At 44.2% G+C, this 144,179-nt stretch overlaps 1 protein-coding gene across 1 annotated transcript; it reads left to right on the forward strand.

Moving 5' to 3' along the window:
* Window positions 1–714: 714 nt before the first annotated feature.
* RCHY1 (ring finger and CHY zinc finger domain containing 1) lies at window positions 715–70,920 on the forward strand. Its single transcript, XM_044303086.1, has 9 exons — window positions 715–838; window positions 2,774–2,893; window positions 22,397–22,512; window positions 41,738–41,816; window positions 47,875–47,919; window positions 59,779–59,837; window positions 61,964–61,990; window positions 69,510–69,630; window positions 70,423–70,920. Exons 1-9 carry the CDS (start codon window positions 767–769, stop codon window positions 70,549–70,551), a joined length of 768 nt encoding a protein of 255 aa, XP_044159021.1. The 5' UTR covers window positions 715–766; the 3' UTR covers window positions 70,552–70,920.
* The last annotated feature ends 73,259 nt before the right edge of the window (window positions 70,921–144,179 follow it).

A 144,179-nucleotide genomic window follows, 5' to 3' on the forward strand; every position in this document is an offset into this window, starting at 1 on the left:
GAGACGCCATATTGGATGGTGTGTAGAAGAGCCGCCATATTGGATGGTGTGTGGAAGAGACGCCATATTGGATGGTGTGTGGAAGAGACGCCATATTGGATGGTGTGTGGAAGAGCAGCCATATTGGATGGTGTGTGGAAGAGCAGCCATATTTGATGGTGTGTTGAGGTAAGAGCTAGGGTTGAGCGAACTTTGTGTTTCAAGTTTGGCATACAAGGTTCAGGTTATCTAAGAATTCCATTATGGATTACGCTACATTGGACCATAAGTTATGGTTTATGATAGCAGAGTCTATAGCGGAATTCTTAAGCCTCACACAGACGTCCGTGGAACACGGTCTGTGAGATACTGGACTGGCATTGCAGGAGCGCATGGCGTCATAGAAACCTGCAACCTACTCCTGCAATGCCAGTCCAGTATCTTACGGACCGTGTTCCACAGACGTCTGCATGAGGCTTTTAGATATCCCGAACCTTGCAAATAAGCTGAACTTGAAACACAAAGTTCGCTCAACCCTACAAAGAGCCGTTATTCTAGCAGGTCACTGACACACGTCCAGAAGGCAGTGTGAGTGTGTGGAATAATCAGCAGCTCGGTGCATGTACTTCATGTCCTGCAGATGGCGCTGCAGTATCACTTTCCCGTCAACTCCTGCTGCAGCACATAGGGCTGGACTGTGCTGCTGCTAGTGGCAGCCCCATGACAGGAGCCTTGTGTAGTGCTACTGCCGTCTCCTCCCCGGTGTTTCCGCTTCCTGCGGTCACACATGGCTGCAGACTTCGGGGACATGGAGGTGCCAGTCGGCTGTGAGCACTACAGCAGAGGCTGCGAGCTGAGGGTGAGGGCGCACGGGGCAGGGGATAAGCGGGAGAAGGTCCTCTCAGTCAGCCCTGCCTGCCATTACTGCTGCCTCCTGGGAGCTGGTGGGGTGAAAAAGGTCCTGACATTGTAACGTGAGCCCCCTGTTTCTCCAGTAGGACCTGAGCATTAGAATACGGGTGACCCCCAGTACTAATGTGTTCTGGGGACAGCTGACTCCTCAATGAACGTGTCTGCAAAGATCTGCTAAACGGCAGTGTCCTGGCACCAGGAAGAGCAGGATGAGCATCCAGTGCTGTACAGGAGCTGGCATTGAACATGTCTGATGGTTATTCCTATCGGTGTTACATGTGGAGTGACAGCAAAGTAATCACACATTGTATGTCATTTATAATACATGTCTATGCAGTGAGGTCTGACTTGGGAAATCCACCTCTGTACACTATGGCAGCCTGACGCTGGGTTTAATGACCCCCACGGCATCATTATATTCCTGGTTGGAGTCATTAGATCCAGGTTTGTTGCATCCGTTTTTGTTTTTTTTGCAGATCCATTGTAACAATGCCTATCCTGCAAAACAGACAATAATAGGAAACATTCTATCTTTTTTTGCAGGACTGTGGAATGGACATACGGATGCGGACAGCACATCGCATTTTTTGCGGGCTCACTGAAATGAATGGATCCACGTCCGATCCGCACCAAAAATACAGTAGTGCGAATGAGTCCTAAGGGTCCATTCACACGTCTGCCAAATGGATGCGCATCCGTTCCGCAATTTTGCAGAATAGGTGCTGTCCCATTTATTTTCAGTGGGGCCGGAATGTGCTGTCCACATCCGCACTTCCGTTCCGCAAAAAAATAGAACATGTCTTATTCTTGTCCCGCAATTGTGGACAAGAAAAGGCATTTTCGATGAGAGTGCTGGCGATGTGCGGTCCGCAAAATGCGGAACGCGCATTGCCGGTGACTGTGTTTTGCAAAACACATCCGGACGGGTGAATGGACCCTAAGAAGGGGATTTTTAGGTTAGGACTGCACGGCGAGATCACTGTGTAGCAGTGCAGCCATTGAAGGGGGTGGCAGTACAACTTGCAGGTTGCCACGACAGAATTTCACAAAATAAAGCCCTGTTGGGTTCAAATCCTTCCATAGTCTGGCTGTGGAATACGCATGGATCCCAGATGCTGTATTGTCCAGATTGTCATCAGTATTGCTTCAGTAATTCATCCAGATTCCAGTGCATATTCCTGTGCCCCCTAAGATGCCCAGGCACCTCATACCGGGTATACTTACCCCACTCCCCGGCCCCTGTGCCGCTCCTGATGCCCGCACGGCTGCCGCTGCATCTCCCCGTTGTGCAGATAAAAACATACAGGGCGGGGGGGGGAGCAGGGTAAGTATAACCTGTATGAAGTGCCCAGGCATACATGTTGCCGTAAGTTTCCCCAAATGTATTAAGCTGCACACATTGTTTGACAAATTTAGCACACCTTTAAATATGCCTAGAGATCGCACTCCCGTTTTTATGCCGCCCGCTTACTGGGCTGAAATGATAGCGTTTTTTATTCTCACCATGCTCGCTTGTGCGCACTTCTTGTTACATATGAATGCACACACAAGTGATATTTCTTCTTCCAGAATTAGGCTACGTCTACACGACAACATTTGTCGCACCAATGTCGCCCAACAATTTTTATGATAGTCTATGGTGTCGCACTGCGACAGTCGCAGAAAAATCCATCTCGAATGGATTTCTTGCGACTGTCGCAGCATGTCGCATTGCGACACCATAGACTATCATTATAAAAATTGTCGTGGTGTAGACCTAGCCTTAGGGTGAGAGTCCAGCTGTCTCCTATGTGTAGATGTGAGCAGAAGGCATTGGGGCTCGTCCATACGGTACAATCCTGTGTCACTGATGAAGTGAATTCCTGATCCTTCTGTCCTTCAGGCTCCGTGCTGTGGAAAGTTCTACACTTGTCGCCTCTGCCATGACAATCAGGAGACACATAAGATGGATCGCTTCAAGGTGACACAAGTCCAGTGTCTGAAGTGCAAGCGCGTTCAGAAGGTACGGTACTCTTCTGCCCCTTCAGCCTCGTACAGCCAGATTTACTAGACAGGCTGGTGTGTCACTCATATTAGGAAGTGACTGTTCGGCTCTAGCCAAATATTCACACGAGGGTTAACGGCTTCCCTTAAAAATGGGCTTGTTTCTGAATGGCTTCCAGCAAATCCTAATTGATCCAGTTGACTTAGGTTGCACACTAGCGCTGGACATCTCCAGCAGGGAGCAAAGTGCCGGAGATGTCTGGATCTGTCTGAAGGCCCGCCAGCTCCATTAACGATAATGGGGATCGGCAGAGATCCAGCAAATATGCAGAGAATCGGCCAGACTAAAACCAGCGTGCGCAGTTGTCGTATGCAACGCGGACGACAACTGTATTTTTTGTGGACCACAATATACGGTCGTGTGAGTGCACACCGACCCTCATAACAGAGTCCTACATCGCTCCTGTATGTTTCATGCCATGACTATCCTTGCAGACTATATTATTCTGGCGACCTGATAAACTGGAAATTAAAGAGGTTGTGCAGGCAGTATATATTGAAGACCTGCCCTCAGGATAGGTCATCCGTATCTGATCGGCAGGGGTCCGACACCGCCTATCAGCTGTTTGAAGAGGAGACGGTGCTGCAGAGAAGCGTGTGTCAGCAATTGCAGTCTCCAATCCATGGGCAACATCCGTGCAGCGGACATGTTATATTTTTTTAGCGGAACGGAGCCACGATGCGGACCCCATTGAAGTGAATCGGTCCACATCCGAGCCGCCAAAACGGCGGCTCGGATGCGGACCAAAACAACAACCATGTGCATGACAGAACTTGTTTGAGCGTCGGGCGTTTTACAGCGCGATCGTACGCGCTGTAAAACGCCCAGGTGAGAACCATTCCCATAGGGAATCATTGGTTTCTCCGTGTTGAGCGTTTTACAGCGCATAGGAACGCGCTGTAAAACGCTCAGGTCTGAACCCAGGGTTAGGCCTTACTACGATGAAATAAAGGATACATGAATTGAAGATTTAGCGCCCGCTGGGATTTCTTTGCTACAGTGCCAGCTAAGGACTAAGTCATCTGTAAATATTTACACTGCATGGATAAGTGTTGGTTCTACTTATGTAAATGTCAGAACATATCAATCATCACCTCTAAGGGGGCAGGTAACCTATGTGGGTACTGATGAGACTAACTTACAGTAGGGATATCTACAGTCGGGGCAAAAAGTTTTGAGTGACACAAATATTAGTTTTCACAAAGTTTGCTGCTAAACTGCTTTTAGATCTTTGTTTCAGTTGTTTCTGTGATGTAGTGAAATATAATTACACGCACTTCATACGTTTCAAAGGCTTTTATCGACAATTACATGACATTTATGCAAAGAGTCGGTATTTGCAGTGTTGGCCCTTCTTTTTCAGGACCTCTGCAATTCGACTGGGCATGCTCTCAATCAACTTCTGGGCCAATTCCTGACTGATAGCAACCCATTCTTTCATAATCACTTCTTGGAGTTTCTCAGAATTAGTGGGTTTTTGTTTGTCCACCCGCCTCTTGAGGATTGACCACAAGTTCTCAATGGGATTAAGATCTGGGGAGTTTCCAGGCCATGGACCCAAAATGTCAACATTTTGGTCCCCGAGCCACTTAGTTATCACTTTTGCCTTATGGCACGGTGCTCCATCGTGCTGGAAAATGCATTGTTCTTCACCAAACTGTTGTTGGATTGTTGGAAGAAGTTGCTGTTGGAGAGTGTTTTGGTACCATTCTTTATTCATGGCTGTGTTTTTGGGCAAAATTGTGAGTGAGCCCACTCCCTTGGATGAGAAGCAACCCCACACATGAATAGTCTCAGGATGCTTTACTGTTGGCATGACACAGGACTGATGGTAGCGCTCACCTTTTCATCTCCGGACAAGCTTTTTTCCTGATGCCCCAAACAATCGGAAAGAGGCTTCATCGGAGAATATGACTTTGCCCCAGTCCTCAGCAGTCCATTCACCATATTTTCTGCAGAAGATCATTCTGTCCCTCATGGTTTTTTTTGGAGAGAAGTGGCTTCTTTGCTGTCCTTCTTGATACCAGGCCATCTTCCAAAAGTCTTCGCCTCACTGTGCGCGCAGATGCGCTCACAACTGCCTGCTGCCATTCCTGAGCAAGCTCTGCACTGGTGGCACTCCGATCCCGCAGCTGAATCCTCTTTAGGAGACGATCCTGGCGCTTGCTGGACTTTCTTGGACGCCCTGAAGCCTTCTTCAGGGCTCCAGATGGCGACCAAAATGGTCGCCAATGCGACTTACAATTTACAAATGCGACTATACCCGCTGCCGCAGCTCTGCCGTTGAACAGCGGCGGGGCACAGGAGATGATAGTTCTCTGCCCCGCCGCCGATGTTCTCAGCAGCGCAGTGGAGAAGTCTCTCCCTCCCCCTGTGCTGCCGCCGCCTCCGCCGATAAGGAGAGAGACGGGAGGGGAAGGGGCTGTGACCACTGCGCCACCAATGAAGATAACTGACCTGTTAATACAAATACAGGAGGCGGGCGCCGGAATCAAATAGCCGGCACCCGACCTCTGACAGGGAGCTGCGATCAGCGGCAGTTGAGTTAACCCTTCAGGTGCGGTACCTGAGGGGTTAACTGCAGCGGATCGCAGCTCCCTGTCAGAGGCTGAGTGCCAGCTATTTGATTCCGGCGCCCGCCTCCTGTATTTGCATTAACAGGTCAGTTATCTTCATTGGCGGCGCAGTGCGCCCCCCCCCCGGTAAAAGAAACATTGGTGGCACAGTGCGCCCCCCCCAGTATAAGAAACATTGGTGGCACAGTGGGAAGTGCCAATGAGGGTTAAAAAAATAATAATTAACTCACCTCCTCCAATTGATCGCGTAGCTGCCGGTCTCCTGTTCTTTCTTTAGGACCTGTGGTGACGTCACTATGCTCATCACATGGTCCATTACCATGGTGATGGATCATGTGATGAGCACAGTGATGTCACCACAGGTCCTGAAGAAAGAACAGGAGACGATCAATTGGAGGAGGTGAGTTAATTATTTTTTAACCCTCATTGTCACTGCCCACTGCGCCACCAATGTTTATTATATTGAGGGGGTCGCACTGCGCCACCAATGTTTATTATATTGAGGGGGGGCACACTGCGCCACCAATGTTTATTATACTGGGGTGTTGGGGGGGCGCACTGCGCCACCAATGTTTATTATATTAAGGGGGGGCGCACTGCGCCACCAATGTTTATTATACTGGGGTGTTGGGGGGGCGCACTGCGCCACCAATGTTTATTATATTGAGGGGGGGCACACTGCGCCACCAATGTTTATTATACTGGGGTGTTGGGGGGGCGCACTGCGCCACCAATGTTTATTATATTAAGGGGGGGCGCACTGCGCCACCAATGTTTATTATACTGGGGTGTTGGGGGGGCGCACTGCGCCACCAATGTTTATTATATTAAGGGGGGGCGCACTGCGCCACCAATGTTTATTATACTGGGGTGTTGGGGGGCGCACTGCGCCACCAATGTTTATTATATCGGGGGGGGGCGCACTGCGCCACCAATGTTTATTATACTGGAGTGTATATAATGTTTATTATATTGACCTTCTACTTAGCATTCTGTATTAAGAATGCTATTATTTTCCCCTATAACCATGTTATAAGGGAAAATAATACAGTGAATAGACTTTCATCCTAGCAACCATGCGTGGAAATCGCTCTGCATCCGCACTTGCTTGTGGATGCTTGCGATTTTCATGCAGCCCTATTAACTTCTATGGGGCCTGCGTTGTGTGAAAAACGCACAAAATAGAGCATGCTGCGATTTTCACGCAACGCACAAGTGAAGAGTCCGGATTTAGTGCGGGTGCATTCCGGTATTTTGAATGGCCGGATCTGGCACTATAACATTCCTATGGGGAAAAATCCTGGATCCGGCATTCAGGCAAATCTTGCTGCGGTTTTATCTTTTGCCTGATCAGTCAAAATGACTGAACTGAAGACATCCTGATGCATCCTAAACGGATTGCTCTCCATTCAGAATGCATGGGGATAATCCTGATCAGTTATTTTCTGGTATTGAGCCCCTAGGACGGAACTCTATGCCGGAAAAGAAAAACGCTAGTGTGAAAGTACCCTAAAATATTAAGTTTAAATCCCCCCTTTCCCAATTTCACATATAAAATATATAAACAATAAATAAATAAACATATTATATAGCGCTGCTTCCGAAAAGTCCAAACTATTAAATTATTTAAAAATATCTCCTATGCGGTGAGCATTTGCCATTTTTTTTGTCACCTTGTCACCCCAAAAAATAGGATAGGACTGTTCTATTATGGGCCTGTTTCATAAAATGCGAAATGCACGCAGCTTTTTTTGGTGTTTTATTTTTTTTCACGGTATTGAGTATCGCAATACTTTTTTATCGTGGCGAAAGCGATCTGATCGGCGTAGCGTTGTCACGATACCAAAATTTTGATTCGGTTTCGATTTGGCGACTAAAAATTTTATTTGGCTCCTAAATTTTTCAGTTCAGGAGCCAAAGGCTACTAGGTATTTTTTTGTAGTCTAGAGCACTGTTCTTAACAAGAATTGAACCTCTTTCCTTGAAGTTCTTGATGATCCTATAAATTGTTGATTGAGGTGCAATCTTAGTAGCCACAATGCCCTTGCCTGTGAAGCCATTTTTATGTTACGCAATGATGGCTGCACGCGTTTCTTTGCAGGTCACCATGGTTAACAATGGAAGAACAATGATTTCAAGCATCACCCTCCTTTTAACCCAATCAGCCTGACATAATGATCTACAGCCTTCTGCTTGTCAACATTCTCACCTGAGTTAACAAGATGATTACTGAAATGATCTCAGCAGGTCCTTTATTAATGACAGCAATGAAATGCAGTGGAAAGTTTTTTGGGGGATTAAGTTAATTTTCATGGCAAAGAAGGACTTTGCAATTCATCTGATCACTCTTCATAACATTCTGGAGTATATGCAAATTGCTATTATAAAAACTTAAAGGGAACCTGTCACCAGTTTTATGGTGTCCTAACTAAGGGCAACATAAATAAGTGACTGATTCTTTTAGCAAAATGCTGGGTCACTTTCTTTAATTGACCCAGTCAATCTGCCAACATCTTGTATTATAAAGCTCCAGCTGATAATGAGGAGTCATGAATATTTATGAGCTCCTGACTCTCCCCGCCCACCTGCTGCTGAATGACAGTTTGTTTCCATAGGAATCAGCAGCAGGTGGGCAGGGGAGTGGCTATAGCTCTGAATTAAATATACGCCGGACTCGAATCAGCTCATTAGCACGCGGCATGCGGCATCTTTGTGTGTACAGTATATTATGAAGTAACCATCTGTCACACCAGTAAGTGAAAGTTAATGATTGTATATAATTAGTTAGATTATAATCAAATATCCACATGACAGGTTCCCTTTAAGCAGCAACTTTTCCAATTTCCTATATTTATGTAATTCTCAAAACTTTTGGCCACGACTGTACACAGGCTACATATACATGAAGCAGCCCTCCTCTCCCTGCATGCGGAGAAGCACACCTGACGTTTGCGGTCCACAAAACGGACATGGCCGTGTGAATGCACCCTAAATAGCCAGTGTTCTTGGAATGAAGCCTTAAAAAACTTGTCCTCGGCTAATGGCTATGGACAACCTATCAAAATGAAGTATGAAAACCGCATCCGCAAGGATGAGTCAGCACAATGTTCACATTGCGCAGAAGCACTGGGTGTACACATTTCACTTGCTTTTTGACCCTGGAGGATTTGTTAGTTGAACTGGTAGTAGTAGTAGTAGTTTACTACCCGCTAGTATTGCTTTGACTGGGCTGCTTTGCGGACAAGAATAGGCATTTATATTGAAGGCTGTCCATACTGTTCCGCAAATTGCGGAACGCGCATGAACGCCATCTGCGCTTTGCGGACCGCAAAACACATCACGGTCATGTGCATGCGGCCTAACAATGTAACAATGGACGCGTTCCGGCCCGTCCAGCCTTCGTCCGCACAGGTTAATACAATAGCTCAACATCTTAACCACCTCCGGACCGCCTAACGCACATGTGCGTTCCGGAGGTGGCAGCGCTGCGCACAGTCACGCATATACGCGAGATGACGCGAATATGCGCGCGCGCATGCGCAGTTCGCGCCGGCATTTCGCACAGCAGTATTTCGTCAGCAACCTGCCAGCCAATGATCGTGGCTGGCAGGTTGCTGATTTTTAAAAAATCCAATCAAAGTACCAGATAGCAGATCATATTAGTAAATATGATCTGTTATATGGCTGCCTGCTCCTCTGCTGGTTCTTTTCGTCGGTTGGATCCAGCAGAGGAGCAGGCTTCACAGTGAGTACACCAAACACTACACTATAGCCCCTGATCACCCCCCTGAACCCCAATTAACCCTTTGATCACCCCTTTGATCACCCCTGTCAATCACAAGTGAAAAGAAAAAAGTGATCAGTGCAAACTGTCACTTTTTTCTTTCACTGTTATTGACCGTTAGGCCTCTTTCACACGGGCGTTGCGGAAAAATGTGCGGGTGCGTTGCGGAAACACCCGCGATTTTTCCGCGCGAGTGCAAAACATTGTAATGCGTTTTGCACTCGCGTGAGAAAAAACGCGCATGTTTGGTACCCAAACCCGAACTTCTTCACAGAAGTTCGGGCTTGGGATTGATGTTCTGAAGATTGTATTATTTTCCCTTATAACATGGTTATAAGGGAAAATAATAGCATTCTGAATACAGAATGCTTAGTATAATAGCGCTGGAAGGGTTAAAAAAATAAAAAAGTTAACTCACCTTATCCCCATGATCGTGTAGATCCCGGTCTGTTCTTTAGCTGTCTGCTGAATGACCTTTGGTGATGTCAGATCACATGCTCCAATCACATGGTCCATCACCATGGTGATGGAGCATGTGATCTGACGTCATCAAAGGTCCTTTAGCCACAGCTAAAGAACAGACCGACCGGGAACTAGGCGATCATGGGGATAAGGTGAGTTAACTTTTTTTTATTTTTTTTAACCCTCCCAGCACTATTATACTCTGCATTCTGTAGTCAGAATGCTATTATTTTCCCTTATAACCATGTTATAAGGGAAAATAATACAGTGAATAGACTGTCACCTAGAACCCATGCGTGGAAATCGCACCGCATCCGCACTTGCTTGCGGATTCTTGCGATTTTCACGCAACCCCATTCATTTCTATGGGGCCTGCGTTACGTGAAAAACGCTGAATATAGAACATGCTGCGATTTTCACGCAACGCATAAGTGATGCGTGAAAATCACCGCTCATGTGAACAGCCCCATAGAAATGAATGGGTCAGGATTCAGTGCGGGTGCAATGCGTTCAACTCACGCATCGCACCCGCGCGGAAATCTCGCCCGTGTGAAAGGGGCCTTAGGTTTTAGGTATAGTTTAGGTCCCTTGGTTAGGTAGTTAGCGATCAGTTAGCGCCCAGCACACCGCACCGCAGTCCGTTATTCGCTGATTAGCGTATCGCTAATCAGCATTTGTACTTTTATAGTATCTGGAAGTGATCAAAACTGATCACGGTCAGATCTATAATTGTATTAGTGTCACTTTAGTTCGCCCTCCACCCAAAACGCAGTGTTTGCCCGATCAGGCCTGATCGGTCGCCCACACGTGCGTTCGCCCACACCCGCCCCACCGCAGTGACAAAAAAAAATTTTTTTTTGATCACTGCACATTCACTTTACACGCACTGCGGCGATAAAAAAATCAGTTTTGATATTTTTTATCAACCGCAGCGGCCTCCGGTACTTCGCTAGCCTCCCCTTTGTAAGACAGGCTTGTTTTTTTTTTCTTGGGTAGTCTCAGGGAATACCCCTAAATTTAGTTGCCCACATGTCTAACAGGGGGTATTCCTCTGAAGAGGCCTACAGGCTTCTGACCCAGTCGGATGAGGAGTGGGAACCCTCATCTGATGAATCCAGCGGGTCAGAATACGAACCTGTAGAAAGCAGTGGCTCTCTGACCCAAAGTTCGGACGAGGAGGCTGAGGTCCCTGATACCACCAGGCGTACCCGGCCCCGTGTCGCTAGACCGCAGGTTGCGCAGGATCCGCTTCAAGAGCAGCAGAGTGGGGCTGGTGCTGTCGGATTACGTGGTGAGGCATACACCAGCAGCCCAGCCCTCCCTGGACCTAGTACCAGCACTGCCGTACAACCTGGTGAAGTAGCGAGCACCAGAAGGGCAGTTGAAGCTGGTACGGTGGCACGTGCAGTAGTGACCCCGTCGCAGCCACCGCAAAGACGTGCCCGTAGAGCCCCTAGAATCCCAGAGGTGCTGGCAAACCCTGATTGGCAGTCCCCAACTTCAGCCGCACCTGTAGTTTTCCCTTTCACTGCCCAGTCTGGAGTTCGGGTTGAGACGGCTCAGATCGGTTCGGCCCTGGGATTTTTTGAGCTGTTCTTGACTGCGGAGCTTTTAGACATAGTTGTGGCCGAAACAAACAGGTATGCCACACAATTTATCACCGCTAACCCGGGAAGCTTTTATGCCCAGCCTTTCCGGTGGAAACCAGTCCAAGTTTCCGAACTTAAAACTTTTCTGGGCCTCCTCCTCAACATGGGCCTGACAAAAAAGCATGAATTGCGGTCATATTGGTCCATGAACCCGATTCATCACATGCCCATGTTCTCTGCTGTAATGTCCAGGGCACGTTTTGAGGCCATCCTGCGGTTCCTGCACTTTAGTGACAACACCGCCTCCCGTCCCAGGGGCCACCCTGCTTTTGACCGGCTCCACAAAATTCGGCCCCTCATAGACCATTTCAACCAGAAATTTGCAGATATTTATACCCCAGAGCAAAACATCTGCATAGACGAGTCCCTGATACATTTTACCGGGCGCCTTGGCTTCAAACAATACATCCCAAGCAAGCGCGCCCGGTATGGGGTCAAATTGTATAAGCTCTGTGAAAGGGCCACAGGCTATACCCACAAATTTTGGGTCTATGATGGAAAAGATCAGACCCTGGAGCCGGTCGGTTGCCCTGACTACCTGGGGAGCAGTGGGAAGACAGTTTGGGACTTGGTGTCACCCTTATTCGGCAAGGGGTACCATCTTTATGTGCACAATTTTTACACAAGTGTGGCCCTCTTTAGGCATTTGTTTCTAGAACGGATTGGCGCCTGTGGTACCGCGCGAACTAGTCGCGCGGGCTTCCCCCAACGGCTCGTTACCACCCATCTTGCAAGGGGGCAGAGGGCCTCACTGTGTAACGAAGAACTGCTCGCGGTGAAATGGAGAGACAAGCGTGACGTTTACATGCTCTCCTCCATTCACGCAGACACGACAATACAAATTGAGCGAGCAACCCGTGTCATTGAAAAGCCCCTCTCAGTCCACGACTATAACCTCCACATGGGAGGGGTCGACTTCAATGACCAGATGTTGTCTCCGTATTTAGTTTCCCGACGCACCAGACGCTGGTATAAGAAGGTGTCTGTATATTTAATTCAATTGGCTCTGTACAATAGTTTTGTTCTCTACAGTAAGGCTGGGAGAACTGGATCCTTCCTCAAATTTCAGGAAGAGATCATCGAGAACCTCCTGTACCCAGGAGGTTCCGTGGCCCCAACCACCAGTGTAGTTAGCCGTCTACACGAGCGACATTTCCCCAATGTCGTTCCTGGTACCTCAACCCAACAGTCACCCCGAAAAAGATGTTGTGTCTGTAGCAGGAGTGGAATAAGGCGTGACACCCGCTATTTCTGTCCTGACTGTCCGGACCACCCTGCCCTATGCTTTGGAGAGTGTTTCCGGAAGTACCACTCACAGGTACACTATTAGCATAGGGATCATCTCACCAGGACAGGCACACAGGGCTATTAGGGCCCATTCACTCACTGCTGCTGCAAACGTCTCCTTTCACATGGGACAAAGTGCATAACGCACTTCGCCACATCTTTGGGCGATTTGCGCTTTGCACATTGACCCATGGGGAAGGAGAGGTTTGTTCTATAAAGGTAAAAAAAAAAAAACACACCAGTAAGCAAACACGTTAATGTTCAGTTAAAAAAGTTAAAGTTACATGTTCTGTTGCAAAGTTAATAAAATTATTGCGTTGCGGCCTTGTTTTTTCTTTTTTTTTTTTTTTTTTTTCTTTTTTTTACCTTCCAGATGGACCAACCGATCTACTAGCTGCAGCACCGATGTGCATTCAGTCGGTGTATGCGGCGCTGCAAGACGGGATTTTCTCCTCTGCAGTGACAGATACGTTTGCCGAGGCATACGAGCTGAGGAGGAGGCGGCGTTCCTATGCTTTGGCAAGCACTTTGTATATATATATAAAAAAAAAAAAAAAAAAAAAAAAAAAATCCCGGCAATGATTTATTCATCCACATCGATTGATGTGAATGGAGAAATCTGGTTTGCCAGGGCATACGAGCTAAGTGGGTATGGATGTAGGGCGGAGCTCCTATGTCCTGGCAGACGCCTTTCCCCTCCATTTTTTTTTTTGGCAGAGATTTTTTCATCCACATTGATCGATGCGAATGAAGAAATCTGTGCCGTTCATCTTTTTCTTTCAGCCCAGAGGCTGAACGGAAAAAAAAATCTCATTACCTGTATGCTCAATATAAGGAGAATAGCAGAAACTCCTAATGCTGGCCATACATGTAATGATTGCAGAGACCCTCAAATGCCAGGGCAGTACAAACACCCCACAACTGACCCCATTTTGGAAAGAAGACACCCCAAGGTATTTGCTGAGGGGCATATTGAGTCCATGAAAGATTTAAATTTTTGTCCTAAGTTAGCGGAAAGTGAGACTTTGTGAGAAAAAAAAAAAATAATCAATTTCCGCTAACTTATGCAAAAAAAAAATAAAAAATTCTATGAACTTGCCAGGCCCCTCATTGGATACCTTGGGGTGTCTTCTTTCCAAAGTGGGGTCACATGTGGGGTATTTATACTGCCCTGGCTTTTTAGGGGCCCTAAAGCGTGAGAAGAAGTCTGGGATCCAAATGTCTAAAAATGCCCTCCTAAAAGGAATTTGGGCCCCTTTGCGCATCTAGGCTGCAAAAAAGTGTCACACATCTGGTATCGCCGTACTCAGGAGAAGTTGGGGAATGTGTTTCGGGGTGTCATTTTACATATACCCATGCTGGGTGAGATAAATATCTTGGTCAAATGCCAACTTTGTATAAAAAAATGGGAAAAGTTGTCTTTTGCCAAGATATTTCTCTCACCCAGCATGGGTATATGTAAAATGACACCCCAAAACACATTCCCCAACTTCTCCTGAGTACGGCGATACCAGATGTGTCACACTTTTTTGCTGCCAAGGTGGGCAAAGGGGCACATATTCCAAAGTGCACCTTTTGGATTTCACCGGTCATTTTTTACACATTTTGATTGCAAAGTTCTTCTCACACATTAGGGCCCCTAAATTGCCAGGGCAGTATAACTACCCCACAAGTGACCCCATTTTGGAAAGAAGACACCCCTAGGTATTCCGTGAGGGGCATGGCGAGTTCCTAGAATTTTTTATTTTTTGTCGCAAGTTAGTGGAATATGAGACTTTGTAAGAAAAAAAATAAAAATAAAAATCATCATCATTTTCCGCTAACTTGTGACAAAAAATAAAAAGTTCTATGAACTCACTATGCCCATCAGCGAATACCTTAGGGTGTCTACTTTCCGAAATGGGGTCATTTGTGGGGTTTTTCTACTGTCTGAGCATTGTAGAACCTCAGGAAACATGACAGGTGCTCAGAAAGTCAGAGCTGTATCAAAAAGCGGAAATTCACATTTTTGTACCATAGTTTGTAAATGCTATAACTTTTACCCAAACCATTTTTTTTTTGCCCAAACATTTTTTTTTTATCAAAGACATGTAGAACAATAAATTTGTCGAAAAATTTATATATGGATGTCGTTTTTTTTTGCAAAATTTTACAGCTGAAAGTGAAAAATGTCATTTTTTTGCAAAAAAATCGTTACATTTTGATTAATAACAAAAAAAGTAAAAATGCCAGCAGCAATGAAATACCACCAAATGAAAGCTCTATTAGTGAGAAGAAAAGGAGGTCAAATTCATTTGTATGATAAGTTGCATGACCGAGCGATAAACGGTGAAAGTAGTGTAGTGCCGAAGTGTAAAAAGTGCTCTGGTCATGAAGGGGGTTTCACCTAGCGGGGCTGAAGTGGTTAAATAGCAGTAAAAATAATCACCTGTGGTGACGTCAGACGCCCACAAAAAAGTGGGCGGTAACCAAATCGATGTCATCCAATGATCTCACACAGTATAACCTTACTATAAATAAATGATTAAAACAATACCGCTCAGCTTGCAGCGTCTGCAAAAAGATTTAATGGCAACATAATTTACATATGCGTAATCTCATATTCCCTGTTCAGTCCTCTGGGCTGTAATGTGCCCAGCGTATGGATCCAATAGGCTTCTCTCCGTAACAATTGTGCCTTAATGTCACCCCCTCTCCTGTGTCGCTTCACTTGTTCCAGCACCTGGAATCTCAGTGTGCATTCGGCTTTACCCAACAATGGCCAATGTTTGCGTATAACGCCATCAAATTTTCCATTATAAGGCCTCATGCACACGGCCGTGTTCCGCTGCCGAGAGCGGTCCGTGGTAACACAGCCTGGATTCCCGTTGAGAGCAGGAGCGCACGGCGTCACTATAAAAGTGTATTAATGTAGTGTAGAGGCGCACAGCGTCATAGCAACCAATGATGCTGTGCGCTCCTGCTCTCAACAGGAATCCAGGCCGTGTTACCACAGACCGCTCTCGGCCACGGAACACGGCCGTGTGCATGAGGCCTAAGGATGATATTTATGGATAAATGCGATACGTGAATCTCCCATGTTCTTCTCTGTTCGTACTGAAGTGGTAGCCTCTGATAATATCTGAGGTGGGTAACCCCCTCATCCTAAATCTTTGCAACACCTCATCTATCCTCTGTTCCTGCAGTTGGGGGTGAGAGACAATTCTTTTCACCCTTTGCACCTGCGATTTAGGAATAACTTTCTTTAAAAGAGATGGATGTGCAGTCGTGTAATGCAGCACACTGTTCTTATGTGTCTCCTTCCTATACAGATCTGTATGCAGATTACCCTCCTCATCCTTGGTAATCAATGTGTCCAAAAAGCTCACCTCAATCTGATCATATGTGAATGTAAATTTTAACTCAGTAAATACTCCATTCAGCCTATCCAAGAAGGCCGCTAGGGGCTCGAGAGGCCCCACCCACACGCAAAACACGCTATCAATGTATCTTTTCCACACCAGGACATAATTCTCTTAACTTGGATCTTTGTATACGTGGTTATCTTCGACTAATGACATGAAAGCATTTGCATAGGGGGGGGGGTCACATTCAAGGCCATTGCGGTCCCCCACCGCTGAAGTTAATAAATATCACCGAACATAAAGTAATTTTCGAACAGCACCAAACGCAACAATTCCATAAAAAATTCTCTCTGCATGTTACTATAAGTACTTGACTGCCACGAGCGTGATGCCGCCTCCATTCAGGTGTAGAGGCTGACCACTTCTATAGTGACAAGCCAACTTTCCCTAGGAACCGTTCGTATCTCTCTAATAATGCTCAGAAAATGTGATGTATCTAAAAGGAAAGATGCTTTTTTTTACCAGTGGTGTCAAAACCTTTTCCAAAACAATGGCTAAAGGAGATAAAATAGAATTGACCGATGCCACTATCGGGCGTCCTGGGAGGTCCACTAATGCTTTATGCACCTTTGGGAGTATATAGAACTTTTGTTTATAGTAAGATTATACTGTGTGAGATCATCGGATGACATCGATTTGGTTACCGCCCACTTTTTTGTGGGCGTCTGACGTCACCACAGGTGATTGTTTTTACTGCTATTTAAGATGTTGAGCTATTGTATTAACCTGAGCTGATGAAGGCTGGACGGGCAAAACGCGTCCATTGTTACATTGTTACTAAGATGAAATAAAGGATACATTAATTAAAGATTTAACGCCCCCTGGGATTTCTTTGCTACATTGTGGATTTCTTCCTTCCCGTGTGGGCGTCCCACGAGGTTGAAAGTGCTGACCGCTCCTGACTACATAGCTGGCACTGGTCTGGCTCTGGCCTCTATATGAGAAATCCAGAAGACTGTGACTGAAGTGCCTGGTCCTATAGAAGTCCTCATAGCCTTCTGATTCTAAGAGGACCTCATACATTTACTCTGGGGATCACATACTCTATAGGACTAAACACTGTGCAGTATACATTGTGAAGGGTACCTACACAAATTGCAGAATACGCAAGTTTTTTCTGTACCGATTCCGAAGAACCAAAGCGTAATACAGCACAATGTATGAGAATAGACAGTTCTCATGTCCATTTTGCGGATTTGCCGTGCGGATTTCCAAGTCTGTCAATTATGTTTGCGGTCTTAGCTGCAGATTTAATTGTTTTCAAAAACTTGTCACGAAATGCAAAATTGTTTTGGTTTTACGAACTGAGGCGTTGATAGCTTTAATCAATGACTAGGGATAAGTGAACGTGATGTTTTCAAGTTCGGGTTCGGTGGCAATGCCGTTATCACGAAACATGACAGAATGCACCATGGAAGCCTTTAAGGGGCATTCCATCATAATAGAAGTCTATGGGCAGCAGAGCGGATCCGGACGGTTTCCGTTATGCAGGGATTCTGTCCAGCCAAGTGGTCTGTTTCCAGTGCTCCCATTAAAGTCAATGGAAGCTACACAAACTATAGAAGAACAACATATGCTATTATGACGTATGTTCTGAATGAGTAATGCAGGCCTGTTTATGATGTACAGTTACATCATAGTATCTTAAGTAGTTAACAACCCTGAAATTTTTCATATTTAACCACCTCAGCTCCCCTAGCTTAAACCCCCTTAATGACCAGACCAGTTAGCGGAAAATGAATATTTTTATTTTTTTATTTTTTACAAAGTCTCATATTCTACTAACTTGTGACAAAAAATAAAATTTTACATTAACTAACTATACTCCTCACGGAATACCTTGGGGTGTTTTCTTTCCAAAATGGGGTCACATGTGGGGTAGTTATACTGCCCTGGCATTTTAGGGACCCTAAAGCGTGAGAAGTAGTTTGGAATCCAAATTCGTAAAAATGCCCTGTGAAATCCTGAAAGTACTCATTGGAAATTGGGCCCCTTTGCGCATCTTGGCTGCAAAAAAGTGTCCCACATGTGGTATCGCCGTATTTAGAAGAAGTAGGGCAATGTGTTTTGGGGTGTCTTTTTACATACACCCATGCTGGGTGAGAGAAATATCTCTCTAAAAGACAACTTTTCCCATTTTATTATACAAAGTTGTCATTTGACAGAGATATTTCTCACACAAAGTTTGGGTATATGTAAAAATACACCCCAAAACACATTGCCCTACTTCTTCTGAGTACGGCGATGCCACATGTGACATTTTTTGCAGCCAAGATGCGCAAAGGGGCCCAAATTCCAATGAGTACCTTTTAGGAGGGCATTTTTAGGCATTTGGATTCCCGACTTCTCACGCTTTAGGGCCTCTAAAATGCCAGGGCAGTATAAATACCCCACAAGTGACCCCATTTTGGAAAGAAGACACCCCAAGGTATTCCGTGAGGGGTATGGCGAGTTCCTAGAATATTATTTTTTTTTTGGCACAAGTTAGCGGAAAATGATTTTGTAAGAGAAAGAAAATGAATAAAATAATCATTTTCCCCTAACTTGTGCCCAAAAAAAAAATTCTAGGAACTCACCATGCCCCTCATGGAATACCTTGGGGTAGGGGTGGGCGATATGGCCTAAAATCTATATTGCGATATAATTTTAAGCATGTGCGATATGCGATATATATTGCGATATATTGTTTTCTATATTGGGGGGGGGGGGGGTTTAAATTTTATTTATTTTTTACTTTTTATTTATTAACTATTGGCCTCCTTAAGGGCCAGAACCCTTGTCATATTCACCCTAATAGAGCTCTATTAGGGTGAATAGGACTTTACACTCTCCCTGCTGCCCTGTGCATAGTGCACACAACAGCAGGGAGCTGACCATGGCGGCAGCCTCTGATCTGCCCCCCCGCAGCCTCTGATCTGCCCCCCCCAGCCTCTGATCTGCCCCCCCCCAGCCTCTGATCTGCCCCCCCCAGCCTCTGATCTGCCCCCCCCAGCCTCTGATCTGCCCCCCCAGCCTCTGATCTGCCCCCCCCAGCCTCTGATCTGCCCCCCCAGCCTCTGATCTGCCCCCCCCAGCCTCTGATCTGCCCCCCCAGCCTCTGATCTGCCCCCCCCAGCCTCTGATCTGCCCCCCCCAGCCTCTGATCTGCCCCCCCCAGCCTCTGATCTGCCCCCCCAGCCTCTGATCTGCCCCCCTTCCCCAGCCTCTGATCTTCTCCCCAGCCTCTGATCTGCCCCCCTTCCCCAGCCTCTGATCTTCTCCCCAGCCTCTGATCTGCCCCCCTTCCCCAGCCTCTGATCTTCTCCCCAGCCTCTGATCTGCCTCCCTTCCCCAACCTCTGATCTGCCCCCTCTGGTAACGCAAACCCCCCCTCCCTCCCTCGACAGTATTAATCATTGGTGGCAGTGGCCACAGGGTCCCTCCCCCCCATTGGTGGCAGTTTGCAGTTCCGATCGGAGCCCCAGCAGTGTAATGCTGGGGCTCCGATCGGTTACCATGGCAGCCAGGAGTCACGCTGCTGAAGTCCTGGCTGCCATGGTATGTTAGTGAGCAGAGAGCAGCGCATTATACTCACGTGCGCTGTGGCCGCCGGTCGCTCCTTCTTCTCATAGGTCTGTGCGGCGCATTGCTAATGCTGTAAGCATTAGCTATCCGCCGCACAGACAGAAAAAGGAGCGACCGCCGGCCACAGCGCACGTGAGTATAATGCGCTGCTCTCTGCTCACTAACATACCATGGCAGCCAGGACTTCAGCAGCGTGACTCCTGGCTGCCATGGTAACCGATCGGAGCCCCAGCATTACACTGCTGGGGCTCCGATCGGAACTGCAAACTGCCACCAATGATGGGGGGGAGGAGGGGGACCCTGAGGGATATGGCCGGCACATTCATTGGTAGTGCAGTGGCCACAGTCCCTCCCCTCCTCCTCCTCGGTCCTCATTGGTGTTCAGCGGCAGCCGCGCACAGTGGGGAGGGAGGGACTCCCTCCTCCTTCCTCCTCCCTCCGCTGTGCCGGCCGGCTCAGAACATGGTGCGCGCGATCATATCGCGGTCCGGCGATATAGGCGATATGGCGAAAATCCATATCGTGGCCCAAATTCATATCGCATATCGCCTATATCGCCCACCCCTACCTTGGGGTGTCTTATTTCCAAAATGGGGTCACTTGTGGGGTATTTATACTGCCCTAGCATTTTAGGGGCCCTAAAGCGTGAGAAGAAGTCTGGAATATAAATGTCAAAAAATGTTTACGCATTTGGATCCCGTGAGAGGTATGGTGAGTTCATGTGAGATTTTATTTTTTGGCACAAGTTAGTGGAATATGAGACTTTGTAAGAAAAAAAAATATATATATCAATTTCCGCTAACTTGTGCCCCAAAAAACGCAGCGCCGCAGCGATTTTACGGTGTTTTTGCAGTGATCAGAAAAAAAAAATTCTGTCACTGCAGTGGGGCGGACTAAACGCAAGTGTGCGCACAAGATCAGGCTAATCGGGCGAACGCTGCGTTTTTTGTAGAGCCTATAGAACATGTCCTATTCTTGTCCGCAATTGCGGACAAGAAAAGGCATTTTCTATATAGTTCTGGCATTGTGCGGATCCTTAAAAAAAACCACATACGAACGTCTGAATGGAGGCTTAGGGCTGTTTCACACGAGCGAGTCCATTGCTGCAATCACGCTCCGTGTGTGAGTGTGATCCTCGACTCTGGACTTGCAGGAGCGCACGGCATTATCATGATGTGCCTCTGCTTGACCTTATTTCTACAGAATCATAGTGACAGCTTTATGTCACTATGATTCTGTGAAAAAGGCCATGCAGAGACACATAGCATTTTAAATCATGATAATGCCGTGCGCTCCTGCAAGTCCAGAGCGGAGGATCACACTCGCACACGGAGCGTGATTCCAGCAATGGACTCGCTCGTGTGAAACAGCCCTAAGCCTCCATTCAGACGTCCGTATGTGTTTTGCGGATCCGCAAAACACATACGGATGTCTGAATGGAGCCTTACAGGGGGGTGATCAATGACGGGGTGATCAGGGAGTCTATATGGGGTGATCAGGGGTTAGTAAGTGACGGGGGGTGTAGTGTAGTGGTGTTTGGTGCTACTTACAGAGCTGCCTGTGTCCTCTGGTGGTCGATCCAAGCAAAAGGGACCCCAGAGGACCAGGTAGCAGGTATATCAGACTCTGTTAACAAAACAGCATCTGATATACCTTTTAAGGGTTAAAAAATCGCATCTACAGCCTGCCAGCGAACGATCGCCGCTGGAAGGCTGTAGATGCACTCGTTTACCTGCCGTTTCCTGTGAACGCGCGCTCCTGTGTGTGCGCGTTCACAGGAAATCTCGCGTCTTGCGAGATGACACGCCGGCGCGTCGAAAAGCAACAAACAGGCCGCCTCCGGACCGCAATCCTGCGTTAGGCGGTCCGGAGGCGGTTAAAGGGGTGGTGCCACTGATATAAATGTATACCACCCAACAGATGTCACTGTTATATCGCTCTACCCAAATACCACCATTTATCAAAGCTACCATTTGATGTTCAGTTGCTGTAGGTTACATTGGAGCGTCATTGGTAAGAACAAGAGGCGTAGTTAGTGTCACATGTCCTGCTAATGTCAGGCCATATATCACCGCCCTAAGGCATGATGGGACACCAGTCACATGACAAACTAGGAAGCAGGAATCAAGCATGGGGGATAAGCGAAAACAGCATATGAGGTCAATCTGAAAAAGAAAATCCAAGGAGGAGCAGTAGCTAGAGAGAATCCAAGGAGGAGCAGGAGCTAGAGAGAATCCAAGCAGGAGCTAGAGACAATCCAAGGAGGAGCAGGAGCTAGAGACAATCCAAGGAGGAGCAGTAGCTAGAGAGAATCCAAGGAGGAGCAGTAGCTAGAGACAATCCAAGGAGGAGCAGTAGCTAGAGACAATCCAAGGAGGAGCAGGAGCTAGAGACAATCCAAGGAGGAGCAGGAGCTAGAGACAATCCAAGGATGAGCAGGAGCTAGAGACAATCCAAGGAGGAGCAGGAGCTAGAGACAATACACTTCAGAGCAGGGGTGCACAACCTTTTCTGGTTGGGGGCCACATTGTCAAACTGAAGGAATCCCAAGGGGTATTACCAGCTGAAATACTGTATTTATGAAGTATTGTACCTACGGTATATACTATAACTGTCTAGTTACACTTCTAGTACTCCCATCTAATGGCAGAATACATGAAGTAAAAGAGGTTTGTTAAAGAAGATATGACCTTTTGGCTTCACCAATTGATTTCTTTCTCCATGCTTCTTTTCAGGCTCAGCAGACGTGTGAACACTGTGACAGTATTTTTGGGGACTATTACTGCGATGTATGTCATCTCTATGATAAGGATAAGAAGCAGTATCACTGTGATGGCTGTGGGATTTGCAGGTATGACCCTAAAGAAGTACATGGCGCCGAAAATGAAACCCCAAGACCAGAGAGAACTCTCATGAGGTTTTCTTGTCTAGGTAGAGCTCTATTTTAGGGCTCATGCACACAACCATATTTTCTTTCCACGTCCGTTCCGTTTTTTGGGGGGTTTTTTGCAGACCATATGCGTAACCATTCTTTTCAATGGGTCTCCAAAGAAAACGGAAATTACGCATTCTGTTTCCATATGTCCGTTAAGCAAAAAAAATGGAACATCTCCTATTATTGTCCACATTACGGACAAGGATAGTACTGTTCTGTAAGTGGCCAGCTGTTTTGTTCCGTCATTCGTATTTTTTTGTGGATCCGTGTTTTGTCACACAGTTATGTGCATGAGCCCTTAGACATGGTTTCTGTGCTGACATTGCCACACGTTAAAGGGTAACCCATTTTGAGATGAATGAAAATAGGAATTGGCTGTTATCACTGGGGAAGCTGCATCTGCTCACGTTTTGGGTGCTGTAGGAGCTTAGTAGTATTGCAGGCAGGCTTTTCCAGGGATTGGCTATTTGCATCTAGCCTGTCAATGGAGCTTGGTGGAGACAAACTGAAGGGAGCCGGCCAGTGGCCACTTCTCACAGTGCCTGGCATTTCAGAGTAAAGTGTAGTTTGATGTAATGTTTGAGCACCATGAAAAGAAGCAGTTGGGCGAGTGTGCATCAGACTAGATAGCAGGGCAGTCATGTTTGTCATGTGACATGGCTCCTTTGTCCTGTAACTGGGGCATCAGCAGTTACAGGTGGAAGATGACAGCCGCAGTCAATGCCCTGGCCTCGATCCTAACTAGGCCATGTTAAAATATCAAAATAAGCAATGGGCAGAAATATAGATTCTCTTTTAGAAATTATGTTTCACTGTGCGGTTATGAAAAATAATTAGTTTGACCTTGAAATTTCAATATTTTTTTTTGTCATTTTTCACATACTGAAGACTAGGAAAAAAGACAACTCTACAGTATATAGTATTCTCAAAAAAAATCTATGGGCATTTAGCCAACTCAAGCGGAAAATTGCGAAAAAGTGAATTAAAGGGTAGAGATGGCCTTGCGGTTCGCCCGGCGGTCGTTTCACGGCGAACTTTGCTCATTCGCGGTTCGCCGAACATATGGCGATATTCGCGCCCGCCATATTCTTTTACATTGTGAAGAACTTTGACCCATGACACATCCATCAGGTGGTACAGGACAGTCAATTTAGACGTTTCAGCACATGGACATACCCCCTACCTTATGAATAGACCTGATCTGGTTGCCATTTTACATTCAGTCTTTTGCCAGTGTAGGGAGAGGTTGCTGTGTGGAGCAGGGACAGACTGTTAGGGACACCAAATGCCACAAAAGTCTTTCTAAGGACCGGTATAGGTGTTCTATCGATAGGTGTGATACACAGAGGGGTGCGATATACTTATAATATACTTTTATAATGAGTCATAAACACATAGATCTATATAGTGATCACCTGGAAGTCAGGGGGCTAGGGGCTTAGGGCCATTTTTATATAGGGTAAGGTTCCGGACGCGGTCTCTCTTATCAGGGCGGGTGGTCTGTGGTTAGGCTATCAGGGCCAGAATAGCACCCCCCTGTAGGGCAATATCAGGGACAGTTCTTTGCCCACCCTGTCCTTCAATACCACATCATTATCTAGCCCAGGGATAGATGGTTTTTGCTTTCCCTCCGGGATTCATGGATGTGCACTGGAACCCCCCAGATTGTGGTAGGACATATGGTTTCTGATTTGGTGCCGCCGAGCACTTGTTATTGCCGACCACATCTATGCTTTTTGCTTAACTTTAATAATTTGATTTATTTTCATTTTGAGGGATATCTTTTAATAGTAACATTATTAAAGGTTACGTTTTATCTTTATGTATATTCTAATGGATTGCCTTCCTTGTACAATGTTATAATATACTTTCTATGTTAGAAAGTATATTATAGTGCATTTGTATTGTGCATTAGTTGTGTGCGGTTCTGCTGTGATACCGCAGCTATACAGAGGGTAAAACGCTATTGGAACAAATACCGTATTTTTCTCTTTATAAGACGCACCTGTTGATAAGATGCACCTAGGTTTTTGAGGAGGAAAATAAGAAAAAAATATTTTGAACCAAAAGGTGTGCTTTGGGTAGGTTTTGAATTAATGGTGATCTGTGGATGACGCACTGTTATAGGGGATCTGTGGATGACGCACTGTCATGGGGGATCTGTGGATGACGCACTGTTATGGGGGGATCTGTGGATGAGCTACCTCCTCATGCGCCGCCTGCCTGCTTATTTCACTTTATGAATGAACAGGCAGGCGGGGCAGGTGGCACATGACCGAGTGAGCTGCGGCAGGCGGCGCATTACCGAGGGAGCTGCGGCAAGCTGGGCAGGCGGCGCATTACCGAGGGAGCTGCGGCAGGCTGGGCAGGCGGCGCATGACCGAGGGAGCTGCCGGTCTGCGCCGTCTTAATGCTATACTTACGGTACTACAGTAAGTAACGAACAGTGCGGTATACATTTAGATATAGATCGGATTGAATGTATTTAACAGTTGCGGGGCCTGGTGTATTAGAGTAGAGTCACTGCACCGGCCCCGCCATGAGTGTCCCCGCCTCCTCCCTCCACGCAGCTGGCCAGCGAAGCATCCGCTTTATAAGACGCACAGCCATTTTCCCCCCACTTTTGGGGGGAAAAAGTGCGTCTTATAAATAAAAAATACTGGTGTGATATACCAGTTGCCCCCGCCAAAACGGATTGAAGGTGTTATATACCAATAATATACTTTCTATATAGTGCATTTATAGATACATATTTTTGATGGAATTTTGTATGTCACTGTCCATGTTGTGGGACTGTTTGTACACTTCTACTAAGTATTTGGTGGCTGCAAATATGAGCTGAAGGTTTTTTAGGTTCGCCTGCCATTAAAGTGAATTGGGGCCCACCGTGAACTTGCGGTTCGCGAACATTTGATCACGTTCGCGAATCGTCCCGGCCGATGTTCATCCATCACTATCAAAGGGTACATTCGCACACACAGCTAATTTGCTGCAGAAATTTCTGCAACTGCCTCATTTATCTGAATGGGTTTTGCAGAAATTTAGGACCAGCCCCATTCAGATGAATATAACTGCTTTTTCACCGTCACTTGTGGATTGATGGTCATCACAGGTAGGGTCGTCACTTTAACAATGCTCCGGATGCTTTAAAATAAAAGGAATAATTACATCTCACCTCTTTCTCCAGCACTGTTCTCGACGCCGCTGGTCCAGTCATTCTCCCACTGTTTGTCCACATGCTGCGGCAGGGTGATGTACAGGTATATGGCACATTGGCACATGATCAATGCAGCAAGGCACTGTTTTCAGCGTTATATGGCACAAGACCGCTGAGGACAGTGAATGTCTGCAGCGGTCATGTGTTGTATACAAAGCAAAAAGTCTGACACGGTCAGAGCCCAAGTTCAAAAATAAACCTATACGTTGAGTGCATCCATGTAACTTATGTCAATGTCTACATGATCATGAGAGTCCAAAAATGTCGGCAATCCAGATGAAGGCAATTATTTGAATCATGGTGTCAAGAAATAGCAGAGGAGGTGATTATATGTGAGGCAGCTCATCTTCCACACGTGACAATTTCAGAGAGCATTAAATGTTTGGTTAGGGCAGGGGTAGGCAACCTCTGTCTCCCAGCTGTTGTGAAACTACAATTCCCAGCATGCTCCATTAATTTCTATGAGAGTTCTTAGAAGAGCAGAGCAAGTATGCATACTGGGAGTTGTAGTTTCACAACAGCTGGGAGCCGGAGGTTGCCTACCCCTGGGTTAGGGGGTGATAACATGAAGAAATGTTCCTGTATTGGATGCCTGTGGTCACTGGAGGCAGTACAGGAGGAGAGACAGTAACAGACCCTGTTCCTTCTTCCTGCCATCACTTACAAAGAACCAGGAAATAAAACTTTAAATTCTGCTCCCCGCCCCAACGTCAATTAAGTGCTTACTGCTCCCAGAATATTGTACTAAGATATTTTGTATCATTTGAAAGCTAAGATAATACCAAGCTATAATCTAAGGATGAGCAAAATGGTTCTACCGATTCAGTCTGAACTTCTCAAAAAGTTAGGATTAAGGGTCCATTTACACGACCGTATGAATGGGTCCACATCCTTTCTGCGATTTTGCGGAACGGGTGCAGACCTATTCATTTCAATGGATCTGCAAAAGATGCGGACGGCACACAGTGTGCTGTCCACATCCGTGGTTCTGTCTACGGGCCCACAAAAATATAGGGCATGTCCTATTCTTGTGTATTTTCAATATAGCGCCGCCCATGTGCAGTCCGTGCAGTGGCCAGTATCCGTGTTTTGCGGATCCTCAATTTGCAGACCACAAAACACTTACGGTTGTGTGAATATAGCCTAAGTCGAAACTACATTTTTTGTGATTCCTTTTGGGCGAACCAGAGAGAGAGAGAGATTCACCCTAAGGCCTTGCAACTAGAAATGTTGTTCTCTTCTGCTTTTCTCTAATTATGGGTTTTTGTCCTGAAAGAACTAGCTGCAGATATGAGGCTGGCTTAGCTATTTTTCTATCCTCGCTTCAGAAGCCTGTTTTAACCCCTTAAGGACCGGGCTCATTTTCACCTTAAGGACCAGGCCATTTTTTGCAAATCTGACCAGTGTCACTTTAAGTGCTGATAACTTTAAAACACTTTGACTTATCCAGGCCATTCTGAGATTGTTTTTTCGTCACATATTGTACTTCATGACACTGGTAAAATGAAGTAAAAAAAAATCATTTTTTTTGCATAATAAAATACCTAATTTACCAAAAATTTTGAAAAATTAGCAAATTTCAAAGTTTCCGTTTCTCTACTTCTGTAATACATAGTAATACCCCCAAAAATTGTGATGACTTAACATTCCCCATATGTCTACTTCATGTTTGAATTATTTTGGGAATGATATTTTATTTTTTGGGGATGTTACAAGGCTTAGAAGTTTAGAAGCAAATCTTGAAATTTTTCAGAAATTTACAAAAACCCAATTTTTAGGGACCACTACAGCTCTGAAGTCACTTTGCGAGGCTTACATAATAGAAACCGCCCAAAGATGACCCCATTCTATAAACTACACCCCTCAAGGTATTCAAAACTGATTTTACAAACTCTGTTAACCCTTTAGGTGTTGCACAAGAGTTATTGGCAAATGGGGATGAAATTTGAGAATTTAATTTTTTTGCCTAATTTTCCATTTTAACCCATTTTTTCCACTAACAAAGCAAGGGTTAACAGCCAAACAAGACTGTATCTTTATTGCCCTGACTCTGCTGTTTACAGAAACACCCAATATGTGTCTGTAAACTACTGTACGGCCAGACAGCGGGGCGTAGAGTGAAAGGGGCGCCGTATGGTTTTTGGAAGCCAGATTTTGCTGGACAGTTTTTTTTGACACCATGTCCCATTTGAAGCCCCCTGATGCACCCCTAGAGTAGAAACTCCATAAAAGTGACCCCATCTAAGAAACTACACCCCTCAAGGTATTCAAAACTGATTTTACAAACTTCGTTAACCCTTTAGGTGTTGCACAAGAGTTATTGGCAGATGGGAATGAAATTTGAGAATTTCATTTTTTTGCCTAATTTTCCATTTTAACCAATTTTTTCCACTAACAAAGCAAGGGTTAGCAGCCAAACAAGACTGTATCTTTATTGCCCTGACTCTGCTGTTTACAGAAACACCCAATATGTGTCTGTAAACTACTGTACGGCCAGACAGCGGGGCGTAGAGTGAAAGGTGCGCCGTATGGTTTTTGGAAGCCAGATTTTGCTGGACAGTTTTTTTGACACCATGTCCCATTTGAAGCCCCCTGATGCACCCCTAGAGTAGAAACTCCATAAAAGTGACCCCATCTAAGAAACTACACCCCTCAAGGTATTCAAAACTGATTTTACAAACTTCGTTAACCCTTTAGGTGTTGCACAAGATTTAATGGAAAATAGAGATACAATTTCAAAATTTCACTTTTTTGGCAGATTTTCCATTTTTATATTTTTTTTCCAGTTACAAAGCAAGGGTTAACAGCCAAACAAAACTCATTATTTATGGCCTTGATTCGGTAGTTTACAGAAACACCCCATATGTGGTCGTAAACTGCTGTACGGGCACACGGCAGGGCGCAGAAGGAAAGGAATGCCATACGGTTTTTGGAAGGCAGATTTTGCTGGACTGTTTTTTTGACACCATGTCCCATTTGAAGCCCCCCTGATGCACCCCTAGAGTAGAAACTCCAAAAAAGTGACCCCATTTTAGAAAGTACGGAATAGGGTGGCAGTATTGTTGGTACTAGTTTAGGGTACATATGATTTTTTATTGCTCTATATTACACTTTTTGTGCGGCAAGGTAACAAGAAATAGCTTTTTTGGCACGTGTTTTTTTTTTGTTATTTACAACATTCATCTGACAGGTTAGATCATGTGGTAATTTTATAGAGCAGGTTGTCACGGACGCGGCGATACCGACTATGTATACAATTTTTTTTTATTTATGTAAGTTTTATACAATAACTTTTTTTTAAAACCCAAAAATTGTTTAGTGTCTCCATAGTCTAAGAGCCATAGTTTTTTCAGTTTTTGGGCGATTATCTTGAGTAGGGTCTAATTTTTGGCGGGATGAGATGACGGTTTGATTGGCACTATTTTGGGGTGCATATGACTTTTTGATCGCCTGCTATTACACTTTTTGTGACGTAAGATGTCAAAAAATTGAAATTTTTTTACACCTTTTTTTTTTTTTTTTTTACGGTGGTCATCTGAGGGGTTAGGTCATGTGATATTTTTATAGACCCGGTCGATACGGACGTGGCGATACCTAATATGTATACTTTATTTTTATTTATGTAAGTTTTACACAATGATTTTATTTTTGAAACAAAAAAAAATCATGTTTTAGTGTTTCCATAGTCTAAGAGCCATAGTTTTTTCAGTTTTTGGGCGATTATCTTGAGTAGGGTCTTATTTTTTGCGGGATAAGATGACGGTTTGATTGGTACTATTTTGGCGTACATTTGACTTTTTTGATCACTTTTATTACCTTTTTTGGGAAGTAAGGTGGGCAAAATTTCAATTTTCTCATAGTTTTTATTTTTTTATTTTTATGGCGTTCACCGTGCGGGGAAAGTAACATGACCGTTTTATAGATCAGGTCGTTACGGACGCGGCGATACCTAATATGTGTAGTGTATTTTATTTTTTTAATTTTTATTCAGTGATAAATGTTTTTTTTTTTTAATCTTAACTTTTTTCACTTTTTTTTTTTTTTTTTGACCCAGACCCACTTGGTTCTTGAAGATCCAGTGGGTCTGATGTCTGTATAATACAGTACAGAACCTATATAGGGTTCTGCACTGTATTTTACTTACACTGAACAGATCTATGCTTTCAGCACAGATCTGTTCAGCACCATGGACAGCAGGACGCCTGAGCAGGCGTCCTGTTGCCATGGGAACCTTCCCCGTCTGCCACAACTTCGCAGACGGGGAAGGGTGAGGACGGGGCTTCGGGGGGCTGTCTGGGGGCTCTCTCCCTCTCCCATCGGGGGGCTGCAAAGGCACAGCAACCCCCCGATCGGAGAGGGAGGGAGCTCCTTCTTACTGTTAACTCTTTCCATACAGCGGTCCGTACGATGTCAGCCGTTTATACCAGGGTGCCAGCAATGTGCTGGCACCCTGGTATACCCACTGTACACCAACGATTACGCAATAGGAGGCGGGCGGGGGATCGCGATCCCGCCTGCCGCACCGCCCGCCTCCCGCAACGCCCCCACCGCCTGCGACACCCCCCCTGCACCACCCGCCGCCATCAAATCGTGCAGGGGTGCAGGGGGAAGGTGAAATCTTGATTTTAGGCACTCTGAAGTTTCTGATCCCCGCGGTCAGGGACCGCGGGGATCAGAAACTGCAAAAAGCGCAGCAAACCGCAGGTCTGAATTGACCTGCGATTTGCTGCGATCGCCGACACGGGGGGGGGGTCAAATGACCCCCCCCCCTGCGTTGTTACGGGATGCCGGCTGAATGATTTCAGCCGAAATCCCGTTCCGATTAACCCCCGCGGCGCAGGAATTCTGATTTTAAGTCAGGACGTACCGGTACGTCCTCGGTCCTTAAGGACTCGGGAAATAGGGCGTACCGGTACGTCCTCGGTCCTTAAGGGGTTAAAGGCAGAAAAGCATCTCTGCCAGTCCACTGTATGAAAGTAATGCAGCACTCACATTGCTGCTGTGTTCTCCTTACTGTTTACCTACTTGCTGTGCAGCAGTAAGTAAGTATAATTATAACTCTCTGCTTTGTCACTTCAATGTGACAGCTCCTTCCTATTCACCTGAGGAAAGATCAGGTGAACGCTGTAAAAATAAATAAAGACTGTGCTAAAACAACCCATTTTTTTGGTCACCTTGCCCCATAAAGTGTAATAATGAATGATCAAAAAATCATATGTACCCAAAAATGGTACCAATAAAAACATTAACTCTTCCTGCAAAAAACAAGCCCCTGCACAAGACGATTGGCAGAAAATTTAAAAAAAGGGCATTCAGAAAATGGACACACAAAAACATAATTTCTTTTAAAAAATGCTTTAGTATGTAAAACTGAAACAAACAAAGTAGACCTATTTGATACTGTTGTGCCCTTACATCAGTTTACAACCACATGTGGGGTGTTTCTGTAAGGCCTCATGCACACGACAGTTTTTTTTCACGGTCCGCAAAAACGGGGTCCGTGGGTCCGTGATCCGTGACCGTTTTTTCGTCTGTGGGTCTTCCTTGATTTTTGGAGGATCCATGGACATGAAAAAAAATGTCGTTTTGGCGTCCGCCTGGCCGTGCGGAGCCAAACGGATCCGTCCTGAATTACAATGCAAGTCAATGGGGACGGATCCGTTTGACGTTGACACAATATGGTGCAATTGCAAACGGATCCGTCCTCATTGACTTTCAATGTAAAGTCAGGAGTCCCTTTACTTTCACACTTGTGTTCATAATGCAGACGGTGGCTCCGTTCAGAGCGGATCCGTCTGCATTATATTGTTAAAACAGTTCTAAAGTGTGAAAATAGCCTCAGACGGATCCGTCCAGACTTTACATTGAAAGTCAATGGGGGACGGATCCGTTTGAAAATTGAGCCACAGTGTGTCATCTTCAAACGGATCCGTCCCCATTGACTTACATTATAAGTCTGGACGGATCCGCTTGCCTCCGCACGGCCAGGCGGACACCCGAACATAACTTGAAGCGTCCCCATCACCATGGGAACTCCTCTATGTTAGAATATACTGTCGGATATGAGCTACATCGTGAAACTCATTTCCGACAGTATATTCTAACACAGAGGCGTTCCCATGGTGATGGGGACGCTTCAGGTTAGAATACACTGAAAAACTGTGTACATGACTGCCCCCTGCTGCCTGGCAGCACCCGATCTCTTACAGGGGGCCGCGATCAGCACAATTAACTCCTCAGGTGCCGCACTGTAAGAGATCAGGGCTGCCAGGCAGCAGGGGGCAGCCCCCCCCCCCCCTCCCCAGTTTGAATATCGTTGGTGGCACAGTGTGCGCCCACCATCGCCCCCCCCCCTTCCTCCCTCTATAGTTAAAAATCGTTGGTGGCACAGTGTGCGCCCACCATCGCCCCCCCCCTTCCTCCCTGTATAGTTAAAAATCGTTGGTGGCACAGTGTGCGCCCACAATCGGCCCCCCCCCCTCTCCCTATAGTAGTAACAACCATTGGTGGCAGTGTGCGGCCTCCCATCCCCCCCCCCCCCCATCATTGGTGGCAGCGGAGTTCCGATCGGAGTCCCAGTTTAATCGCTGGGCCTCCGATCGGTAACCATGGCAACCAGGAAGCTACTGCATCCCTGGTTGCCATGGTTACTTAGCAATAGTACAATTGTAGAAGATTCATACTTACCTGCTTGCTGCTGCGATGACTGTGACCGGCCGGGAGCTCCACCTACTGGTAAGTGAAAGGTCTGTGCGGCGCATTGCTAAAGAACTGTCACTTACCAGTAGGAGGAGCTCCCGGCCGGTCACAGACATCGCAGCAGCAAGCAGGTAAGTATGAATCTTCTACTGTGGTGGTGGGGGGGGGGAATGGGAGGCCGCACACTGCCACCAATGGTTGTTACTACTATAGAGAGAGGGGGGGCCGGTGGTGGGCGCACACTGTGCCACCAACGATTTTTAACTATAGAGGGAGGAAGGGGGGGGCGATGGTGGGCGCACACTGTGCCACCAACGATTTTTAACTATAGAGGGAGGAAGGGGGGGCGATGGTGGACGCACACTGTGCCACCAACGATTTTTAACTATAGAGGGAGGAAGGGGGGGGGGGGGATGGTGGGCGCACACTGTGCCACCAACGATATTCAAACTGGGGAGGGGGGGGGGGGTCTGCCCCCTGCTGCCGGGCAGCCCTGATCTCTTACAGGGGAATATGATAGTACAATTAACCCCTTTAGGTGCCGCACCTGAAGGGGTTAATTGTGCTATCATATCCCCCTGTAAGAGATCGGGTGCTGCCAGGGAGCAGGGGGCAGTCTTGTACAAAGTTTGCAGTGTATTCTAACTAGAAGCGTCCCCATCACCATGGGAACGCTTCTGTGTTAGAATATACTGTCGGAAATGAGTTTTCACGAAGTGAAAACTTAGATCAGAAAAAGCTTTTATGCAGACGGATCTTCGGATCCGTCTGTATGAAAGCAACCTACGGCCACGGATCACGGACACGGATGCCAATCTTGTGTGCATCCGTGTTCTTTCACGGACCCATTGACTTCAATGGGTCCGTGAACTGTTGTCCGTCAAAAAAATAGGACAGGTCATATTTTTTTGACGGACAAAAAACGGTGCATTTTCCGATTTTTCCACGGACCCATTGAAAGTCAATGGGTCCGCGAAAAAAAACGGGAAACGGCACAACGGCCACGGATGCACACAACAGTTTTTTTTCACGGCCCGCAAAAACGGGGTCCGTGGGTCCGTGATCCGTGACCGTTTTTTCGTCCGTGGGTCTTCCTTGATTTTTGGAGGATCCACGGACATGAAAAAAAAAGTCGTTTTGGCGTCCGCCTGGCCGTGCGGAGCCAAACGGATCCGTCCTGAATTACAATGGAAGTCAATGGGGACGGATCCGTTTGACGTTGACACAATATGGTGCAATTGCAAACGGATCCGTCCTCATTGACTTTCAATGTAAAGTCAGGAGTCCCTTTACTTTCACACTTGTGTTCATAATGCAGACGGTGGCTCCGTTCAGAGCGGATCCGTCTGCATTATATTGTTAAAACATTTCTAAAGTGTGAAAATAGCCTCAGACGGATCCGTCCAGACTTTACATTGAAAGTCAATGGGGGACGGATCCGTTTGAAAATTGAGCCACAGTGTGTCATCTTCATTCGGATCCGTCCCCATTGACTTACATTATAAGTCTGGACGGATCCGCTTGCCTCCGCACGGCCAGGCGGACACCCGAACATAACTTGAAGCGTCCCCATCACCATGGGAACTCCTCTATGTTAGAATATACTGTCGGATATGAGCTACATCGTGAAACTCATTTCCGACAGTATATTCTAACACAGAGGCGTTCCCATGGTGATGGGGACGCTTCAGGTTAGAATACACTGAAAAACTGTGTACATGACTGCCCCCTGCTGCCTGGCAGCACCCGATCTCTTACAGGGGGCCGCGATCAGCACAATTAACTCCTCAGGTGCCGCACTGTAAGAGATCAGGGCTGCCAGGCAGCAGGGGGCAGCCCCCCCCCCACCCCCCAGTTTGAATATCGTTGGTGGCACAGTGTGCGCCCACCATCCGGCCCCCCCCTTCCTCCCTCTATAGTTAAAAATCATTGGTGGCACAGTCCAACTTATGGACTGTGCAACATATCAAAAGCTAAAACACGACCCTACAGAAGAATATCAAAAGAAATTGGTAGAATATTGCACCACAGGTTTAAATAATGACATCCTATTAGAACGAGAACACAAATTCATCATATCCACACAAAAACGACTACCAGCCTTTTATTGTATACCAAAAATACACAAAAATCCAACTGCTCCCCCCGGAAGACCTATTATCTCAGGGATAGGATCAATAACATCCAACCTGTCAGAATACATAGATAAAATGATACAACCATATGTGAAAATAATTCCCTCCTATATAAAAGATACCACGGCCATCATTACAACACTAGAAGCAATAGAGTATAATGATAACTGGACACTTGGGACACTGGACGTAAATTCCTTATATACAATAATTGATCACACACAGGGTATATCAGCACTCAAGAAACACCTAACTGATCATTCGCCCCTCAAAACAGACCAAATAAATTTCATCACAACTGGAGTCCATTTTATATTAACTCACAACTATTTCATTTATAACTCTGTATTTTACCAACAACAAATTGGCACAGCAATGGGCACCAGATTTGCCCCGAGCTACGCCAATATCTTCATGTCCGAATGGGAACGGGAGGTGATTGGTCCTAGGCTCGGGGCAAGCCTGGCTCTGTGGAGAAGATATATTGACGATGTGATATTCATATGGCAAGATACTGAAAGCTCCTTACAATCATTTCTAAACGAAATTAACACCAACAATCTCAATTTAAAATTCACATCTAACACAACTAAAACCCAAATAGAATTCCTCGACTTAAAAATCCAAATAGAAAACACCAAACTAATATGTAGCACCTACGAAAAACCGGTAATGAAAAACAACCATATTCTATTCTCCAGTTGCCATCTTCCACAATGGTTAAACAATATCCCAACAAACCAATTCAGAAGACTAAAAAGGAACTGCACTCTTAACACCAAATTCGAAGAAGAAGCCACCGAAATGAAAAATAAATTTATAAATAAAAAATACCCAGCCAAATTACTTGACAACGCACTAAATAAAGTTAAAAAAATGGATAGACAGGAATTCTTTAAAGAAAAAGAAGAAATTCTCATACAACAAAAAGAAGAAGCCAGACTAATCCTGCCCTACAATGCCCAACATAAAAATATCGCCAAAATCATTAATAAACACTGGCATCACTTACTCAAAGACAAAACCATAGGTCCAATACTCAATACTATACCACCAATAGTTTACACCAAAGCTCCCAATCTAGGACTAAAAATAGCTCCCACGATAAAACAAAAAGCAAAAAAAGTACATAACAACTGGCTATCTATGAAAGGCTTTTTCAGATGTGGGCAATGCAATAATTGCAAAGTGACAAATTTTCCTAAAAAAAACTCTACAAGTGTGCTCCACTCACAATTCATTCAAATTAGAAATAGAAGAATGTCTAACATGCAATACCACAGACGTCATTTATTTACTGGAATGCCCATGCCGCAAACAATACATTGGTAGAACAAAAAGACAACTGAAAAAAAGAATATCAGAACACATAGCAAACATCAAAAAAGGATACGAACAACACACACTATCCAAACATTACAAAACATACCATAACAGCGACCCATCATCTCTCAAATTCACAGCTTTCGAAAAGATTGCCAAACCATGGAGAGGAGGTAATCATATAAGCAATATGTCACGCAATGAATCCAAAAGAATCTATGAATTTGACACCCTAGTACCTGCAGGGCTAAACGCGGAATTGGAAATTTTTGGATTCCTGTGACCCTGGGGAGGTGCCTCCCTGGGAAAGTGAAATAGAGGTCAGGCTGTTACCAGCACCCCTATCTCCTCTCCCATCTAGGCCCCTCTCTCCCCACACGCATCATTAACTATCTCTTCCAAACACTCATCAGATGCACAAAATAGCAAAAACCACCAAAGAAATTGAAAAAATGAAGTCCACTTTATTAACAATTATTAAAATCAAACCAAGTAACAGCAGGAATCCATCTAATTATCTACATGAAAAGGACAAGTAATCCCGATTTCAAAATAATCTTGAAAAATCTCATAAATACAAATATTTCGAAAAAACGCACACTAACCGCATCAAAACCGTAATGGACATAGGAATACCAACAAAGGTATAACATTCTTTCTAGACACAGATACAAATAAGAAAGCCAACCAGCTCAAGATTACGCAGATCAGAATATACAAAACACCTACCAAACTATAATTGTAAGTACAAGACAACTTAAGATAATGAAGCTACAATAAATACCATTCACAAATGACCCAAATAATAAAGCTGCGACTAAATATGACTCAAATAATTTGATTTCAAGTAACAAATAACACTTGATAAAAAAAAAGGGGGGGGGAAAAAACGCACTGTAACCGCATATTTGCAAAAGAACCGCAAGCACTAAATAGCGGAAGAACATTGAGCATAAATCTAGGGATGAGATCCAAGATATACATGGATCTTTTACAATAGTAATACAAATTACTCCTAACAAGAAATATAGAACAACACAAATAATGTGAACAAACATCAGTTCATTTTTATTTCTATTTTCATTTTTATTCATTTTTATCTATTTTTACTTTTATATGCATCCCAGTCTCATTGCATTTTTTCTACATAATAAATCCAGACCAGGATTTAAACAAACCAAATCCAAACCAGGATTTACAAGCAACTCAATCAAATTGAAGGCAACGCCCCTTAAAGCAAACAGCATTTAAATCCTCACTCGCTCCTGATACAACACAAACCACTGAGGAAGGGACCAAAAGTGTCCCGAAACGCGTCTGGTCTAAGGAAGCAGTGAGGACGAAAGGATATTCACCACTTGGAATTATTAAACTTCCGCAAAGAACATATTCTTCTCAGCGAGAATCTTTTCAAATACCCCGCAGCAAAAGAGATTGGCCAATCAGGAACCACATCACCGTGTGACGTTGACCCGCATCATCATCACGTGCAGCATCACATGGTAAGGCGAGAGATCACGTGGGACGCCACGCAGGTCCTTGCACAAAGGAGTACACCGTAACGGAAGAAGAGGGGTAAAGTACAACCTTCTAATTACTAAGTATTCCATTAAACACGACGAATATATGAATAGACTGCACCGGGAAACTATATAATATATAAAAGACTACTTCTATATATATTCTATATATATTACCAGCAAGGTACCGGCTCTACCATTAAAGGGCGGATGTTCCAATATTGATAAATCCAACGAGTAGAAGAACAAGCAATGCAGATTCCCTACCAGCAAATATCTGACATTGTTCTTAATATCACTCACACCATTTGATTCTATAATCAGTACTGATTATCCAATTTTTTATTTTTTTATCGTGCACAAAATATATATTTGAGTGAACCAGCACCAATTTTGCACTAATTTCTTACCTTATTTCCTTTTTTTCACGTTTTTCTACTATTTTCACGATTATTTTTTGATCAAAATCAAAATCATACTGGATTACCTTTTACTTACAAGGTCACTGTACATGTACTGAAGATTACAAATACTCCAGAAAAACATCCCAACTATATGACTCTATATTCCAGGACTCATTGAATAGACTCTTTCAATATTTTGAACACCAGATACAACTTTATTTAAAACCTTTTATTTTTATTTATTTTTTCTTTTACCTATTTCTTTCATTTTTATTATATCTTTTAACATATGTCCAGATAATTTTTTATACATATAAACAATTAAAAATTAAAAATTAAATAAGCCAATCGAATACCCAACTGAAACTAATAAATACTATTTATCCAACCAAATGTGAGTGTGCCATCACAATTCTGTTTTCCAATACAATTCATTGGTGGCACAGTGTGCGCCCACCATCGCCCCCCCCCTCCTCCCTCTATAGTTAAAAATCGTTGGTGGCACAGTGTGCGCCCACCATCGCCCCCCCCCTTCCTCCCTGTATAGTTAAAAATCGTTGGTGGCACAGTGTGCGCCCACAATCGGCCCCCCCTCTCCCTATAGTAGTAACAACCATTGGTGGCAGTGTGCGGCCTCCCATCCCCCCCCCCCCCATCATTGGTGGCAGCGGAGTTCCGATCGGAGTCCCAGTTTAATCGCTGGGGCTCCGATCGGTAACCATGGCAACCAGGAAGCTACTGCACCCCTGGTTGCCATGGTTACTTAGCAATAGTACAATTGTAGAAGATTCATACTTACCTGCTTGCTGCTGCGATGTCTGTGACCGGCCGGGAGCTCCACCTACTGGTAAGTGAAAGGTCTGTGCGGCGCATTGCTAAAGAACTGTCACTTACCAGTAGGAGGAGCTCCCGGCCGGTCACAGACATCGCAGCAGCAAGCAGGTAAGTATGAATCTTCTACTGTGGTGGGGGCGGGGGGGGGGGGGGGGAATGGGAGGCCGCACACTGCCACCAATGGTTGTTACTACTATAGAGAGAGGGGGGCCGATGGTGGGTGCACACTGTGCCACCAACGATTTTTAACTATAGAGGCAGGAAGGGGGGGGGCGATGGTGGGCGCACACTGTGCCACCAACGCAACGATTTTTAACTATAGAGGGAGGAAGGCGGGGGGGGGGATGGTGGGCGCACACTGTGCCACCAACGATATTCAAACTGGGGAGGGGGGGGGGGGTCTGCCCCCTGCTGCCGGGCAGCCCTGATCTCTTACAGGGGAATATGATAGTACAATTAACCCCTTTAGGTGCCGCACCTGAAGGGGTTAATTGTGCTATCATATCCCCCTGTAAGAGATCGGGTGCTGCCAGGCAGCAGGGGGCAGTCTTGTACAAAGTTTGCAGTGTATTCTAACTAGAAGCGTCCCCATCACCATGGGAACGCTTCTGTGTTAGAATATACTGTCGGAAATTAGTTTTCACGAAGTGAAAACTTAGATCAGAAAAAGCTTTTATGCAGACGGATCTTCGGATCCGTCTGTATGAAAGCAACCTACGGCCATGGATCACGGACACGGATGCCAATCTTGTGTGCATCCGTGTTCTTTCACGGACCCATTGACTTGAATGGGTCCGTGAACCGTTGTCCGTCAAAAAAATAGGACAGGTCATATTTTTTTGACGGACAGGATACACGGATCACGGCCTCGGCTGCAAAACGGTGCATTTTCCGATTTTTCCACGGACCCATTGAAAGTCAATGGGTCCGCGAAAAAAAACGGAAAACGGCACAACGGCCACGGATGCACACAACGGTCATGTGCATGAGGCCTAAACCGCAGAATCAGGGTAATAAATATTGAGTTTTGTTTGACTGTTAACCCTCGATTAAAAAGTGAAAATCTGCCAAAAAAGTGAAATTTTGAAATTTGATCGTCATTTTCCTTTAATTCTTGTGGAACACCTAGAGGGTGAACAAAGTTTGTAAAATCATTTTTGAGTAACTTGAGAGATTTAGTTTCTACAATGAGGTCATTTATGGGGGGTTTCCACTATGTAAGCCTCACAAAGTGACTTCAGACCTGAAATGGTCCTTGAAAAGTGGGTTTTGGAAATTTTCTTAAAAATTTGAAGAATTGCTTCTAAACTTCTAAGCCTTCTAACGTCTTAAAAAAATGAAATGACATTTACAAAATGATGCCAACATAGTAGACATATGGGGAATGTTAAGTAATAAATATATATATATTTTTTTCAATTAATGGTTTTTATTTTCATAAAAAACACACATGTAGAAAAAACATGTAACATTACAGGTACATATATCTCATTATACAAAATATTTTTAAAGAGAACACAGTGAAGTAAGGACGTTATCGTCAGTATATTACACCAGAAGTGCTGTTAGGCCAGATATTGCGGATATATCTCAACGCATATGAATCAGGTATCTTAGTAATCAAGAGGGGGGAGGTGAGGGAAAAAGGGAAGGAGAGGGGGGGAAGGTAAGGAAAGCAGACAAGGGGTCGGGGGTAGGTAATTCCCTATCATGATGTACATATGTTCAATTGAAAGACATCATGAGAAATGCCTGAATTCTTTCCACGGGTTCCAGATTTTTAGAAAAACTGATCTGGTTCTCAGTTCCCAATGGGAGATTTCCTCCATTCTATATATTTGGTCTATCTTATTATACCAACACTCAAGGCTGGGAGTATCCCGAGTAAGCCATAGCTTCGGGAGAAGTAGTCTAGCAGCGCTTAGCATAAGTAAGAAGAGAGAAGCAGTGTGTTTAGGGATTTTCTGAACTCCTAGGGAGAGAAGGGATAGTTCCGGGGTACAGGAGATATTAGTCTGGCATATTCTGTTGATGGTCTTCAGTATCTCCTCCCACCACCCCCTGATCACACTACAAGACCACCATATGTGAAAATAAGAACCCTTCTCTGTTTGACATCTCCAACAGAGATCTGAAGAGTCTCTGCTGTATAGGCAGGTTTTGTTCGGGGTTTTAAGTAATAAATATTTTATGACGTATCACTTTCTGTTTTAAAAGCAGAGAAATTGAAATTTAGTTTTTGGTAAATTTGGGATTTTTTCATATTGACACAAATTTATGACTATCATGAAGTACAATGTGTCATGAGAAAACAATCTCAGAATGGCTTGGATAAGTAAAAGAGTTCCAAAATTATTACCACATAAAGTGACACATGTCAGATTTGCAAAATTAGGCCTGGTCCGGTGTGGAAGTGGTTAAGATATGCAATATGATAGGTTGCTATGGCAACAAAGACTGTTTTTCTTTTGGACCGCTTCTTAAATCTCCCCCAGCTGTGCAGAGTCATGAACCGGTTAAACGCGATGTGCAATAGAAATATTGAAGTGAGTTTGCAAATAACCTTTATTAAAACAATCAATTTGGGCATCCCTTTCCAATGCAGGCCTATGTGTTTCCATGGTTACAAAACTGGCAAACCCTGTGTAATTTCATTCTCCTAATGTCTATATGGTGGCCAGAAGAAAGGGCTGTAAGGGTACACTGCACTAGTTTTGTTTGTAGTCTGTAACCATGGAGACACATAGGTCTGCAGAGCAGCTGGAAACACATGGAATGGTAGGATGTTTGTAATACTGCTCTAGTCTAATACAATTTGCATAGTTGTTGCATTCATTTTTATTGTGGATGCAATGGAACGACAAAAGGAGGGAAATGTCCACCAACCTTGTTCCTGTGGAGTGCTATGAGACTCTTCCATCTGAATTGTATGTTAGGTGTTATATATATGTATATATCCAGTGTAACGCTTTTGTGTTGTTTCATATATTGTTTTCTTCTTTTTTTTAGGATAGGCCCAAAGGAACAGTTTGCACACTGTACAAAGTGTAATTTATGCTTGCCGTTAAGCTTCACAGGAAACCATAAGGCAAGAGATCAATTCCCGCTGCTGTTTAGTGTGTAATACATATGTTAGATTCATGTGACACTATAATGCGCGGAGTTCTGCGTGTCTACAAGAGTTAACACCAGGTGGCGACACTTATTAACCCTTGGAGTACAGAGTATCCTTACTGATCATCTTTATTTGTGACCTCCAGTCTGTGCATTGAACACAAATATGACATGAATGTTCTGAAATTTGTTTTAATACGCTGTGCCGAATACAGCCACAATCTTTAGTTATTCCTCCATATTCTTTATCAAATCTAGAGCAGCCTGACTTCAGTCATCCTGAAGCAGAAGAAATATACTTTGTTGCCCTTCCATAGCCAACTACAGATGGCTAGGTACAAATCAACGTGGCCTGTAATTAAAGGGGTTGGCCACTTTCTGGAGGATTGGACGGCACTTGCTAATACAGCCTTTGTTGAAATTCTGTGCCATTTTCTATATTTCATCAGGTATGCCCACTTGCTTGCCAACACTTTTGTGCTATCCACACAGAGGTCTTGTCCGGCTGCTGATGGAGGGTCATGTGACCAGGCAAATCCCTCAGTCTCCTTCATTCACATATGAATGCACTGGCACTTTTGGGAGTTTAGTGCAGGTGCAGTGTTTTTGAACAGAAAAGACTGATGGGACATGACCCTCGATCATTAGCCATCTTGTGGACAGAACCTCTATGCCGACAGCATAGAAGATTTATCTAACAATGGGACACTGCTTATGAAATCTAGCAACTGACACAGAATGTCAAAAAAGGCTGTATTAGTAAGTGCCATATGTAGTCATCCTACTTATACATTGGTCAACAGTAACCAGCAGGGCTGTGGAGTCGGTAGATAAATGCTCCGACTCCTCCTCCTCAGTTTTTTGTACTTCCGACTCCGACTCCTCTGTATTTAATATGCAAATGTATTTTATACATTCCTTGAAGGAAAGAAAGAAGTTCTTCTAAGCTCTTCTAGCACAGAGAGGTAGTTGGGCAGAAGCTGCTGCCTTCTCCTTTGTGTGCTGATCTTCTGCTGAAGACAGGGCAGTGGGAGGATCCAAGAAGGGACATTTATTTTAAAACATGATTTCCCTAGAAGAATCCCATAGTCATGTTTAAAGTTTAAGATAACATTCTGAGTTTACACGTTTTATAGCCTTAGCTGAATGACAGCAGTTTTTCCAATGGTTTACAGCAGGGATGTCAAACTCGTGGCCCTCCAGCTGTTGCAAAACTACAACTCCCATCATGCCTGGGCATACTACAGCTATCAGGGAATGATGGGAGTTGTAGTTTTGCAACATCTGGAGGGCCATGAGTTTGACATCCATGGTTTACAGCTTCAGTCTTGAACTATTGACCCTCCATTCCCTTCACTTATACAAGTGTCTCTAGTCCTGCAAAACACATATTTACTTAATCCCTTATCAGTGAGAGGCTAGGTAAACCATGGGCATTGTGTTCCCTGTAACATCAGAACACAACACAATGGAAAGTATATGTATTGCCACTCCTAATTGTGCATTGCGTGCCATATAGTGAAGCATATGAAAAGCATGCTTCTTCACATCACTGAACGCGTTTGTTTTGCGGTTACGTGAGGCACTGCATGCATTGGCCTTTATTCTTACAGTAGAGAAGTCATTAATTATAACTGTTTATGAATTCGGACATTTAAACTTGCTTTTTTATTTTTTTATTCCAATTTAAATTTAGTAGGAGTCGGAGTCGGTTCATTTTTTGCCGACTCCGACTCCGACTCCAGGTACCCAAAATTGACTCCGACTCCTCGACTCCGACTCCGACTCCACAGCCCTGGTAACCAGGCCAACCCCTTAAAAATAAAAAATAAATGGTATTTCCCACCACCAGTCCCCCATTGCTCCCATTTCAGCACTCGCCAGATCTCTACTGGGCCTTTATTTCTGATGCCTCTTGACACACAGGAAATGCCTCAGCCAATCACAATGGTGATTGGCTGAGCAGGCATTTCTAGAAGGGTGTCAAGAGGCACCAGCAGAGGTGAGAGTCAGAATGGGGAAGAGCATGACTTTGATAGGTTTTTTTTTTTCTTCTGCCACTTAAAGTGTAACTGTAGTTTTGGTTTAAACAGTCTTCTTGGCAAAGCTGTAAGGCTGCTGCCACACGTTCAGGTTTTTTTTATGCAGTTTTAAAGCCAAAATCAGGTGTGGCTCATAGGAGGAGAGAAGGTGTTAAGGACAGATACAGCTTCTACACTTGTTTCAATCTGCTCCTGGTTTTGGCTTCAAAAACTGCATCAAAAAAGTTGAACGTGTGCCAGCCCCCTAACTGAATGTTGCTAAGGAGTGCCTGTCTTCAGTCTAAGAAATCAGATAGGCAGGGTGATGGGCAGTGAAAGTCAGGGACTGGGATAGTGACAAAAGGTGGCTGGAAGCCTCTGTATGTTGCACACAAGTAAAACGCTGAAGACCCTTGTCCTCAGAAGACTCTTTACATCCTGTTTTCTAGAACAAAGAAACATCTTTCCCTAATGAAGTGTTATACAAAAGTGGTTAACACTCCTGTCCTTACACTTTATTAAAAAGAAACAAAATAACATTTATGCTTTAAAAGATTGCCGACTGGACAACCCATGTTACTAATGAGTTTTGACTGCAGAAAGCCATAATATCATTTGTGCTCAGAGGGGAAGGTCTATGTGGAAAAAATAAAGTTCTGCAGCTAGTGGGTGACACACTGCTCTGTTACTGAAATGGAGACTTTTCAGTGATAACAGGTGAAGGCATTAACCACTTAAGGACCACAGGTTTATACCCCCCTAGTGACCAGGCCCTTTTTTACAAATCGCCACTCCACAACTTTAGCGGTTTATTGCTCGGTCATGCAACTTACCACCCAAATGAATTTTACCTCCTTTTCTTCTCACTAATAGAGCTTTCATTTGCTGCTGAAATTTTTACTTTTTTTGTTATTAATCGAAATTTACCGATTTTTTTTTTTTGCAAAAAAATTACATTTTTCACTTTCAGTTGTATTTTTTTTTTTTAAAAACGACATCCATATATAAATTTTCCTCAAAATTTATTGTTCTACATGTCTTTGATAATAAAAAAAAATGTTTGGGTAAAAAAAAATGGTTTGGGTAAAAGCTATAGCGTTTACAAACTATGGTACAAAAATGTGAATTTCCGCTTTTTAGAAGCAGCTCTGACTTTCTGAGCACCTGTCATGTTTCCTGAGGTTCTACAATCCCCAGACAGTAAAAAAACCCACAAATGACCCTATTTCGGAAAGTAGACACCCTAAGGTATTTGCTGATGGGCAAAGTGAGTTCATAGAACTTTTTCTTTTTTGTCACAAGTTAGCGGAAAAAAAATGATGATTTTTTTTCTTTTATTTTTTTCTTACAAAGTCTCATATTACACTAACTTGTGACAAAAAATAAAAACTTCCATGAACTCACTATGCCCAACACAAAATACCTTGGGGGGGTCTTCTTTCCAAAATGGGGTCACTTGTGGGGTAGTTATACTGCCCTGGCATTTTAGGGGCCCAGATGCGTGAGAAGTAGTTTGAAATCAAAATCTGTAAAAAATGACCGGTGAAATCCTAAAGGTGCTCTTTGGAATGTGGGCCCCTTTGGAATAGGGGCCCTAAAGCGTGAGAAGAAGTCTGTCAAAAAATGCCCTTCTAAAAGGAATTTGGGCCCCTTTGCGCATCTAGGCTGCAAAAAAGTGTCACACATCTGGTATCGCCGTACTCAGGAGAAGTTGGGCAATGTGTTTTGGGGTGTCATTTTACATATACCCATGCTGGGTGAGATAAATATCTCGGTCAAATGCCAACTTTGTATAAAAAATGGGAAAAGTTGTCTTTTGACGAGATATTTATCTCACCCAGCATGGGTATATGTAAAATGACACCCCAAAACACATTGCCCAACTTCTCCTGAGTACGGCGATACCAGATGTGTGACACTTTCTTGCAGCCTAGGTGGGCAAATGGGCCCACATTCCAAAGAGCACCTTTAGGATTTCACCGGCCATTTTTTACAGATTTTGATTTCAAACTACTTACCACACATTTGGGCCCCTAGAATGCCAGGGCAGTATAACTACCCCACAAGTGACCCCATTTTGGAAAGAAGACACCCTAAGGTATTTCGTGAGGGGTATGGTGAGTTTATGGAATTTTTTATTTTTTGTCACAAGTTAGTGGAATACAAGACTTTGTAAGAAGAAAAAAATAAATAAAAAATCATCAGTTTCCGCTAACTTGGTAATCAATGAGGGGCATGGCGGTAATCAATGAGGGGCATGGCGAGTTTATCTTTTTTTTTTTTTTTTTTGGCACAAGTTAGCGGAAATTGATATATATATATTTTTTTCTCACAAAGTCTCCCTTTCCGCTAACTTGGGAGAAAAATGTCAATATAAATGTCTAAAAAATGTTACGCATTTGGATTCCGTGAGGGGTATGGTGAGTTCATGTGAGATTTTATTTTTTGACACAAGTTAGTGGAATATGAGACTTTGTAAGAAAAAAAAAAAAAATACTATTTCCGCTAACTTGGGCCAAAAAAATGTCTGAATGGAGCCTTACAGGGAGGTGATCAATGACAGCGGGGTGATCACCCCCCTGTCACTGATCACCCCTCTGTCATTGATCACCCCCCTGAAAGGCTCCATTCAGACGTCCATATGTTTTTTACGGATCCACGGATACATGGATCGGATCCGGAAAACACATACGGACGTCTGAATGGAGCCTTACAGGGGGGTGATCAATGACAGGGGGTGATCAGGGAGTGTATATGGGGTGATCACCCCCCTGTCACTGATCACCCCCCTGTAAGGCTCCATTCAGACGTCCGTATGTGTTTTGCGGATCCGATCCATGGATGCGTGGATCCGTAAAACACATACGGACATCTGAATGGAGCCTTACAGGGGGGTGATCATCCCATAAAGACTTCCTGTAAGGCTCCATTCAGACGTCCGTATGCGTTTTGCGGATCCGATCCATGGATGCGTGGATCCGTAAAACACATACGGGCGTCTGAATGGAGCCTTACAGGGGGGTGATCAATGACAGGGAAGTGATCAGGGAGTCTATATGGGCTGATCACCCCCCTGTCATTGATCACCCCCCAGTCACTGATCACCCCCCTGTAAGGCTCCATTCAGACGTCCGTATGTGTTTTGCAGATCCGATCCATAGATGCATGGATCCGTAAAACACATACGGACGTCTGAATGGAGCATTACAGGGGGGTGATCAATGACAGGGGGTGATCAGGGAGTGTATATGGGGTGATCACCCCCCTGTCATTGATCACCCCCCTGTAAGGCTCCATTCAGACGTCCGTATGTGTTTTGCGGATCCGATCCATGGATGTGTGGATCCGTAAAACACATACGGACTTCTGAATGGAGCCTTACAGGGGGGTGATCAGGGAGTCTATATGGGGTGATCAGGGGTTCATAAGGGGTTAATAAGTGACAGGAAGGGGGTGTTGTGTAGTATAGTGGTGTTTGGTGGTACTTTACACAGCTACCTGTGTCCTCTGGTGGTCGATCCAAACAAAAGGGACCACCAGAGGACCAGGTAGCAGGTATATTAGACGCTGTTATCAAAACAGCGTCTAATATACCTGTTAGGGGTTAAAAAAAATCGCATCTCCAGCCTGCCAGCGAAAGATCGCCGCTGGCAGGCTGGAGATCCACTTGCTTACCTTCCGTTCCTGTGAACGCGCGCGCCTGTGTGTGCGCGTTCACAGGAAATCTCGGCTTACGCGAGATGACGCCAATCGGCTTTAGTGTGACCTGGGAGAGCCGCCGCAATGGCGCCTTTCGGCGTTAGCGTGGCGGCAGGTGGCTAAAGCAGTGAGCAGGGCTAGGTGTCTGCACAGAGGGCAACCAGCTCTGGTCATAAGTGTGCCCCTTCATTCCTGAGGGCAGTGGGATTCCCAGAGGTTGCACCACAAAGTATTCTGCTTTATATTTGCATTGACGCCCATCCATGCATTAATTATATTTTCTTTAATTGTTTTCATTTTTTTTTACCTTAGTGCATAGAAAATGTGTCAAGACAAGACTGCCCCATATGTTTAGAGGTGAGTAGTGGTAAAGGCAGTAATGTATTACCGTGCTGCTGTAGTGTCAAGATAGTACTGCCCTATTTGTTTAGAGGTGAGTAGTGGTAAAGGCAGTAATGTATTACTGTGCTGCTGTAGTGTCAAGACAGGACTACCCTATATGTTTACCGGTGAGTAGTGGTAAAGGCAGTAATGTATTACTGTGCTGCTGTAGTGTCAAGATAGGACTGCCCCATATGTTTAGAGGGGAGTAGTGGTAAAGGCAGTAATGTATTACTGTGCTGCTATAGTGTCAAGATAGGACTGCCCTATATGTTTAACGGTGAGTAGTGGTAAAGGCAGTAATGTATTACCGTGCTGCTGTAGTGTCAAGATAGGACTGCCCTATATGTTTAGAGGTGAGTAGTGGTAAAGGCAGTAATGTATTACCGTGCTGCTGTAGTGTCAAGATAGGACTGCCCTATATGTTTAGAGGTGAGTAGTGGTAAAGGCAGTAATGTATTACTGTGCTGCTGTAGTGTCAAGATAGGACTGCCCTATATGTTTAGAGGGGAGTAGTGGTAAAGGCAGTAATGTATTACTGTGCTGCTGTAGTGTCAAGATAGGACTGCCCTATATGTTTAGAGGTGAGTAGTGGTAAAGGCAGTAATATATTACTGTGCTGCTATAGTGTCAAGATAGGACTGCCCTATATGTTTAACGGTGAGTAGTGGTAAAGGCAGTAATGTATTACTGTGCTGCTGTAGTGTCAAGATAGGACTGTCCTATATGTTTAGAGGGGAGTAGTGGTAAAGGCAGTAATGTATTACTGTGCTGCTGTAGTGTCAAGATAGGACTGCCCTATATGTTTAGAGGGGAGTAGTGGTAAAGGCAGTAATGTATTACTGTGCTGCTGTAGTGTCAAGACAGGACTACCCTATATGTTTAGAGGGGAGTAGTGGTAAAGGCAGTAATGTATTACTGTGCTGCTGTAGTGTCAAGATAGGACTGCCCTATATGTTTAGAGGGGAGTAGTGGTAAAGGCAGTAATGTATTACCGTGCTGCTGTAGTGTCAAGATAGGACTGCCCTATATGTTTAACGGTGAGTAGTGGTAAAGGCAGTAATGTATTACCGTGCTGCTGTAGTGTCAAGATAGGACTGCCCTATATGTTTAACGGTGAGTAGTGGTAAAGGCAGTAATATATTACCGTGCTGCTGTAGTGTCAAGATAGGACTGCCCTATATGTTTAGAGGGGAGTAGTGGTAAAGGCAGTAATGTATTACTGTGCTGCTGTAGTGTCAAGATAGGACTGCCCTATATGTTTAGAGGTGAGTAGTGGTAAAGGCAGTAATATATTACTGTGCTGCTATAGTGTCAAGATAGGACTGCCCTATATGTTTAACGGTGAGTAGTGGTAAAGGCAGTAATGTATTACCGTGCTGCTGTAGTGTCAAGATAGGACTGCCCTATATGTTTAGAGGGGAGTAGTGGTAAAGGCAGTAATGTATTACTGTGCTGCTGTAGTGTCAAGATAGGACTGCCCTATATGTTTAGAGGGGAGTAGTGGTAAAGGCAGTAATGTATTACCGTGCTGCTGTAGTGTCAAGATAGGACTGCCCTATATGTTTAGAGGGGAGTAGTGGTAAAGGCAGTAATGTATTACTGTGCTGCTGTAGTGTCAAGACAGGACTACCCTATATGTTTAGAGGGGAGTAGTGGTAAAGGCAGTAATGTATTACTGTGCTGCTGTAGTGTCAAGATAGGACTGCCCTATATGTTTAGAGGGGAGTAGTGGTAAAGGCAGTAATGTATTACCGTGCTGCTGTAGTGTCAAGATAGGACTGCCCTATATGTTTAACGGTGAGTAGTGGTAAAGGCAGTAATGTATTACCGTGCTGCTGTAGTGTCAAGATAGGACTGCCCTATATGTTTAACGGTGAGTAGTGGTAAAGGCAGTAATGTATTACCGTGCTGCTGTAGTGTCAAGATAGGACTGTCCTATATGTTTAGAGGGGAGTAGTGGTAAAGGCAGTAATGTATTACTGTGCTGCTGTAGTGTCAAGATAGGACTGCCCTATATGTTTAGAGGTGAGTAGTGGTAAAGGCAGTAATGTATTACTGTGCTGCTGTAGTGTCAAGATAGGACTGCCCTATATGTTTAGAGGTGAGTAGTGGTAAAGGCAGTAATGTATTACTGTGCTGCTATAGTGTAAAGATAGGACTGCCCTATATGTTTAGAGGGGAGTAGTGGTAAAGGCAGTAATGTATTACTGTGCTGCTATAGTGTAAAGATAGGACTGCCCTATATGTTTAGAGGTGAGTAGTGGTAAAGGCAGTAATGTATTACCGTGCTGCTGTAGTGTCAAGATAGGACTGCCCTATATGTTTAGAGGTGAGTAGTGGTAAAGGCAGTAATGTATTACTGTGCTGCTATAGTGTAAAGATAGGACTGCCCTATATGTTTAGAGGTGAGTAGTGGTAAAGGCAGTAATGTATTACTGTGCTGCTATAGTGTAAAGATAGGACTGCCCTATATGTTTAAAGGGGAGTAGTGGTAAAGGCAGTAATATATTACCGTGCTGCAATTGCTCAAAACATTAAAGGGTTCTCCAGGTCTGTGAATAAAGGATAGCTGTTACCAGAAGTATAGTACTGGTGTAGTCAGATGACAATCTGTGTATGCATTTCTTGTCTATAGATATTCTCTATGTAAGCAAGAATGACAGCTCCACAGACAAAATTAAAGGGGTTGTGTCACTTCAGCAAATATCATTTATCATGTAGAGAAAGTTAATGCTAGCCACTTATTAATGTATTGTGATTGCCCATATAGCCTCATTTGCTGGCTGGACTCATTTTTCCATCACATTATACACAGCCTGTTTCCATGGTTACGACGACCCTGCAATCCATCAGCGGTAGCCGTGCTTGTACACTGTAGAAAGAAGCACCAGCCTATGTGCGCTTCTACGGTCCCGGCCACCAGAGAGGTTGCCAGTTTTTCCTATAGTGTACAAGCATGGCCACTGCTGATGGCTTGCAGAGTCATCGTAACCATGGAAACGAGCAGTGTATAATGCAATAGAAAAATGAATCCAGCCAGCAAAGGAAGCAATATGGATAATAACAATACATTAGTAAGTGGCTTGTATTAACTTTCTCTACAAAATAAATGCTACTTTATGAAATGACACAACCCCTTTAAAATACTGTTAAGAAATTACAAAGACAGACGTCGTAAATTAGCTTTATTTATGTAGTTCCATAAATAACCTATTAATTTAGAAAATATAAGCTGCCTAAAAGAGCCAAAAGTATCTGCTCTACCAAATATAGTTTCCTTAACCAAACTACGTATGATTGATTCTCTCTCGTCTAATTGCTTTTCATCTAGAATTAGCCAGCCCTGGGTACGGAAAAGCAGAATAGTCGCTCTGTTTCCCAAGGCATGTTAAACCTGTTAAAAGCCTCATACTTGCCTGCCCCCTGGCACTCCTCTCTGGAACTTTGGTCAGTTCAACAGTCTTCCGGTCCCATCAACTTTTGGATGGGTGGGGTCACGTGTGCTGCTGCAGCCAATAACTGGCACAGAACTGCTGGGTCTTGTGCTTCTTGACCCCATCCATCTGGAAGTTTACACACCAGGACTGGAATACAGCTGAAGTGAGCCAGAACAGAGCTGCGGGGAGCATGTGGGCATGATTTTTGTTCAACAGATCCAACACTCTGCCGGGGACAGGCAAAAAATGCCCAAAAACTGGACAACCCCTTTAAAGGGAACCTTTACTCATGACAGGTTTCCTTTAAGCCACTCTCTGTATCACAGACCAATCTCAAGTGTATGGTAGGGAGAAACACATCAATATATCTTCTGCATTCCTTTATTTCATATTTAGAACTTCTTAGAATAGCTCAATTCATAAAGTAGAAATATAAAAACCTCAGTCCATGCGGTTCCTCCAGACTTGTCACTCTGCTTGGCGTCTTCCTTTTAGGGCCAGTAACAGGGAGCTCAACGTACCCACGACACAGCGTTTCGAAGGCACTCCCTCTTTCTTAAGAAACTCCCTTCATTTGTTGCTCGGTTCCAGGATCCGCTAGCTCAGGTGGTTGACACAGTTTACATTTTGTGGAGTCAGTTTACATTTTCTTATGTGTTCATAAGGGCTGAGGGTCTGCCCTTGATTCTCAAGGCTTCAGACTGGCCTTGTTGAGTGTGGTATACCTCACTAATAACTCTTCTTGCAGATGACCTTTGGTATCTTCCACCATAAGAGATCCTTCTCTGTCAGGCCCCCCTTTTTAATCCAAATGTACGGTCACTGTGTTTAATGACATAGCTATTGAAGCTCCCATTTTTAGAGTACGGCCACATGGTCAGTTTTCTGAATGCAGTTTTGGCAGCCAATACCAGGTGGATCATGAAAGGAGAGAAAGTCTAAAGGACAGATACGACTTCTCTTTTTTTGAATCCACTTCTGATTTTGGCTCCCAAAAGTACATGCAGAAAACCGACTGTGTGGCTGTACCCGTAGGGCTCGTGGTTTTTCAGATTCTTTGATTTGGGCTATGATTAACCTGAGGAAGTCCTCCTCATCCAGGATTTATCACAGGGCTTGGAAATCCTTTTTTGGTTGGTGTGAGGAATGGCAGTTTTTGCCTATGTGGTTTTTACTTCCCAGAATTTTGTCTTTTCAGTCTGGCCTGGACCTGGGTCCCGGTCATAGTTCCCTTAAGGGGCAAGGTTCCACGTTTTCTATTTATTTCCAGCTTTCTCTGGTGTCAAAATTTTCAGTTCTCACCTTTTTGCAAGGGTTTGCCCATTCATCACCGACTTACCATCATCGTTTGGTTACTTGGTATCTCAAATTAAAACGAGGCTCTTCAGCTTTCCCTTTTTTGAGACCTTACAGAATGCTTGTCTTCATTTTCTTTCCTACAAAGGGTAGTTACTGACCAGACTATCTTTCCACTACAGGTCAGAAGGCTGCCAGATATTTTGTTTAGGCCGGGAGGACCCCTTTAAGTCCTCTATTACGTTAGTGGTGGTGGAGATAAGAAGAATAAGGGCTTGCCAGGGCACTACACAACTCCACAGCGCAAAGGTCTAGTAGAACAAAAGAAGGCAGAGACGTGCCACGGGGGATTCCTGATATTGATAGAGCCTCCTATACCCCAGGCCAGTGGTAGCAGGGAGAAGATAGGCCTAGGACCATAGGTTCTTAGAATAATACGTAGCAGTCAACATAGTAAGGGTCACCCTGAGAGCAGGAGGATGGGAACATTAAAGATGACAAACAGCGAAGCAATCATTTATTACTCTCAGGTCAGGAGGGAGGGTGAGATTAGCCGGGGTCCCCTGCTATGGGGTAATCCAGGTGTCAGAGTGGGAGTCCGGAGGGCTTCATCTCTATATGTGTGTTCCTAGCTCTGGTCTTGCTGTGCATTTTGGGAACTGGCATTGCATATAGTTGTAACCTTTCCTAACATTACTATGGGAGTATGCAATTGAGAGAGCAAAAGAAAAGCCAAGGTATTAAAAAGTCCTGAGCATTCAACACGGAAGCATCTTGGGATTGTAAAGCCTGACATCATCGTCCCCAGTCTGTTCATTACTAGTACCATATTTCTGCTATAAGGGTATGATGCATGCTTTTACTTTTAATACAGCTTCCTAGCAGGAATGGGGATACATGGAGAAGGTTTTTCCAGAATGACTTCAATGTCAGAGAATCCCAGAGGTGTGACCTGCACCTATCTCTAGAACAGCCCATAAAATGACTGCAATCCAACAAATAATGTGTCTGGTGTATAAGTATAATGTGTTTTTAAAGGGGTTGTCTCACTCCAGAAAATTGCATTTATTATGTAGAGAAAGGTAATACAAGGCTCTCACTAATGTATTGTGATTGCCCATATTGCTTTCTTTGCTGGCTGGATTCATTGTTTCATCACATTATACACTGCTCATTTCTGGGAGTTATGACCACCCTGTAATCCATTAGCAGTGGCCGTGCTTCACACTATAGGAATTAGCATCGGTCTATCCTCACTCCCTCTGTCCCGGCCATCATTTCTTGAATTCCTTTAGAGGTGAATAGAAAGGTGCCTGCACTGGTTCACTGCGTTCTCCTTTCACTTCTATGGCAGTTCTGAAAATAGCCAAGCGGGATTGCTCTGCCTTTTTGGAACTCCCATAGACGTTAAAGGGGTTGTCTGACTTCAGTAAGTGGCATTTATCACTTTATATTAATACAAATTTATTGTTATTATCCATATTGCTTCCTTTGCTGGATGGATTCCTTTTTCCATCAAATTATACATGGCTCGTTTCCATGGTTACGGCCACCCTGTAATCCATCAGTGGTGGTCATGCTTGCACACTACAGGAAAAAGCGCCGGCCGGGAGCGTGGGAGAGCACATAGGCTGGTGCTTTTTCCTATATCACACATGCACTCTTCCTTCTCTTTGGGGCCCTGTTCTAGAGATAGGTGCAGGTCACACCTCTGGGATTCTCTGACATTGAAGTCATTCTGGAAAAACCTTCTCCATGTATCCCCATTCCTGCTAGGAAGCTGTATTAGCCTGGATAGCTCATTCAGTATAGAATTACTCATACCCCGAGTGATAATGATAGGATAGACCTGATCCGAACTCAGAGAGTGGAGTCTCTCAAGCCCAATCTGCTCAAAGAAGTATTTTGTGCCATTCATGGCTGGGATAAGAACAACCATGGTATATAGGTTATGCCATGATTGGTGTAAATAGCGATAATCATACATAATATGGTATGTGATGAATAGAACCAGCCCCGTACCTCACATGGACCCAGAGCTCGCCCCATCCAGTTGCTCTTTTAGATTCTCTTTAGGCTGGCGGCTCAGGGGGTGTCCTTTCTGCTGCAGCACGTTTCCTGTGACTGTCACAGCTATTAAAGGATGGAATTGAGCAGCTGCCACCAGCTCACTGGTTAGATGTGAACTTTCTTTTACAGATGCAAAGCTACTGTAGATGGTGCATTATAATTAGGAGAATATCTCACAACCAGAGGGGTAAATTACAAAAGTAATTAGTTTTTTCATGCTGATTTATGTGAAAATAACATGATGGCACATGCCCTTCAAAGAAAGAATTGAATAGAAGTTATAGATACAGTGTGACCCAGTGACCTCTGATGTTTTCACTTGTATGGGAGTTATGTATGGACTAAAAAGCACACTACCGCTTAATTCAAGTGGGGGATTCGTAGACCCCTGTTTTCTGGATTGCTTGGTTCCAGTGTTCAGACCCCCAGTGACCATACATGATCACATATCCTCTGGAGAGTTGATACATTTTGTTTGTGGGATAACCCCTTTAAAAGAGTAATACTGGTAATCCCAAATTGTGTTTCTAAGTAAATTACACAATAACCGGGATCATAGAAACTGAGATCCGGGTCATTTAACCCCTCAGATGTCGCGGCTAATAGCAGCTGCGGCACCTGGGTAGTTAGACAGAGGAAGGAATCGCCTTCTATCCTCTCTCTCTGTCCCCTGCTCTGTCCCATGTTATTGGTGTCAGAATATATCAGTGCAAAAAAAAAAAATTTGCCAAAGTTTTTTTTGTTTTTTGTTTTAAAGGGAACCTGTCACCTAAAAAACGCATATAAAACCGCCAGCAGTACCTTATAGTAGCCCCCAGTCTGTTAATAATCATATGCTTGATCGGTTAGTCTGATACTCCGTAGGTTCAAAAAACGATGTTTCAAGCGCCATCTTGCCGGTCAGCTTGAAGTCAAGGGGGCAGCGGCTTCCTTGCTTCAAGTCAAGGTAAGCACGCCCCCTAACCGTCCCCTCTCTTGTTGGATTGACAGCCTGCAGCGCGGTCAGGATTGCATAAATCTCGCGCATGTGTGGTGCGCTCCTTGGTAAGGTGCGATCTAGTCTACGGCTGGATTGACACTCAGCCTGCAGCACGGCCGAGATCGCATAACGCAGTGCTCCGCTGGAACCCGGTGTTCCGGAATTTTAGCAGAAAATTCCAGGCCACTGCGCATGTGCGAAGAAAACGGCCAAAGGTAGCAGAAAATTCCGGTCCACTGCGCATGTGCGAACAAGACAACCGAATGCAGCAGAAAATTCCGGCTTAGCGCATGCGCAGTGGACCGGAATTTTCTGCTACCTTCGGCTCCTACTGCGAATGAGGCGCAGTAGGAGCCGAAGGTAGCAGAAAATTCCGGCCCACTGCGCATGCGCGAAGCCTGAATTTTCTGCTACCTTCGGTTGTCTTGTTTGCGCATGCGCAGTAGGCCGGAATTTTCTGCTACCTTCGGCCGTATTCTTCGCGCATGCGCAGTGGCCCGGAATTTTCTGCTACCTTCGGCGCGTTCATGTACGGGTGAATCCTCCGCGCCTGCGCCGACAAACCCCCGGCAGAGCCAATGAGGAGCCGAGGTGAGAGACACACCTCCCACGTTATTACCGGAAGTGACGTGGGTAGCAAAAAATTCCGGGTAGCAGAAAATTCCGGAACACCGGCTAACAGCGACAGCCGTAGACTAGATCGCACCTTACCAAGGAGCGCACCGCACATGCGCGAGATGTATGCGATCCTGGCCGCGCTGCAGGCTGTCAATCCAACAAGAGAGGGGACGGTTAGGGGGCGTGCTTACCTTGACCTTGAAGCAAGGAAGCCGTTGCCCCCTTGACTTGAAGCTGACCGGCAAGATAGCGCTGATGGCGCATATGATTATTAACAGACTGGGGGCTACTATAAGGTACTGCTGGCGGTTTTATATGCGTTTTTTAGGTGACAGGTTCCCTTTAAAGCATAATAAAAACTATAGAAACTTGGTATTTTTGTAATCGTACCGAAAATCAGGTTAAAGGGGACCGGGCACTATGACAGATTTTTTTTTAAATTACCCATAATAGAGCTAAACTAGTGAATGTAACAGAATACACCAGACCACTCAAAAATGCTTCTGTCGGGTGGGGTCACGTGTGCACTACACATCTCCTTCAGAAACAGAAGTTCACCTCTGCACCACTTGATTTATGTCTGTCGGCTGGCTGCTCATAGGCAGATGGTGAGAAGAAAAGGAGCGTGAATACAGGATAAAAAGGAATCATGCTTGGAAATTCATCAAGGTGCTGTAAATGTTGCCTTGTGCTTTTTCATATTTTATTGTGCTTACGTTTTCTGGAACAAATACATTATTTAGTCTGATGGCATGGGACTAATAACTAGTGATACAAGAAGAAATGATTGCCCTGCAAACTACAGATTGCTTTTAAAGTGTCGAGCACAACTTTTACTTAAAAAAAAACATTATATTAGCTGCTTCCTGCCTTAGACAGATCTGTCTGTCTATCTATTATCTATCTATCTAACCATATCTATCTATTTATCTAATATCTATCTTTACGTGTCTATCTCATGTCTACCTCTGTAAGGGCACTGTGGCCTGTCTCTGTTATGAGGGCACCGTGGCCTGTCTCTGTTATGAGGGCACAGTGGCCTGTCTCTGTTATGAGGGCACCGTGGCCTGTCTCTGTTATGAGGGCACCGTGGCCTGTCTCTGTTATGAGGGCACCGTGGCCTGTCTCTGTTATGAGGGCACCGTGGCCTGTCTCTGTTATGAGGGCACCGTGGCCTGTCTCTGTTATGAGGGCAGCGTGGCCTGTCTCTGTTATGAGGGCAGCGTGGCCTGTCTCTGTGTTATGAGGGAACCGTGGCCTGTCTCTGTTATGAGGGCAGCATGGCCTGTCTCTGTTATGAGGGCAGCATGGCTGTCTCTGTGTTATGAGGGCACCATGGCCTGTCTCTGTTATAAGGGCACCGTGGCCTGTCTCTGTTATGAGGGCACCATGGCCTGTCTCTGTGTTATGAGGGCACCGTGGCCTGTCTCTGTTATAAGGGCACCGTGGCCTGTCTCTGTTATGAGGGCAGCATGGCCTGTCTCTGTTATAAGGGCACCGTGGCCTGTCTCTGTTATGAGGGCACCATGGCCTGTCTCTGTGTTATGAGGGCACCGTGGCCTGTCTCTGTTATGAGGGCAGCATGGCTGTCTCTGTGTTATGAGGGCACCGTGGCCTGTCTCTGTTATGAGGGCACCGTGGCCTGTCTCTGTTATAAGGGCACCGTGGCCTGTCTCTGTTATGAGGCCAGCGTGGCCTGTCTCTGTTATGAGGCCAGCATGGCCTGTCTCTGTTATGAGGCCAGCGTGGCCTGTCCTTGTTATGAGGCCAGCGTGGCCTTTCTCTGTTATGAGGCCAGCGTGGCCTGTCTCTGTTATGAGGCCAGCGTGGCCTGTCTCTGTTATGAGGCCAGCGTGGCCTGTCTGTTATGAGGCCAGCGTGGCCTGTCTCTGTTATGAGGCCAGCGTGGCCTGTCTCTGTTATGAGGCCAGCGTGGCCTGTCTCTGTTATGAGGCCAGTGTGGCCTGTCTCTGTTATGAGGCCAGCGTGGCCTGTCTCTGTTATGAGGCCAGCGTGGCCTGTCTCTGTTATGAGGCCAGCGTGGCCTGTCTCTGTTATGAGGCCAGCGTGGCCTGTCTCTGTTATGAGGCCAGCGTGGCCTGTCTCTGTTATGAGGCCAGCGTGGCCTGTCTCTGTTATGAGGCCAGCGTGGCCTGTCTGTTATGAGGCCAGCGTGGCCTGTCTCTGTTATGAGGCCAGCGTGGCCTGTCTCTGTTATGAGGCCAGCGTGGCCTGTCTCTGTTATGAGGCCAGCGTGGCCTGTCTCTGTTATGAGGCCAGCGTGGCCTGTCTCTGTTATGAGGCCAGCGTGGCCTGTCTCTGTTATGAGGCCAGCGTGGCCTGTCTCTGTTATGAGGCCAGCATGGCCTGTCTCTGTTATGAGGCCAGCGTGGCCTGTCCTTGTTATGAGGCCAGCGTGGCCTGTCTCTGTTATGAGGCCAGCGTGGCCTGTCTCTGTTATGAGGCCAGCGTGGCCTGTCTCTGTTATGAGGCCAGCGTGGCCTGTCTCTGTTATGAGGCCAGCGTGGCCTGTCTCTGTTATGAGGCCAGCGTGGCCTGTCTCTGTTATGAGGCCAGCGTGGCCTGTCTCTGTTATGAGGCCAGCGTGGCCTGTCTCTGTTATGAGGCCAGCGTGGCCTGTCTCTGTTATGAGGCCAGCGTGGCCTGTCTCTGTTATGAGGCCAGCGTGGCCTGTCTCTGTTATGAGGCCAGCGTGGCCTGTCTCTGTTATGAGGCCAGCGTGGCCTGTCTCTGTTATGAGGCCAGCGTGGCCTGTCTCTGTTATGAGGCCAGCGTGGCCTGTCTCTGTTATGAGGCCAGCGTGGCCTGTCTCTGTTATGAGGCCAGCGTGGCCTGTCTCTGTTATGAGGCCAGCGTGGCCTGTCTCTGTTATGGGGACACCATGGCCTGTTGGTGTTCTGAGGGTTTTTTCAGAGACATTGTTTAAATCCCTGGGCAATGCACAGGGTGCTCACCACCTGCATTAGGCTCAGTACAGTACTGCTTAGAGTTGTATAGCATCCTGTGTAGGTTGTACAGTCTGGAAGGTGACCCTCTGGCCAGAAAAGGTTGTGCACCCCTGATCTACATAGACACAAGTTATTTTTCTTTTAAAAATACAGTAGACATTAGGATATGATAAGATAGAATTTTGCCAAAAGGAATTTCATTGCAAATTCAGGGTAAAATCCACAAAACTGCCTCTCCATATTGACCGTTCTGCAGATCTGAAACTCATGGAGATTCTCTCAAGTCTGGACTTACCTTTATACAGTTAAGGAATTCTTGTGGTCCGAATACAAGGACGAATCATTCTGTTTTATCCTTAGAAGAGCTGTTGTTTGGTGTAGTTTGAAAATCTTATTGCTAGTGAAGACTATCTTGTATTTTTATAAAATGTTCCACTCTTTACTATGCCTCTTTTATTTACAGGATATACATACCTCTAGAGTTGGTGCTCGCGTCCTCCCTTGTGGACATCTCTTGCATAGGTGAGAGTGGATCAGGCCAAGCTCAGGTGTTTCTTTTTTTTGTTTTTTTTAATGTCATTTGTAGAGCTGTGTTCACATCATGGTATGCTTACAGCATTCAGCATATAGGTCGGGAACAATCCTAAGGCTACTTTCACACTTGCGTTCGGAGCGGATCCATCTGGTGTCTGCACAGAAGGATACGCTCCTATAATGCAGACGATGGGATCCGTTCAGAACGGATCCGTCTGAATTATATTTCAGAAACATTTCTAAGTGTGAAAGTTAGTCAGACGGATCCGTCCAGACTTTACATTGAAAGTCAATGGGGGGCGGATCCGTTTGAAATTGAGCCATATTTTTTCAACTTCAAACGGATCCGTCCCCATTGACTTCCATTGTAGGTCTGGACGGATCCGTTTGCCTCCGCACGGCCAGGCGGACATCCGAACACTGCAAGTTGCATTCGGGTGTCCGCCTGCTGAGCGGAGCGGAAGCTGAACGCTGCCAGACTGATGCGCTCTGAGCGGATCTGCATCCACTCAGAATGCATTGGGGCAGTACAGATGTGTTCGGGCCACTTGTGAGAGCCTTCAAACGGAGCTCACAAGCGGAGCCCCAAACGCTAATGTAAAAGTAGCCTAACATGTATGCCAAATCTAGCCATAGGCTGCCTTCACCTTATGGAAGCCAAAACGGTGCCCCTTTGGACCATTGCGGCTGTGGCTTGCATTGGCATAGCAGATTGCATTTTTTACACTGTGGCCAACATATACGTATTATGCCATATCGGTTGTCGTATCTCACTCATATCTTTGGGACTGGAAAGATTGCTGGTGCCATGCTATTTCAGCGCTGTGTTCAGAAAGGGCAGTAATACCAGACACAACCTGCAGTCAAGAGTGGTGCTATTTTCAGATATAAAGCTTTCATTTTTTTTCTAATCCCAGACAAACCCTTTCAATTTCTCTTATGACACCCTTCAACACAGATTTTGTAATGCAGACATGATTAACGAATCCTAAATTATCATTTTTGGTTGTTGAACAGTAAAATGACTTTGAAAATGTCAGATTGGTTCTGATTTAAAAGTTACAGAGGGAAAAAGGAAAGAACACTGAGCGGCATTTATCAAGCTATTTGCACAACTATTGTGGTGCAAAGTATGGCGAGCAGTATAATTTGCAACTTTTCCAGCTTCTCACCAGAAAACGGACAGATCTTACACCAGAAACTGGCAAAAGTTATAGCTTAAAGGGGTTGTCACTTCAGCAAATAGCATTTATTATGTAGAGAAAGTAAATACAAGGATCTTACTAATGTATTGTTATTATACATTTTTCCTCCTTTGATGGCTGGATTCATTTTTCCATCATATTATACATGGCTCGTTTCCATGGTTACGACCGCCCTGCAGTCGTGCAGTGGTGGCTGTGCTTGCACACTATAGGAAAAAGCACTAGCCTATGTGCGCTCCCGTGGTCCCTGCCACCAGAGAGGGTGATGCTATAGTGTGCAAGCATGGTCATCGCTGCAGGATTTCAGTGGTCGTAACCATAGAAACAAGCAGTGTATATTGTGATGGAAAAATGGGTCCAGCCAGCAAAGGAAGCAATATGTATAGTAATAATACATTAGTAAGTGTCTGGTATTAACTTCCTCTACATAATAAATACTATTTGGTGAAGTGAGACCACCCCTTTAAAGGGGTTGTCTCATCTCAGACATTGGGGCATATCGCTATGATATGCCCCCAATGTCTGATAGGCGCAGGTCCCACCTCTGGGGCCCAGAAAGTGCCTGAGGGCACACCGCGTGTGCGCTGCTTCCCTCCATTCATTCCTATGGGGTCACCGAAAATAGCTGGCTCAGCTATTTCAATTATCCCCATAGAAGTGAACGGAGTGGTGGCCACGCTTGTTTGATGCGCTTCCCATTCATTTCAAAGGGACTTTCGAAAATAGCCACTGCACTTTTTACACTTATTTGTATGCACACACAAAGGGTACGGTGTTTTTATTCTGCCTGTGGTTTGTGTCCCATCTCGGAAATAAATCCATCTTAATGTTTCCTCTTCACATTCTGTGCACTTGATAGATTATGATGCTGTATTGTGAAATCTAATTTGTTGTTTTATGTCCCTCCAGTACATGTTATGAGGACATGCTAAAACAGTAAGTATATTACAGCGCTCATTGCCCTAAATGTCATTTGTGCATCCTGGCTGAATGGTTAAAACTGAATCACAGCATTGTCCGCCGGACAGCAACCAAGCGAATCTGCCCGGCCATTTACGTTTGTATTTTATATCTGGCCTTTTTCTGCATACCAAAGCGATGAAACAGTTCTCCTAATCTGATTTAAGACACTAATTTCTCTTTGACCTCACTTTTGATATGGGTCTGACCTTCATTTGGCTTGCCTGCTCTTCTGAATTTAATTCATTTAGTGCAGGACACATCAGGATGCTGCATTACTGTTTTTAGATTATTTATATAGATTATGCATAGTAATATGCACTCTTTCTAATCTACATATGACATTGGGTATAATTATTCCGAGGCGGGGCGCATGCACGAGGCTTGCGGAGCAGACATGTCTCTGTGAGCTCCGCTCCGACCGCTGGCATTTACCCGTCATTAGCGACGTTCAATCGTCTCCACAAGCCCTGAGTGAACATGCAAGGGTCGCAGAAGGCCTGCCGAGGCAAGAGGGGACCGAAAATACCGGGAACCCCGGCTGCATCACAAACCATACCGGAAATTTTCCGGACCACGAGGCAATCCATCATGGCCGACGGTGCAGCTTACCCGGTGAGTCCAGCGTCTTCAATTGAAAACGAAGCACCTGTGGATGCGGGTTCCTCACAAGTGGGTCAGGCGGACCTCTATGCTAATATTGCTGCGCTATTTAAAACTGAACTGTCTCAGGCGGTTGCCGAATTCTCCCGCCAGATTGGTGACCTGGGCAATAGGGTCTCGGACCTAGAGTCCAGAACAGACGAGCTGGCAGACGCCATGGGCTCCGACAGGAGAGACATTGACGCACACTCGCTCCAGCTACAAGCTCTTGAAGCGAAGATAGAAGATCTGGAAAACAGGTCTAGGAGAGGGAACTTGCGCATCAGGGGCTTACCGGAGTCCTTCCAGGACCTATCGGGCACGGTAGGAGCGCTATTCTCGGCCCTACTCCCTCAGTCTCCGCCTAATCAACTGCGGATGGATCGTATCCATAGAGCCCTGGGGAAGCCACGTACTCCCGATATACCTCGGGACGTTGTTTTAAAATTGCACTATCCAGAGGTGAGGGACATGATCTTGACTGCAACGCGCAATATGGCGGCTCTACCTGATCTCCCGCCGGAGGTCCACATCTACGCGGACCTGGCCCCCACAACGCTCCGAAAGCGCAGAGAGATGAAGCCGGTTACACAGGCACTACAACAAGCGCAAATACGCTACAGATGGGGGTTCCCATTTGCCCTCTCTTTTCAGCTTAATTCGCGTTTGCACACGATTCACACCCCGGATGAGGGGATCGAGAAGCTTCGTCAAGCCGGATTAAAGGTGGATGCTCTGGACAGATCGACGGTACCCCCGAAACCGCAGCGTCCAGCCAGAGTCTGGACTCAGGTGCCCACCAGTGCCAAGTCGCCGGCCCATTGAAGGTGCAGTTATGTTTTTTTTTTGTGTCGACAGGGCCACACGCTGCATTCTTTGTATGTCTCGATGCTGAGATGTACCGCTTTTGACCCATTGCTTGAATAAGACTCAGGACATATGCTTGGGTCCCAGCGATTCGGACTGTCATGCTGACCTCCGATACTGAGCCTTATCGTGTGGAGTTAGGGATGGATATTGTTCCCCTGACTTTCGCAGTAGGCTCACGAGTTACTGCAGGCCACATTAGGCCTAGCCATCTTTGTTGCTTTACAACTCTGTTTTATATGTTTTTGTTGTTCAGTTCTAAGGTGCACTTGGAGAATCTATTTCATATGTTTGATGGCCCACTACAGCGTAGGCGGCCAGCTATGTTGAGCTACTCTATATATTGTTGGGATAATGTGTAAACTATTGTCGCATAATGCTCGAGGCTTAAACTCCCCAGGTAAACGTAAAATGGCTCTCTCAATGTACCATAGGCATAAACCTGATGTCATATGTATACAAGAGACACATTTTACCCCTTCTTCGCATCCCAAATACTTTCACCCTCAATACTCAAGATTTTTCTCCTCCACTTTCTGTACCAAAAGTAGGGGAGTGATTACTTTGCTGCATAATTCATTTCCGTTCCAGGTTACTGACCAGTTTATAGACCAGGAGGGACGATATGTTATTTTGTTAGGGGAGTATAAAGGGAAAGCTATGTGTTTAATTAATGTATATGCTCCTACTGAAGATCCAATTGCTTTCTTTGGCCACATGCACCAGCTAATAGAAGCACTACGGTATGATGAGATAATCTGGGCAGGGGATTTTAATTTTGTAATGAATCCTTCAATGGACCGATCCTCCCAGCTCAGAACCCCACGATCAGCTGCGTTGGGCCGCCAGATTACGAATGTCATGATGTCTCTTACATTAGCAGATTCCTGGAGGGAATATAATGGTACTCAGAGAGGATATACTTACTATTCTCCCGCCCATCATCTTTATACACGCATTGACATGATTCTGATCTCCTCCTCCCTCTTGCCACAGTTGGCTTACTGCAGGCACCAGGTGATGTCGTGGTCAGACCATGATATGGTTGTAGCGGATGTTACCCCATCTACCCCTACCAGCAGATTGTTTACGTGGAGACTTAATGAGTCACTATTGACCAGACCTGCTATAAGGGATAGGATCCAAGATGATTTGAGACAATTCTTTTTAGATAATTCTGACCCCGACGTAGACCCCGTACTAACATGGCTTTCCCACAAGGCCTTTATAAGGGGTCAATTCATTAAGGAAGCTTCGCGTCTGAAAAAGGAAAGGCAGGCGACGTTGTTGAGTCTTGAGTCCAAGCTTAGCAGATTGGTAAGAGCACACCAGAGGGTGCCCTCGTTATATTTAATTAGAGAAATTAACAGTACCAAGCTCCAAATAAACATGATCCTCACGGATCGAACAGAGAAGGCACTAAGATGGACTGAATCCTACTACTATAGGTTCGCCAACAAACCTGACAAAATGCTGGCCCGACAACTTAAGGCAAAGCAAACCATTAATCAGGTATTTCAGATTCGGTCACAGGCTGGCCAAATATCCTCCAACCCCGAGACCATCTATCAGACCTTCCATGCATTTTACCAAAAATTGTATGCTAAACCTAGCGGTATCCAGAACCAGAACCTTAATGACTTCCTAGCCTCTGTTGGATTGCCACGGGTCTCTCCGGAGGCGGTGGGAAACCTAAACAGACCGGTAGTTAATGAAGAAGTAGAATTCTCCATCAAATTGTTGAAACTAGGTAAAGCCCCAGGACCGGATGGGCTATCTGCCCTTTATTATAAAAAATTCACTCCCATCCTAACGCCGCATATCACCAAATATTGCAACCATGTAATGCAAGGTAATACTCCGCACCCTGATTTTTTGGTTGCTAACATAACGGTAATCCCAAAACCCAAGAAAGATCACTTATCTCCCTCCAACTATAGACCAATTTCCTTGCTGAATTTGGACACCAAGATTCTCACGTCTATACTTGCTCGGAGACTCAATTGTCTACTCCCAAATATTATTGGTAGAGATCAGGTAGGGTTTATCCCAGGTAGGGAAGCCCCTGATAATATCCGCAAAATCCTCAACCTGATTCAAGTGGCAAACAAAGGTAATACACCATTAGCTGTTTTGGCCCTTGATATAGAGAAGGCCTTTGATTCTGTCACGTGGGATTACTTGCACTCAGTTCTCCGGTCTATGGGTATTGAGGGCCCATTTGTACAAGCGGTTAGGGCTTTATATTCGAATCCAGTAGCATATCTTAAACTCCCGTCCCTAAATCCTGCCCCGATCCAGATTCTTAGAGGTACACGCCAGGGGTGTCCCTTGTCTCCAGCACTTTTTGCCCTGGCTATGGAACCCCTAGCCATATCCATTAGAGAAGACCAGAATGTGACGGGTGTTAAGGTTGCAGATAAGGAATACAAGCTGAGCCTATTCGCCGACGACCTCCTCCTTTCTATAACGAACCCCCTTGTCTCCCTACCAAACCTACTACGACTTTTAGACAACTTCTCTAGGGCCTCCGGACTCCGGATAAATCATCAAAAATCCGAACTTATGTTATGCAATACTCCGTACCCCCTAAAATCAACTCTCTTAAAAAACTTTCAGTTCCACTACCAACCGAGTCATATACCATATTTAGGCACAATTGTTCCCACTCTTCCGCACCTAATGTATAAAATGAACTATGTCCCTATGTACCGGGCTATTAGAGCAGACCTTAAGACTTGGAGCACATTGCCGATATCCTGGATAGGCAGGATACATATAGTCCGGATGGTGGTGTTATCTAGGCTTTTATATTTATTCCGGTCAATACCGTTACCGGTCCCGAGTGGGGATCTCCACGACTTACAGAGAGATGTGCTGAAATTCATATGGGGTAACAAGCGTGCCCGTATAGCTCGGGCTACAATGTGTCGGCACAAAACTCAGGGAGGCCTTTCAGTTCCCGATTTTTTAAAATACTACAGAGCCGCTAGATTGGCCCAGCTCTTTCTGACACATACAAAACCTGAAACTCATCCAATATGGGTCTCGATGGAACAGTCGCTCTTCTCTCCTTGGTCGTGGAGGGCTCTACTCTGGTCTACACTTCCCATTCCGAAGAAGGTTCGCTCTAACTCGCCATTATCATATCAGGCCCTCCTATTATGGAGATCAGTCAGATTTAAGTATTCGTTGCAATCTAAACTTTCTCCACTTTTACACCTGATTGGTAATCCTGCCTTTTCCCCAGGACTGAAGTCCTCTAATTTTAAGTGGTGGATTGATAATAACTGCACAAGTCTACACAGATTCTTGGTCAGGGGAAGACTGATTGCCCTGAGTGATTTTAGAGACAAATTTGGCCTCCCTGGTAGTGAATCATTCAGGGCCAATCAGGTCTTTTCATTTCTTCACTCGCTACAGATTGCTGACCAGATTTTAGATTTTGCCCCCTTTGAGCGATTTGTGAACTTCTCTCTGTATAGGCAGGGATTATTATCTAGACTATACAGCATGCTGGACCTTTCACCTGAAGGAGTTCGACTCCCATATATGTTAGAATGGGATAGAGATACACAGTTAGACTGTTCATTGTCCAAATGGTTCTCTCGCTCCCAGACGCTGACAAAGACTTCGTGGCAGACCACATTAGCGGAGACTTCTGTAAAGATTCTCCACAGAACTCATCTAGTTCCTTATCGATTACATCGTATATATCCGGATGTGTCGCCTCTCTGCTTTAGAGGGTGCACCGAGGATGGTACAGTATACCACATTTGGTGGACGTGTCCACTTGTTCAGCAATTCTGGTCCAAAATTGGGAGACTACTCACTACAATTTTGGGATGCCCTTACCAAATTACACCCACCTCCTGCCTCTTAGGAGACAAACCTTCTGAACTACCCTTCGCTAAATTTAAACTGTCGCAATACATCCTAATGGCTGCCAGAATTCACGTAGCGTTTAAATGGAAGTCGAGTACATTAAGCTTCCAGGCAGTCTTAGACAGAGTCAATAGGATCTTACTCTATGAAAGACTCTCAGCAATTAGGGCGGATACTTTCGAGGCTTTTGAGAAGTTATGGGAGTAGGGCTGCAGCTAACGATTATTTGAATAATCGATTAGTTGCCGATTAATTTCTACGATTAATCGATTAATCGGAAAAAACGACAAAATTACCAAACAGAGAGGTTTATATGATCTTACTTGAAAAATTATGTTCAAAGGCCATATTAAAACAAATTGTGGACGACACTATTATGGGGGATCTGTGGACGACACTATTATGGGGGATCTGTGGACGACACTATTATGGGGGATCTGTGGACGACACTATTATGGGGGATCTGTGGACGACACTATTATGGGGGATCTGTGGACGACACTATTATGGGGGATCTGTGGACGACACTATTATGGGGGATCTGTGGACGACACTATTATGGGGGATCTGTGGACGACACTATTATGGGGGATCTGTGGACGACACTATTATGGGGGATCTGTGGACGACACTATTATGGGGGATCTGTGGACGACACTATTATGGGGGATCTGTGGACGGCGTAATTATGGGGGATCTGTGGACGACACTATTATGGGGGATCTGTGGACGGCGTAGTTATGGAGAGGGGGATCTGTGGACGGCGTAGTTATGGAGAGGGGGATATGTGCACTGTTATGGGCATAACAGTGCACAGATCCCTTTCCTCATAACAGTGCACAGACCCCCCTCCCCATAGCAGTGCCATAGACAGATCCTCCCCCCTCCCCATAGCAGTGCTATACACAGACACAGACCCCCCCATAGCAGTGCCATAGACAGATCCCCCCTCCCCCTAACAGCCCCGGCCCCGATGCTTGCATCTTTATTTTACCTTTTTACAATGACGCTCCCGCTCCTGTAACAGCCAGGCAGAGCGGACGGCGGCGTAACGTCACTCAATCACGTGACGGGCCTGCGCCGCCCACTTCATGAATGAAGGAGGCGGAGCAGGCGTGTCACGTGAGTGAGTGACGTTACGCCGCCGTCCGCTCTGCCTGGCTGTTACAGGAGCGGGAGCGTCATTGTAAAAAGGTAAAATAAAGATGCAGCGACCGCCCGCCCGCCCGAATAGCAACGAATCGGCGATTATTCGATAACTGGATTCGTCGACAACGAATCCAGTTATCGAATATAATCGATTACATCGATTAATCGTTGCAGCCCTATATGGGAGCCTTGGACTACCTCGGCCTACTCCGCCAATGTGCAACGTAGTCTAACACTGTGATATTTCATGTGTCTCTATAGCACTATTTTGGAACAGATTTATGCCATATGTCTACCCGTGTTTTTTTATTAGGTTGTTGCCTCTTATATCTCGAGCTGCTGATTGCCGCTAGATTCTCCACTGATGTACGTTTTTGTTTTTGTTGTACTATCTCTATACTTAATGTATGACCATAATACATTTGTTATTCTAAGAGTGATTGCTACTCAAAATGCTTATATGATGACGAATATATATATTCAATAAAGCATTTGAAACATAATTATTCCGAGGCAATGCCCCAACTATTAGGTAGTTGTCAGCTATTGGCCCCGCTGCCCCAAATAATAGTCTGTGGAGGCAAGCAGCTGCTAGACCGCTCCAGTGAGTAGAGGATTGCCTGAGAAATCCATCATCGGATGGACGCTAGGTCATGCACATTTCACTGTTTGTTGATTCAGCAGGATCTAGCAGGAAAATCCTAACCTTTATTAGCTGTTGTGCACTCGTGTGCTGTAGATCTTTTTCTGGTACGTAAGGTTAGTATTTGTATATTTTCCCTCTGATAAGTAGATAAAAAAAGTTTTTCGATGAAAAAGTAGAGCTATAACATGCATAGAAAGTGAAACATTTAACTATAGCAATCAGTAGTTTCAGTGTTTGTATCTATTGACGACTCTAGTGATATTTCTGGCCAGGAGATATTGACAGCAAAACCTTCTTTTATTACAGGGGATACAGGTGTCCACTATGCATGCGTTCTGCCCTGGATATGTCCAGAACCTGGACCCAGCTAGATGAAGAAGTTGCTCAGACGCCAATGCCACCTGAATATCAGAATATGAATGTCCATGTGAGTGGATCAGCAGAACATTGTGTATATTTGGTATTGAAATCCTTTGTATGTGGCAGTCAGCGGTGGCTGAGGTTACAGAAACAGCAGAGCGGGCTGTGCTACGCTGCTTGTGTAATTCCCATAACATGAATGGAAGCTAGCGTAACAGTATGGCACAGTCTGCTCAACTGTTTCTGTAAGGCTAGTTTCACACTAGTGATTGTAGATCCAGCAGGCTACTCTGGCAGGGAACAGCCTGCCGGAAATGTCTGCATTCCAGCATTGCCGGAAGCTACCGTGTTGCTGTCTCGCCCCATTAAATATAATGGGGAACAGCAAAGATCTGGACGCAACCTGGCAAATAGGCGGCCAGACTAATACTGCTGCTCGTAGCACTTCTAGTCTGGACGAGAATCGGCATCTTTGCCGGATTGCGGCTGGATCTTTGCCGATCCCCATTATACAGTAGTTAATGGGGCTGGCGGATATCAGGCAGCGTTCGGCAGTGCAGTCTGTTCTGGCAACTTCCTGCCAGAACAGACTGCCGGAAATGTCTAGCACTAGTGCGAAACTAGCCTAACTCGGGCCACCCCTGGTCACCACATGCCATGGGTATTCCGATCTTTGCCATAAATGGCTGAGCTGTAAATGTTGTGTCCCAGGACTAAAGTATAGAGAGCCTGTCCTCACCATCATTGTTTTATTCTCTCTTTATTCACTCTTTTTCTCTTTAGACGGTATTATTAGTAATGTAAAGGGTAGCTTTTACTTTTGTTTAATTCTTATTTATTTATTTTTTTATATACGCAGATTCTCTGCAATGACTGCAGTGCAAGATCAACTGCGCCATTCCACATTTTAGGAATGAAATGCAATAGCTGTCAATCATACAATACCACACAAGAAGGGAAGCCTCCCTCACAGACCAGAACGGAGTAGTCAACAGGAGGCCTGCAAGAACAACTTGCTGAAGCATTAGAAGACTCACCCTTCTAGAACAATGAGATAATATTTCATTAAGGAACAATAAAGTAAAAAATAGCTGAACTAGAGTGAAAGAATCATACATGCAGTGTGTGTGCATATTGCTATTTATATATCACTATATATATTGATGACAATTACAGTAGGAAACAAATTGTGAAAATTATGATATTTTGGATCCAGATATTCTCATTGCTTTCTTATAGCTATTTTACCCTTTACATTTATATAGTTGGGCTCATACTAAGGTCAGTATTATAATAATTTAATCTTTCATAAAGGAGAAAAGCTAGAGTTATTTGTAATAATAAATATTATAGGGTTTACCAATTGTCTTTCCTACATTTCCCACAGACACTGTGATTAATCCAGTAGCGCTAAGGCGCTGTTCATAAACCCAAAATACATGTTGGAAAAATCTGGGGTATATTTGCCATGGAATCCATGACAAATCCAAGGTTGATCTTTTGCAGCGGATCCAACCTCAGAGTAGCCTATTCACTGGATTTCATCTAGTTCACGAGTACATTACTTGAAGGGGCCTTCCAGGATTTTAATATTGATGACCTATCCTCAGGCTCGTACCTACTCAAGTATATAGGAAGGAGCTGTCCCATGGAAGTGAATGGGACGGCTTGTAATTACACCTGCTCACTGCTGCAATGTCGACGGCGAGCAGGTAAACAATGAAGGCAAGGCTGTGCTCTTACAGAGCACGTCCTTCTCTTCAACTAGCTGATAGGGGTGGGGGAAGGTGACCAGTGTCGGACCCCTGCCGATCTGATATTGATAGGTCATCAATATTAAAATCCCAGAAAACACCTTTAATTCACTGTGCACATTCCATTCTTGAGCGCTACACTTGTGGCTTTATGGGGATATCTTGTTTAGCTAAAACCAGGGTTGGTTCTCCGTTCCTGGAGAAAGTCTAGTCTTCAAAGATCAGGCGCCATAGCTGCCGAGTTTCTTCTGTTTTAAACAGTAGACACCCAGGGTTAATGTCTGCAATCAGACGTTAAACCCCTAAGATAACTTTGATAAGATTAGGGAAGCAGTTCGTTATCTGCAAGCCTGGGTCTCTCTGAAGAAACTCATGCTATTACAGCTGTAGTTCTTATGGAGGCCTACAGGTAGAAGGGCTCCATAACAACATAGAGAATCTGCTATACATTGCAGTGTAAGGTAGAAGCGATCTGAAGATCACATACAGTCAGGAACAGAAATATTTGAACACCCTGCGATTTTGCAAGTTCTCCCACTTAGAAATCATGGAGGGGTCTGAAATTCTAATTTTAGGTGCATTCCCAGGAAATCACATTGTATGATTTTTAAAGAATGTATTTGTCTTGCACTGCTGAACATAAGTATTTGAACACCTGAGAAAATCTGTGTTAATATTTGGTACAGAAGCCTTTGTTTGCAATTACAGAGGTCAAACGTTTCCTGTAGTTCTTGACCAGGTTTGCACACACTGCAACAGGGATTTTGGCCCACTCCTCCACAGAGATCTCCACTAGATCTGTCAGGTTTCAGGGCTGTCGCTGAGCAACACAGATATTCAGCTCTCTCCAAAGATATTCTATTGGATTTAGGTCTGGAGATTGGCAAGGCCTCTTCAGAACCTTGATATGCTTCTTCCGGGCCACTCCCTGGTTATCCTGGCTGTGTGCTTCGGGTCGTTATCATGTTGAAAGACCCAGCCACGACCCATCTTCAATGCTCTGACTGAGGGAAGGAGGTTGTTGCTCAAAATCTCACAATAAATGGCCCCATTCATCTTTTTCTTAATACAGTGAAGTCGTCCTGTCCCCTTCGCAGAAAAGCACCCCCAAAGCATGATGTTACCACCCCCATCCTTCACAGTAGTTCCTCCAAACACGACGAGTGAAGTTTAGACCAAAAAGTTCTACTTTGGTCTCATCTGACCACATGACTTTCTCCCATGCCTCCTCTGGATCATCCAGATGGTCATTGGCAAACTTCAGACAGGCCTGGACATGTGATGACTTGAGCAGGGGAACCTTCCGTGCAATGCATGATTTGAAAACATGACGGTGTAGTGTTCTACAGACCTTTGAAACTGTGGTCCCAGCTCCCTTCATGTCATTGACCAGCTCCTCCCTTGTAGTTCTGGACGAGGTGAGATCTTGCATGGAGCCCCAGTCCGAGGGAGACTGATAGTTGTCTTTAGCCTCCTCCATTTTCTAACAATTGCTACAACAGTTTATCTATTTTCACCAAGCTGCTTGGCAATTGCCCCGTAGCCCTTTCCAGCCTTGTGGAGGTCCACAATTTTGTCTCTGGTGTCTTTTGGCAGCTCTTTGGTCTTGTCCATGGTAGTAGTTGGCATCTGACTGACTGTTGGGTGGACAGGTGTCTTTAAAGAGCTCAAACAGGTAAGTTAGATTAATGAGTGGAGTAGAGATGGACTTTTTAAAGGCACAGTAACAGGTTTTTGAGAGCCAGAATTCTTGCTGTTTCTCAGGTGTTCAAATACTTATGTTCAGCAGTGCAAGACAAATGCATTCTTTAAAAATCATACAATGTGATTTCCTGAATAATTTTTTTTTATTCTGTCTCTGTGGGAATGTACCTACAATGTGAATTTCAGACCCCTCCATGATTTCTAAGTGGGAGAACTTGCAAAATTGCAGGGTGTTCAAATACTTATCTTCCTCACTGTATTCAGGTCCCCCAGGGGGCTAGAAAAAAAGTTTTAAAAAATTCAAATCAACCCCTTTGCCCCATAATAAAAAGAAACAATAACAGAAAAAACACCAGTCATGTCCCAAAATGTACAAACTTAAAAAACATAACCGTATTTATGCTGTACGGTGAAAAACAAAAAAAATCTAAACGGCCAGTTCGTAAATTTTTTGTTGCTTCACCTCCACAAAAAATTGAATAAAAAGTTATCAAAAAGTCATACACTCCAAAATGGTAATAAAAACTACAGATTGCCCCACAAAAATTAGCCATCCCACAGCTCCATAGATGGAACTAAAAAAAAAAGTTGTAGAGGTCTGATTATGACAATGAAAAGAAAAAAAAAAAAAAATCCAAAGTTTCTTTTTTAGTCTTCAAACACAAGAAAAACTATATAAATGTGGTAATCATTGTAATCATACTGACCTGGAGAATGAAGGTCATGGGACAGTTGTACCGCACATTGGACGCTGTAAAAATAAACCCATTGTTTTTTGTTTTTTTTTACAATTACTCCCCATTTGGAATTTTTTTCCAGTTTCCCTCTACATCATGTGCAAGATTATATTAATAATGGTCCTCTCATATTTAGATCCAGTTCCGTAATTTTGCTTAAAGTATTACTGTATTTTTAAAAAACTTTAATTTGTCATGGTGACATATTATATGTTTTGATTGGTGGGGATCCGAGTGCTGAGATCTCTAAACAAAGGTGATAGAAGCGCTTATGCAAAGTGCTGTATCTCCTCGCTAATGAAGAAGCCTTCCTAGAGTGTATGGGGTCTCAGTACTCTGACCCCCACCTATCAAAACCCTTGATATGTCACTAAGGCTACTTTCACACTTACGTTGTTAATTCCGGTATTGAGATCTTGGAGAGGATACCAGAATTAAATGGATCAGTTTTGATTTTGCATATCAGTTTGCATCCGTTCCGTTAGGATGTGGTTGTGTGAAATCAAAATGGATCCGTCACTAAATACATGGAAAGTCAATGTATTGACTTACATTTTGTTCAGTGCCGGATCCGTTTTTATGACCAGGCACATGACAGATCCAGCAAAAACGCAGATGTGAAAATAGCCAAGACATGTCAGAAGTTTTTTTAAATGTGCAGTTACATGACCTTTTATGAACAAGAAGTCAAGAGATAAGCAGGCACACTCATATATGGGTAAAATCTGATCTAGTTTATTTATAGAAATAGGATATAGATAATAGGATATAGATACAAAATGCTGGTTAAGCTATAGTTGTAAAATATGAGATGAATTTGATCAATAGTCCAAAATGAGAGTCAATAAAAATGTTTCTTGGAGTAAAAATAAAAAATAAACATAAAATAAAATAGCCACTTATGGTGAAAATGGTATTTAGTAGATAAAATGTAGTCAATGAATGGAGTTCCACCATATTGTGGAACTTATTTGTATATAATGCGTTTTTTTTCAAATGATGCGACTTTTGTGAATAATGCGACTTTTGTATATGATTCACCTCTTTGTAGATGGTGCATCCTTTTTGTGACTGATGCGACTTTTGTGAGTGATGCGCCTTTTTGTTAAATGCGACTTTTGTGAGTGATGCGCCTTTTTGTCGATGATGCGCCTTTTTGTGGGATAATCCTTCACAAGACAAGTGAAGATATGCGGTGATTATCACTGATCTTGTATTAAACCAGGAACAGTCTTCCTTGATCTGGGGCTTCAGGATGTATGTACAGAAACAATATATATAAAGTCAAATAGCTGTAATGCTGCACGGTGCTGTGGAAAGAAAAGGTGCTCTGTGCCTAAGCGCAGCGTCCCGTGGACCGTGCTGTCTCTGGCTACAGAGATCACTTACCCACCACCGGCGCTGCTGGGACGAGATCTAATGGTCCAACGTGATCTAATGGTGAAGTCTTCAGCGTCCCTCGTGGTGCCCGGGGCGTGGTTCGCGCGTCTGTAGTGTGACGCGGGTGGTCACGTGATCGCGATCTTTGCAATATTTTTCGGAGCGCTCCTTATGGTGTAGTTGAGATGATACACCGTAGTTAGTGTTTGACAATCCTATATAGGCTTTTGCTTAGACGCGTTTCGGGAGACTCTCCCTTCATCAATAAGTAGAGGATTGTGACGACCCATGTATTATTTATAGGGTGATAGTCATTATCTCATTTGTGATCCCATTAGCATTTTCAATTAGGTTAATTATTCAAATGAGGTAGGACACAATGATCCACTTATTGAAACCATTGAAATTGCCCCCTCAACTACTCCATCAATTTGGAACCGACCATAGATACAAGAAAAAATATCCAAAAATAAGGGAACTATGCAGAACTTGAACAACTTGGAATTATGATACCTATTGGGTCTTTTGTTTTACGGACCAGTGGGACATTTACATACAGTCAGGTCCATAAATATTGGGACATCGACACAATCCACAATGGATTTGAAATGAAACAAACAAGATGTGCTTTAACTGCAGAATGTCAGCTTTAATTTGAGGGTATTTACTCCAAATCAGGTGAACGGTGTAGGAATTACAACAGTTTGCATATGTTCCTCCCACTTGTTAAGGCACCAAAAGTAATGGGACGATTGGCTTCTCAGCTGTTCCATGGCCAGGTGTGTGTTATTCCCTCATTATCCCAATTACAATGAGCAGATAAAAGGTCCACAGTTTATTTCAAGTGTCTTATTTGCATTTGGAATCTGTTGCTGTCAACTCTCAAGATGAGATCCTAAGAGCTGTCACTATCAGTGAAGCAAGCCATCATTAAGCTGAAAAAACACACCCATCAGAGAGCTAGCAAAAACATTTAGCGTAGCCAAAACAACTGTTTGGAACATTCTTAAAAAGAAGGAATGCACCGGTGAGCTCACAGCAATACCAAAAGACCCGGAAGACCACGGAAAACAACTGTGGTGGATTAGCTAAGAATTCTTTCCCTGGTGAAGAAAACACCCTTCACAACAGTTGGCCAGATCAAGAACACTCTCCAGGAGGTAGGTGTATGTGTCAAAGTCAACAATCAAGAGAAGACAATTTGCCAAACGACAAAGTGTGCCTTTGCCAATTTGCCAAACGACATCTAAAAAAACCTTCACAGTTCTGGAACAACATCCTATGGACAGATGAGACCAAGATCAACTTGTACCAGAGTGATGGGAAGAGAAGAGTATGCAGAAGGAAAGAAGCTGCTCATGATCCTAAGCATACCACCTCATCAGTGAAGCATGGTGGTGGTAGTGTCATGGCGTGGGCATCTGCTGACAAAAGCAGCAGGATGAATTCTGATAAGTTTCACGCAATATTATCTGCTCATATTCAGCCAAATGCTTCAGAACTCATTGGACGGCGCTTCACAGTGCAGATGGACAATGACCCAAAGCATACTGCAAATGCAACCAAAGAGGGATTTTTAAGGGAAAGAAGTGGAATGTTATGCAATGGCTAAGTCAATCATCTGATCTGAATCCGATTGAGCGTGCATTTCACTTGCTGAAGACAAAATTGAAGGAAAAATGCCCCAAGAACAAGCAGGAACTGAAGACAGTTGCAGTAGAGGCCTGGCAGAGGATCACCAGGGATGAAACCCAGCGTCTGGTGATGTATATGCATTCCAGACTTCAGTCTGTAATTGACTGCAAAGGATTTGCAACCAAGCAGTAAAAAGTGAAAGTTTGATTTATGTTTATTATTCTGTCTCATTACTTTTGGTTCCTTAACAAGTGGGAGGCACATATGCAAACTGCTGTAATTCCTACACCGTTCACCTGATTTGGATGTAAATAGCCTCAAATTAAAGCTGACAGTCTGCAGTTAAAGCACATCTAGTTCGTTTAATTTCAAATCCATTGTGGTGGTGTATAGAGCCCAAAATGTTAGAATTGTGTCGATGTCCCAATATTTATGGACCTGACTGTAACTCCCTTATTACATTTATATAACTCCCTTATTGCTAGTAATGATATCCACAGCCATAATCCCATTCATAATACCTACAGACATTCTTTCCCTACTTGTATGCAAAAAAACAACCCTCATGTCCACTGGGTCCCTTATGTATACGAACCAGTGAGACAATGAAGATACCTCCCAACCACATACTATGGGGTTACAACACAATAATATCATTAACTATATCTACTCTACCTATTTGGAACTAACTATACCAAAATAGGAATCATGTATCCCTTTCACATAATCCCCTAGAGTTGAATAACTGGAAACTACTACACCCACTGGGTCTTTTGCTCTAGGGACCAGTGAGATACTTGTATGATTCCCCCATTACCATCTTATTCTATTTGTATAAAGGGATAGAGAGTTCTCATGTCCACTAGGTCTCTTGTATATACGGACCAGTGACACAATGAGGATACCTTCCTACTATATACTATGGGACTATAAAATAATAAAACCTATTAGCATCATAACACTGAAAGTACATAAAGATCTATACAATTATAGAACACACAAACAACCATAGCCACGCGTGTTCAATCATATTTTCCATATTTATTATTATTTCTTATCCATCATCTATCTTTGAGTAAGGTGCTTGATCAATCAACCAGTCTGCATTTATAATTGCAACCATTCTCCTATGCTACATATACATCCAGCAATTCAGAATGCAGAGTCCTACTCAAGTTGTAAAATTGACCTCATTGGAAAGGCTAATTATACTATCAACTATGTAACCAGTTTTAACCCTACAATTTTATTCCTCCATGCCACATACGATTTTTTTATGCCACATATGGATTTAATAATTGTAATTATTTTGACTTCTCCATGCCACATATGTATTTAATAATTGTAACTATCTTAGATTTTTTTTGTGGATCATTGTGTCCTACCTCATTTGAATAATTAACCTCATTGAAAATGCTAATGGAATCACAAATGAGATAATGACTATCACCCTATAAATAATACATGGGTCGTCACAATCCTCTACTTACTGATGAAGGGAGAGTCTCCCGAAACGCGTCTAAGCAAAAGCCTATAGAGGATTGTCAAACACTAACTACGGTGTATCATCTCAACTACACCATAAGGAGCGCTCCGAAAAATATTGCAAAGATCGCGATCACGTGACCACCCGCGTCATACTACAGACGTGCGAGCCACACCCCGGGCGCCACGAGGAACGCCAAAGACTTCACCACCAGATCACGGACTTCGCAAATTCTTCCAGGAACAGCTAATCGTCATTGGAGGATTTGTCCCAGCAGCGCCGATTGGTGGGTAAGTGATCTCTGTAGCCGGAGACAGCGGGGGACACCGCGCTTAGGCACAGAGCACCTTTTCTTCCCACAGCACCGTGCAGCATTACAGCTATTCGACTTTATTTATATTGTTTCTATACATACACCCTGAAGCCCCAGATCAAGGAAGACCGTTCCTGGTTTAATACAAGATCAGTGATAATCACCGCATATCTTCACTTGTCTTGTGAAGGATTATCCCACAAAAAGGCGCATCATCGACAAAAAGACGTTTCACTCACAAAAGTCGCATTTCACAAAAAGGCGCATCATTCACAAAAAGGACGCACCATCTACAAAAAAGCGCATCATATACAAAAAGGCTCATTATTCACAAAAGTCGCATCATTTGAAAAAAAGCGCATTATATACGAATAAGTTCCACAATACGGTGGAACTCCATTTATTGACTACATTTTATCTACTAAATACAATTTTCACCTTAAGTGGCTATTTTATTTTTATTTTTACTCCAAGGAACATTTTTATTGACTCATATTTTACAACTATATCTTAACCAGCATTTTTTTATCTATATCCTATTATCTATATACTATTTCTATAAATAAACTAGATCAGATTTTACCCATATATGAGTGTGCCTGCTTATCTCTTTATTTCTTATTTTCCACTATCCTGACTGGGTGAGTCAGACTTAGCAGTTCTTGCACCTCTATCATTTGCTTGAACAGTAGAGCCGTCAATCCCATTCACCTTTTCTTTTATGAACAAGGCCTACATGCCTCAGGATTTGCAGGGGTAAAATAAAAGTGCAGTCACCCATATAGGAAGATGACATAACAAATTTCTCGCCCATATTCATTGGGGGACACCGTAACCGTGGGTATAGCTACGTCCTCTAGGAGGAGTTGACACTAGATAAAGCTGTTAGCTCCTCCACTGGAAGCTATACCCCCTTCAGCCTGGAGAGAGAGCTTCAGTTTGTTCTAGTGTCAATAGGAGGCAAGAGCTCCTGAAGATTTTTTATTTTATTTTTTTATTTTCCTTCTTTTCAGGTGGGAAACAGTGGTCGCGTAGCCTCCCTGTTCTCCCGGGGGAGCACGCCAGCATTGGTCCACCACGCTGCTTCCTCCCTCACAAAAAGACCAGGTGGACTAGGGCAGCCTCGCTCCCCTGCATCCCGCCAGCAGACGGGTCACCCACCCAAGTCCCTCTTCCAGAATCCTGCCACTACAGTGCCAGCAGCTGGAGAGGTGACCCTGCTGGAGAAGAGAAAGCGTGAAGATGGTGGCAGGACAGATGATGAGGGGAGTACACGGGACTAGGTAAGTATTTACCCTCTTCCCCCCTCCCTCCCTCGTTCATTATCAAGCAGGGCCATCCTATTCCTCAGGGGCCCTCTCTACAATGAGGGCCAATGGTTGGCACTCCCACGGGGCTCGTCAATATGTTCTCTTGCCGCAGGTTCAGACCCTGTTCTGGTGGCATAGTTATTTCCCCCTTAAAAGGCAGGGGCACTCTCCATAGGAGGTTAATGGCAGAAGTGGATGCTCCACCTGCGCAATCCTGTTCTACTACAGGGACCGAGCGCACCGCTGTGGTCCGGGGCGCTCGGTCAGACATGCGGAGGAGGCTCCCGCTGCCCAACACCTACCACATGATCCACCCCTTTCGGAGCGCGCCACTCTGGAAAGGGGTTAACCGCAGTGCGATCGGCTGTGCACCGCATCGGTGTTCCGTCCCGCGCTTTTCTCTGCCCGGTCCACGTTGTTAACTGCCCAGCCCGCGGGGTGGACGCCCCTTGTCAGTCTGTGCAGCATTCAGTGCCTCCTGATCGGCTGTGCGCAGGTAGGGGGGGCACTCACTTGGATAGCTGCGTAGCGGCCTGCTGGGCTGCAGTCTTCATCCCAGGGGGGGCACTCTGGCGCAAATTCTTCCCGCCCTTCTTCCCCCTTCCCCAGACACCTGCTGAGCTCTGCCCACCAGTCCTCAAGACTGCCTTAACCCTTCCTGGCCAGCCACCATTCTTTAGGCCGGCACCTGATTATCTAGGGCTCTACCTATAGTACACTGTGCATAATGTGGAGGAATTTAACCCCTTCCTGCCTCTTGTCATTGAGGCCAGCTTCCAAGTTTTTAATAAAAATAAAAAAAGAATGTTTGTCCATACGGGTCCCCCTCTGCCATCATCACCGCAGGACCACCCTGTCTGTGTGGTCCCAGACTGGGCCCGTTTCCTATCTCGGATAAGGAGGACCTTGCATAGTTCCCAATCCACCCTCCGGGGCCGTTTGGTTGATAATTCTCCACCTTTGCAAATCCCGTGGAGGACAGCTGAAGTTTTCCTAATCCACCCTCTGAGTCGTTTGGTTGATAATTCTCTACCTGTGCAATCCAGTGAAGGACCTCTGCAGGATTTCTAATCCGTCCTACGGGGCTGTTTGGTTGATAATTCTCCACCTGCGCGATACAGTGGAGAACCTCTGGAATTCCCAATCCACCCTCTTGGGTCGTTTGGTTGCTAATTGTCCACCTGCGCACTTCAATGAACGACCTTTGACATTCCCAATCCACCCTCCTGGGTCGTTGGGTTGATAATTCTACACCAGCGCAATTCAGTAAGGACCTCTGACATTCCCCATCCCTCCTCCCGGGTTGTTTGTTTGATAATTCTCCACCTGCGCAATCCAGTGGGGGACCGCTGGAACCTCCCTCCGGGGTTGTTTGGTTGATAATGTGCCGCCTTCGCAATCCGGTGGAGAGGCCTCTAGAAGTTCCCATTCCACCCCCTGGGTAGTTTGGTTGATAAGTCCCCACCTGCGCAGTCCACAACTGCCAGGGGCAAGATTCTGAGGGGTAGCCCTACGCACAAGCGAATATCTCCGCACCCCCACCCTTTCTCCCTGAGTCACGCTCAGAGACACCATCCCTTTCAGGGTAGGGTCCATCCGGGGAGGGGGAATCACTGATTCGGACCCTGACATGAGTCTGAAGCAATCTCCCTAGATTGCGTCTGCCGTGACCAGCAGTACTTGTCGTATGCATTACCCCCTTCCTTGGCGGAGTAACTGCACTACTTCGGGATACAGTACTTGCCTTATACATTGTCCCCTGCCACAGGTGGTCTAAGTACAATAACATTGGATTCAGTACCTGCCATATGCATTAGCCCCTTCCATTGGTGGCACGATGACATTATCATTGGTTACATTGCGTGCTGTATGTATTACCCCCTTACATAGGTGTGATAATTGCACTCCCACGGGGCACAGGACTTGCCATATGCATTAGTTCTCGCCGTGGGCATTCGCTCCCCTTCATAGGTGGAGTATTCTCCCTACCACTGGCTTAAGTACTTGCCGTATGCTTCCAACTTCCTTAGGTAGAGTAATTGCACTACCATTGAATACGGTTTAGACTGTCACGCTATCGTTCCATAGGCGGAGTGTTGCATATCACCGTGCTTTCTGTTGCATTACCCCCTTCCACAAGTGATCCACTAGCGGGGGAATAACTAAACATCTTCAGATGCTGCAATTCTGGTGCTGGTTTTGCGCATGATTATAACATCCTCTGTCTTCTCAGGGGTTTTTACTAGCATCTCTTATGTGTCCTAGAGACCCCCATATCTATGGGCCTCCATTGTTCCAGTCGGTCATGATATTGTCAGCACCATTGCACATATATTGTGAGTACGTTCCAGCAAGTCAAGTGTTTCACTGGCTCCGGATTCTCTATCCACCACTCCTCCTTCTCTGGGAAAGTGGTTATGCTGGCACTCTGGTTTAGCTACTGCAGCATGTTCTCCACAGGTGCAGTTTTTCGCTAATGCTCGAGTTCGTGTTCGCTGCAATGGGACATCCCCTCAGGTCGGGACCCTACCCTGGCGCTGGCTTAGTGCGTTATCACTACATACTTGGTTCTTACTGCACGGCTCTTTCATCAGGTGATGGACTCTTCTAGCACTGAATTCTGTGGCCTCTGCGGGTGGCCCCCTCCTCTGCTGAGTTATGGGGCTAGCAATACAGTGTGACTCACCTTACCTGGCTTCCTCCTCAGACAGAGTTTTTTTCAGAACAGTCACTTAATTCCTGGCTACTTCTGTATATCGCCGGTCTCAGACAGGAAAAGGGCTTAGACCTAGCCTATTCTTCTCCTGTCTTTCCCCCTCTGACTCATGGTTCATAGCCAACCCGCAAGCCTTGGTAGCTCCTACGTTCCTACCTTTCCTCATCTCCATTGCACGGTGTGTTCGTTTTGTGGCTCCCATTTCCAGACACGCTCCGGTCCAGACTGGTAGGCTGTGGTACCCACCACATCCCTCCTTCTACGGGGAATCCTTCCATGGTCCCAGGTGTGCTAACGATATCCACACCACAGTTGCCACCTTTTCTCTTGGACAAGAGATTCGGAAGCATGCGGCGTGGACACCCTGATATCTCCTTGGCGGTAGTCCTCCCTCCTTTACGTGTTTTCCCCCTCCTACCCAGGGTTCCACGGAAGATCAAGATGGGAGGGCATTTCGACAACTCCTAGTCGCCCTGGACTGGCCGTCACGCGTGGTACGCCGACCTCGTTTTCCTTCTAGGAGACGTCCCTTGGTCACTGCCACTCAGAGAGACAACCTTCCTTCACAGGGTCCGGTCTTATGTCACCATTAGGGTCTTTTGGCTTGACGGCATGGCTATTGAAACTGCCATTCGGCGGACGTCTCCACACTATTATTCAGGCCAGGAAGCCTGCATCGCCTAGGATCTATTGTAGGACCTGGAGGTCCTTCCTGGGCTTCTGTAAGGCCGGGACATCCCCTCACTCTGTTTTTTCTCTCCCCACGGTCCTCTCCTTGGACCTTGGTTTAGCCCTTAGTTCCTTGATGGGTCAGGTGTTGGCACTTCTGTCCTGGGGGACACAGCTTTTCCAGCGTCTTCTGGCTCCCCTGGTGCCCATGAAAACATTCCTTCTGGGAGTGGCACATACGGTTCTTCTGTACCGTCCTCTACCGCCTTGGGATCTTAAAATAGTTCTTTCAGCGCTCCTGTCTTCTCACCTTGAGCCCTTGCAGGAGATCTCAATCCAACTCCTGTCCTAGTAGGTACTTTTTCTGGTAACTATCACATCCATCAAACAGGTGTCCGAGTTGGGGGTGCTCTCTTGCAGAGAACCCTTCCCGGGTCTTCACAAGGATAAGGCGGTTCTCCGGCCCATTCCTTCTTTCTCCCGAAGGTGGTCTCTGACTTCCATATCAATTAAGAAATTGTCCTTCCTTCACACCCTACGGAAGGGAGGTACATCAATACTGGCAGCCTCCAGTCCCTTCTGGCGTACGGCACCCCTTTTTGTCCTCCGGAGAGTCCTCGCAATGGATTTGCGGGCTCTAAAGTGGCAATTGCACAATGGATCGGTCTGCAAGTGCTGAACCATACTGCACCCGGAGCAGGGTTCCGCCCTTAGGTGTCATGGCTCACTCCACCAGTGCGGTGGGCGCTTCTTGAGCTCGGAGGAATCACGCTCGGCTGCACAGTTGTGTAAGGCGGCTACTGGTCCTTCTTACACACATTCACACGATTTTACCAGGTACATACTTATGCATCGGCGGACGCTGTCTTTGGATGCATGGTCTTGCAGGCGGCAGTTTCTTTGATGGCGGCAGGGACGCATGCTTCCATGGGTCTGTGGTTTTTTCCTCTCTGTGGACTGCTTTTGGACGTCCCACGGTTCCTGTGTCCCTCAATGAATATGGTCGAGAAAAGGAGATTTTTGTATAACTTACCAGTAAAATCTATTTCTCGCTCTTCATTGGGGGACACAGCACCCACCCAGTATTGTTGTTCGACCACAGTTGTGGCAGTTGCTGGTATGAACCTCGTTGGGTCTTTTGGCATGGTTGTTGTTCCATGTTTTTTCCTGGTTGGCTTGCTTCTCCTACTGCTTGTACACAAACTGAGGCTCTCTCTCCAGGCTGGAGGGGGTATAGCTACCGTGGAGGAGCTAATAGCACGCCTCCTTGTAGCGCCTTCATTCTAATCAGGATGTAGGAAAACCCATTTTACGTAATCTGCACTTCTGCCCCTAAATTACTTTTGCAGTATCTTAAAAAAATATAGGAATATTATACTGCATGCAGCCATCGCTAAGGATTTCAGCCACAGGCAACATTCGGAATGGAGTCTTCCACCAGTGCCTCCAATACAGATTCTCCTAACGTCTCTTTAATGTTGTCTGCCTCTTCTTTGATGACTCCATAGCCACTCAATCCACAAAGCCTGCAAGCTACCCTGGGCATATTTGATGTCATGAGGTTCTGCAATGGTATCACATCTGATTAGGCTGTACCATCTCTTCTTTTATAAATTGGACAGTCCTGGAGTTAGCGGTATCTACTTATGTGACACGTTTAGGATGGGAAGCCATTGGCATTTGCCTAATAGATTGTGATCAACTACGGTAGTGGAAAATGGAAAACGAACACCTGAAAAACTTAATGTGATTGAGCGGAGACTGACAAAGTAAAAACTGCTTGTGGTGCTTGGTCAAAAAATCACACAACCAAGGTGGTGCAGCCTTTACTTCAGGTTCTCCAGCATGGTATATTTCTACTGGGTGTCATATATCCTTGCAGAGATACAGGCTGCCACCCTGACATGGTAACGGTCATACAGATGATAGATATCCTCCCGTGGTATGTCATTCCAAGCTCTTTCAACTTGGGCCCATAGTTCAGCCAAAGTGGTTTTCAGCTGCTGTGTATGGGAGATCTATTGCCCCACCCAGTCCCAGATATTCTCAATGGAGGAAACATCTAGTGATCAAGCTGGACAAGGGAGCTGCTGAACACACTGAAGTGCATGTTGTGTAGTGCAGGCAGCGTGTGGGCAGGTGTTATCTTGTTAGAACACTACATCTCTTAACTGAGTAAAAAAAAGGCAGTATCAGGGGCGTAGCTATAGGGGGTGCAGAGGTAGCGATCGCTACCGGGCCCAGGAGCCTGAGGGGGCCCAAAGACCCTTGTGTCGCCTAAGATACCTGTATTATAGAAAGTGCATGCTGGTCAAGTTACACCTCTGACTGGAGGGAAGGGGGTTAGGTCAAGAATTAGGCATGGGGGGGATCAATTTTTTCCTTAGGCAGCATGAAGGTTATGTGCTTCCCTGCCCCTGGCCAGAAAGCACTGATGGAAGGGGGCGCAAGCTGAACTCTTGCACCAGGGCCCATGAGCCTTTAGCTACGCCCCTGGGCAGTAGGGATGGTTCTACATTGTCCCAGACATAACAAAGGCTGGTCAATGTTTCTCCCACAAATACCAGACAGGAATGTCCATGGCAGCTAATGGTCCCCCACATTATTACAGCTGGTGTTGGTTCTGTGTGTCTCCAAATTATGCATGATGGCAGTAGGCATTCTCCAACCCTCCTACGAACTGTTAGGCTGAATGCACACGGCCGTGTTTCCACGGCCGAGTGCGGGCCGTGAAAACCCTGCCGGGATTCCTGCTGACTGCTGGAGCGCACGGCGTCATGGGTTGCTATGACGCCGTGCGCTTCATGCAGCCGCTGCTGGACAGTAATACACTAGTATAGTGTATTACTGTACAGGAGCGGCTGCATGAAGCGCACTGCGTCATAGCAACCCATGACGCCGTGCGCTCCAGCAGTCAGCAGGAATCCCGGCAGGGTTTTCACGGCCCGCACTCGGCCGCGGAACACGGCCGTGTGCATTCGGCCTTATGCAACAATCATTAGTACCAAGGCAGAGCCAGCTTTCATTACTGGACTCTGTTGTTTGCATTCATGCCTCCACTGGGCGCTCTTGCAGGGGCTCTTAGCAATGATGAGAGGTCAGTGACAAACAAGCTAGTGGAGTGTGTGAATGCGATTCTGCTTCAAGTAGATGGTGTCTTATGGTCTGGGCAGTAACTGCAGGGACTACCGCAGAGCAAGTTTGTGATGCCATGGCTGTCCTGTGTTATACAACAGCTCTTATATGGTGATCTTGGAGTATATCTGTTTTGACTGTCCAGAATATTCTACATGAGTGCCCTCCACTGACCACCCTTGTCACCACTGATGCACTACAAAAACTTCTCGTCTAACTGTTTCCGAGATTTGATGGGTTGACCATCCAGCTTCTGAATTTCCCACCATTAGGCCCTTTTCAAAGTCTGTTAAATGGGTTTTCCAAGATTTTTTACCGATGACCTATCCTCTGGATAGGTCATCAGTATCTGATCGGTGGGGTCCGACGCCCGGGATCCCCACCGATCAGCTGTTTGAGGAGGCATCAGCACTTGCAGTAGCACCATGGCCTTTCAGCTTTGCCTAGGCCAGTGACGACATGTTCATTGGTCACATGGCTTAGGCCTCATGCACATGGCCGTTGTGTGCCCATGGCCGTATTGCGGTCCGCAATACATGGGCACTGGCCTGTGTACACTCCACATCACGGATGCGGACCCATTCTAGTTGAATGGGTCTCAATCCATCTCGGCCGCTACACAGACGTTGCCCGTGCGGTCCCCAATGCACATAACGAACCCACAAAGGCCGTATGCATGAGGCCTAAGATGCAGCTCAATCCTATTGAAGTGAATGGGACTGAGCTGCGATACCAAGCACAACCACTATACAATGTAGGGTGAAAAAAGGCTGTGGCGCTACTGTGAGTGCCGGTACCATCTCAAACAGCTGATCGGTGGGGGTCCCAAGTGACCCACAGAGATCAGATACTAATGACCTCAAAAACCCTTTTAAATGCATGAAAGGGGGCACATCTTCGTCTAGCAGGCATGGGGAAGACTTCAACAACACCCAATTAATAGTCCTGTAAAAGAGAAGACAAAAACAGTGATACCAGACAAGACAAAAGTCTGTGGAACATCTTATGTAAAGTAAGGATCTTGGAACTTTGACACCTACATGTAACACCTCCAGATTTTATTTTATCTTTTAGGTGTTCTTTTTTCTTTTTCAGGTAGTGTATTTGGACAAGCCTGGTCTAAAAAGAGTCCGAGGTTCATCTAAGAATTCTGCTCGATCCTTCCCCCATGCTTTACTCTGCTGGTTCATATTGGCTGTTTATTAGCATAACCAGACAGTTAGTGCGCTGATTGGTGGTTTCCATCACAAAAACGTTGGAATAATTATAAACTGCTAAGGCAACTGAGCCAAAAATATGGAGTTTTCACAGACATCTGGCACACAATAAGCTCCAGTAAGGGGGAGGTCTGGAGATCTGCTTGAAATATTGCATTTCTTTGCACAGTAACGCCTCTTTAACCTTAGTTTTTGGCACTTGCTTTTCGTCTACTGTCAAGCAAGCAGAATTCCAGAACAAGACAAAAAAATCTTTATCTTCACCCACTTTTGAATCTGAAGTAGAGTGCACTTTGACATTTAATCCTTGCTGAGCATTGTAAGTGTGCATCACAACAGTGGATCATCTTATGAGATGCCCGATAGACACTAATCTCTGAACAATACAGAAACAATTATATTATGGTTCTGTGATTTTCCGTCATGGAGGATTTTTATTCCTTCTGTAGGAATGAGGCCTGCACTCACAGTATCAGTGCTTGGTGACTACAAAGAACTTGGCAGTCGTAGATATCCAAATAGAAATCCACTGCCCTCAAAAGACATATTGCAAAAAGGTTCACAATTTGTATTAAGTAAATGTATCCAGGCCAAATCCAGGTTAGTAAATGCAAAAGTAAGTACACCCACCCAATTACTTTTTCAGACGTTTCTTTTTTGGCCCAGTGACCTAGACCCACCACCTCTGAAAGAAACAATAATGATACTTGGTAATACAACAACAGATAAAAAATAAAGTACAGAAACATACAAGACTAATACATCAAAATAAGATAGAAGTGCAGATTCTTTAGATCCCTTTAGCAGTATAGAGTATACCCTCATGTATTATCTCTGCGTTAGATGCAAATTTCGGATATACTGTATATGTAGCAAAATGGCACGTATACACTGTAAATGTTGTAAAACCACGAACAGAGCATTTATGGAAGGTATTGGGTAATATATTACCAAAATTGGCTATACACCAATAGCAGTGTCTGTGGTTAGCTAAATCCCCAACAGCTGGAGGGATGCAGGTTGAGCATCCACACCCTAAAGTATATTGGTATACGAAGTGAAGAGGCATGGGGAGTGCTCTGTATGTGTCAAACCTATGGCCAAAAAGATATCTCTCTGTGCCTGGATCGTGGAGATAGAGTAGCACGGCAACTACATATGATATTATCACGTCTATCGACATCATGCCTGAGAAAGGGGGTGTACCGATCACCTGTGAGTGATCATGCTTGGTCCACATACACTGTGTCCAGGGGCGGATTGGGAACTCAAAGTGGCCCTGGAAAAAAACATAGAAATGGTCTTGTTGTGGGCGGAGCCAAACTGGCAGAAGGTGTGGCCAAGCCAAGTAGGTTTATAGCGGCGCAATCGGTAGTTTCTATTGATACCATTTTGGAATATACCTTTTTGATCACTTTTTATAAAAACAAAATTGGGGGGTGAATCCGCTGTTTTGATTTTTTTTTTCTCCCATCAATGAGTTCACTGTACAGAATAAATACCTTTACATTTTAATTGTACAGGCATTTTATTTTAGTTATTACCGTAATATGGGGAAAGTGGCTGTTTTCAATTTTTATAAATGTTTAATTTAACACTTCTTACTGCATTTTATCTCTCTACTCTAAAATGTATTTTGATCCATTACATTTGTGTGATTACTAAGTAAGAGTACTTTTAAACTTGCGGCAGAGGATTCCGGCAGGCAGTTCCATCGCCGGAACTGCCTGCCGGATCCGTCAAAACGTATGCAAACTGATGGCATTTGTCAGACGAATCAGGATCCTATTGAGTACTCTTAATTGATCTTTTGCTGCTACCCCAGGATTTGAATTCATGAGTTTTGTGCTGCCTTACCAGTGTGCTACAGAGCGCACCGTGAATGGTTTTCCAGGATTTTAATATTGATGACCTATCCTCAGGATAGCAATCAAAAGGAGGTAACAGCAGCATCTCCAGTTCTTTACTTTATTAATCGTACTTCACAGAATGTGTACACAAAAAGGTTTCGGCTGCATGGTATAGGGATAGGTCATTAATATCAGATCGGCGGGGGTCAGACACTCGTATTCAAGTGTAAGGCCACAGGAGGTTTGGAACTCTGCAGTTATTGAGTCAGCAGAGCGTTGGTGACTTTTATGCACTATGAGCCTCAGCACTCAGTGACCCTGCTATGTAACGCGGTCTTTCACTTCGTGGCGGAGTTGCTGTGGTCCTTATACGCTTCCACTTCACAGTAATACCACTCACAGTTGATCATGGAATATTTAGGAGGCAAGAAATCTCACAAACTGATTTGTTACAACAGTGGCATCCTATTACAGTGCCACGCTTGAATTCAGTGACCCATTCTTTCATGAATATTTGTAAAGGCAGACTGTATGGCTTGGTGCCTGATTTTCTCTACATATCTAGCAAGTGTTAACATCAGTGCGTAAATGCGTTAACCAAACAGTGCAGCCGACAGTGTAGCAATCTAAAAAAAATGTGATAAGCTTGCGTGTCAACGTGCCACGAATTACTTTAAAGGGTTAATCTCAGACATTGATGGCCTGATGAAGCCGGATACAAAATAGTGGCGATATGCGTAGAGTATAGTCCCACAGCGCACTGAAAGGTCGCTCCTTTCATGTCAGGTTGTATGGCTTTGCACCAACCATTACTTTGGCACTAGCATTGGTACTTTCTATGTGTATCTTTCTGTTCATGTGAAGGGACATCAATGAATTATTTCTTGTTTTTTCTCATGTATGTACTTCTATTTGGCACTTTAATATTGACTGTATGGAGTATTTATTCGTGTGTGTGTACACTTTATATTGTGGGTATTCTTTCCCATTTGATGAATTTTTGTGTTGACCTCTGTCTATGGGTTACATTATAAACCATGCTGTGGGGTCAATGTTCTCTTATCATGTATTTTTGAGACCTCCAGTTCAACTGTGGTGTTTTTAATTGGTTTTAATATATGGTCCAATAAAGCTTTACTATTTTTTATATATATCTTTGTGTGCGGGGCCGCACCGCCAAGTAGGCGAGGCGATCGCCTCAGGCAGCGCAGCCCTGTTGAAAAGTGGGGGGGCGGCAGGGCAGGGAGAGATGAGCGCTTCCATTATTTTTATATGGCACACAATGCAGAGAGGAGCACTATGGGAGCATCTAGGGCACTCCTTACTGGCACATTATTGGGGGGCACTATGTGGACACAAAAGTGGTATTTTATATGTGGGCATCTAGGGGCACTTCTTACTGACACATTATTGGGGGGCACAAAAGTGGTGTTTTATTTGGAGGGCATCTAGGGGCACTTCTTACTGGCACATGTTTGGGAGGCACTATGGGGGGGTCAAAAAAGTGGTATTTTATATTGTGGCCACTATGGGGAAGGAGGGAGAGGAACATTATGGGGGCATCTAGGGGCACTTCTTATTGGCACATTATTGGGGGGCATCTACTGAAGGCACAAAGAATGGGTATGTTATATGGGGGCTCTGTATAGGGGCATTTTATACTGGAACACATTATGGGGGGTACTATGGGGAAAGAAGAGTACTATGGGGGCATCTACTGGGGGCACTAATAAGTGGTATTTTATACTGGCAAATTTTGGGGGACACTGAGGGCATCCACTGGGGAACTATATAGGGGCATTTTATACTGGTACATTATGGGGGCACTATGGGGAAGGGGGAGAGAAGCAGTATGAAGGCGTTGACTTGGGGGCATTATATAGGGGGTATTTTATACTGGCACACATTATGGGGCACTATGGGGATATTAGCTCAACTGGGGGCATGTTTTGCACTGGCACACATAAGGGGGCATTTTTTTGTACTGGTGCTCATTTTAAGGGGGCATTTTTCTACTGTCACATTAGGAGAATTATTACTACTGGTGGGGGGTATTTTTGGTGGGCTTTATTACTATTGGGGACTGTGGGGAACATAATTACTAGTATAGGCACTTTAGGAGCATTATTACTTCTGGGGCACAGTGGGGACATTGTAGGGGCAGTATTACTGCCAAGTGTGCTCTGGCAGAGAATTAGTTGGGACTTTTAGGAGCACTATTACCATGAGGGCACCCTGGGTTTATCTGTTTCTGCAGTATAGTATTGGGGAGCACAGCAGCACAGTATTGGGGGTGGTAGGATAATTTGTCCAGAAGATGGGAGGATGATGGAAAAGTTGTAAACTAAGATGTTTTTTGTCAAACTGCAGAGATGAGAAATGGCAGTCTGTCCTGAATGGAGAAGATGAGGAAAGAGAACCTCTACATCAGAGGAGACGTCACTGGATGTAAGAGGTATGTGGGGCTGTATTACCCTGTATGTTCTGTAGTGATAAATGTAATGTTAGGAGGGAAGGGATTAGGTTGAGAATTTGGTATCGGGCAAGGGCTACGTGCACCCCTGTTTGTGTGCATTGTTTTTTTGGGCACATACGGTACTTTTCTCTGCTTGTATAATTGGTTCTTCATACATGCACACTTGGTTGTTGTTTTTTTATATTGGTGGAGCCCAGCTGCAAAATAATGACTCATGATGGTAAATCATGACTACTGTGCTCAGGATGAGTGATCTCTAATGGACACTGAAATTCATGGTAAGTTACCCTACTCACTTATTTTGGAGGGGCTTGCTTTAGGTGTTGTTACCCAGAAATAGGGAGCATACTTACAAGCAGTGGCGTACCGCCCATAGAGGCAGACCACGCCACTGCTATGGTGCCCGCGGCACTGGGGGGCCTGTAGCGCAGATAAGGCCCCGCCCACACTATTTGGCCCCGCCCACTCATGACCTGCAGCCGGCTATGCGGCTGCTTTTCTCCCCAGGGCCCAGCCCCAACATCAATTAACTCATCGTCCGCAATCGCCGCGCCGCCCCCCCCCCCCCCCCGCCGCCTCCATGTTTAGCTGAATCGCCTCCCAGAGGCGCGGCTAAGTCCTCAACACCCGCCCCCCTCCTCAGCGCCGCGCTCTGCAAACACCAGGTCCTCCTCTCGTCGGCGTCCCAAATCCCGCGCAGGCGCAGTGCCGGCGATTGCCTGCGCTCTGATAATACGGCTGAGGGCAACAGCTTCAACATCGTCACTGGGCATGCGCCGAGCCCAGTGACGATGTTGAAGCTGTTGCCCTCAGCCGTATTATCAGAGCGCAGGCAATCGCCGGCACTGCGCCTGCGCGGGATTTGGGACGCCGACGAGAGGAGGATCGGGTGTTTGCAGAGCGCGGCGCTGAGGAGGGGGGCGGGTGTTGAGGACTTAGCCGCGCCTCTGGGAGGCGATTCAGCTAAACATGGAGGCGTTAGTAGTTTTCATATTTAGGCGGGCACGGCAGTTCAGAGGGGCCCCTCTGGGCTCCTTACAGCGTCATTTGCATATCCTAAGAATCAATTTTAGAAGAAAGGACAAGACTGACATGGAAAAGAAGAACACAGATGGAAAAAAGGTACTTTAGTAAACATGGATCCATGAAAAAAAAAATTTTCAACATTGCTAGTGACAGATTCCCTTTAAGTGAAGTACTGTTCGTTGGTCCCTGCTGTGTCACTGCCTGCTGCACTCCCTGCAGCAGTGCCTGGCCCGGCCGACTACTCCAAATTCCGAATATATTATAGCACAAGCCACAATGTACAGAGATACTTACAAGTTACCACTCATGGAACCCCAGAAATAGTGCCCCAACCATCATGGGCTGATGTCCCATGTGACAGGTCCCAAAAATCTAGCAGATGTCCCGATTAAAATTTACCAATTTTTTTTTTTTTCATGAATCCATGTTTAACATAGTACCTTTTTTCCATCTGTCTTGTTCTTTTGATTGTGAGTCTTGTCATTTCTTAAAAAAAATCGATTCTTATGATATGTAAATGACGCTGTAAGGGGCCCAGAGGGGCCTTATTCTTTCTCCACTGTGCCCAGGAACGCCCCTCTGAAGTGCCGTGCCCGGCTAAATTTGAAAACTAATAATGCCTCCAAGTTCATCTAAATCGCCTCCCAAATCCGGGAGGTCACCCCCAGGAAACCCCTAACAGTTTCTGTAGGTCATGTATAAATTTATTTAATGGGGGTGTGGCATGGGAGGAGCAAGGTCAGGAAGTGGGAGGGGCCATGGTGGGTAGTGGGCGGGGTTAAGGGGCCCAATTCAGATTTTTGCTATGGGGCCCAGTGATTCCTATGTACGCCTCTGCTTACAAGTAGAATTTTTATAATACACACATTGCTGAAGATTCATAAAACTTTGAAACCCCTGAGGCTGATCATCTTGGGTATCGGCTCCCTGAAAGAGGGGCTGTGTGAGTGGTTGGCTCACTATTTGCAGCCTCTTGTTCAGACCACACAGATATAAGATACTTAGGATGTGTTAAATTCTTTTTTCTTGGCATAGTACAGTATTTTCTCCTGGTTAACCACAGCTATGTATATACCTCATCAAGTAGCTTTAACAGCCCTGTAGTCCCTACTCACATGATCTAAAAGAATATATAAAATGTCACACATCATTTGATGACTCATTCGTTTTTGGTCAACGGACATTATTGTATTCAAAACAATTGCCAGTTTTCTAGCATAAAAATAAATAAAAAATCGCAAACCCAAGGTTAATTTTAAACACCATTATGCCTGAATCTAGTCTCGTCAAAAGTGGCACTTCTATGTTGCCTTTGCCACTTTCTGAAAGGGGGACATGGCAGGAGTGTGGGCAGGACCAATACTTAAGGGCTAAATACTATTTTTGCCATACAAATTGTGCCCAGAAAAGCACCAAGACTCACTAGTAATAAAAAAAAAGTATGTAGATTTTGCCCTCACAAAAGGTTGCATTAGGCTACTTTCACACCTGCGTTCGATCAGATCCGTTCTGAACGGATCCGCTCATATTAATGCAGACGGTGGCTCCGTTCAGAACGGATCCGTCTGCATTAGAACTTAGAAAAATTTTCTAAGTCTGAAAGTAGCCTGAGCGGATCCGTTCCGACTTTATATTGAAAGTCAATGGGGGACGGATTGAGCCATATGGTGTCATCTTCAAGCGGATCTGTCCCCATTGACTTACATTGTAAGTCGGAACGGATCCGCTCGCCTCCGCACAGCCAGGCGGACACCCGAACGCTCACGAGCGGACACCTGAACGCAGGTGTGAAAGGAGCCTTACAATGGCTTTTATACCTGTGCTATTCGTCTGTGTAAGATTTGGCGGTATATCAAATTAGTCAAATAAAATACAAAAAGTGTAAAAATATGTGCATGGTAAAGTGACATCAGTGCATATATTAAAAAAAAAAAAGTTTTTTAAAAAATATCTCATTCATTAATCCATATATCCATAAATAATTGACATGATTATAGTATAACTCACACATGTGATAATATAATTCAAATACCTTAGTGCAGGTGCATTTAATAAAAACAATGGGGAAGGAAGCCATGGAGAAAGCAGGGATATGGTCCTCATGGATACCGGCGTGTCAATTTGCGCAAACTTTTTTTTAAATATATGCACTGATGTCACTCTACCATGCACATATTTTTACACTTTTTGCATTTTATTTGATTAATTTGACTAATTGATGATTGATTGTGTGAGCCTGTGTAAATATGCACATTGCACCAGTACACTTGTCACTGCTTGAGAAAGGTCCCAGCAAGTGGACCGAAACGTCGCGGTCTGGTGAATAAAGCTATCACTTGGATGTGCCGTGGAATTCCTTTGCTTATAGATGGTTAGATAGATAGATAGATAGAAATATATGCGCTATATAAATAGTATTTTAAATTTTTGATCAACAGATAGTGACAACTATGTTGGTTTCGTTCCTGCAGACATGCGCAATGGCGCAATACCATTGTGCTGATTATGACCGCGCAGGGCGCATGCGCGAGAAATGGAGAACTCTCGCGAGTCCTGCTGAGTCCCGATGCATTGCGTACGAGCACCAATATCAGACGTTTTGTGTGCATGCGCGGGACTTGACAGGATCTCGCGTTTTATCGGCATAGACTGGCGCCTGCGCAGTAGACGCCAGGGGACGCCAATATCGGATCGCTAATGGACTTTTGTGACGTGGGCTTGTTCCTCTTTTAATTTTTTCCTAATTTTTCAATTTACACGTACCTTAGCACAGCTGCACTTTGTATAATAATCACCAATACTTCTGTTATTATGCTGATGTGATATGCGATTTTAGGTTGTGTTCACATTGTTATATACACTATGTTTACACTATGATGGTATATGTATATGGATACACTGTAATGAATTGTATAATCCTGTTTTACACTGATATTTGTAAGATATATTTTAACGAGCAATCATGTTACTTTAATGAGATTCACCTACATAAATATGTAGAGAGCACTATGTTCATTAGCTTGACAAAGGCTCCATTGAGAGGGCTGATATGCTGCATTGCGAGTGAGTGTGAATAAACGTCACTGAATTTTTCACAAGACCGGAGTGCTGCCCATTTTTTCGTCATTTAGATAGAAAGATAGATAGAATAGATGGATAGAAAGATAGATAGATAGACGGATAGATATATAAAATAGGTAATAGATAAAATAGATTTTATGAACTGTTTAGCTTTAATTAATTCCTGATGCCTAATAACAAATGTCCAAACAACATGTCTGTTTATACAGCAGGCATGCTATAGCCGAGGGTTTTTTGACAAATCGTAACAAGTGTACAAACAGCGTGGGGTGGTCTGTTTATACAGTATACTGTTATAGTCGTGGCCTTTTGAGATCTAATAACAGATGTCCCAGGACTTCGGAAGATCGTACTTTAATTAAGCACATCAAAATCCCATTCAGCCTAATATAGGCGGCTGTCATTTTAATTCAGTATACTGTATGTTGTTAGTAATATGTAATTGCTATATGTCGATAATATTTATTTAGCTATACAGTATGTCGTTAGTAAGTGGATTCAATCCAGGAAGGACCTATTGACGATGTAAAGCATCCATACTCGGGAAAGCTGGGTACTTGCACAAAATGGACTGACCATATTTCACAAAATGGACGCCGCAGGCAAAAATAAGGGCGTGGATAGATAGATACTGTATTAGAAGATAGATAGGGATGTGTTCTGTCATCTCTGTGAAGGTCGCAGAAAGTCAAGCAGCCTAAATATAACATATTAGTAGATGGATAGATAGATAAAAAGATATGTGATAGATCTAGATAGACAAGTAGGTAGATATCTAGATAGGTAGATAGATACAATATTTATATGGCTCTGTAAAGCATCCATACTCAGGAAAGCTGGTTACTTAAAAACCGCCGCAAGGTGTCACACTCGGAGAAGTCCTTGGAGGTATCCCAAGAACATCTGGTAAAAAACAAAAGCTAGAATCGACGCCCTGGAAAGTTGGGTTACGCGGCTGTTGTTCATTTTGTTTTTATTCTCTTTATTACATAAAATCAAATAAAAAACATACAATTGAATGCATGACTCCAATACATCAAAAAATGCACAATCTCATCACTACAACCCCTTCACTTTTCCTTTCTTTTCCCTTTCTCCCCACCATTCCCACCTTAGTATGAACAACCCCCCCCCCCCCCCAATCTCCACAAAAAAAATAAAAAAATTATAATTTACCACTACAACACCTCCTTATATAGATCCCCATTCCCCCCCCTCGACCTCCTCACTCCAACCATCTCTTCCACAATTTGTCAAATCTTCCCTTCCTTTTTTTTAATGGTAAATTAAATCTCTCACAGGCAACTGAGCACTTTACATAGTTCTCCCACATGTTTATCGTAGGCACTCTAGTTTCCTTTCAAAATTTAACTATACACCGACGAATCTGAAATAGTAGCTTTGTAACTACCTCTTGATAATTCACATCTCCAACCCTCTCCATATCCCCCAGAATACATGTTTCAATGGTCTGGGGCACTTTCAATGAATAATTGCTCTCTATTTGCAAGATCACATTCTTCCAGAAATTTTGTTTTTTAATACAGTTCCAAAGTAAATGTAAGTCATCAACCCCGATCTCGCCACATTTTTGACATTTAAATTCCTTGTGCTGATAGTATCAAATACATTTTTTCTGGGAATAGTATAAACGATAAATAAAAAAAAATTGTGTTACTTTGTGAGATGGATTCCTAGAAACTTTCTAATTGTCTGCATTATACGGGTCCAATCCTCCTCCTGCAAAGCCTTTGCCCACCCTGCCATTTTCGCCTCTCATATATGATTCCAATTTTATTGGTTTTCTGTTGTATCAGAATATTATATACACTGAGCAAAAATATAAATGCAACACTTTCAGTTTTGCTCCCATTTTGCATGAGCTGAACTCAAAGATCTGAAACATTTTCTACATACACAAAAGACCCATTACTCTCAAATATTGTTCACAAATCTGTCTAAATCTGTGTTAGTGAGCACTTCTCCTTTGCCGAGATAATCCATCCCACCTCACAGGTGTGGCATATCAAGGTGCTGATAAGAAAGCATGAATATTGCACAGGTGTGCCTTAGACCGCCCACAATAAAAGGCCACTCTGAAATGTGCAGCTTTGAAAAAAGCAGCTAAGTAAAGAAAAATGAGTGGCCATCATTACCTTAAGAAATGAAGGTCAGTCAGTCCGAAAAATTGGGAAAACTTTGAAAGTGTCCCCAAGTACAGTCACAAAAAACATCAAGCGCTACTAAGAAACTGGCTCACATGCGGACCACCCCAGGAAAGGAAGACCAAGAGTCACCTCTGCTGCGGAGGATAAGTTCACCCGAGTCATCAGCCTCAGAAATCGCAGGTTAACAGCAGCTCAGATTAGAGACCAGGTCAATGCCACACAGAGTTCTAGAAGCAGTCACATCTCTAGAACAACTGTTAAGAGGAGACTGTGTGAATCAGGCCTTCATGGTAGAATATCTGCTAGGAAAACACTGCTAAGGACAGGCAACAAGCAGAAGAGACTTGTTTGGGCTAAAGAACACAAGGAATGGACATTAGACCAGTGGAAATCTGTGGTTTGGTCTGATGAGTCCAAATTTGAGATCTTTGGTTCCAACCACCGTGTCTTTGTGTGACGCAGAAAAGGTGAACGGATGGACTCCACATGCCTGGTTCCAACCGTGAAGCATGGAGGAGGAGGTGTGATGGTGTGGGGGTGCTTTGTTGGTGACACTGTTGGGGATTTATTCAAAATTGAAGGCATACTGAACCAGCATGGCTACCACAGCATCTTGCAGCGGCATGCTATTCCATCCGGTTTGCGTTTAGTTGGACCATCATTTATTTTTCAACAAGACAATGACCCCAAACACACCTCCAGGCTGTGTAAGGGCTATTTGACCATAAAGGAGAGTGATGGGGTGCTGCGCCAGATGACCTGGCCTCCACAGTCACCGGACCTGAACCCAATCAAGATGGTTTGGGGTGAGCTGGACTGCAGAGTGAAGGCAAAAGGGCCAACAAGTGCTAAGCATCTCTGGGAACTCCTTCAAGACTGTTGGAAGACCATTTCAGGTGACTACCTCTTGAAGCTCATCAAGAGAATGCCAAGAGTGTGCAAAGCAGTAATCAAAGCAAAAGGTGGCTACTTTGAAGAACCTAGAATATGACATATTTTCAGTTGTTTCACACTTTTTTGTTATGTATATAATTCCACATGTGTTAATTCATAGTTTTGATGCCTTCAGTGTGAATCTACAATTTTCATAGTCATGAAAATAAAGAAAACTCTTTGAATGAGAAGGTGTGTCCAAACTTTTCGTCTGTACTGTATACATTTGCTATAATCCATTATTTGTTATATAATATACAATCCAGTAGTACATATCTTCCCTCCCTATCTGTCTCCACCTCTATGATCTGAATCTTAATGTCTTTATGTATTAAAATACTAACACCCGGAATATGAGGAAAATACCAAATGAAAAGCCTTTTGTATCCATGGTTTTTCTATATTTTTACAATTATCTTTTGTTAGATGGGTCTCCTGTAAACATATAATAGCTGGTAAAAATTTGTTTACCACATCAAAAATGGCAATCCTCTTTGTCCCATTGCCCAGACCTCTAATATTCCATGAAACTATATTCATTTATAGATCAACTCGAGAAGATAAACTAATTAGACCAAATATATATTCGGACGGAATCTCGAGGACCGAAAAGGCATGAGTGAGCAGGATTGGTCGAGAGGGAAGAAGGAGGTGGGAAGGGAAAAAACAAACAAAAAAAATAAAAAATTTACCCACCATAAAGCGCATTCCATCCAAATGATCCAGAGGATATTATTTTACCTTTGGATCTCTTCCCTTGCATTAACTCCCTCCCAACCCTGGTTCAATAATTTTTATTTCCTAATATTATTTTCCATCCGTTCAATGGCTTCTTCCATTGTATAAAAAACATGCTCTTTCTTTCCATTCAATTTGTAGACTTGCGGGTAACAGCATTGAGTATTTTACACATTTTGAAAAAAGCTCTTTTTTCAATTCTATAAATCGACTTCTATCTTGCACTGTTTCCCTCGCAAAGTCAGGAAAAATCATTACACCAGTCCCTTTAAATTCCAAATTCCCTTTCATTCTAGCTCTACGAAGTATCACATCTCTGTCTTTTGAGGATAATAGTTTAACCAATATTGGTCTGAGTCTTGTGCCCAGGGGGGGCAATTCCGCAGGAACTCTGTGCGCCCGCTCCACAAAATCCATATGACATGTTATATCCTGGCCCAGTTGTTCTGCCAACCAATTTTGTATGAACCGGGCCGCATGCTGTCCCTCTGCCCCCTCCGGGAATCCTGTACATCTCAGATTAGCCCTTCTCCATCTATTTTTCCATATCCAATGGTTTGTCTTTTATCTCCTTGTTTTCAGATTTTAATTTATCCTTCTCCTTAATAATTTTCTGTTGTATGTCCTAAATATCCAATACTCTCTTCTCTACCTCCTCAAGTCTATTTTCATATTTTTGCATATCTGCTCTGAGTAGTCCAACTGATTCTTTAACGCCTCCCACCTGGAGAGAGACATCTGATATTGCAGTATTACACTTTCTGATTTTCTAGGAATATATTGTGCAGACTAGGTGTCTGCTCATTCGTAGATTTACCATTTTCTCTATCTGCAATTCTTTCTACTCTATCTCTCTCACCAGGCTGGGAGACCTCTACAAACATTCCCCCTGAGGCACAGTCTTCTATACAAACAGACGAACCCTCCTTTTCATAACTTGATTTATCTTTTTTTTAGAGATCTTTTCAGGAGAATTGGTTCGTCTGTTCATATTAATTATTAGTAATTGTTTAGATCTGTCCCCCCTCTGGGACACTGGGGAGAGAGACACATCCAGGTTAGCAAGTACTTTTCCTCTCTTTCCCCCTCCTTGTTTCACAATTTCCACCCTTTTTTTTTCTCCCCTCCCTCTTTCTCATTCCCCCTTCCTTTTCCCTCCCTCTCCACCCCTTTTCTCTCCCTCTCCACCCCTTTTCCCTCCTTCCTTTCTCCCCTTTTTTTCTCTTTCCTTCCCTTCTCCCCTTCTCCCTTTCCTCCTTCCTCCTTCCTCCTTCCTCCTTTTCTCTTCTTTTCAACCCTCCTAGTTAACCAAACAATAGCATATTCATGGATAATGCCAACAAAAAACTGATGATGGCCAATTTCAGATGATATTGGCCTTTGAGGAGGGAGTATATTATCTATATGCATCCATAAACAGAGAGAAAATAGCTCACTGAAAATATAGTCCAGAACAGGGAGATGGGAGGGAGTGACTATTATAGCGTCTCTTATTGGAGGGATATGAACCAATTTCTAATACAGTTTAAAGACATGTCATCATCTTAAAATCGTGGGCATTCCAAATAGTTTCAAAAGGTCAATTGTCTCTCCACCGAGTTGGGGCTTAACCTCCAAACCACATCAACTCCAAATGATAAACCGAAGCCGCAAAATATGTTATATAAATTCGGGTTAATCCATGTTAGATTGTGGCTGGGTAAATAAACCACAGCCACAAAATGTATTGTGTAAGTTCAGGTTAGTCCAGGTTAGGTTATAGCTGGGAAGGGAATACCTACCCCAAACCCTCAAACCTGAACCGGGTACACGGAGGGGGGGGGAGAAAAAAAGGGTCCAGCAACTTCTCAAATGCCAGGACCCATACTGGAGGGGTCTTCCAAATCGAGCCTCCTACACTTCACGCAGCTGAACTGTGAAGGCAGTAGCCATGAACCATGATCCATAGGTTGGGAACGAGCAGCGCACGCTACTTCCTGCGTCCGCTCAATGCCCCTCCTCCCAATTAGTGGTTTTAGGCAGCAGGTGTACTGCTTATGGAAAACTAATAAATGGCTGTATTATTTTCATAAATAAGTCCAAGCAAAAAGCAATCACTGCTAATGTGTCAAATGCAATTTGATTAAGTGTAATTCATACAATTTAACTCCAAAAGTGTCAGGCATCAGAACGTCTTACACCTCCATATTGAAACAGAGCAGAATGAATCATGTATTGATTTAGTTATTTCAGACATAAGATGTGCAGGTTAGTACCACGACTATTAATTACTGACATGGACTATATTCAAACAGTATATTCTAGTACAGTTAGTTCAAATAAGTGATACAAGTTAGTGCCGAAGGTGTTATTGCCATCATGGGGTATAAACGAGCAATATTTTTATCTCACATGTCCCGGTTTACAGCAGGGCTCCAAATCCATCACCAGACAAAGCTTCCCACCATCTCAGTTTTGTGGGGGAAGGGGGGGGGGGGGTGCCAGCCGTCTCCTGCCACCAGTTTGGAGCAGCTGCCTCTCACACAGGCCTGCCTCCTCCGACCAGATGTAAAGCATCCATACTCGGGAAAGCTGGGTACTTACGCAAAATGGACTGACCGTATTTCACAAAATGGACGCTGCGGGCAGAAATAAGGGTGCAGATAGAAAGATAGATAGATATTAGAAGATAGGGATGTGTCCTGTCATGTCTGTGAAGGTCGAAGAAAGTCAAGTTAAATGAGTCGTAGCCTGAATACAACATATTAGTTGATAGATAGATAGATAGATAGATAGATAGATAGATAGATAGATAAAAAGATATGTGATAGATAGCTAGATAGGTAGATAGATAACATATTTATAGTAATATTTTATTAAGCAGAATTAAAGATAGATAACAGATAGTTAAATAAATCAATTAGAACATGCCCTGACATGTCTGTGAAGGTCGCAGAAAGTCAAGCTATTTTTAAAACTTAAATGAGTTGTAGCCTGAATATACCAGATTAGGGCTTGTCCGGACAGCTGGAAAAGGGGCGTGGCCACCTGTCACTTTGAGTTTGACGAGAACAGCCGCTGTATACTACTCTTACCAAATGTAAGATAATTTAAATTGTAATAACAGCGATTTATATCAGATGTCAAATTATATAGGGTGTCAGATGTTAAAGGTGGGAAGTACTATACAACCCTTGAAAAAAAAAAAACATATTTTAGAGCACATACAGGATATTGTGAAACATCACATGGAGACTCCTTTCAGCAGATTCAAAATAGAAACTGTTAGAAAACCAGAGGAGGGGATAGTGTATGCACCCTACGTAATAGAGAGGCTTATTGGATTTTCCAGTTAAATAATAGATCACCACGAGGTATGAACTTCAGAAAAGAGATCATGCTTCATTACTGAATGACGATATTGCTTTATTTTGGACTAGCAGAAGGAACCGGCTTTGCACGGGTATATTTAATCTATTTCATTTAATGTTTGCGTGTGTCATTAAAAGATATCGACAGTATCCCCTATAACAGTGATATCTACAGTACCCCGCCCCTTAACAGTGACCTCCACAGCCCCCTACCCCTTAACATTGACCCCCCCAACAGTGCTCTGCCTCCATAAAATGGGACCACAGCAGCCCACCTCTTAACTTTGACCTTCACAGCAGCCTGCCCCTTTAACAGTGAGTTCCATAGCACCCCACCCCCTTGACAGTGACCTCCACATGGGCCCGCCCCCTTAACAGTAACTTCTACAGCACCCACCCCTTAACACTGACCATAGGTTACAGTCCCCTTAACTGTGACCTCCACCATTCCCGGCCCCTTAACAAAGACCTCCACAGTGACTGCCTCTTTAACATTGACTGCCACAGTAGCCCTCTGCCTTAACAGTGACCTCACAGTACCACGCTGCCTTAACAGTGACCTCACAGTACCCCTCTGCCCCTTTAATAGTGTCCTCCACAGTCCCCTCCTCCCTTAACAGTGACTTCCACAGTGACTGCCCCTTTATTAGTGACCTTCACAGTACCCCATCTCCTTAACAGCGATTTCACAATAACTCGCCCCCTTAACAGTGAACTCCACAGAGCTCCGTTCTCTTAAAATGTGACCTCCACAAAACAGCACGCCCCCTTAACAGTGACCTCTACAGCACCCCGCCCCTTAACACTGATCTCCATAGCGGACCACGCCCTTAACTGTGACCTCCACCATTCCCCGCCCCCTTATCAGTGACCTCCACAGCGCCCACCCCTTTAACAGTGACCTCCACAGCATCCCATCCCCTTAACAGTGACCTCCACAGCGGATTCCCCTTTAACAGTGACCTCCATAGTGGCTGCCCCTTTAACAGTGACCTCCACAGTACCCCATCTACTTAGCAGTGATTTCTACAACACCCCGCCCCCTTAACAGTGGCCTCTACAGCAATCTTCCCCTTAACACTGACCTCCATAGCGGACCGTCCCCTTAACTGTGACCTCCACAGCACTCCGCTCCCTTAACAGTGTCATCCACAACACCCTGCCCCTTTAAAGCTGACCTACAGGAGTGAAGAAAAATGGCTGGGTTGTTATGGAAACCTGGTGTAAAACTGTGTGTATGTGGAGACTAAGGACCTGCAAGCTTCTATTGGCTGATAAGGGACATGTGACCATGTGTATGGCAGTTGGCATATTAAGAGAAAGACCTGCAGGCTTCTATTGGCTAATGTAGGTCATGTGATGTGCCATATTTGCATTTTTTTGGGAATATCTCAGGAACTGTCTGTCCTAGAGAGCTGAGACCCGGTCTAAAACCTTCCCGGACACCTGATGTACCTTTGTGCCAAATGTCATGATTGTAAGTGCGGATTCCTTTAGCGGACATACATACACACACACATACACTCACCTTTATATACGGTACATGCCTCCTCCAGCTATGCAGGCTCCATCAGGACTGGCGCAGCAGATGCCGTCCTTGACGAATCAGGGCCTTGGTTTGATGAATTTGGTGCGGAGGCACTTAAGTGGCCTACACAGAGCCCTGACCATAACCCCACTGAATAAGATTTGTCATGATCTGGAACACTCTTTCAACTTGTGTCTGAAATCAAAAATGATTTTTTGGCAGAATAGGTATAATTTTGACAGACCCACTTAAAAATCTTATGACGAGCATTACCAGGAGAATGGAGGATGCTATAACCACAAAAGGTCCCAACTCCATATTATCGACTGATGCACATGACCACATTTTTCTTCAGTGTGTTTTCCATTTTATAGATGTACTTTTTTTATAGATGGCACAATTACCCATTCATTTCTATGGAACCTTTTATTTTACACATGTCTGTGTGTTCAAGATGTGACACTGGAGGCCTAGCTTTTCTACTTGACAATTTACAGATCCATCTTTTTGCAGAACATTACATGATCAGGTGTTTACGTGAAACTCCATCCTCATGCCATAAATACAGTCTGGCAGAAGTCTACCTGGTAGAAGCATTGTATTAAGCATCATATGCAAGAGCAAAGGTGTGACTGCTCCCTGAATCACTGGTGCTAAGGCCTGATTCGGTCAAGGAAACACGGACTGTGTATGAGCTTCATCTACCAGATCGACAGCGGTTCCCCTGACCCAAACTGACCCATTGTGATTTACGATCCGATCAGAAGTCTATTGTATGTATTCAAATGATGTGAGTACAGTACAATTTACCCCCAATCGGATAGGAAGGGGCTGCATCATAAATTACTACGAGGCAGTCAGTTTGGGTCTGGGTTGCTGTGGTCGGTCCAAGAGATGTAGATGACACATGGGCCATGTTTCCTGGACCAAGCGCAGTCATGTGAATCAGGCTGAAAACTTGGTGTGGATTATTTCACCAATGACATTGAACTACTGTATTAAAAGCTATTAAAAAGTGCATGTACGTAATGATACAACTATTGACTTATTGGCGCATTTAATTGCCTAAATGGTACCTTGATTACATATTAAAAATCTAAATAGCCATAGCCTTTTTAAAAAGATTGCAAAAAAAAAAAGTGCTGTTGTGTTTTCATGAGACATGTTCCATGAGACTGGCCCACTAGAGGGCAGTGAAGAGACCCTAATGTAGTGAACCATCCTACTGGAATCATAAGTCTTCATAATTGGTGTTTGTGAATTATTTAGTGGAGTTATGAGCTTTTCTGAAAAACAGATCTGTTGATAGCAGGCCCCTTAGTGAAATTAAAACCGTTTCACCTTACTGGTGTAAGATCTTGTCTCAGACCATCTGCCAGCATTGCTCTCTTAGAGTAAGTTCACACAGCAGTACAATGTCCAAAAGTACAGAATGTTGTAAGTATGTGGGGTTTTAACAAATCCCATTCACACACAACGTAATAAATCTGTTGAGTATTCATGGCATATTACAGACTTTGAAATCTGCAACATGCCTCTGTTGCGGGAATGCAGCAGATTTCCACCACTGAAGGCTAGGACAAAATGCAGAATGTACAGTGCCGGCGTCTGTGTTTTGCGGATACGCAAAACACATACGGACGTGTGAATGGACCCTAATAGGACATGTTCTATCTTTGAACGGAATGGAAAAACGGAAATACGGAAACGGAGGGCATACGGAGTACCTTCAATTTTTTGGGGGCGGGCCCATTGAAATGAATGGTTCCGTATACGGTCGGTATACGGAACGCAAAAAACGGAACGGAAACAGAAAAAAAAAGTTTGTGTGCATGAGGCCTAAAATCCACAATGAAGTCAGGATTTTGGTGTGGTTTGACCTGCGTAAAATTTACAGTATACATAGTGCTAAAAATCGTAGAGAATGTGAAAGAGAATCTGAAATAACCATCACCCAAACATTTATTTTGAAACATAACCTTGGAAATGATAGAAAATAAACTACGGTATTTTTGTGTATTATTTAATGTTGTTTTTAAAGGGGTTTTCTAAGATATTTTTGTTGATGACCCATCCTCAGGATAGGTCATCAATATCAGATCAGCGGGGATCCGACATCTAGCGCCCCTGCCGATAAGCTGGGTGAAGAGAAGGCCGTGCGCGGTCCAAGCGCTGCCTCCTCTTCATTGTTTACCTACTCGCCATCACAGCAGTGAGCAGGTGTAATTACTAGTATTCTGGCCCATTCACTTCTATGGGACGGCTCCTTCATATTCAAGTGTATAGGTACGAGCCGTCCCATAGAAGTGAATGGGACATATTGTAACTACACCTGCTCATTGCTGTGATGTTGACGGAGAGCAGGTAAGCAATGAAAGGAAGGCTGGGCTGGCACAATGCATGGCCTTCTCTTCAACCAACAGATCGGCGGAGGTGTCTGACCCCTGCCAATCTTATATTGACGACCTATCCTGAGGATAGGTCATCAATAAAAATATAAAAAAATAAATAAACTTTTATCTATATAGGTTCAAAATTCTGTGCTGATTAATTGTCCATCCACTAGAGGGAGCTACATGCTGTTATTAAACCCAATAGTCAATATGTAGTATGCTCCCTCTAGTGTTGATATCTAGTGGTTAGGGATTAAATCCATCTGCTGCTGGGGATTTGGAAATCTGTGTTAGAAAAATGTAGCTCTGATCTCTATAAAAATGAATACAAATATTAATCAGCACAGAATTTTGGACTGACAAATAACACTGTTTTAAGTGGACATTGCCTCTATACAGGGGCATACATAGAAATTATGGGGGCCCCATAGCTAAACTCACTAATTGCCCCCCAACCCTTAACAAATATAAAGTACAATATATATGTATATATATATATATATATATATATATATATATATTATAAAATTATTCTTGCTGTCGTATTACTATTAGTGCAAGGAAATAGTTTAACAATGTCAGGGCCGATTCTAGTGTTTTTGCTGCCTGAGGTGAAAACTGAAATGGCACCCCCACCCAGCTTCCCTTCCAAATTCTCAATCCAACCCCTCCCCCCACCCCTACTGTTAAGTACATATGTGGATGGACATTACATATGGCGCTGTAACATATACAGGAGAATACAGCACTCTCGTTCCAGTAGCACAATACGGAGATTTCTCTGCTGATAGGACAGGAAGAGTTTTGGATGGTCAATAACCGTGTAGAATAACTCCCAAATTTTACCCCAAAGGGTTTGGACCAGGCTTGTCACCTTGCTCACCAAACTCTGCACGCTCTAAGATTGGGGGGGGGGGGGGGGAATCGATAGTTTGGAGGTATATAATAATAGATACCTCTCAGCTAGTCTGGGAGCCCATCTGGACACCACCCACGTTGCAAGGTTAACCCCGAGAGCAGGGATGCTGAACCTTGCAGCCCTCCAGCTGTTGTAAAACTACAACTCCCACCATGCCCTGCTGCAGGTTGATAGCAGTAGGCTGCCCAGCAATGCTGAGAGTTGAAGTTTTGCAACAGCTGGAGGGCCGCAGGTTGGAAATTCCTGCCTAGAGAGTTAGATGCCTTCTTATACAGGGAGATTCTAGAAGGAATGGGCAACACCACAGAGGCATCCTATATAAAAAGACAGGAGATCACACCAAAACAGGAGCCTCATATTGCCATAGTACCTTACTGGCCTAAGGGAGGTTTATATCCTTCCTTGCCGGTACAGCCTGCTGAATACATAGCGGTAGTGTGAAACTAGCCTTAGATTAAGTCTTTGTACATCTAATATATAAAGCTGAGTGTATGTATGTATGTCCGCTAAAGGAATCTGCACTGTCGCATTTACAATCACGAAATTTGGCACACAGGTACATCAGGTGTCCGGGAAGGTTTTAGACCGGGTCTCAGCTCTCTAGGACGTACCGTTCCTGAGATATTCCCCCAAAAAATGCATTAGCCAATAGAAGCCTGGTCACATGGCCCTTATCAGCCAATAGAAGCTCGCAGGCCCTTATCCTCCACATACACAGTTTTACACCAGGTTTCCATAACAACCCAGCCATTTTTCTTCACTGCTGTAGGTCAGCTTTAAAGGGGCAGGGCGCCGTAGATGACACTGTTAGGGTCCATTCACACGTCCGTTGTTTCTTTGCTGATCTGTTCCGTTTTTTGCGGAACAGATCTGGACCAGAGGAGACGTCACCTGGAGGCCCTGGATGTGACAGGTAAGTGCTGCTGTATATATATTGAGACCCTAGCAACGCCCCTGACCTGAACTGTGACCTCCACAGCACCCCACTCCCTTAAGGGTCCATTCACACGTCCGTTGTTTCTTTCCTGATCTGTTCCGTTTTTTGCGGAACAGATCTGGACCAGATCTCACTCAGTCTGGACAACGCAGCACTCCTTAGATAAAAAGTGAAAAAAATACTAAATGTATTCAACACATGTTGATACAGGCAACGTTTCAGCTCTCTCACAGAGCCATTATCAAGCCAAGCTAGCTTTTCCACGCTGCTCCCAAAAGTTGTTCAGTGCAAGATTTCAGTCCTCTTACCAGGACTTTTCTCAAGCATTATAAGAATACTGTGTGAGAAAAGTCCTGGTAAGGATTGAAACGTCGCAATGAACAACTTTTGGGAGCAGCGTGGAATTTTCCTTTCTAGTTACTCGGATGCTGGATCACTTCCACAGCTGCTGGCACAGCGTCATTCACATTGCTTCTGCTGTGCCGCTTGTGTTTCATTTTTTTGGGGATATCTCGTATCTATCTATCTATTTCATATCGATCCCCTATCTATCTATCTATCTATCTATCTATCTATCTCATATCTATCTATCTATCTTATATCTATCTATCTAATATCTATCTATCTATCTATATATCTATCTATATATCTATCTCATATCGATCCCCTAACTATCTATCTATCTGTCTATCTCATATTGATCATCTGCCAATCTATCTCATATTGATCCCCTATCTATTTATCTATCTATCTCATATTGATCATCTATCTATCGTATATCAATCCTCTATCTATCTATATTGATCATCTATCTCATATTGATCACCTATCTATCTATTTATCTATCTATCTATCTATCTATCTCATATTGATCCTTTATCTATCTATCTCATATTGATCATCTATCTCATATAGATCCTTTATCTATCTATCTCATAATGATCATCTATCTATCTCATATCGATTCTTTATCTATCTATCTCATAATGATCATCTATCTATCTCATATCGATTCTTTATCTATCTATCTCATAATGATCATCTATCTATCTCATATCGATTCTTTATCTAGCTATCTATCTATCTCATATTGATCATCTATCTATCTCATATCGATCCTCTATCTATCTATCTCATACTGATCATCTATCATAGAAACATAGAAACATAGAATGTGTCGGCAGATAAGAACTATTTGGCCCATCTAGTTTGCCCAATATATCTGAATCCTATGAATAGTCCCTGGTCCTATCTTATATGAAGGATGGCCTTATGCCTATCATGCTTAAACTCCTTCACTGTATTTGCAGCTACCACTTCTGCAGGAAGGCTATTCCATGCATCCACTACTCTCTCAGTAAAGTAATACTTCCTTATATTACTTTTAAACCTTTGCCCCTCTAATTTAAAACTGTGTCCTCTTGTGGTAGTTTTTCTTCTTTTAAATATGCTCTCCTCCGTTACCGAGTTGATTCCCTTTATGTATTTAAAAGTTTCTATCATATCCCCTCTGTCTCTTCTTTCTTCCAAGCTATACATATTAAGGTCTTTTAACCTTTCCTGGTAAGTTTTATCCTGCAATCCATGTACTAGTTTAGTAGCTCTTCTCTGAACTCTCTCTAGAGTATCTATATCCTTCTGGAGATATGGCCTCCAGTACTGCGCACAATACTCCAAGTGAGGTCTCACCAGTGTTCTGTACAGCGGCATAAGCACTTCACTCTTTCTACTGCTTATACCTCTCCCTATACATCCAAGCATTCTGCTGGCATTTCGTGCTGCTCTATTACATTGTCTTCCCACCTTTAAGTCTTCTGAAATAATTACTCCTAAATTCCTTTCCTCAGATACTGAGGTCAGGACTGTGTCAAATATTCTATATTCTGCCCTTGGGTTTTTACGCCCCAGGTGCATTATCTTGCACTTATCCACATTAAATTTCAGTTGCCAGAGTTCAGACCATTCTTCTAGTTTTCCTAAATCCTTTTCCATTTGGCATTTCCCTCCAGGAACATCAACCCTGTTACATATCTTTGTGTCATCAGCAAAAAGACAAACCTTACCATCGAGGCCTTTTGCAATATCACTTATGAAGATATTAAACAAAATTGGTCCCAGTACAGATCCCTGTGGAACCCCACTGGTAACATGACCTTGTTTTGAATGTTCTCCATTGACTACAACCCTCTGTTGTCTGTCACTCAGCCACTGCCTAATCCACTCAACAATATGGGAGTCCATGCTCAATGACTGCAGTTTATTGATAAGTCTTCTATGTGGGACAGTGTCAAAAGCCTTACTAAAATCTAGATATGCGATGTCTACTGCACCTCCACCGTCTATTATTTTAGTCACCCAGTCAAAAAAATCTATAAGATTTGTTTGACATGATCATGCAATCCATGGGATTTTAGATGTTCCACAATCCTATCCTTTAATAGGGTTTCCATTAATTTGCCTACTATTGATGTCAGACTCACTGGTCTATAGTTGCTCGATTCCTCCCTACTACCTTTCTTGTGAATGGGCACGACATTTGCCAATTTCCAATCTTCCGGGACGACTCCTGTTACTAATGATTGGTTAAATAAATCTGTTAACGGTTTTGCCAGCTCACCACTAAGCTCTTTTAATAATTTTGGGCGTATCTCATCAGGCCCCTGTGACTTATTTGTCTTAACTTTAGACAGCAAACTTAGAACATCTTCCTCTGTAAAGACACATGCATCAAACGATTTATTAGTCATCCTTTCTAGTGGAGGTCCTTCTCCTTCTTTTTCTTTTGTAAAAACTGAACTGAAGTATTCATTAAGGCAGTCGGCTAGCCCTTTATTCTCTTCTACATACCTTCCGTCCTTTGTTTTTAATTTAGTTATTCCTTGTTTTAATTTCCTTTTTTCATTTATATATCTGAAGAATGTCTTATCCCCTTTTTTCATAGACTGAGCTAGTTTTTCTTCTGCCTGCGCTTTAGAAGTTCTTATAACTTGCTTGGCCTCTTTCTGCCTAATCTTGTAGATTTCCTTATCTTCATTGCTCTGGTTTTTTTTATAATTACAAAATGCTAGCTTTTTATTTTTAATGATTTGGGCCACTTCTGCTGAGTACCACAGTGGTCTCTTCCTTTTTTTGCTTTTACTGACAAGTCTAATGCAATTTTCTGTTGCCTTCAATAATGCACCTTTTAAGTAGTCCCATTTCTCCTGGACTCCATGTAATCCGTTCCAGTCTGATAAGGACTCATTTATGACTAATTTCATTTTTGAAAAGTCTGTTTTTCTAAAATCTAAAACTTTTGTTTTTGTGTGGTGGGACTCTTTCACAGTTCTTATATTAAACCACACTGACTGGTGATCTCTAGATCCCAAGGTTTCGCCTACAATGACATCATATACCGAATCCCCATTTATGAATACCAAATCCAAAATGGCCTCCCTCCGGGTTGGCTCCTCAACCATTTGTTGTAGGGATAACCCCAGTAGGGAATTTAGAATATCTGTACTCCTGGTAGAACTTGCTATTTTGGTTTTCCAGTTTATATCTGGAAGATTGAAATCTCCCATAATGATAACTTCTTTCATTGTCATTTTAGCTATTTCTTCAACTAGTAGATCATCTAGTTCTTTAACTTGACCAGGTGGTCTATATATCACACCTACACGAGTTACTGCATGATTAGCAAACTGCAACGTAACCCAAACTGACTCTATGTTGGCCTCACCAACTTGTATTAGGTTAGATTTAATGCTATCTTTCACATACAGGGCCACTCCTCCTCCTTTCTTGCCTTCTCTGTCTCTTCTGTATAAAGAGTACCCTGGTATGGTTATGTCCCAGTCATTTCTTTCATTAAACCATGTCTCCGTAACAGCCACTAAATCTACATTCTCAGATGCCATTATTGACCCAAGATGCCATTATTGACCGAAGATGCCATTTATCTCAGTCTTCCATTTTGCCACACTCCATTTTAAATGATCCCTGGCCCAGTAAAAACGCCTGAGCTTGTGGATCTTGCTTAGAAATGGCTTCTTCTTTGCACTGTAGAGTTTCAGCTGGCAACGGCGGATGGCACGGTGGATTGTGTTCACTGACAATGGTTTCTGGAAGTATTCCTGAGCCCATTCTGTGATTTCCTTTACAGTAGCATTCCTGTTTGTGGTGCAGTGTCGTTTAAGGGCCCGGAGATCACGGGCATCCAGTTTGGTTTTACGGCCTTGACCCTTACGCACAGAGATTGTTCCAGATTCTCTGAATCTTCGGATGATGTTATGCACAGTTGATGATGATAGATGCAAAGTCTTTGCAATTTTTCGCTGGGTAACACCTTTCTGATATTGCTCCACTATCTTTCTGTGCAACATTGTGGGAATTGGTGATCCTCTACCCATCTTGGCTTCTGAGAGACACTGCCACTCTGAGAAGCTCTTTTTATACCCAATCATGTTGCCAATTGACCTAATTAGTGTTAATTGGTCTTCCAGCTCTTCGTTATGCTCAAATTTACTTTTTCCAGCCTCTTATTGCTACTTGTCCCAACTTTTTGGGGATTTGTTGACACTGTGAAAATTTGAATCAACGTATTTTTCCTTTAAAATGATACATTTACTCAGATTAAACGTTTGATCTGTCATCTACGTTCTATTACAAATAAAATATTGACATTTGCCATCTCCACATCATTGCATTCAGTTTTTATTCACAATTTGTTTAGTGTCCCAACTTTTTTGGAATCCGGTTTGTATAATTGACCCCATCCCCCCCCCCCCCTTGATTCACTGCTGCGCGACCCGACCATACACTATACCCTTGTTACCACTTGGAATCTGTTTCCAGTACTATATATGACAGAAATCTTAGGAGCGAAAAGGCCACTCTTTCAAACATTACTCTGATTTTCTTGCTATTCTTCTATAGGCATCGATGGTGTCTATCCGAGCCCTCCACTCGGGGAAGCTGAGGCTGTTTTTAGTACCCCAATATTTAATAATCAAGGCCTTTGCGGCCATGAAACCCTCCAAACACACTCGTTTCTGATAGGGCGTTAAATTGGTGGGGGAGAAAAGACCTAATATTGCCTGCATAAAACAACAATTCAATTTAATCTTATATCTTCTATATAATTCTTCATAAATGCTGATGACCACCACTACTTGATTACAGGTTGGTTGTAACCATGGAAATGAGCATTGTATAATGTGATGGAAAATTATTCAACCCAGCAAAGGAGGTAACAGGGACAATCACAGTACATTAGTAAGTGCCCTGTATCAACTTTGTCTACATGATAAATGCCATTTGCTGAAGTGAGACTACCCCTTTAAAGAACACCTGTCAGCAGAATCAACCCTATTTAAACCATGCGTACTGCCTGTTAGAGTTGCTCCTGCTGATTAAATCGAAACCTGTCTTGTGAAAATTGTTTGTGGCATTTGTAAGAAAAAAAGACCTTTATTCTTCAGGGCAATGAGGGCCTCAGTGCCCTTAAGGGTGTAGTCAGCACTGGAAAGCTGGGAAGCAGAGACACAAAAAGGGCCAAACTTCACCCCTTAGTATGGTAAAGCTCTCATTTTCCTGAAAAAGTCTAAATTCTCAGGCATGCTGCAACCGATTTTCACAAGACGGTTATCATTTTAAGCAGCAGAATCAATTCTTTCCTAGCAGTATGATTGCTTTAGTAAGGTTGGTGCTCTTTAAAGGGGTTCTCCGGGAATTAGGAAAATTAAAATTGTTAAATATTACTTTATTATAAATATATTACCAAATACCTTTCCTTATTTATAATGACCCATTTTGTCTGGGGAACGGGCATTAGGAGAAATAAAATGGCTGCCGTCCTATTAGTACACACAAAACCTGTCCTAATCACACAGCAGGACAAGTTACTTCACAACACTTCACAGGGATTATGATCCTGAATATTGCTGATAATACATTCAGCTGAATCCCTGAAGGAATTGAGTTTATAAGGAGACATGAAGCATAGACTGCTACAAGAGGACATAGTTTTACGGTAAATTAGAGGGGCAAAGATTTAAAAGTAATATCAGGAAGTATTACTTTACTGAGAGAGTAGTGGATGCATGGAATAGCCTTCCTGCAGAAGTGGTAGCTGCAAATACAGTGGAGGAGTTTAAGCATGCATGGGATAGGCATAAGGCCATCCTTCATATAAGATAGGGCCAGGGGCTAACCATAGTATTCAGTATATTGGGCAGACTAGATGGGCCAAATGGTTCTTATCTGCCGACACATTCTATAGACAGGAGGGTGGAGGTGAGGCTAATGAGCAGCAGCACTTGTATGCAGTCTCCAGTACCACAGTCTGTCCTGTCCATCCTCTCTGTACTTCATGTATTCAGGATCATAATTCCTGACAAGCAGAGCAGAGAGGAGGACGAGGCAGCTCTTTAGCTCAGTGTTGTGAAGTAACTTGTCCTTCTGTGTGATTACGGTTTTCTGTGTACTAATAGGACAACGGCCATTTTATTTCTCCTGATGATTGCTCCCTAGATAAAACAAGCTATTATAACTAATGAAATGTATTTAGGAATATATTTAGAATAGAGTAATATTTAAGTATTTTTAGTTTCTTAATTCCCGGAGAACCCCTTTAAGGACCAGTAGCATTTTCCGCCTCTGTGTTCAGGCGGTCATAACCTTTTTACATTCAATTCAATTTAGCTACATGAGTTACATTTTGTGGGAGGAATTAGAATTTTTATAGGAATCACTTTAAGATAGTTAAAATGCATTATGTAACTTTACGTGACGAATTCACAGTGTCCTGGTTTTGTTATAATTGAAAAACATAACCCAATGAAACTTAAAACATATGCATAATCTATTGAAACTGTCTCGTACAGGGTAAGTTAGAAAAAAAAGTTAAATACTTACAGTATACTTGCTAGATGTGACTTTTTACCATCCTGAACCAGATTAACCCTGTGAGGGCTTGATCTTATTGATGTATCATGGACATTAAGATGACTCAGTTATTATGGAAACATGGTATATGTAAATATTAAAGTGATTTTCATCACCTTATTTTGTACTGGAATCTCCAGTAATGACACACCATACACTAAGTCACAACACAGAGAAAACTTTAGTGACAGTCCTTTTTTCACTTTGCTTGAAAAGCTTGCACATACATTTTCATTAAAGGGGTAGCCCCACAAAAAAGTATTACTATGCAATAATTAGGGCATTTGAAATTGAGTATTATTACAATATACATGCAATAAAAATATTGTCAGGTTTTTTATGTACATTACATTTTCTTCTCTGGTAGCGCCCCCTACTGTTTATCCTTCTGGCCCACCTTTTCCTGCATTCAGTAGTGGACTAACATACTTATTAGCTTCCCTGCTTCCATTCCCTCAGTACTGGTGTAGTGATCTCATAGTGAAGCAGATGAAGAGGTCAATCAAGACACCTTTAATTCATTTATCCCCACTTCTAAATTCATAGAATATATAAAATATATCTTTCTCCAGACAGCGGAGAAGGAAAGCAGTTACCAAGAGCTGATTGCAGTGCATTGCCGGAAGATGTAGGTGCTGGGTTTGATGAGCTGTTGCTGCCCACAGAAAGAAAAGACCAAATCCTCCAGATGATGTACAGTATCTCACAAAAGTGAGTACACTCCTCCCATTTGTGTAAATATTTTATTATATCTTTTCATGGGATAACACTAAAGATGTGACACTTTGATGCAATGTAAAGTAGTCAGTGTACATTGTCAGAAGTGTCAATATTTTGTATGGCCACCATTACTTTCCACCACTGCCTTAACTCTCTTGGGCATGGAGTTCACTAAAGCTTCACAGGTTGCTACTGGAATCCTCTTCCACTTCTCCCTGACAACATCACGGAGCTGATGGATGTTAGAGACCTAATCTTGGAGGAAGTTTGGGATCGTTACCATGTTGGAATACTGCCCTGCAGCGCAGAAGGGATCCTGCTCTGCTTCAGTATGTCATAGTACATGTTGGCATTCATGGTTCCCTCAATGAACTGTAGCTCCCCAACACCGGCAGCGCTCATGCAGCCCCAAAGCATGACACTCCCACCACCATGCTTGACTGTCACTTGTCTTTGTACTCCTCACCTGGTTGCCACCACACACACTTGACACCATCTGAACCAAATAGGTTTATATTGGTCTCATCAGACCACAGGACATGGTTCCAGTAATCCATGTCCTTAGGCTACATTCACACTCGCGTTTTGGCTTTCCGTTTGTGAGATCCGTCTAGGGCTCTCACACACGGTCCTTGCCCTAATGCATGGTGTCATAGACCCCAATCTTGTACCCATAAAAATTTATGAAACACTAAATAATTAACCACGCTTAAATTATTAAGCGTTCTTGCATAGCAAGACCACTTAATGTTATCTCACATATATATTATTCTTATTATAGCCAAATTTGCCACCCTAACTCCTCCCACAGTTTTTACACTACATAGACAAAAATTTACCAAAACGTGCAGATTGTTCCCGATCGGATTGCTATTACTTTGTGGAACGTTTCGCCGAATGGTTCACGGAATATCGTGGTTCTTGTGGCGAAAGTTGTCCCATAGGAATGAATGGCAAAGCTAGAGTGGGAGCTGGCAAAAGCTGAAAAATCAGGACATGATTTCTAAACTGCCATCACTCCCTCATTTTCAGGCCCACCTACACAAATCCTATATCAAAACGTTCAGCTACCCCTGCTACCACTAAAAATGTCCACGGCTAAGCAATCCACGTTTTTCCCATTGACTTTGACAGGGAAAATTTTCAAATCGCTCCCAGTCGCACAGATTTGAAACTAAAGTCACCAAACTTGGGTCACTTAGTCATGGGGTCCGACCCTTAGGTGCACCCAGTCCGACCCTTAGGTGCACTCAACCTAGTCATTAGGTGCACCCACCCCAACGATTAGGTGCACCCACCCGACTGTTAGGTGCAACCACCCCGACCCTTAGGTGCACCCACTCCGACCCTTAGGTGCAACCACCCCAACGATTAGGTGCACCCACCCCGACTTTTAGGTGCAACCACCCGACCCTTAGGTGCACCCACTCCGACCCTTAGGTGCAACCACCCCAACGATTAGGTGCACCCACCTCGACCCTTAGGTGCAACCACCCCGACTTTTAGGTGCAACCACCCCTACCCTTAGGTGCAACCACCCCAACGATTAGGTGCACCCACCCCGACCCTTAGGTGCAACCACCCCGACTTTTAGGTGCAACCTTTCCACAGTTACTCCAGCCAATCCAACCACACAACAGTTACTCAAGCCACTCCACCCAGTTACTCCGCCCACTCCAGTTGTAAGCTACTGGTGGAGGCAAGAACACTTCACACAATTTCCCCAGAAATTGTAGCTTTTCTAGTTAAATATATTTTTATCGTTCGAAAATAATTGGCCACGTATTTATTAAATCGTATTAATAAATACCAACATAACTAAATACTGAATAAATCCAACTAGTCCACTCAGTGAGTGACTATTACCCCAACCTCCAGCTAAACAGCTTAACCAGCACCGCAGCCTATTTTGATTAGATTCTGTAACCCAACATTGAAAATGGCAAAACCAAAATCTGATAATTCTTGTTTTGAAGGGTTGTATAATCCTGCTATAAATCCTTCTAATTCTATATGTCTGTAAGACATTTCTTGAATACTAGCCATAACATTCTTCATCCTTTTGTTTATTCGAATTACATTTTTTTCCCATAAAGCACAATGTATTAGAACTAGTGTTGGGTGAGCATGCTCAGCCGAACGCTAGTTCGGCTCAAGCATCACTATGCTTGGCACATCGCGGTGTTCGAGCGCAATGCTCAAGTCAGTGTATTTAAATCTAATTTAAACGCAAAAACACAAATGCAATCGCACTCTGCAACCAGCACTCTGCCCTGCCTCTATGCTGGATGTTGAATGAGGCATTGGTGTACATTTTGGCCAAAGCGTAATAAGCCACCTGTGCACCTGCATAGGGTTGTGCTGACTGAACCCCCCACATTTAAATCTAATTTAGCATCTATTTCTGAAAAGTTTCTGGTGAGATTCGAACTCACAACCTTCTACATTACAGCCAAGAATCTTAAACACCATTTCATATGCATACGTTGCAGCTCCAATTCTAAACGAATCAAAGTGTTTTACAGTTTGACAAAATTTAATTGAATTGGAACTTGGTTAATGGGGATCCATCAACGTGCATGAAAAGAGGGCCTGGTTTACATGACCTAGCAACTATCCAATTTTTTAAAGCCTGAACTGGACATATTATAGATGACCGTAATTCTTTAAGGGTTACCCAAGTTCCTTTACCTTGCTGGTCAGTTTTAGATCTTTTTATGTATAATTAGATTTTTTCCATATAGATAACCAGGTCGTTGATTTGTAATGGTGCTTCTGTTGTTCTCTTCGTAGTCGTAATTTCACTGATGCAAAGTGCACCGAAAAAGGAAAGCGAAAATGCAGCTTTGAATAAGCAAGTCTCATACTGGGATGAGCAAGTAAACTGTAAGTACTCCATAAATTGTTTTAATAGATCAAGAGATAATGGTTTAGTTCTTCTCTTGATAGGATTTTGTCTTTTTAAACCTTTAATTAGCTGTTTGTTAGTTTTTTATCAAATAATTTTTATTGATTTTCTTGGTTTTATACATAAACAAGAAATAAAAAAAAGAGACAGTAGCACATTGTCATTTGTAAAGATAAATATATACCCAGTTGGGTACAGCAATTGTCAAAGACAGAACTTATACAATAAGCTAACCCAAAACTCCCTCCCTCCCCTGAACCGCACCATACCACACCCATACCATCTCCCCTACTTTTCCGACCTGCAATAATATAAAGCCTTCCACAGTAAAGTCACACATTCCAACCCAGCTAGAATATCACCGTCTTATCTTTACCTACTATTTGATAGAAAAGAAGGAGTCTGGATGGCAGTCCCGGTACCATCAACCACAGTCCCCATATGGAGTCAAACTTTTTAATAGTGCCTCTTTTATAGTATACTCCTCTCTCTAGCCCTATTATCACATTCATACGTGCTATGAACTCCTCTTTGGTTGGTACAGTGTTACTAATCCAATATTTGGCTATTAATTTCCTAGCCTGATATAGTAGTCTACTTATGCCAATGTTACACTAGGCCCCTGTGAGAAATCATCTTGTTGTAGGCCCAGTATGCATATTAACTGTTCAGCCGAGAGTCTTATTTTATATACCTCAAAAATAACATCCAGTACTGCACTCCAGAAAAAGCCCAGGGCAGTACATTCCCAAAACATATGCATTATACAGTATGTGCCTCAGGAATACCACATTTAGGTCAGTTAGATGTGTCACGTATACCCAACCTATGAAGGAACATCGGTGTCTTATAGACTCTATGTATCAAATATAGTTGTGATAGTCTGTGCATCTCACATAATGATAACGAGGGGCTCATAAATAGCACCTCCGACCACTGTGAATCAGTTAAGGGACCCAGATCTCGAGACCATTTCTCCTGTACTGATAATGGGAAACATTTCTGGTGAAATGACAGCAGTAGTTTATAAAAAACTGAGATCACCCCTTTTAGTTTCTCCCCCTCTTCTAATTTGTTCTGCCAACATATAAGTATGTATGGTCAGGTCAGTTACCTTACTCTGTGTTGTTAAGACATGTCGAAGTTGTAGGTATTGGTAGAAAACTGAGTTTGGGAATCAAACTCAGCTTTTATTTGCTCCAAACTTTTAATTGCCCCATTAATGTACAACTGTGACATCCAATATATTCCTTTTTTCTCCCAAGTACCTAAACCAGTTAATCCCTTTAATTCTGATAAGTTTTGATTATTCCAGAGTGGAGTAAGGGCATGACATCCTGAAAGTTTCATGATGTCTTTCAATTTCTGCCAAACTTTGCAGATGAAATGTATATTTGGGATATTGTCTGGGGGATGTATTACCGAGCCAATTTCTAGTATATATCCAGGTGGCCTTCCTCCCATCAAATAAGACACCAAACTTTGGCCAAAAGTTTGACATCTGTACATAGCAAGGATATGGGCCGATAGGAGTCCGGACAGGTAGGATCTTTACCAGGTTTAGGCAACACTATTATTATTGCCTCTTTCATGGAGTCAGGTAATTTGCCTATTGTTTCTGCCTGTTCAAATACTGCCAAAAGTTGTGGCAATACAAAATCCTTATATTTCTTTAGGAATTCCCCATGTATGCCATCTGACCCAACTGACCCAAGAGTCTTCTCATTTGGAAGTCCCTTCACCCCCTCCTCAAGCTCTTCTAAGCTTAGCGGTTACTCAAGGCTTGCTCTCTGTTCTTCTTGTCAGTACTAGCAGTCTCAGAGGCACAAGAAAGTTCTGAATCTCACTTTCACTACGCTGCAATCTAGTGCAATATATTTGTTTATAGTAATCACTGAATACCTTGAGTATGCCTGTACTTTCCGTTATCAAATCACCCATTGTATCTCGGATACACCCTATATAGGAAGAACCCTGTTGAGCCCTAATAATAGTAGCCAGCATGTGTCCCACACTTTCTCCCTCCTCAAAGTACTTTTGTTTCCAGAAGAACCTCTTGCGATCTGCTACCTCCAAATGATGTTCTCTATACAGCTGTTGTGCCTCGACCCAATTAGACCGATTTACTTCTGTGGGGTTTTCTATATATTTACACTCAGAGACAGTGACTCTGGACTGCAGCTCCTGCAACAGTTCCCTACTTTTAGATTTGTGCCTTTGAATATGTTTAATGAAATCCCCCCTAACAAAAGCTTAGACTAGTATCAGGGATGTCGACCCAATATTAAAGGACATTAATTCCTGCATTTCTGCCATTACTCCCAAAGGGCCGAGCCAGACAGGGTTTAACCTCCATAGGCCTCTGTTTCTCACGGATTTAGGCTTAATTCTACCCTTATAGGAGAGTGGTCAGAAATACTTCTGGGTAAATACTCAATTGTTTGCACAAGTCTCATTACCGGCTGGTTTCCTACTGCTAGGTCAATTCGGGACAGTGTGTTATGGGAACTATAATAGCACGAGAATTGTCTGACTTTAGGATTACGCATCCTCCATTTGTCACTGAGTTTTGCTTCCATGAGTATTTTTGCCATGTTTGATAACAGCACCTCTTCCGTGTTTGTAACCACCGGTGTCTATCCAAGTTGCAATCAAACACCATGTTAAAATCTCCAACAATAAGTGTAGGGGCACCCGGAGATGCAGCCATAAATGCTACACTTGTTTTAACACCTCTCCTGTGTATGGGGGAGGGATGTACAGTATATCGCCACAATTCAAAGTTTTGTCTGAAATATCGTACATTGCAAGCATACATACCTACCATAAGGGTCTATACTTGTCTTAGAACACTGAAATGGAAGCTGTTTATGTATAAGGACACTGACCTCCCTAGCATGAGTAGAATACGTGGAGTGATATGCATGTCCTATCCATGAACGGTTCAGAGTGCCCATAGATTCCTTTGTCATATGTAAGCATACAATGGCAGGTTGGAATTGCTGCATCGAATTAAGTATGGCATATCTTTTGGATGCGTCCCCGAGACCCCTCACATCCCCATCATCAAAACCTAGAAATCATTTTTCCTTAACGCTCCCCCTATCTCCCATATCCTTCTGTTTTGGCACATAACTAAGGAACATTCCCGTAGCACAAGAATAGATACTGATGTGGTCATGATGCGGTTCCCCAGAACATACAAACAGAATACAATCAAAGAAGCACATTCCCCTTTCAACGTGGGGATTAGGGCTAACAAACTAGAGTATGCCCAACAACTGTGGGCAACTTGAGTATATATAAGACCTATAATGGAGAAATAAATGGGGAAAAACAATCTCAGGCCATTCCCCTTCCATTTCACTTTTCTCCTGGATTTGTTTAAATAGGTAGCATATATGCATCCTATTCTATATAAAATAGTGCAATATCATATAACATAACGCCTTTTTACTGTATTCCCCCCCCCCCCCCCCCTTTACTATGTGGACTCCTAGTACTTGCACTGCAGAATCAAAGTTCTAGACCTCCTAACCACTCTCTATATTAAAGACACATTCTCCCTGAGGTACTTAGTATCTGATGTAGCGGTATCCCCAATAGCAGATTCAGTCCCATTCATTCTCCAGGTATCAGGAGATCATCCAGACGATGTGTGGATGCAGGTGGATTTGCAGGGTTTTCCGGGAGCACTAGTATCAGCGTCTTCTTGCATGCTGCACCAGGCCACGCCCCCTTTAATTAGCTGTTTTAATAAAGTTTTGCCGTGAATGGGGTATATTGCAAATTATTTTATTTTTTTAAATGCCGGATAGGATTTTTTGAATGTAGTCCCCTTTGTAACCCTTTTTATTAGATTTAAAATGAACAGGATAACATGTACCATGTTGTTATCCCATATAATGAAATTATTGATAGAACAGAATGTTCTCCAATTATTCCATGCGGCTGTGTAATTAGTCCAGTAGGGGCTAGTGAATTGCTAATCAAACCTTTGATAAATTCCAGATCATCTTCCATAATTTTTCTGGGCATGGGATTCCCTTTTCTTCTGCTTCTGGGAACAGCTGTCTGAAACAGGAGAAGTTCTGCCGAGACAAAGAATCTGCGATTATATTAGGCCTGCCTTCAATATATTTAGCTTTTATTCAAATATTGTGTTTTAAATATTTGCCTCAAAATGTTGATTACTACCTCTAATTTGGCAGATAAACAATTTATGGGAAAAAACACACCCTTGTTATCTGAATATATTAAAATCCTTTTTTTTTTTATTAACTTGCCAAATAGCTAAAGCTACCAAAACTGGAAAAAGTTCTAAGAAATTGATGTTTTTTATGAATGGTTCATCTAGCCACTTTTTTGGCCATGTTTCTGCAGACGATTGGTTCTTGAAAATTGCTCCGTAACCCAGTGAAGCTTCAGCATCCGTGAATAATTGGAGCGAATCAGAATCTATAAATTCTTGCTGCCACATGGTTTTATCATTATAATCTTCCAGGAAACGTAGCCAAATTTGAATATCATTTTTTTATTTGTTTCGTAAGCCGAATGTGATCAAATGGGCGGCTTTTCCTCACTGTGGCAGAATACATTAGTCTAGAAAAAACTCTCCCCATTGGGATCACTCTAGTTATAAAATTTAACGAACCTAAAGCTGATTGTAAACATTTAATGTAGTTTTCTTGGATGTTAACAAATTGTTTAATAAAATCCTCAATGACGATATTTCTTCTTCCGGTATTTTGAATTCCATTTTTTCTGTGTTTATGGAGATACCCAAAAATATGATATCCTTTGTTGGGTATACCGTCTTTTCTTCGGCTAATGGAAGTTGGAAAAATTCAGCAATGTTTCTGAAGGTGTTTAATAAATTCATGCAATCATTGTTTTTTTCCCTACCAATGAATAGAAAATCGTACAAGTAGTGGATTGTGTAGCCTCCGCCTAAATTACTTTCTAGCATCCATTGTAAGAATGTTGAGAACGCTTCGAAGTAGAAACAGGATAGGGAAAAACCCATGGGAAGTGCTTTATCATAATAACATTTTCCTTCAAATTGAAAGCCTAAAGAATTATACCCCGCTAGGTTAATAGGCAATAACCTGAAGGCAGATTTTATGTCCGTTTTTGCCATCAACACATTCCTTCCTGTTTTTCTAAGTAATGATAATGCTTGATCGAATCAATTAAATAATTTACTGCGTTGTCTTTTGGGTATGACAAGTGATGAGTCGGTAACTGTTGGCTTCTTTCTTAGGGACTAAGCCTAGTGGAGACAATCTAAAAAAATTAAATGGAGGTTGTATAAAAGGACCAGCAACTCTGTTTTCTGAAATTTCTTTATCTATTTTTTCTTGAACAGATGTTTTATTTAAATTAACCGATTTAAAGTTTTTAACAGAAGAACATCGTGAATTAGAACAAGGCAGAACATAAAATCCATATGAGAAACCTTAAATTAATGTTTGAGCCGTCGTTTTGTTTGGTTATATTGTTAAATAGTGAATGAGCCTTGGTAGGTTTAATGGGATCACCTCCTCTATTGGATTCTTTAGGGGTTGGAGCCCAGGCAGCTCTGCCTCTTCGGCTCTTATCCCCACCCAGCCTCCTCCTCTGCCCGCCTATCTGTTGTCTTTTCCCCTCAGCGAGATCCCGCGCCGACGCGATGACTTCCTTGGTCGGGGCATGCGCATAAGCTACTGCGATGCCGTGTCAGCAATGGGCATGGCAGTGCGCATGCCCCGGCCAAGGAAGTTATCGCATCGGCGCGGGATCTCGCTGAGGGGGAGAGACAACAGATAGGCGGGCAGAGGAGGAGGCTGGGTGGGGATAAGAGCCGAAGAGGCAGAGCTGCCTGGGCTCCAACCCGGTGGACTCCGCCCTGGGCACTTGCGAGCCCTCATCAAAGTTCGGTTTTGGCATATTTAAAAGTCCACCAAAGCATATAAAGGTACTGTGTTAATCATCTGTTTTGCGGCTACAGCGGTATGGCAACTGTTAAAAAGGGGTAAATCTGCTGACAGACTCCCTTTAAATGCAAAGCAAATTCCTTTTCTGGGAAAATGTTGACGAAAAAGATTAGTCCTTTGGGGCAACATCCTTTGAACCCCATTTTAATTCCGGGTAGACTGCTATTTTTTGACGAAAGGATTCTTCATAATTACATCATGCAGTACCCCCGAAGTTTTTGAAAGCTTCTAGGATACTGTCAAGATGGTGAAATAAACCACTACATAATTACTCCTGCAGAAATGCAGAATGCTTGAAGCCAGTTTACAAAAGTCTTTTGTTGATATTTTTTTTCTCTCTTCTTCTTTTTTATGTAGTTTTAATGTTTCCTTAGCCGAAGAGAGGAGAGAAAAACATCAATATATTCCTTGTTCCATATTTTTTCTTTGATTTGTTTGGACAAATGGAATCCCAGAGGGGAAATCTGGCAGGGCATTGTTTATTTTAGTGATGTTTCTTTAATTCCACTGCCAGACTCCAGGGATGGGATTAAACATTTGTCATTAGAAATCCCTGAATTATCCATTGTGTAAATATTTCTGGAAATATGCTCATTATATTTAATGCTATCCGAATCCGAATTTCTGCCTGGCGAAGACCGTACCAAAATCGGATTCACCTTATGTTCTAAAATGTTGTCAGAGTTAGGGTTAATAATCTTGTTTGAAGTTTTAGTGCACTGCTGAAAGCAGTCACTAATTTCTATTGGTGTAAAAGTATTCTCACCATCCTGAGTTTTGATTGTTGTCCTGTCTTTTTCAGCTCTCTGAGATGATCTGCCTGGAGGGACTGGCGACCATTGGTGAGTATGTGACTGTTTCTTCTCTCTGCCCCTCGCGCTGTGTGACGCAGAAATAATTGTATTCTGCGTCTTATAGCTTCTTGTGGTGGAGAATAACTTATTTTTTCTTTTCTTGTCCTCTTTGTAGGCAGGGAAGAAAGCGGAGCATCGCTGCGGCTGTGCGCAGCAATGATATCATCCATCGTTGCCGGCTCTGCACTCCTGCCTGAAGAGGATGCGCAGACCGGATGAATGGATAGAAGATCTTGATCTCCAGCGCTGGATTCCTGTTGAAGACATCTTCTGAGCCATTCCTCCCCTCCGTAAGTCTCTGCTTTCTTACTAAGCTGTTTAAGTAATTATTCCATTTCTTCTTTTAGGTGCAGGTGTGGATTCTTCACTGCCACTTACGTGAGTGCACAGCAACTGACATCTCCCTTCTATTGTAGGTTTCTCCATGCCACCAGCCATTGATCCATCCTCCAATCAAGATGCTCCAGACAGGAGCGGGCTGGGCCGGGAGGCAGGGAGGCAATTGACCCCCAGGCCGCCCTAAAAAAACGGCCGCTGGGCCGTATTTATTTATTCCTCAGGGCCGCACCGCCGATCACCACAGGCGGCACGGCCCTGGATGTAATTGCGGCGGGACGGCTATGCTGAGGGGCAGGGAAGGGAGAGGTGTGTCCCTCCCCTATTCTTCTGGAGGTAAGTATTAGTGTTTTGTTTTTTTTCTTTGCGGGGGGAGCTGTCACTATGGTTATGGGGGAGCTGGCACTATGGGGGGGCTTGCACAATGGGGGGGAGCTGCTACTATGGGGGGAGCTGGCACTATGGGGGGGCTTGCACTATAGGGGGAGCGGGCACTATAGGGGGGGCTGGCAGTATGGGGGAGCTGGCACTATAGGGAGGCTGGCACTATAAGAGGGCTGGCACTATGGGGGAGCTGGCACTATGGGGGAGCTGGCACTATGGGGGGAGCTGGCACTATGGGGGGAGCTGGCACTATGGGGGGAGCTGGCACTATGAGCGGAGCTGGCACTATGAGAGGAGCTGGCACTATGGGGGGGCACTATGGGGACTTTTCTTATTGGCACATTATGGGGGTATCTGGGGGCTCTAAAGGGGCCTTTTGTATTGGTACATTATGGGGGGCACTATGGCATTTGGTGGCACTAAGGGGGAATTTTTTACTGGCACATTGTGTGAGGCACTATAGGGGAGAGCAGCACTATGGGGCATTATTTGGGGGCACTATGGGGGAGTGGAGCACTATTGGGGCATATTGTGGCACTAGGAAGGGGAATTTTTTACTGGCACATGGTGAGGGAGAGGAGCACTATAGGGGCATCTACTGGGGGCACTAAGAAGGGGCATTTTTTTACTGGCATATTATGGGGGACACTATAGGGAAGGGGGAGAGGAGCACTATGAGGGCATTTACTGGGGCACTATATAGGGGTATTTTATACTGGCATACATTATGGGGACATTAGCTCAACTGTGGGCACTAAGCGGCGGTATTTCATGTACTGTCATATTATAGGGAGAATTAGTACTACTAGGGGGTATTATGGGAAGCTTTACTACTACTGGGGGGCTATGAGGAACATGATTACTAGGGCACTATAGGGGCATTATTACTACTAAGTGTGCTCTGGCAGAGAATTATTTCTATTGGTGGGATTTTGGGGAGCACTGTTACTTTGGGGGCACCCTGGCATAGTATCAGCTTAGCACAATTATTTTTGGGGGACATTATCTTTATACTATTAGTGTCTGGGCGCAATTATTTTTTAGAGCACTGTGTGCCAATACTTGTTTACGGGGGCACTATCTGTGTGGTAGTAGTATTTCCAGGGGGACTGTTTCTGCAGTCTAGTATTGGGGACACAGCGGGTACAGTATTGGGGCACTATCTGTGTGGTAGTAGTATTTCCAGGGGGGCTGTTTCTGCAGTATAGTATTGGGGGCACAGCGGGCACAGTATTGGGGCACTATCTGTGTGGTAGCAGTATTTCCAGGAGGACTGTTTCTGCAGTATAGTATTGGGGCACAGCGGGCTCAGTATTGGGGCACTATCTGTGTGGTAGTATTTCCAGGGGGACTGTTTCTGCAGTATAGTATTGGGGGCACAGCGGGCACAGTATTGGGGGCACTATCTGTGTGGTAGTATTTCCAGGGGGACTGTTTCTGCAATATAGTATTGCGGGCACAGTATTGGGGGGGGGGGGGGGGCAGGAAAGGGTGTTCAGAAGATGTGAAGATGATGGAAATGTGGGAAACTAATGTCTATTTCTCAATCTCTGCAGAGATGGGAGATGGCAGAAAAATCATCATGGCGGCCTGGTCTGAATGGAGAAGATAAAGAAAGAGAACGTCTACAACAAAGGTGACATCACTGGATGTAAGAGGTATGTGGTGCTATGTAGGAGAGGAGAGGCTCCGGCTCCTCCTCCTGCCATTTGCAGGAGGATTCAGAGCTGGGTGAGGACTGCGAAAGGGGGCAGCAGGCCACGGGCGGGTTGCAGATGGTGGGGGGAACCACAGGCCTTGAGCAGGATCTGGGGAGGGAGGAGAGCGGAGGAGCTTCCTGGCTGTAGCCGGCTGTTTATTGTATAATGTGAAGCAGGAAGTGCAGCAAGGACAGGTCTCCCATCTCCGTATGATGTGTAGAGACAGGCCTCAACAATAGAATTTCAGCTGTACAGTGTTTGTTGGGAGTGGCCTATTATATGTAGGAGGGGCTTTTAATAATGGACGGGGCTAAAATTGGCCACTTGACTGGATTTGCCCCCCCAGGACTAAGGCTGCCAGCCCTCCACTCCAGAAGACTTCAGCCTGTACCAAGTATAGCTGTTACCAGGTAAGTCATAAATCACACACACATCTTTTGCGCATGCAAATAACTGGGGGCATGACACCATGTCCCCCTTATTTGCATCCGCAAATATGGTTTCCTCATTCTGAATGGAAAAAGATCCGCTCACAATACATCAGTTTGCGTCCGATCAGTCTCCATTCCGCTCTGGAAGCGGACACCAAAACGCTGCTTGCAGCGTTTTGCTGTCCGCTTGACGAAACTGAGCCAAATAGATCCGTCCTGGCACACAATGTAAGTCAATGGGGAAGGATCCGTTTTCACTGACAGAATCTGGCACAATAGAAAATGGATCAGTCTCCCATTGACTTTAAATGGAGTTCATGACGGATCCGTCTTGGCTATGTTACAAATAATACCAGGGCCGTCTTTACCGCAGGGCAAAAGGGGCAGCTGCACCGGGCCCAGTTGCTCCTGGGGGGCCCAAGCAGCACTCAGTGACCAACAAGACTTTTTAGCCTTTTAGCTGCCGAATATTGCGGCGGGGCATGGGAGCTGTGCGCTGCGCACAGGGCCGGCCTTTGGGGTGTGCGGGCGGGCTGTGCTTACTACTATATTTTGTTGCCACCGCCACCCGCTAGCCATCTAACAGCGCGGAGTCACAGTCCGGACTATAGAAAGAGACTGAGTGAGGAGGGGACGGGGCCCGCGGCCGCTCTGCGCTCCGCTCTGCTGCCTGGCCTGCCTGTCTCTTTAACAGAGCAGACCAGTGGCTGCTGGAGTGTGACGCAGCTGCCGCACAGGCAGAGAGAAGAAGGAGGCAGAGCGAGCCCGAGCGCCAGACAGCAGCCACAACAGACACAGCCTGAGCCAGCCAAGCAACTTACAGGTATTTGGTAGTAACAACTGGATGGATCCCATCTGCCACTGGCCCATGATGGAGTGGGAGAAATATGCCATGGGGGGGGGGGCTCATAGAGGACAGGGGGACAGTGTGTGCTTTCCTGCTACTACATCAACCCCCCCCCCCCCCAGGGATTTTGGGGGCCATTAAGGGTTGGACTTTAACTCCTTGCTGCTGATGTTGAGTGTGCCAGTGCCACCAATCATATTCCCCTCCCCCCAGCACATCAGTTACCTTTAGGAGGGGGGGGGGATATGATTGGTGGCTATGTGCACACTCCGCATCATCCAACCCCTAATGCCCCCCAAAATCATATTTATTGTATGTATGTGTGTGTCCCCCCTGTGTGTGTGCGACTGTCCGTCCCTGTGTGTGTGCGTCTGTCCGTCCATGTGTGTGTGCGTCTGTCAGTCCCTGTGGGTGCGTCTGTCCGTCCCTGTGTGTGTATGACTGTCCGTCCCTGTGTGTGTGTGTGACTGTCCGTCCCTGTGTGTGTGTGTGACTGTCCGTCCCTGTGTGTGTGTGTGACTGTCCGTCCATGTGTGTGGGTGTCTCTCCCTGTGTGTATCACCATGCCCACAGTGTTCCTATGTCTTGATGCAGCTGCTTCAGAACGTTCTGTGCGGGGCAAGAAGAAGAAGATGGAAGAGGAGGCAGCGCCAGCATGGAGTCCGTGCGATAGACACAGGGAGGCACACTAAGGACGAAGGTAACACTTCCACATGATCTACACTAGTGTTATCTGTGGTTTTACATAGGACTGCAGGTAACACTACTACATTATTCAGCACTAGTGTTATCTGTGGTTTTACATAGGACTGCAGGTAACACTACCACAAGGTTAGCTCACACAGGGAGAGCGGTGATGTCACTGATGTAAAATATCACTTATATGTGGAGAGCAGTGATGTCACTGATGTAATATAACATTATATGTGGAGAGTGTTCATGTCATTGATGCAATACAGCGCTCCAGATGGCGACCAAAATGGTCGCCAATGCGCCTTAAAATTTGCAGATGGCGACAAGACTTGTCATAGGCTACAGGCCTGAGGTCTGTTTGGTAGTGAAATCCCAGCGCATGCAGGCGTGATGATGTCATCACGCCCACATGTGCCAGGACGCGGTGAGGTGTGCGCGTCTGCGTTGCACCATCCCTCGCCGTACCAGCAGCTAGTGAGCGCCAGTGAAAGGACACAGGTGAGTATAAGATTTTTTTAGGGTGTGGGAAGGCGGGATCCAGGGGACCAAGTAAATTCTTGCCCAGGGTCCAATCAATATTAACCCCTTCACGTCTGCAATCTGTATATATACGTGATAGCTGCACATACCCCGTGCAGCTACCACGTATATAAACGTTCTGGCAGCTCTTTAATCCAAGCGCTGCAAAGCGCTTGGATTAAAGCTTCTGCCCCTGCCCTGTATGCTGTCACGGACAGCATACAGTGCAGTAATGCCGGCAAGGGACCAATCAGAGTGGCCCCTTGCCGGCAATCGATCCGATTGGTTAGTCTGTGCAGACTAACCAATCGGATCGCGGCAGTGTTAAATGCCGGTTTCAGGCTCTGATCTGCGCTCTGCAGATCAGAGTCTGAAAGCAGATAGTGTACCTCATGCTCCCCGATTTGTGCCCCTCCAAGCACTTAGTGCAGATCTGTGCCCCCTCATCTGTGCCCCGCTGATCTGTGCCCATGCACTTATGCGGTCCGCCGCCTCCCCGCCCCCTGCATTAATTTTCAAGCCGCTCTCCTGCCCGCCTCCCTCGATATTATGGGCAGCCTCCCGGAACCCCCCTCTTTCCTGCGCTGCCCCCCCCCCCGATCCCCCTGCTGTGTGCGATGGCGGCGGCTCAATTACTGAGCCGCCGCCATCAGCAGAGAGTGTCAGCTCTATGCTGACACTCTCCTGTAACCCCTATAGATGCCGCGGTTGCGGCATCCATGGGGTTAACAGAGGGAGGGAGCTCCCTCTCTCCACCATCGGGGCTGCAGCGCTGTTATTGCAGCACCCGATGGTTGCCATGGCAACCGGACGCTTTGCAAAAGCGTCTGGTTGCCATGGCAAAGGCGTCCAGTGCTGCCACCTACAGGCAATCTGGAAGTACTATACTTTGCAATGCAAGAGCATTGCAAAGTATAGTACAACTATCAGCCCCACTGGATCTTCAAGATCCAAGAGGGAACTGATAAAAAAAAAGTGAAAATAATAAAAGTAAAAATAAATAAATAAATAAAAATGTAAATTAGAAAAAAGAAATTGCCTTTTCCTATAAAAAAATGAAAAAATAAAATAAAATACACATATTAGGTGTCGCCGCGTCCGTAACGACCATCTCTATAAATATATCACATGATAGACCCCGTCCGATAAACACCATAAAATTAAAATTAAAAAAACTCTGCCAAAAAAGCTATTTGTCACCTTACATCATAAAAAGTGCAACAGCAAGCGATCAAAAAGGCGTATGACCCCCAAAATAGTACCAATCAAACCGTCACCTCGTCCCGCAAAAAATGATACCCTATTTAAGACAATCGCCCAAAAAATAAAAAAGCTATGGCTCTCAGACTATAGAGACACTAAAACATCATTTTTTGGGTTTCAAAAATGCTATTATCGTGTAAAACTTAAATAAATAAGAAAAAGTATACATATTAGGTATTGCCACGTCCGTAACGATCTTCTCTATAAAACTATCACATGACCTAACTCCTCAGATGAACGCTGTAAAAATAAATAAATGAAAACTGTTCCAAAACTGCCAATTTTTGGGTCACCTTGCCACATAAAGTGTAATAATGAATGATCAAAAAATCCTATGTACCCAAAAATGGTACCAATAAAAACCTCAACACTTTCTGCAAAAAACGAGCCCCTGCACAAGACGATCGGCACAAAAATAAAAAACATATGGCGTTCAGAAAACCAATCCAGCACAATTTACCTTCCAAAAACCATATGGCATTCCTTTCCTTCTGCGCCTGCCGTGTGCCCGTACAGCAGTTTACGACCACATGTGGGGTGTTTATGTAAACCGCGGAATCAGGGTAATAAATTATGAGTTTTGTTTGGCTGTTAACTCTCAATGTGTTAAAGAAAAAAAATATATAAAATGGAAAATCTGCCAAAAATGTGAAATTTTGAAATTTCATCTCAATTTTCCTTTAATTCTTGTGGAACGCCTAAAGGGTTAACAAAGTTTTTAAAATCAGTTTTGAGTAACTTTAGGGGTGTAGTTTCTACAATGGGGTCATTTATGGGGGTTTCCACTATGTAAGCCCCACAAAGTGACTTCAGACCTGAACTGGTCCTTTAAAAAGTGGGTTTTGGAAATTTTCATAAAAATTATAAGAATTGCTTCTAAACTTCTAAGCCTTCTAACGTCCTAAAAAAATAAAATGACATTTCCAAAATGATGCCAACATAAAATAGACATATGGGGAATGTTAAGTAATAAATATTTTATTAGGTATCACTTTCTGTTTTAGAAGCAGAGAAATTGAAATTTGGAAAATTGTGAATTTTTCCACATTTTTGGTAAATTTGGGATTTTTTCCTAAATAAAGGTGAAATTTATTGACTCAAATATATGACTATCATGAAGTACAATGTGTCACGAGAAAACAATCTCAGAATGGCATGGATAAGTAAAAGTGTTCCAAAGCTATTACCACATAAAGTGACGCATGTCAGATTTGAAAATTTTGACCTGGACATTGGGGCATCAATGACCCTTGGTCATGAAAGGGTTAAAGACGGCCATGGATAATACAAACAGATCCGTTCATGACGGAAGCATGCGGTTGTATTATTGTAACGGATCAGTTTTTGCAGATCCATGACGGGTCTGCCCAAAACGCGAGTGTGAAAGTAGCCTCAGCCTGCTTCTCTTCAGCAAAGTGTTTGCGGGCTTTGTTGTGCATCATCTTAAGAAGAGGGTTCCTTTAGAAGAGGCTGAAGGCGTATGGTCTGAGAACTGACAGGCTAACCCCTCACCCCCTTAACCTCTGCAGCAATGCTGGCAGCAGTAATACCTCTATTATAAAAAGACAACCTCCGGATATGATTCTGAGCACGTGAATTCAACTTGTTTGGTCAACCATGGCGAGGCCTGTTCTGAGTGGAACCTGTCTTGTTAAACCGCTGTATGGTCTTGGCCACCGTGCTGCAGCTCAGTTTCAGGGTGTCGGCAATCTTCTTATAGCCTAGGCCATATTTATGTAGAACAACAATTATTTTTTTTCAGATCCTCAAAATTCTTTGCCATGAGGTGCCATGTGGAACTTCCAGTGACCAGTTAGAGAGAGTGTGTGAGTGATAACACCAAATTTAATACACCTGCTCCACATTCACACCTGAGACCTTGTAACACTAACGAGTCACATGACACTGGGGAGGGAAAATGGCTAATTGGGCACAATTTGGCCATTTTCATCTAGGGTTGTACTCACTTTTGTTGTCAGCAGTTTAGACATTAATGGCTGTGTGTTGAGTTATTTTGAGGGCACCCCAAATTTACACTGTTATACAAGCTGCACACTGACTACTTTACATTGTATCAAAGTGTCATATCTTCAGTGTTGTCCCAGGAAAAGATAGAAGAAAATATTTACAAAAATGTGAGCGGTGTACTCACTTTTGTAAGAATCTGTAAATAAAAAGGTCAAACTTACACTGGAGAGACGCGTTTTCTGCATTGATATAGCTAGAATAACAGTGTGCATTACATCCAATATTTTCATTTCTCTATTACATTTGTGAGACAATCCCTTTAACCCCTTCCTACTCCATGCCATAAATGCATAGCATGGCAAGCTGAACATGCAACGGAAGAGATCAGTGCTAGCGCCGATCCTGGCCATTTAACCCCTTAGATTCCACAGTCTGTAGAGATTGCGGCTTCTCAGGGGGAATCTCCCTCTCTCCCCCATTGGGCCCCTGCAATGTAAACAAAGAGTCCTAATGGTTGTCGTACAAGCTTCCAGGCCTGCCACGTACACAAGCCTGCCAGTAGATGACTATTGCAGTGTTTTGTATCAGCAATCACATTTTTGTATGTTTAGGTCCCCAAGTGGGACTTAAAAAAGTAAAAAAAAAGTGTAAAAAAATTCTAGTAGAAAAATTGCCATTTTTCCTGTATCAACTCAGTTATACAGTCCTGATCAAAAGTTTAAGACCACTTGAAAAATGGCAAATAATCATATTTTACATTGTTGGATCTTAACAAGGTTCCAAGTAGAGCTTCAACATGCAGCAAGAAGAAATGAGAGTGAGACAAAACATTTCTTGAGAATTAAATTAATTGAAAATAACGATTAAACTGAAACAGGCTGTTTTTCAGCTGATCCAACTTTTAGGACAACATGCCTTTAAAAGGCCAAATCTGTGCAAAGATGTTGATTCATTGTCATTTTCTGTCAGGTAGTCACACTTTGTGATGGCAAAGGCAAAAAAACTCTCCCTTTTTGAAAGTGGTCGGGTTGTTGAACTGCATAAGCAGGGTCTCTCACAGCGCGCCATCGCTGCTGAGGTGGGATGCAGTAAGACAGTCATTTGGAATTTCTTAAATGATCCTGAGGTTATGGAACAAAAAAGTCAAGTGGAAGACCCCAAAAGATTTCATCAGCACTGAGCCAGAGGATCCAATTGGATGTGTATCAAGACACTGGACGATCCTCGACCCAAATTTAGGCCCTTACTGGTGCTGACTGCAGCCCCATAACCATCAGACGGCATCTGAGACTGAAGGGCTTCAAAAACAAAAACGTCTTCAAAGACCTCATCTCCTTGAACGCCACAGAACTGCTCGTTTGGACTTTGCAAGAGAGAACCAAACATGGGGTGGAAGAAAGTTTTATTCTCTGATGAGAAAAAATGTAACCTTGATGGTCCTGATGGTTTCCAACGTTACTGGCATGACAAGCAGATCCCACCTGAGATGTTTTCTACGCACCACAGTGGAGGGGGCGCCATAATGGTCTGGGGTGCTTTTTCCTTCAGTGGAACAATGGAGCTTCAGGAAGTGCAGGGGCGTCAAACGGCCGCTGGCTATGTCCAGATGTTGCAGAGAGCATTCCTCATGACTGAGGGCCCTCGTCTGTGTGGTAACGACTGGGTTTTTCAACAGGACAACGCTACAGTACACAATGCCCGCAGGACAAGGGACTTCTTCCAGGAGAATAACATCACTCTTTTGGCTCATCCTGCGTGTTCCCTGGATCTAAATCCAGTTGAGAACCTTTGGGGATGGATGGCAAGGCAAGTTTACAAAAATGGACAACAGTTCCAGACAGTAGATGGCCTTCGTGCAGCCGTCTTCACCACTCACCTCATGGAAACGTTTGCATCAAGCATGCCGAAACAAATTTTGGAAGTGATAAACAATAACGGCAGAGCTACTCATTACTGAGTTCATGTTTGGAAGTTGGATTTCTGTTTTGGGGAGGTTTAGTTTTTTTTTGGAGGTGTGGTCCTAAACTTTTGATCAGCTGAAAAACAGCCTGTTTCAGTTTATTCGTTGTTTTCATTAAATTGAATGCTCAAAAAATGTTTTGTCTCACTTCCATTTCTTCTTGTTGCATGTTGAAGCTTTACTTGGAACCTTGTTAAGATCCAGCCACGCTAAATATGATTTTTTGTCATTTTTCAAGTGGTCTTAAACTTTTGATCAGGACTGTAGTTGCAAAAAAAAACTACATACAACTGATATATAAATAAAAAAGTGATTTTATGACGTAGTAAAAAAAGAAAAAAAATTATATAAATTTGGTATCACTATAATCATATCGTTAAAGTTATGTGTAACAAATTATATGCTTGTTCTATTAACCCTTGGAAAAAAAAATTGGGGCTAAAGCAATAAACTATTGAAAAAAAAATTATGTTTTCATTTTCACAGTCCAATGTTAATACATTCTATAAAACACCTGTGGAGTCAAAACCATCACTACACCCCTAACTGCATTCCTTAGAGGTGTAGCTTCAAAAATGTTTCTTTTTTTCATGTGGTTTCCACTTTACTGGTACCTCGGGGGTGCTGCAAGTTAGACGTGGCACCCAAACCCATTCCAGTAAAATCTGGGTTTTAAAAGCCATATGGATCTCCTTCCCTTCTGAGCTCTTCTGTGTGCCCAAATAGCAAGTTATGACCACATATGGGGTAATTAGCTAAAACTACATGCTGTATTATTGTTAACATGCAATTTTTTTATTTATGTTTTAGCACCTGAAGGCCTCTGCAAACTTGAAATGGTGTCCCAAAAACTTCCTAAATAATGGAGAACTAAAATCCACAAGGTGTTTATTCAATTCTGTAGCTGGTATTTCAGTCAAGTAGCATTGTAGTGCCAAATATGGGATATTTCTAAAAACTGCAAGTACTAGTTGCATTTTATCACTTGCTGTGTTCTAACAAAAAAAATGAAATAAAATGTCATCACCATTTTGCATTAATTCCTGCGAAACACATAAAAAAATCCACAAACTTCCTGAATGCCATATTAAATACTGTGAGGTGCACAGTTTTGTAAAGGTGGGTGATTTACTTGGAGCTCCAATATATAGGCCTCTTAAAGCCACTTCAGAACTGAGTTGGTCCCTAAAAAATAGGACTCGGAAATTTCCTTGAAAATTTGTAAAATTGCTGTTAAAATTATAAGCCTTCTAACACTCTCAAAAATAAAAGTCCTTTTCAAAAACGATGCCAGTATAAAGTAGACACATGAAAAATGTTAATGTCTTTAAAGCATATATTTTCAAATCTTGAAAATTACTTTTTCTATTTTTTTTTTTTTACATTTCAAAACACAAAACCGAAACATATAGCAAGTCAACCCAAATTTGCCACTGACAAAGTACAATATGTCATGCAAAAACAAGGTCATAATCGCTTGAATATGTAGAAGCACCCCAAAGTTATTACCATATAAAGTAACATGTCAGATTTAAAAAATGGGACTTCTTCTTTAAAGGGGTATTCCCATCACAGACAATGGGGGCATATTGCTAGGATATGCCCCCATTATTGTCTGATAGGTGTGGGTCCATAGAAATGAATGGAGGGCGGCTGCGCATGCGCAGTGTGTGCTCCATTCATTTCCCCGCTCCGTTCTCATTGTAGGTGAGGGTCCCAGAGGTGGGGCCCGCACCTATCAGACAATGCTGAAGAGCTACACTAAAGTGCCTCTCCGTTTCACGAAGGGGTCTCAATTTTAGCCTGAAACACAGCTGTTATCTGTGTTCAGTTGAAGTCTGGAAAATAATAAAACTTCAATTTTTTTGCCTGTCCATTACTGGAGAAAAAAATGTCACTGCCTCATTGCAGGAAAGAATTCTAAGGCCTCTTTCACATGGGCGTTGCGTGTGAGGGCCGGATAGGATGCGGGTATGTTGCGGGAAAATGCGTGATTTTTCTGCACGAGTGCAAAGCGATTTAATGCGTTTTGCTCGCGCGTGAGAAAAATTGTCATGTGGTACCCAGACCCAAACCAAGACTTCTTTACTGAAGTTCAGGTTTGGGTTAGGTATTCTGTAGATTTTTATATTTTCCCTTATAACATGGTTATAAGGGAAAATAATAGCATTCTTAATACAGATCAGGACTGCAGATTGTCCTGAAGAAGAGGGCTTTCCACCCTCGAAACTCATTGACTATCCTGCTAATAAAGCTATCTACTTCACCCTACCAGTGATCCTGGTGAATATTTCCTCCAGACAAGCGCCGGAGCAAGCAGTCCAAAAATCTGTTTTTACTGTTTCCTGCAATTTTCCCTGTGCATACCTCACCATTTGAGGCCCCACAGAGTGACTGTGGCTGCAGTCTGGAACATGCCTTTGTGCTGGTCGGCAAAGAATCACCAGCAAGGCTTTTAACAGTGGTTGTGACTCCTCACAACCTGGGACGGTAAGCGTACCCTAACCCATTTAATTTTCTTTTATTTACACTGATCCTACACATGTGGCGCTGCCTCCCGTTCCTTTTATCTTATATATATATATACACACATGTGGAGAGTCATTATTAATATGATGTCTATTCATCCACAGTGACCATGATACTATCATCTCTACTGTATCCCTACACATAGAAGATTCTGCTTTGAGTCCCAGAAACCCATCCATCATACTGTACCAGTCTCTAGAACAAGCTCTAAAAAAGAAATAATGTAGCAATGAAATCATGTTTAGTAAATAAGAATAGTTTATTATTTTGGATATTTCATGTAAATTACAAGGGATTCTAGCTAATGAGTTACTAACACACTGCAATAATAATGTTATTGTTGGACCCAGCAGGGGACAGCCAAAAATCACATAACATATGAGACTACAAAAACTCTGATTAGAAAATTCCTGAACGGATTAATGTCAAATCACATTACAGTAATGATGTGTCCGTGAATTACAAAAACTTTATGATACAAAAATTGTGTCTCAGAGGCACAGTCACAAAATCACGATATCTACACACATTAACCAATTCATGACAAAAGTGAATAGCTAGGGTATTAACTAGGGATGAGCGAACTCGAACTGTATAGTTCGGGTTCGTACCGAATTTTGGGGTGTCCGTGACACGGACCCGAACCCGGACATTTTCGTAAAAGTCCGGGTTCGGGTTCGGTGTTCGTCGCTTTCTTCGCGCTTTTGTGACGCTTTCTTGGCGCTTTTTGAAAGGCTGCAAAGCAGCCAATCAACAAGCGTCATACTACTTGCCCCAAGAGGCCATCACAGCCATGCCTACTATTGGCATGGCTGTGATTGGCCAGAGCACCATGTGACCCAGCCTCTATTTAAGCTGGAGTCACATAGCGCCGCCCGTCACTCTGCTCTGATTAGCGTAGGGAGAGGTTGCGGCTGCGACAGTAGGGCGAGATTAGGCAGATTAACTCCTCCAAAGGACTTGATTAACTGATCGATCTGCAGCTGTGGATCATTGAGCTGCTGATCCTCAATTGCTCACTGTTTTTAGGCTGCCCAGACCGTTTGTCAGTCACATTTTTCTGGGGTGATCGGCAGCCATTTTGTGTCTTGTGGTGCGCCAGCACAAGCTGCGACCAAGTGCATTTAACCCTCAATGGTGTGGTTGTTTTTTGGCTAAAGCCTACATCAGGGTGAAGCTGTCACACCAAGTGCATTTAACCAGCAATAGTCTGTTTATTTTTTGGCCATATACTACATCAGGGGCAAGCTGCGCCTGTCACCAAGTGCATTTAACCCTCAATGGTGCGTTTGTTTTTTGGCTAAAGCCTACATCAGGGTGAAGCTGTCACACCAAGTGCATTTAACCAGCAATAGTCTGTTTATTTTTTGGCCATATACTACATCAGGGGCAAGCTGCGCCCGTCACCAAGTGCATTTAACCCTCAGTAGTGTGGTTGGTCAAGCTATCACACCAAGTGCATTTAACCAGCAATAGTCTGTTCATTTTTTGGCCATATACTAAATCAGGGGCAAGCTGCGCCCGTCACCAAGTGCATTTAACCAGCAATAGTCTGTTCATTTTTTGGCCATATACTACATCAGGGGCAAGCTGCGCCCGTCACCAAGTGCATTTAACCCTCAGTAGTGTGGTTGGTCAAGCTATCACACCAAGTGCATTTAACCAGCAATAGTCTGTTCATTTTTTGGCCATATACTAAATCAGGGGCAAGCTGCGCCCGTCACCAAGTGCATTTAACCAGCAATAGTCTGTTCATTTTTTGGCCATATACTACATCAGGGGCAAGCTGCGCCCGTCACCAAGTGCATTTAACCCTCAGTAGTGTGGTTGGTCAAGCTGTGACACCAAGTGCATTTAACCAGCAATAGTCTGTTCATTTTTTGGCCATATACTACATCAGGGGCAAGCTGCGCCCGTCACCAAGTGCATTTAACCAGCAATAGTGTGGTTATTTTTTGGCCATATCCCAGTCTAATTCTGTCACTAAATCCATACCGGTCACCCAGCGCCTAAATACTAGGCCTCAAATTTATATCCCGCTAAATCTCTCGTTACCGCTGTCCTGTTGTAGCTGGGAAAGTTATTTAGTGTCCGTCAAAGCACATTTTTTGTTCTGGGTTGAAGTACAATTCCCAATTTAGCAATTTCATAATTTAGTGGTTTCTGCTATATCAGAGCTATTTGAAATCTATCCCTAAAAGGGTATATAATATTCAAGGTGCACATTGGGTCATTCAGAATAACTTCACACACACCCGCTACTGTGTATTTTCAAGTCTAATTCTGTCACTAAACCCATACCTGTCACCCAGCGCCTAAATACTAGGCCTCAAATTTATATCCTGCTAAATCTCTCGTTACCGCTGTCCTGTTGTAGCTGGGAAAGTTATTTAGTGTCCGTCAAAGCACATTTTTTGTTCTGGGTTGAAGTACAATTCCCAATTTAGCAATTTCATAATTTAGTGGTTTCTGCTATATCAGAGCTATTTGAAATCTATCCCTAAAAGGGTATATAATATTCAAGGTGCACATTGGGTCATTCAGAATAACTTCACACACACCCGCTACTGTGTATTTCCAAGTCTAATTCTGGCACTAAACCCATACCTGTCACCCAGCGCCTAAATACTAGGCCTCAAATTTATATCCCGCTAAATCTGTCCTTAGTGCTGTAGCTGGGCGAGTTATTTAGTGTCCGTTCAAGCACATTTCTTGTTCTGGGTTGAAATACAATTCCCAATTTAGCAATTTCATAATTTAGTGGTTTCTGCTATATCAGAGCTATTTGAAATCTATCCCTAAAAGGGTATATAATATTCAAGGTGCACATAGGGTCATTCAGAATAACTTCACACACCCGCTACTGTGCATTTCCAAATCTAATTCTGTCACTAAACCCATACCTGTCACCCAGCGCCTAAATACTAGGCCTCAAATTTATATCCCGCTAAATCTCTCGTTACCGCTGTCCTGTTGTGGCTGGGAAAGTTATTTAGTGTCCGTCAAAGCACATTTTTTGTTCTGGGTTGAAATACAATTCCCAATTTAGCAATTTCATAATTTAGTCGTTTCTGCTATATCAGAGCTATTTGAAATCTATCCCTAAAAGGGTAGATCATATTGAAGGTGCACATAGGGTCATTCAGAATAACTTCACACACACGCTTCTGTGCATTTCCAAGTCTAATTCTGTCACTAAATCCATACCGGTCACCCAGCGCCTAAATACTAGGCCTCAAATTTATATCCCGCTGAATTTGAATACAATACATTGGGCCAAATAATATATTTGTTGTTGTGGTGAACCATAACAATGAGAAAAACATCTAGTAAGGGACGCGGACGTGGACATGGTCGTGGTGGTGTTAGTGGACCCTCTGGTGCTGGGAGAGGACGTGGCCGTTCTGCCACATCCACACGTCCTAGTGTACCAACTACCTCAGGTCCCAGTAGCCGCCAGAATTTACAGCGATATATGGTGGGGCCCAATGCCGTTCTAAGGATGGTAAGGCCTGAGCAGGTACAGGCATTAGTCAATTGGGTGGCCGACAGTGGATCCAGCACGTTCACATTATCTCCCACCCAGTCTTCTGCAGAAAGCGCACAGATGGCGCCTGAAAACCAACCCCATCAGTCTGTCACATCACCCCCATGCATACCAGGGAAACTGTCTCAGCCTCAAGTTATGCAGCAGTCTCTTATGCTGTTTGAAGACTCCGCTGGCAGGGTTTCCCAAGGGCATCCACCTAGCCCTTCCCCAGCGGTGAAAGACATAGAATGCACTGACGCACAACCACTTATGTTTCCTGATGATGAGGACATGGGAATACCACCTCAGCATGTCTCTGATGATGACGAAACACAGGTGCCAACTGCTGCGTCTTTCTGCAGTGTGCAGACTGAACAGGAGGTCAGGGATCAAGACTGGGTGGAAGACGATGCAGGGGACGATGAGGTCCTAGACCCCACATGGAATGAAGGTCGTGCCACTGACTTTCACAGTTCGGAGGAAGAGGCAGTGGTGAGACCGAGCCAACAGCGTAGCAAAAGAGGGAGCAGTGGGCAAAAGCAGAACACCCGCCGCCAAGAGACTCCGCCTGCTACTGACCGCCGCCATCTGGGACCGAGCACCCCAAAGGCAGCTTCAAGGAGTTCCCTGGCATGGCACTTCTTCAAACAATGTGCTGACGACAAGACCCGAGTGGTTTGCACGCTGTGCCATCAGAGCCTGAAGCGAGGCATTAACGTTCTGAACCTGAGCACAACCTGCATGACCAGGCACCTGCATGCAAAGCATGAACTGCAGTGGAGTAAACACCTTAAAACCAAGGAAGTCACTCAGGCTCCCCCTGCTACCTCTTCTGCTGCTGCCGCCTCGGCCTATTCTGCTGCTGCCGCCTCGGCCTCTTCCTCCGCCTCTGGAGGAACGTTGGCACCTGCCGCCCAGCAAACAGGGGATGTACCACCAACACCACCACCACCACCTCCGTCACCAAGCGTCTCAACCATGTCACACGCCAGCGTTCAGCTCTCCATCTCACAAACATTTGATAGAAAGCGTAAATTCCCACCTAGCCACCCTCGATCCCTGGCCCTGAATGCCAGCATTTCTAAACTACTGGCCTATGAAATGCTGTCATTTAGGCTGGTGGACACAGACAGCTTCAAACAGCTCATGTCGCTTGCTGTCCCACAGTATGTTGTTCCCAGCCGGCACTACTTCTCCAAGAGAGCCGTGCCTTCCCTGCACAACCAAGTATCCGATAAAATCAAGTGTGCACTGCGCAACGCCATCTGTGGCAAGGTCCACCTAACCACAGATACGTGGACCAGTAAGCACGGCCAGGGACGCTATATCTCCCTAACTGCACACTGGGTAAATGTAGTGGCAGCTGGGCCCCAGGCGGAGAGCTGTTTGGCGCACGTCCTTCCGCCGCCAAGGATCGCAGGGCAACATTCTTTGCCTCCTGTTGCCACCTCCTCCTTCTCGGCTTCCTCCTCCTCTTCTTCCACCTGCTCATCCAGTCAGCCACACACCTTCACCACCAACTTCAGCACAGCCCGGGGTAAACGTCAGCAGGCCATTCTGAAACTCATATGTTTGGGGGACAGGCCCCACACCGCACAGGAGTTGTGGCGGGGTATAG

This window comes from Bufo gargarizans, chromosome 1 (genome assembly GCF_014858855.1).
Source record: "Bufo gargarizans isolate SCDJY-AF-19 chromosome 1, ASM1485885v1, whole genome shotgun sequence".
Classification (NCBI taxonomy): domain Eukaryota; kingdom Metazoa; phylum Chordata; class Amphibia; order Anura; family Bufonidae; genus Bufo; species Bufo gargarizans.

Bases quoted from the DNA above. Each gene is read 5' to 3' on its own strand.
- RCHY1 (XM_044303086.1), top strand. From the start codon at position 767: ATGGCTGCAGACTTCGGGGACATGGAGGTGCCAGTCGGCTGTGAGCAC. The intron at 61,991-69,509 runs GTAAGTATATTA...CTTTTATTACAG, and splicing joins TATGAGGACATGCTAAAACA to GGGATACAGGTGTCCACTAT. The intron at 69,631-70,422 runs GTGAGTGGATCA...TTATATACGCAG, and splicing joins ATCAGAATATGAATGTCCAT to ATTCTCTGCAATGACTGCAG.